We start from the raw sequence: 144,179 nt of genomic DNA on the forward strand, positions 1-144,179 counted from the left end.
TATGATACATATAACTGCATATAATGAAACACTACACTGTTGCAAAAATGAATGGGGAATTATTCTTGAAGCAATTTGGAAATAACTCTAAGATTCAGTGAGTGGCTCAAAAAAAAAAGCATATTGCAGAACAGTGTGTTTAATCCGCTACCTTGTATATATATAAAAACGAAAAGAATAAGAATCTACTACCTATGCAAGCAAATAAAAAAGCTCTGGAAGAATACTGTGCTGATATTCTTGATTTTTTTCCTCCAGCTCCAATCTTCAACCTTTCCCAGTCACTCTTCCCCAGCAGGCTAAATGTTCTGCTTTACAGATGCCCTCTCACTTTGGGCTGGATTTGGCAGATGGGAGGTAAAGCAGGAGATCAGAGGGCAGAAGAGTGTGACGGATGGTATTTACTTTCCACTTTCTCCTTCCTTGGCCAGCTCCAAGTCAGCAGTGGCTATTTCTTTACTTACAGCCACAGCTACTGAAGGGCTACACTCTCCCAAAACTGTTACTAGTTCTGGTAACTCTTCCCTCCTCTTGCACCTTGAGCCCTAGCAACCACACATTTCCCCCACAACCCTGCTGTTGCTAGCCTTGGCATGCTTGGTCATCCTTGGCTGGCTTTCCTTAACCATGCACAAAACTTTCTTAATACTCCCTCCATTAAAGTTTCCTCACCTACCCCACTTGAGCTTGCCATCTATTTCATGCTGGGTCCTTGACTGATACAGATATTGACTTGACGGATTTTAGGGATAAAACAGAGATTTTTCATTGTACACTGCTGTATACTGTTTGATTTCTGAATCATGTGAAACCTATCGCATATTTTTAAACTTTAACATATACTTTTTAAAACTTTTATTTTAAACTAATTATAGATTCACAGGAAGTTGCAAAAATAATACAGACAAGTCTCCTGTAGCCTTCATTCAGTCTTCCCCAATGGTTACATCTTATGTAAGTATAGTACAAAATCAAAATCAGGAAATGACATTGATACAATGTGTATGTATAGTTCTATGCCAGTTCATCACCTGTGTAGATTCATGTAACCTTACCACAATCAGGATGCAGCACTGTTCCATCAACACGAAGTTCTCCCTTGTGCCATCTCTTTACAGTCACACCCATCTTCTCATTCCCACCATCCCTAAGTCCTGGCAATCATGAATCTGTTTACCATCTCTATAGGTTTGTCATTTTGAGAATGTCATATCAACGGAATTATACAGTATGTGACCTTTGGAGATGGGCTTTTTTTTCACTCAGTACAATGCCCTTGAGATCCATCTAAGTTTTTGTGTGTATCAATAGTTTTTTACTTTTTATTACTGAATAGTATTCCATGGTATCAATGTACCACAGCTTTTTAAAATCATTCACCTATCAAGGAGCATTTTGATTATTTGCAGTCGGAGGCTATTACAAATAAAACTTCTATGAGCATTCATGTACAGATTTTTGTGTGGATATGAATTTTCATTTCTCTGGGATAAATGCCCCGCAATATGATTATAAATCATACGTTGTGTGTGTTTAGTACTTTAAGAAACTGCCAAAGTATTTTCCAGAGTGGCTGTATCATTTTACATTCCCACAAGCAATGAACGAGGGATCCTTATCCTTGCCAGCATTTGGTATTGTCTCTATTTTATTTTAGCTGTTATAATAGATGTGTAGTGATATCTCATTGTGGTTGTCATTTGCATTTCCCTAATGGCTAATGATGTCGAACATCTTTTAATGTGCTTACTTGCCATCCATATATCCTCTTTAGTGAAATGTCTCTTCATGTCCTTTGCCCATTTTCTGATTGGATAGTTTGAACATATAATTGTAAAAAATTTATGGACATACCTTGGAAATGCAAGTTTATTTGTAAGCATGAAGGAAATATAACAAGGCTATTTGATGATATTATGGATATTTAAATGTAGATGCAGGGGGTAGAATGATGATGATGCTAGACAAATCCTGAGGAGACAGTGTCAAGATATGAACATAAAAAGGAGGAAGAAAGAGAAAAAAGGAGGAGGGGAGTGAGGGGAAGTGGATAGAGGAAGAAAGAGAAAAAGAAGAGAGGAAATAGTGCAGGGGCAAAGAGGAGGAGATAGGGATAGACAGAACAGAAAGAATATAGAAAGGAGAGAAGCGAGAGACATGATAGCTCCAAGGAGAAAGATGAAATATGTCAAGGCGAAGTACACCCTGGGAACAAGGGCTTTTCTCAGGCACAAAATATATCTCTAAGATGAATGGGCAGGGGAGACCAAGGTTGTCTATAAAGAACATTTTGGTATTTTAAAATTGAATTGAAATCTGTAAAGTGGTAAAGACTTTGACTTTCTTTAAACTAAATCTAAGCTGACTGTTAAACAGCTGAATTGAAAGAGAATTGGAGTCAAGAGATATGATCTTTAATCCCAGTTCTACCAAAGACTAAGACCTCTAACAAACTCTTTCATCTGTAGACTGGGAAATTAAATCATCTGCCTCTCCTATCTCTCATGAGTGTTATATCCTGTAAGACACTTGATAGAAAACACTTTACATCTGCAAAGTATTCTACAAATAAAAATTGTGATTACTAATATTATGATGATTTTGTGCTCTTCACATTAGTGTTAAGTTCAAATACTCTGTCAATGATACTGTAATCTGCATAAGTACATGGGGCCACAGAGAATGAGGTGGGGTGAAGGAGACATGAGAGAGGCTAGGGCTAATGGTACGGGAGGTGTGACCCAGTACCTTTCTGAGTACACCTCTCAACCTCTTTCTTCCTGTCATGGCAATAAGAGGAAGCCTGGGACCATCCAGCAAGTGGCGAGATGGAAATTTCTGAGGTGGTTTCCCATATTCCACTCTCTCTTCCCCACCAATTAGACAATTAGTTCAAAGACATGCTCCTTTTCCCAGAGCTGCCACCCTGATCAAAACCCTTATCACTTCATACCAGAATTTCTGCACCAGCCTCCAACTCAGCAGGTAATCAGTATTTCCCCTAAACTAGCTTTCCCTGATTTTGCCATATCAGTTAGTGACACATTAGCCTTTTGGTTTAATCTTTTCAGTTTCCAAACTTTGAAGTCATTCCTGAATCCTCCTACCCCTACCCAGGGCCACATTATGACTTTCATGGGCCCTAGGCACTTTTGCCTTCACAGACCCCCTTCCTCCATTTTAATGGAGGAAGGGGTCCATATATATATAATTATATCATATGTATATAGTATATAAAGTACGTATTATCTTACAATTGCATGGTTATAAAGATCCAGACTAGATTAATTTTATATATTCATTATTTTTTCTCATTTTGAGATAAATTAAAATTAAAACATTTTTGTGGGCTCCTGAAAGTATCATGGGTCCTAGGCACTGTGCCTGCTGCCTAATGAGCAAGTCAGTCCTGCTATTCACTAAGATCCACAGTCTATGGGACAAAGTCCTAACTTTCTATCCTGGAGTTCTGGACCTTTAAAAACCTAACTGCTGCTCGCCATTATAAGACTTTTTGACTCTGCTTTCCCAAAAGGATGCTTCTCCTCTGTCAATCTAGCCTGCCCACTGTTTCTTGAACACGATTGTTCCTGCTGTCATTGTTAGAGTTGCTTCTCTCCTTTTGGGTAGTTTGGGTCACACAGATAAATGGTGGCCCATGGTAAGGCTCCCAGACTCTACCAAGGCCAAGGAGCAAGCCAGAGCTGTTTTCAAACGTTAATAGTCTCTTACTGGTCATGCCGGTCATGGGTCTCTTACTGGGGCTAGCCATAGTTTCCATAAGACATTCTGTCAGTCACAGATATTTTGGGTATCATTAGGTCTGCTGGGTCACAAGGCTTAAATGGCGGGGCAACTTGCATCACATCCTACACCTGCTTCATAACCCTTTCTTGCTCTGGATCCCACTCAAAACTGTCAGCTTCACAGCTTGCTAAGTGAATGGGTTGGAACGGCATGCTCAAATGAGGCATGTGTTGCCTCCAAAATCGAAAGAGACTCAACATACATTGTGCCTCTTTGGTGGTCAATGCAAGGTGCAGCAACTCACCTCTCACTTTAGAAAGAAAGAGACAAGCCTCCCACTGTTGCACCCCTCAAAACATCACACATGTGGCAGGCCCTTGAACTTTCAGGGACTTTATCTCCCACCTTCTGGCATGAATGTGACTTACTGAGGCATCTAGGGTACTTGCTACTTCCTGTTCCCCAGTTCCAGTTAGCACTATGCCATCATTGCAGTGGATTAGACTGATGCTATGTAGACTATCAAAATGATCAAAGTACCTTTGGACTGTTTTATAACAGAGTAGGAGAGTTCACATGGCCTAGAGGCAAATCAGTAAACGTATATTGTTGCCCTGCCTTGAAAAGGCAAACTGCTTCAAAATGCTTCTGATTTTTATTAATGATAGGAATGGAAAAAAAGCATTTGCCAGGTCAACATCTGTAAATGGATCTCGACTTGTTCCAGTAAAGATACTGCAGCCAGGCCATGGTATGACTGGCATCACCATCTGTTTAAGTTTGCAGTAATATATAATCATCTCCACAACCCACCTGACTTTTACACTGGCCAAACAAGCAAGTCGAATGGGGATGTGATAGAATCACACCACTGCATCTTTTAAGTGTTTGATGGTGGCACTAACCTCCGCAATCCCCCTGGGGATGAGGAATTGCTTTTGGCTTACTATCTTGAAGCGGGGAGTAATGTAGTCCCAGAGTTTTTGCTTGACCCTTTCTATGAGTAACCACAGTGTTATCTGCTCTATAACTACAGGAGATGCTTTTATCCTTCAACAAAAGCTGCCACCTAGGCTTTCTGATTACCCACTTACAGTTGGAAACTCACAGTTTCATTTCTCCTTTACCCTTTGTACATTCTCAAGGACTGTCAAAAGAAGCCAGGTGGCTCCATGATCTATATCATCATTATTATCACCATAATGACTGAATGCCACAGCCACTTGATCTCCCAATGCCTTGCCCTCTTCCTGCACTTCATCTCATGCCCACACAGTAATAATATGAACAATCATGATGCTGCCATATACCAGGGATTATGTGTCCTATTTCCCATTGGCAAATAAGTTCTCTCTATGCTCTACAAATAGATGGGAAACGCAAACCCAGAATCCTGTGCTGAGTGTCTATTTCCTGGGGCCACTTGTGGTAGCAATCTTTATGTCAGTTAAGATCCCAGAAACAGTTGACACACTAAAATGGGATAGTTTAAAGAGAGTTTAAAAAAGGGACTGTTTACAAAGATTTGAGGAAGGTATAGGGAATCCACAAAGCATGGTACAGTACCCTGAGGCTAGGTATAGCATGGCACCATTACCACCCCTAGACCTGAAGGAGGATGAGAATGTCCTTCCAGAACTAGCAGATGGAGAGGTCTGTATGTAGAGAACCATCAGACCATCTCTCTACTTTTACCCAGCCTGCCCATGGTGACCCCACAGGAAGGGAGCCAGGGGAATAATCTGGACTCTTCTTTTAGGGATTCCCATGGAATGAATCCAACTGGAAGCCAAAGAGGAAGGACATCCATAAGGTCCTTATGTAACCCATATGGGTCCATATGTAACCCATAAGGTCAGCCTCCCAGGTCACAGAGCAAAGTGCAGCAGGATGGAGAGGGAATCTAGGGGGACAAATGGAAGATATCCTGTGGTTTTTAAAAATTAACTTTTGGGCCAGCCCTGGTGGCCTGGTGGTTAAGTTCAGTATGCTCTGCTTCGGCAGCCTGGGTTCGGTTCCTGGGCACAGACCTACACCACTCGTCTGTCAGAGGCCGTGCTGTGGTGGTGGCTCACATACAAAAAGAGGAAGATTGGCAGCAGACGTTAGCTCAAGACAAATCTTCCTCAGCAAAAAAAATAATAAAATTAAAATTAACTTTTGTGTGGTTATGTTCAGTCCCTCCAAGTAGATTATAAATCCCTTGGGGCCAAGATTGTCTTACCCTTCCATGGGTCCTCTGATAGCACCTGGGACAGTTTGGCATGAGTGAATGAATGCTCAGAGCTATGCCATAACATGTCCATAGACCAAGTTATAAAGCACAATAAAAGAAAATTATCTGAAGAAAAAATCTGCCCTATGTATTCTATACGATTCCAAGAGAAGGACATCAAAGTGATTGGAACATAATGGGACAGAGCACAGCATTTCAAAACGACTGAGTCAGGTAAAACTCTGACAGCATTTAATATAGTCCAAGCTGAATAAAGATTTCGGCTCTCCTTGAGTGATGTCATAGGTAGGCGTCAGCCAGTCCAGCCCCTGCTTTTGATCAGCAGGGCTTAGGCTGAAATCAGATCACACAGCGTGTGGCTTTAAAGTGGTAGCTGAGTAATGGATAGTAATTTCCCATCTATTATGACAAGGCTCCCTTTCCAATGGGTTTTTCTGCATTCTGCTAAGTGACTCTGGTTTTCATTTCCCCAACACATTTTTCTTCCCTGAATGCCCTTCTAATATGCCTTGTTTTGACAGTCAATGGCTTAGTAGGTTCTGCAGGGATTTGTTTCTCTCTGCTCCAGATTGATTCTTCTTATCTCACCTTGATTTGCTAGGATGCATTTGACCTTCTGTCAATGACAAGAGAGGTGGTAAAGTCTTTCTCTGCAGATAACAAAGAACAGGTAGTTTTATTTCTTAGATTCTATTACAAGATTTGAAGAGCAAGGAAGAGATAGCAGAGGGTTGCTGTAAAAGAATCAGTCACCCAAGTGTCAGCCAAGTGTATTGCTGCAGAATATGTACCCTGGACACATACAAATACTCAAAACAAACAAGGGCTTTAAACATATAGAGATCAGGCTATGACCTTCTTAACTTGGGGCCATATAGATTGATGTATACATTTTAACTTCATATCAACATGAAATCAAAATGCTGTGTTCATCTCTTGTGACCACAGATGGCACAAATCAAATAATATTCTACTGAGTGATAGTGGGCTGGTGTGCCAATTACTCCCCTTGAGGGTTACATTTAAATTTTTGTAAATCTTTATTATTGAGGAATAACACATAAAGTGCACAAATCTTGAGTGTAGCTCAATATACATGTGTGTAGTGCATATATGTACATAACTATCACCAGATCAAGATGTACAACATTTCCAGCACTCCAGAATGTTCCCTTCTGCTCACTTTTAGTTATTACCACCTTAACCTGAAGGGTAACCACTATTCTGACCTCTATCAACATAGATTAATTTTGCCTATTTTTGATTTTCATTTAAATGGAATCATACAGTATTTCTATTTTATGTCCACTCTTGGGGGGTTTTTTGCTCATCATTAAATTGTGAGATTCAGCAGTGTCATTTTGTGCATCACTAGTTTATTTATTTTTATTGCTGAGGAGTATTCTATTGTATGTACAACCATGATTTGTTTATTCATTCTATCATTGAGGGATATTTAATTCCTTTGAATAAGATTGAACAAATTGTAAATGAATATTGAACAAATTCTACTCGGATATAAATCACAGAATAAACCTCTTATCAGATGTTAAGAAATACATTTTTCTCCTCTGTCCATACCCAGTGGCAGAGTTTTGAAAATGCCTTTTCTTCTCTATTATAGCAACACCTAGTGGCCTAAGGAGTCTACAGGTCTGGATGCCTGCATTTACATTTGGAAACAGTGACTTTTAGTTCTAAGAGACCTCAGAGAGCATCTAGATGTCCATTAGAACCACATAACAATGCCCAGGTCCCACCAGAAATCATTTAAATCAGAATCTTTGGTGGGTAGAGCCTAGGATTGGTAGGTTATAAAAGCTGCCTGGGCGTTTTTAATGCAGCCAAGGCTGAGAAGTACTAATCCAGACTAGTGGTTCTCAAATTTTTGCTGAACATCAGAATCCCCTGCAGGGCTTGTTTAAACACAGATTGCTGGGCACCACCCTGGAGTGTGTTTCAGCAGGTCCGGGGTGCGGCTCAAGAATTTACATTTCTAACAAGTTCCCAGGTGATGCTGATGCTGCTAGTCTGGGGACCACATGATGAGAATCACTGATCTAGACCAACTCTATTATTTTACACAAGGAGAAACTGCAGGCCAGGCAGTTGAAGTGACAAACTTATAATTAGAATGGAGCCTTATAATCACTTTCCCTTTCATCTGATAGAAACAAAATTGGATGTCTGAATGTTAAGTCATCTGAAGCTATGTTAAAAGAGAGACCACTTCCCCCCACCAAAAAATGAACAAAATAAGATGTTTAAGGTGTGGGTGAGGGTAACTCTTTTCCATAAACCTATTTGCAAAAGCCTAAGTATCTCGAGGGAGGGAGCAGATCACATAGACTAGAACCAGAACTTGAGAAGGAAGACAGGAGGGATGGGAAAAGGAGGCTATCGGGTTCCTTTCAGCAGCTTGAACTCTGATCCTTGCTCAAGAAAGAGGGCATCTGCCCTCCAGCATCCCTCTCAATCCTCCTCTCCTTCAGCTACCTCCCAAAGGCTGAGCTGCTGCAACCCAGCTGTGGGGTGTGGGCCATGTGGTCACAAGTCACCCAGTCAGGAGTCAGGAGACCTCTCGGCCAATAGTTCGTTTCTTCCATCTCTCTCATAGCACAACATTTAGTCTGTCTTGCTATGGCTCCTAACTCTCACCCACATTTGCCCCTTACCATCGAATTTTTCCAAATATGGCCAGCTTGTCCCTACCAGTTATGGCCTACACTTGAGTTTTAGACTTTAGGCACTCTGTGCCTAAGCATCTGTAGTGCCTGTGAGCCCATCCTCCTCACTGCACTAAGCATACTGTAATGACACAAGGCATCGACACCTTGGACCCTGGCCTGCTGAGCCATTTTGGCCTGCCCCAGCAGCTCCCTGAATCACCTGTATCAACATGGCAGGAGAGCTTTGCCTGTGGGGCCAGAAGATCTGTACTTTAAATACAAACCACAGGTGATTCTAATGCAACCCCGGTCTGGGGACCACTGCCCAGTATCATAGTGAGTGTTGATTGAGTAATTATTAATCTCGGCCGCTGTTTTTTTTTTTACAGAGGGGCAGTTTAGCGGCATTATACAGTGATTTTCATAGTGTCCACACTTTTGGGCAGTGGAGAAAATATTTTCAGCTCAGGATTCAAGCAGGAACTGCTTCATTCTCCCAAATGGGAAGAGAGAAGACAGGAGGGAAAAGAAATTGCATCAGACGCTGCAAGGTATTTGCATATAAGATATTAGAAAATGTTTTCTATAGAAAATAACTGATGCAGATTCAATTTTGAACAAGGACATAAGCAAAGACTTCAGAACTCTCTGATGTGAAGCAAAAAGCAGCCAGTCCAGTGGTGAACAAAAGCAACTTGCAAAAAAAAAAAAAAGAGAGAGAGAGTATCTAGAATTCCTGCAACTATAACGATTATATCACCATTTTCTTAGGAAGAACCAGAAGCTGATATGAGCCACATTTTGGCTTTTATCATTTGCTGTATTTACAGTTTTCATTATTGAAGGTAGGTCCAGTTACTGTTTTGTTTCCTTCATGAAGTCCCTGACTGAATCAGCCCCTCCAACCATGTTTATTTATTTACACACACACACATACACTCAATTACTGGGATCCCACTTTGAATTAAGGGTAACAAAAGCCATTTTTTCACATTCTCAGGAGATGCCACTCTACTCCCCTTCCCCGGAGTCATACTGGACACTTCCACAGTATACCCACCACAGAAGAAAACAAAAATTTCTAACATAAAATTTCATACTAATTTACCTATTGAGGCAATATGCTGGGCTACATGCTCTCTACATGTCTTCCAATTCTAACAATCTACTCAAACAAACAAAAGTGCACACACAATGGTTGCTCTCAAATTTTCATAAATGATGCAGCATGTAGCTGGGAGGGGCAGAGGATAGTTTGCCAGGCTTCAGGACTCCAAACCTACGTGGCTACCAGAGGGATTCTTATGTCTCCACCCTGTTAATTTCTTAATGTGAAGGATAATGTTTTTAAATTGAGATATATTTATCATAAAATATTATATATATAAATAAAACAAGCCACAAACTGGCAGAAAAATATATCCAAGTTATATAGAATATATATAAAGAACTCTTACAACTCAATAATAAGAAAACAACCCAATTTTAAAATAGGTGAACTATCTGAATAGACATTTCACCAAAGAAGATATACCATTGGCTGATAAGCACACGAAAAGACACTGAGTCAACATCATTAGGAATATACAAATTAAAACTACAATAATGCTTCACACCCACTAGAATGGCAATAATCAAAATGGATCGACTATTAAAAGTGTCAATGAGGATGTGGAACCTACTTAATGTGGAACCCTCACACACTGATGGCAGGATGGTAAAATGGTGCAGCCACTTTGGAAAACAGTTTTGTAGTTTCCTAAAAATTAAACATAAATTTATCAGATGACCCAGCAATCTCACTCCTGGGTATATATACCCAAGAAAAATGGAAACATGTCCACATAGACTTCATATGCAAATATTCACAACAGCATTATTTATAGTCGCCATAAAGCAGAAACAATCAAAATTTGAGTGGGTAAACAAAATTATTATGTTCACACAATGGAACACTATTCAGGGAAAAAAAAAAAAGAAAGAAAAGAGAATGATGAACTGTTGATACATGTTACAACATGGATGTATTTCAAAAATGTTACAAAAGAAGCCAGACTTAACGACTACATATTTTACGATTTCATTTATATGAAAGGTTCATAAAAACCAATTTTATGGACACAGAAAAGAGACTAGTTGCCTGGGGCTGGAAGTAGGAATGGGGAGTGGCTAACACTGGGCATGACAGGTCTTCTTGAGGTGACGGGAATGTACTAAAACTGGATTGTAGTGATAACTGCACAACTCTGTAAATTTACCAAATCATAAAATTATACACTTAAAATGGGTGAATTTTATGGTATGTAAATTATACCTCAATAAAGCATTTAAAAAGTAGAGAGACGGAATTATCACTACACTGTGGAAAAAGCTTTTACAGAATTTACAGCACAATGAAGGCTGATACCTTTATCAATGGTTTCCAACCATTCCCAGGCCGAGAATCCCCTTTTAACAGCAAAAACAATGACAGGCCTGCATATTTGAATTGAACCTTTAGTACAAATTGAAGAAATACATAATTTCAAGAATACTGTTAACCCAGTAATAATTTTAATTGAATTTGCATTTAACTAGTCACATCTACTACATATAAAAATAGTAGATAGATATGCAAGACATATTATTTACTCAGTCTACTGACAATACTGAGCGCACATGGGATTCATGGGCTTCTTGCACACTGTGGGGTCAGCAGTCCCTGAGTTGAAACTCCCTCAAAATCTTCACCTCTTATTCGAGCATTGAACAAAAAAAGCAACATTACAACTTTAACTTCAATTCTATGGTGTTTTCAGTCATCTTTGCAGTCAGATTACAGCTGGGAAGAACATGATTGACTTTTAGGCATGTCCCATGTGTGGGCAAAATATACTTGACAAGTGCATCATAGAAAAAGAGGAAGTTGTATGACTGGAAAAATACAGAAATGTTGACCGGTCAGATGCTTGTCCAAACATATAATGGAGCTGTGTTGAGGGTTCCTGTTTTGTCTCCAATCCATTCCCTATGGCCCATTTCTGTTGTAACTGGTTGTGTCATCACAGTTCCACAGTGCAAACCTTATATTAAATGATCATGACCATGCACAGACACCATGCCCCCATGGGGCTTCCTTCCTCTGGGATTTTCATTTTCTGTAGGATATCCTCTCAACTTCACGGACAGTGTCATGGTATCATTAAGTTATTTCCAGAACTACCAGTTGAGGACTGCCCACATATAAATCAGTCACTTAATAGGATCTCAAATGTACTATTTCCATTGCCAAGAAATGGATTCCACAATCGTTTCCAAATTATTTATAAGAAACACTTGTTTGTTTCAGTAAGTCTTGTTTTTCTCCCTGTCCGCTGGCAGCCACTCACGCTGCACCTGCCTTGTTCAGCTGGCAGCCACAAGTGTTGCAAGGCAGGAAACACAGGAGAAACTTATTTTCAAACAGAGTGTAACTGTTCAGCTGCACTTCCAAATAGTATGTTCAGTATGCTTTGGGGCGAAGTATAATAAATACACTATGCTCCCTGTGTTTCCAGATGTTCTGGATACTTCGTAGTGTATTAATTATATATTTTTCCAGAATAACAATTGGACCTATTGCTTTAAATTTAGAGTACTTCACCAGAAAACATACTGAATATACTATTTGAAAGCACAAATAACACAGTTTAAAAGTCAGTTTATCTTGTGTTTCCTGACCTTATGGATATGCTGTAATATCCTCTGCCAAGGGACATCAGTTTTGTCCTGTAGAAAACCATCTTTCCTAACCTCATCTGGTCCTCGCAATCTCCCCAAGGCCAATTCATTTCCTGTATTGGTCATTTGGGTCGTTGTTACCCACATGATCATAATTTTTCTTCATAATGGTAAAAGAAAAAAACTCCCGATTAAAGAAAATATATTCTACAAATAAATTCATGACTAGATTAAATAATTAAGTAAAAATAAAAATAGATAAGGTCATACTCAATTACACAAAAAATTTTATTTGTAATTTAAATACACAAATTTATAATTTAAAGTTCAATGTAATAAAACACGCTTTTCTAATTCACTTTCTATTTTTAATTCATTATGTAATTTTAAAATGTAAATTTTTTGATTATTTGATTTACTAAAGTTTCTCAGAAACTTTCTCTGTGTGTAATATGAATTACAGTTAACAAGGTATTACTTAGTTTTAAAAAAGAAATGAAGGGCAGTTTGTAAAGTTATCACTGTCAGAAATATTCCTTCTAAAGCTTGCTATTGCACTCACACATTTGTGGATGCTGTTATTGAAGGGCCTGTCTCTTACAAGGACTAAAAATAGCCAACAGCAAGTCTGACATTTCTTGTATAAATGCTTTCATTGGAAGGGTTTACTTCTTCTCTTTCAGGGTAATAGGAATTCTGTATCAAGGTTTCCCCCACCCAAGATTTTCTGATTTACCTACTTTCCACCCCAACAAAGCCTCTTAAGATAATTTGAAAGAAAGTGTCTAAACCAAAACTTGTGAAGTAATAAATATAAACACCATGAATGCAGCACCTACTATGTTCCAGGAGCTGTGTAGATATTATTTAATACTCACAGCTCTCTTACACTGTAGAAATCACTGTCCTCATTGTACAAATAGGTAAGGTCCACACAAGGTAACTTCACAAAGGTAAGGAAATCGGCCCAGGGTTGCACTAGTAAGAGGCAGGGTCAGGATTCAAGCAGATCTTGCCACTTCTGAGTCACTCCACCTCCTATTCTCCCTGAAGTCAGGATTTACGTTGCTTTATTTCAAGGCATGGACAAGGCATTGACAACGGGATACTATTAACTTTTTAAAATTAAGTATTATAATTACTTTTGGATTCAGGCAAAATTTACACACAATAAAGTGAACAAATCCTAATACTGAATTTTATATTTCTATACACTTGTGTAACCATCACCCAAATTAAGAAAGAGGCGATTCCGGCACTCCAGAAGGTTCCCTCATGTCCCTTCCTAGTCAATACCACGCCCCCAAAGGTAACCACTATTCTGATGTCTATCACCATAAATTAGTTTTAATTATTTTTGAACTTCATATAAATGGAATCATGAAGTATATAATCTCTTGTGTTTGGATTCTTTTCATCATTATCTATGAGGTTCATCCATGGACAACATATAATTTTTAAAATGTTAAAATTACAACTTAATGTTGAATTCCAAGACATTGATTTGTTTTAAAAAATGGGGAAAAGTTAATTTTAAATATTATTTAAATAATGTACATTTAAAGATTTAATATTAACATTTAATTTATGTAATTGAATTAACGTTTCTGGAGGTTACAGAAACTTCCAAACCAAATTTTGATGAAATATTGTATCACTTAGTCAACTTATGAACACTTAGGTACTATTTGTACTTTTAAATCCAATATATTTTTTAAAACCTCCTTATGCGTACCAAGTACCAACTATATATTTTATGATAATGCAAACTGTTTCCTTTGAAGGAAACACATTTTTAAGACTATAAAAATTTTTTAATTTTTAAAATTATATAGAAATAAAAGATGCAACCTCATGTGTAATTTTATGTAGTGATACCTTTTGAAAGCCTGGTGCTTTAATTCCTTAAAAAGTTTTATATATGAGATTTGGGGAAGCATAATTTTTTTCCCAATGTATAATTATTGATGAAATTGTGGGACTCATTAGCATAGAGCTAAGGAAGTAATGCCAGCATACTTCCTTGACTCCACAGGGTTGCCAATAAAAATTGTGCAAAATGGGGACCAGCCTGGTGGCACAGCGGTTAAGTTTGCCGGCTCCACTCCGGCAGCCCAGGGTTCGCTGGTTTGGATCCCCAGCACGGACTGACACACCACTCGTCAAGCCATGCTGAGGTGGCGTCCCACATAAAGTAGAGGAAGATGGGCATGGATGTTAGCCCAGGGCCAGTCTTCCTCAGCAAAAAGAGAAGGATTGGCAATGTATGTTAGCTCAGGGCTACTCTTCCTCGCAAAAAAACACATAAAAATGTGGAAAATGGTCTTGCAACATTCTTGTGGCAAATATTCTATGCCACAAGTTATATGGAAGATATCTATAATCATTTTATTTAAAAAATGTAACTTTTGAACAGTGCAATCATTCAGTACAGGATTAATGTTACAATGTTTCCTAGAAAGAGGGACATAAGGAAGGGATAGAGGTGTGTTCAGGTTAACATTGTCACTAATTTCACTTAAGAAAAAAATGTTTAGAAACATGGAATATTTGTAATTTTGCATAAATGTAGTTGAAATAATATAGGCTATAGAACCACATAGAATCTTGGTTTGAATCTCAGATTACTTGTTATCTTTTTGACTTTGACAAGTTACTTAACCTCTGAGCCTTAGTTTAGTCACCTGAAGACGGAGCACACTTTCTCAGAGCATTGCTATTTATCCTACATGATAAACAAATATATATAAGCACCAAGTACATATAACAACTTTTTCTTCTCCTAATAATTATCACTGTATTAGCAGATAATGACTACAACTTATTTTCCCAATACATCTACTAGATATATCCAGAATTGCTGGCAAACACCTATTCCTTCCATTATGCAAGGTCTCACGATAAAGTGACATCACCTAATCAGAAAGATTACGGTATTATGATTCATAAGTGGAAATCAACAGTCATGGGGGGAGTACAAAAAAGTGATTTGATTCAGGTACATAAGCAGTGGCTAAAAACCTGAGCACTCTCCAATGATGTCAGAACCCAAAGGTTCTTCAGAAAAAAAAAAAAAGGAAAAAAGCTGTAAATTGTCTGAAATAATAGAATATGCAAGTGGCAGAGGGACGATTGATTGTGAGCACAGCCCTGGAATAGTAGTATGGAATATAGAGGAGTTATCAGTCAGCAACTCACATGTTATTCTTATGCATACTAACTATAAAGTGCAGAAGGGGTTCTGGGATCAGATGACTACACAGGTTCAAAACCTGGGCCTAACCCTTTTTGTCTGTATGCCAAATTACTTAACGTCAGTTTCTCACCTGTAAATGTGGATAATGATAGTTATCATTACACAGAGCCATAATGAACATTCAAATGAGCTTATCACATAAAGGCCTTAGTTTAGAGCAGTGCCTGGATACACTAGGCATTCAGTACAAGTGCCCCTTGCCTTTCAGGACACGCTTTCTCGGTTCTCCTACTTCTCTGGTCACTCCTTAGTCTCCTAAGCTGCACACGCGCAGGGCACAACTCCAGGAGTCCTAGCAGGGAACAGCTGCCAAGGGGCTGAGAGGCAGGCAGAGACTTCAGAGGTCACACAGTGCTGGGGTATGCGCTTACTCAGAGCAGAGATATCTTAGTGAACATCCCTGGCAGTAAGTTAAGACCCCAGAAAAGAGGACTCTCCAACTAATCACTCCCTTCCTCCTTGGTGTTCTTGAACACACCAGGCACGATCTTGCTTCAAAGGCTTTTCAGTGGCTTTTTGTCTCTGCCTGGAACATTAGTCCTCAACATGTCCCCCTGGCCACCTTATTTAAAAATCATAGCCCTCTTCCCACCCACTCGTGCACCCTCATCCCCACGCCATCCATCACCATACTACCTTATTTTTTCCCATAGCACTTTTTATCTTCCAACATATAATTATTATGTTTATTGCTTATGGTCTGTCTCTACCCACTAAAAGGTTATCACTGAAAGGAGAGGAATCTCTGTTTTGTTCATTGTTGTACCCCAAGTATCTTGAACAGTGCCTTGCCCACATAGGTGCCCAACGATTATTTGTTGAATAAACGAATGTCAGCTATTGCTATATTATTACCATTACTATTCCAAGCCTTTTTAGTCACCAATAACTTGTTCATGCCATGTCCTCCATCTAATACAGTTTTCTCTATTTACCTTCAGAAATGCTTTTGACATGTGACAAAGTGGCACCATAATGCAGCAGTTAAAATCAGGCTCTGGAACCAGATAACACGGATCTGCAAGTAACAGGATTCCATATATATACATTCTGCATTCCACATACATTTGGAATATATATATACTTCTTCTTTTGCAAAATGTAGGCAAACAACCAAATTGATGTCTTCATTACTAACTAGTAATTACTAATTACTTCAATACAAATTAATTTATATATATAATAACATAGCAGCAATAATAATATCAATTGTGTAGTGCTCTTATAGGTTTAAAGCATCTTACACATTAATGCATTTAATCCTTCTATTAACCTCATGGAAACCAAGGCACAGAAAGATTAACTAATTTGTACCAAGTCATACAGCTAGTAAATGACAAAGCCAGGATTTTGATCCATGTTAACTTGCAATAAAAAAATAATTTTTAGATTAGAAAGGATAATTCCTAAAGAAATATAAATGAACTAAATGTAACAATTAAATTTAAGTCTGCTTAAAAAACAAAACAAAACAACCTGTCTTAGCACTAAAGGATGAAACGCAGATATTAGTATATGTCACTAGGTGATGCTCTTTGTTAAATCTCTCTCCTGGTAAGGTTATCTAAGGAGTTATAACTCATTCAAATAGGAAAGAATTTATGGTAGGCCTAATAATAATTTTGTTGGCTCTTTGACCACAAAAGTTATATAGTCTAGAAAATAAATTCATATGCAAAAAAGGAAAACCACATAAATTTACGGGAGAGAAACTTTCTGTAAGACCGTGAGCTTAGAATATTGAGACTTCCACATCATGAACATAGTATCACTCCTCATTTATTTTTATCTTTCTCTATTTATGTCTCCCTTTTGGATCTTGGTAAGATTTTATATTTTGTGGACAGAGTTCTTGAGTATTTTTAAAATTTACTCCTAGATAACATATTTTTTGTGCCACTAAAATGTTATCTGTGCCTTTACTTTTTTATGCTGAAATATTTTAAAGTAAATTAACATTACACCCTTAAATATTTCAGTATGCATTTCTTAAATAACATTATTACACTTCACCAAAACTATTCATTAATATCATCTATTACCCAAAAACCAAAAAGTCAATAAACATTAAATGGGGCTCAAGCTTATTAGTAATTAGGAAAATACAAATTAATAAGAAAAAGATATATGTTGCACACATATCAAACTGACAGAAATTAAAAAGTCTGATATGAACTATTGGAAAGGATGCAGAGCACTGGATCTCTCACACATTGCTGTGGGACAATCCTTCTGGAAAGACAGTTTGGCATTATAGAGCAATACTGAAGATGCACATACCTGATCTCCTCTACCACTGCTAGATATACATCTAACAGAAATGTGTACCAAAAAACAACACATATGTACCAAGAAACAGATATACCAGTGTTCATAGCAGTATTGTTTTTAACAGGAAAAATCTGAGATAACTCAACTGTCCCTCAACATTAGAGAGGATAGATCAATTGTGGTATGTGAATACAATGGAATAAAACACAGTAATGTAAAATGAACAAATTAGAGCTCTTGCAACAACCTGATGAAATAAAGAAGAGATACAAAATAACATGCATAGTATGAGTCTGTTCATATAAATTTCAAAACCAATGCCTGCCACTTATTTTCACATGGTTCAGCAAATAAAATATATATCCATATCCATCTATTGAGATATAAAGAAAATGTGACAAAATGTTAACAATTGCCAATTTAGGTGAAGAGTCTACAAAGGTTCATTGCACTATTTAGTATTTTTCTTTAGGTTTGAGATTTTTCAAAACAAAAAGAGAAAAAAAGAGTTCAAAAATAAGACAAAGCTAATGTATATTGTTTAGGAATAGTTTCTTCATCTAGGTGATAGATGTATGACTTTTCTTTATAATTATTTATTAAACTATACATATATATTTTATGCATTTTTTTCTGTATGTATATTTCACAAGAAAAAAAGGTAAAAAATGTCATAAGGTATAAAAAAATACTCTCAAAGAAAAATTGATACACATTTGTTAAATATTATAAAAAAATCAACTTTTCTCTTTAAAACAAGCAAACATAATTAAGGGGGCTTTTGTTATGTGGGCCATTTACTTGAGATCAATCTATCACAAGGTACTTACTGAGGACCAGTTTTTGAGGTTGGTAATATAATTATGTCATCTGATATCTCCATGAGATAGTTCTTTCACAACCATCAATTCTGAATCTTGCTTAGTTTGATATAGGTAGTATATCTGAATTCTAAATAATTCCCATGAACTGCAATATGATAACCCAACACCAATTTTGCAGATATCCTAGCATATGCTACTTAAAAATTTATTATAAGAAAACTCTGGATAAAGTATTATAATTATTCAAATATCACACACAATTTATATTGTCCATGTATAAATTTTGCCTATTGTTTTTTATTGTTGGTGATGTGTATTTTTTTTATTGTGGTAACATTGGTTTATAACATTGTATAAATTTAAGGCGTACATCGTTATACTTCTATTTCTGCATAGATTATATCATGTGCACCACCCAAAGACTAATTACAATCACCACACACATGTGCCTAATCAACCCTTTCACCTTCCTCCCTCCCTCCTTCCCCTCTGGTAACCACCAATCCAATCTCTGTCTCTATGTGTTTGTTTGTTGCTGTTTTTATCTTCTGTCTATGAGTGAGATCATACAGTATTTGACCTTCTCCCTCTGACTTATTTCGCTAGCATAATACCCTCAATGTCCATCCATAAATTTTGCCTATTTTCTACAGGTTTTTATGATTTCCTCATTAGGATTTCACAATATTTTTTTGTAAAACCCTTAAAGTCAAAAGCTGTTCAGAATTTCATGTTTTCAAACTGACTTTTAATAAGGTTATATTAATCCACTTGATTGTCATCTAAATCAATATTGAAATCCAAATCACTATCACTTTCTTCTTCATTTCTTCTGCAGCTTCTTTGATGGTTAGAATGTAGATTATTTTCAAAATTTTCTGGTTCTTTATTAAACCTAAAGATGGAAGAAAAAACTTCTCTTTATTTCTCAGGCTTTCATTATTTAACTGTGTAGATTGAAAAGACCTTTACACTACATTTCTTGATTAACAGGAGCCTAATGAAATAAGTACAGAGAAAAAGATCCCCGAAGACTAACTTAACTCAAGATCTAAACAATTATAATACTGTCGTCAATAAAGTAGGCTCAAAGACATTAATACATGATGTCCACTAAAGAAAAGTAGTTATATAATGAGTAATTCTTTTGTAACGAGTAATGAATGTGAAACTCAGATAACTATTTTAATTTCCTAAAAATATAAAGTTTCACTTTTATTGTAATGATAGAAAAATTTTACAAATAATTAAGACATTTTTCCTGTTAGGTAGAAAAAAATGTCTACATTAGTGTGATATACTGCAATTCTGAGATTCTCAGAACTGCTGAATGTTTTCCTTAAAAGAAAATTCATGTATCAATTACTAAAAGAGTAAAACCCAAACATAAAAAGAAATACTCACGGAATAACAATGTCTTCTTTCTTTCCACATTTTGCACAAACTTCAAGTTCACAGGCACATGGTCTACACATTATATGATAAGAATCCTTCACTGTCTTTTGTAAACATTTAACACTAAAAGTGGAAAAGAAAATCAAATATTAATTTTTACTAATTATCTAAGATTTACTTGATGAAATAAGGTGATGTAGCTAAATGTATACATAAAAAGCCCCCAAATCAAAACTGCTAGATTGTAATCTCAATTAGATATTTATCTTATGTCACTTTAGATTAATTATGTAGCATTTCTAGATAACGTTTTCACTGGAATATAACGGTACTTGAGATTTATCTAGTTTCTTACAGCTTTTAAAAAATGTTATCTGCAAATAGTCATGGTTTTACTTCTTCCTTTCCAATTTGGATACCTTTTATTTCGTTTTCTTGCCTAATTACTCTGGCTAGGACTTCCAATACTATGCTGAAAAAAAGTGGCAAGAGTGGGTCTCCTTGCGTTTTTCCCAATCTTAAAGGAAAAGCTTTCAGCTTTTCACCATTGAGAATGATGTTAGCTGTTGGCTTGTCGTATATGGCCTTTATTACGTTGAGGTACATTCCCTCTATATTGATTTTGTTGTGAGTTTTTATCATAAATGGATGTTGAATTTTGTCAAATGCTTTTCCTGCATCTATTGAAATGATCACATGATTTTTGTTCTTCATTTTGTTAACATGGTGTATCATATTGATTGATTTGTGGATGTTGAACTATCCTAGCATCCCTGGAATAAATCTCTGGTATATGATCCTTTTAATGTTTTTTTTTGAATTAGATTTGCTAATATTTTGTTGAGGATTTTGCATCTATGTTCATCAGGGATATTGGCCTGTAATTTTCTTTTCTTGTGGCGTCCTGTGGTTTTGGCATCAGGGTAATGCTGGCCTCATAAAAAGAATTTGGAAGCATTCTCTCCTCTTCTTTTTGGAAGAGTTTGAGAAGGACTGGTGTTAATTCTCCTTTGAATGTTTGGGAGAATTCACCAGTGAAACTGTCTGGTCCTGGACTTTTTTTTTGTTGGTAGGTTTTTGATTATTAATTCACTCTTCTTACTAGTAATCAGTCTGTTCAGATTTTCTATTTCTTCATGATTCAGTCTTGGTAGGTTGTATGTTTCTAGGAATTTATTCATTTCTTCTAAGTTGTCGAATTTGTTGGCATACAATTGTTCATAGTAGTCTCTTTTGATCCTTTGTATTTCTGTGGTATCAGTTGTAACATCTCCTCTTTCATTTCTGATTTTATTCATTTGAGTCCTCTCTCTGTTTTTCTTGGTGAATCTAGCTGTAGGTTTGTCAATTTTGTTTATCTTTTCCAATAACCAGCTCTTAGTTTCACTGATCTTTTCTCTTGTCTTTTTAGTTTCTATTTCACTTATTTCCATTCTGCTCTTTGTAATTTCCTTCCTTCTACTAACGCTGGGCTTCTTTTGTTCTTCTTTTTCTAGTTCCTTGAGGTGTGGAGTTAGGTTGTTTAAGATTTCCCTTGTTTCTTGATGTAAGCATATATTACTATGAACTTTTCTCTTAGAACTGCTTTTGCTGCATCCCATACGTTTTCATATGTTGTATTTCCATTTTCATTTATTTCAAGGTATTTTTTGATTTCTCTTTTTACCCACTGGTTGTTCAGTAGCATATTGTTTATTCTCCACAAATCAGTGAATTTTCCAGTTTTCTTCTTGTAATTTATTTCTAGTTTCACACCACTGTGGTTGGACAAGATGCTTGATATGATTTCAATCTTCTTAAATTTTTAAGACTTGTTTTGTAGCCCAACATATAATCTATCCTAGCGAATCTTCCATGTGCACTTGAGAAAAATGTGTATGTCGTTGCTTTTGGATAGAATGTTCTGTATATATCTGCATAACATTGTTAAAATGTCCATACTACCCACAGCAATCTACAGATACAATGCAATCCCTATCAAAATTCCAAAGGCATTTTTCACAGAAATAGAAAAAAACAATCCTAAAATTTGTATGGGACCACAAAAGACCTCGAAGAGCTACAGCAATCTTGAGAAAGAAGAACAAAGCTGGAAGCATCATGCTCCCTGATTTCAAACTGTATTATAAAGCTACAGTAATCAAAACTGTATGTCATTGGCATAAAAACAGACACATAGATCAATGGAACAGAACAGAGAGCCCAGAAATAAACCCACACACATATGGTCAATTAAATTACAACAAAGGAGCCAAGAATATACAATAGAGAAAGAACAGTCTCTTCAATAAATGGTGGGAAAACTGGACAGCCACATGCAAAAGAATGAAAATGGACCACAATCTTACCCCATACAAAAAAGTTAACTCAAAATAGATTAAAGACTTGAATGTAAGACCTGAAACCATAAAATTTCTATAAGAAAACATAGGTGGTAAGCTCCTTGACATCAGTCTTGGAAATAATTTTTTTGGATTTGACACCAAAAGAAAAAACAACAAAATCAAAAATAAACAAGAGGGACTACATCAAACTAAAAAGCTTCTGCACAGCAAAAGAAACCATCAGCAAAACAAAAAGGCAACCTACTAAATGGAAGAAAATATCTGCAAATCATATATCTGATAAGGGGTTAATATCCAGAATATCTAAAGAACTCATACAATTCAATAGCAAACAAACAAACAATCTGATTTAAAAATGGGCAGAGGATCTGAATAGACATTTTTCCAAACAAGACACACAGATGGCCAACAGGTATATGAAATGATGCTCAACATCACCAGCCACCAGGGAAATGCAAATCAAAACCACAAAGAGATACTACCTCACACCCATTAGGAGGATTATTATCACAAAAGGGGGCAAAAACAAGTTTTGTAAGGATGTGGAGAAATTGGAACCCTCATATTGCTGGTGGAAAGTAAAAAGGTATGGTCACTTTTGAAAACAATTTGGAAGTTTCTCAAAAGGTTCAAGATATAGGTTAAAGGTTAAAGAGTTATCATATAACCCAAGAATTCCACTTCTAAATAAATATCCAAGAAAATTGAAAACTTATATGTACACAAAAAATTGTACACGAATGTTCATAGCAGCATTATTCATAATAGCCAAAAAAGTGGAAATGATCCAAATGGCTATCAGTTGATGGATAAATAAGATGTACAGCTATACAATGGAATGTTATTTAGTAATGAAAAAGAATTAAGTAATGATAAATATTTCAACATGCTTGAAAAAATTACGCTAAGTGGAAGAAGCCAGTCACAAAAGACTACATATTATATGATTTTATTTATCTGGGATGTCCTAAATAGGCAAATCTATAGAGACAGAAAGCAAAGGAGAGGGGATGTTTGGGGGGAAATAGAGATTGACTGCTAACGAGTATGGGATTTCCTTCTGAGATGATGAAAAATTGATTGTTGTGTGGGGGACACAACTCTGGGATATACTAAAAGCCACTGAATTGTATACTTCAAATGAATGAACTGTATAGTATGTGAATTAAATTTTAATAAAGCTGTTTTTAAAAAGTCAAATGGAAATGTCAGAAATAAGAAAAATATAGGGTGAAAGATTTAAAAAAATCCACTTTAAACATAAACATATAGATAGTCAAAAGTAGAAGAATAGAAAAAAAAAAACATGGAAACACTAACCAAAAGAAAGCTGGAGTGGCTACATTATTATCAAAATAGACTTCAAAGCAAAGAAAACTGCCAGCTATAAAAAACAATATTACATGACAATAAAGGGATCGATTTTCTAAAAACACACAATAACCCTAAATGTTTTTGTAACTAACGACAGGATGTTAAAATAAATGAGGCATAACAATTGAACTAAAAAGAGAAATAGATAAATCCACACTTACAACTGGGGACTTCAACACTTCCCTCTCTGTAATCGATGGAACAAGTAGACAAAAAAATCAGTAAAGATATAGAACACCTGGTTGATAGAGGACTATCAACCAAATTGACATTTATAGAACACTCTGCCCAACCAGAGCAATATATTCTCTTCAAGTACATATGGAACATTCTCCAAAATAGATCATATTCTGAGCCATAAAACCAACCTCAACAAATTAAAAAAAAAAAATTAAACAAAACACTTCTAAATAACCTATAGGTCAAAGAAGAGTCACAAGGGAAGTTAGAAAATATTTTGATTGAATAACAGTGAAAACACAGCATCAAAATTTGCGGAATAGAGCTACAGAAGTCCTTGGGAAATTTATATAATTATATAATTAAATGTTTATATTTTCTATTGAATTCCCTTTGTACTGTGTTGAGAACCATTTGATTATATATGTATGTTTATATTAAATAAGATCTACTTCCACCTTAAGAAAGCAGAAAAAGACCATCTGCCTGACAGATCTCTACCATCACCTAAAGGAAACTGACCTTGCAATAAGCAACCAGCTTTCTTGGCTAGTAAAACTTCCTTATTCCTGTCCCCTTCTGCCTGTAAAAGTCTTTCATTTTGTTCAGCTCCTCGGAGCTCCTTCCCATCTGCTAGATTGGATGTTGCTCGATCCATGAATTATTGAATAAAGTCAATAAGATCTTTAAAATTTACTCAGTTGAATTTTGTTTTTTAACACTGTATATATACTACAAAGAGTGAATTTTACTGCATGTAAATTATACCCTCAGAAGACTTGACTGGGAAAAATAAGTTAGGATTAAAAAAAAAATTATATACAATCTAAGTGAAAATAATTATTAAATTTTTCTTGTTAAATTATTTGGTATGTTTGTGTTTTGCTTTCTAAAAAGCTTTACTTAATTACTCTGCAATAAAAAATAGATTAAAAAATCTATACCATTAGAACACACACAGATCAAGTTCTAATAATCCAAATGGATTAAGGAAAATTTTCATAGTGTTTTTTTGGCTTCAATTTCTAAAAGTTTTAAAATAATTTTAAAGAAAGTCTGCCTTGGTTAGGTTCATCTGAGGCATCAAGGAAATTAGAATATGTTTTCATTTCTATGAATATGTCGTTTTATACCAAGGACTCCTGGGATAAACCAATCCTTAAGTATTCAAATTGCTAATTCAGGGATAAAACTGTGTTTACAGAACTGTTAATGTTAAAATTTACATGTAAAATAGGCTTAAAAATGGGATATCCTGTTTTGGATTCTGGAGTCATAAGATGTCAGATTCTACCTTCTCCAGCCTACCTAGTCCCCAAAACAGTGACTCTTAACACTGGCTCAAACACCTGCATAGCTTATTAAAATGCAGATTCCTGGGCTCCACCCAGCGTTTACATAATCAGAGTCTTGGGGATGGGGTCCAAGAATCTATCTATTAAACAAACTCTTCGAGAAATTCTTATGCACACAACCACTTGAGAACTCTGGACCAGATCAAAGCAATACTGCTTTGATATGGGGGTTTTCCAGCATTCCTGTTACTAGTTGAGACTGTAACCGCCAATTCACAGAAGAGAAGGAATTCTATTGCTGAAAGCAATCATGCTCCTTTCAAATTTAAATTCATTCTGAAAAAAGAGTTAGATTTTATTAGGCCAGTTGCTCTGTGAATATAAATATATCTATTTTATAAGCAGATTCACACATATATACACTTTTTAAATGACATGTTTCCTTTTTATAAATATGATTGTGAAAATGTAAATTACCTAAATTTTTAGACTTTTACAATCTTCAAGTTACTCTGTCACAGAAGTGGGACCTTTGTGTGTTTTCTCTTTCAAAACTCTTAATCCAGGCTTTATGTCCTCATGGGGAGTAGAATGAGAAAAGGTCTGAAAGTAATTGAGTTTCTGCATTTTTTTTTCACCTCAGTACTACATTTTTCTAGCCAAAGAATCTTGATCTTAAGTATGGGATGGTTTAGATATTATTTTAATGATAAAAGAGATATGCATTCCAAGTTGTCATAAATCTTAAGAAGTATCCTGAAATATCTTTAAAAAGAGCTGCAAATTATTTGATCACTCCTGAGTATTTTTTCTTACAAAATGCACAGGAAGAACAAACCTTAAATTCACCTAAATATAAATTTTACCTAATTTCCTTGAAAATGGCTACATTTTGAATATTTTATGAGTCCATTACTAACAGAACTTCAGAGGTGTTCAAATAATGATGGTTTTGCCTTCTTTTTATTTCTCCATGGGATACAATTCCCAGAAACAAACAATCTTGACCACGCATATACCACAACTACTCATTTTAGTGGAAAAGGTGGTCAAATAAAAACGCAGGTCCCTCCTACAAGCCATGTTTACTGACAAAGGAGAGAGTAGTACACTTTCAAAAACTGTTACCATAGTTACTTTTTTACAATGGAAAACACAAAAGGAAAGAAAAAGTAATTAAAAGCTAAAAAATGTTCACTGCATATTTAAGGATGAAAATCAGGGACAAAATTTGAAGTTTTCAATGGACCACTGTAAATACTAGAAAATATTATTTTGAAAATAGCACTGATTGGGAAACAGGAAACCTAGATTCTAGCCCAGCTTTGACAAGTCCCTGCCATATTATCATTGAAAGTCACTTTAACTTCTTTGGTTCTCATTCTTCATAACGGATACTAAAAGTGCGGGCACCTTAGCTTGAGCAAAGACAGAGGCACCAAATTGTACTAACTAATCACTGTATTCGTCACCTCTACAAACTCATAGCTAAGAAACAAAAATAAAAAACTCACAGACATTTTAATGACATCATTGTGATATTAACATGACTTTTTATATTGTATAATAAAACATATCAACATTTGAAAGAACATTTTCCAAATGAGCAAATGCATGATGTTACAAAATCATGTATGGGTGAAAGATCCATTCAAACAGCAAGACAGACCTATAGATTTTAGTATAACAGAGTATAAAGTGTTCACCGATGTGATTTCAGATTCCACATAATAACTAACCTTTAGGAAATTACCACTTGTTGAGATTTGGTATAGCATCAAAGACGAATTTCTACCATTATCCAGAAAAGGCTATTAAAATTACTTTCACTCTTTTTAAAATCTACTTTTTCCTTTTCCTTCTACTAGCCAGACACTAAAGAAATTTGTGAAAATGTAAAATAATGCCACTAGTCTCATTAATATTTTTGTTTCAGAAGTTAGTTTTCATAAAAAAATTCTTAATATTAATACTGAATGGGCATATGTTTATACTCATATTATTTATTAAATAATTATTTTTAAAATGTCTCAGTTTTCATATCTATCACAATAAATATTAATAGATATAACCTATATAAACCAAGCTCTCCCGGGTCCTCTTAATTTTTAAGAATGTAAAGGGGTCCTGAGAACAAAAGATTTGAGAACCACTGATCCAGATAATAAATACCCAGGGGAGAAGAACTGATCTTATATTTCTAGTACTTGCTAGAAGTCAAAGGCTTATTTTACTCTGCCACAACTTTTCTGGCACTGCCTTCATTTCCCAGTTATATTATAACACTTTAACCTTTATCATAATTAAGCTCCATTTGTGATAATCTCACATATGTGATGACTAGGTGCTTTCATAAACAGTGAGCTGTGGTACCCCACCCTTGGTGCACAAACAACAGAAACTCAACATTGACACAGTTCCATAAGTCACACTTCCTGCAGTGGCTCTAAGTCATCTTCGCTAACATAGAAAGATTCCGAAACCAAATTAAGAAATTACATCATATAAGGAAACAACATCCCCAAATTCCAAGAACTTGGAGTAGAAGAAGTTACAATTCACTTCCCTATGTCGCTAAATGATGTGTTTGAAAATAAATGGAGAGCTTATACTACCTCTTCTTATTGCAGTAGTAGATTTGATTAGAATAATTCTTAAAAGAGTACAAAATATTCACCTCTGACCAAGAGTAGTTTAGGAAAAAAAAAAAAAGGAAATTACTACCCTTTAGGGCAGGCAATTTTAAACCAAAGCTTGCTGTGTCAATCAATATTAACATCAAAAAGTAGGCTTCAGGGGGACTGCCCAGTGGCACAAGCGGTTAAGTGCGTGCGCTCTGCTGCGGCGGCCCGGGGTTCACCGCTTCGGATCCCGGGCACGCACCCACGCACCGCTTGTCAAGCCATGCTGTGGCGGCGTCCCATATAAAGTAGAGGAAGATGGGCATGGATGTTAGCCCAGGGCCCGTCTTCCTCAGCAAAAAGAGGATTGGCATCGGATGTTAGCTCAGGGCTGGTCTTCCTCACAAAAAAAAAAAAAAAAAAAGTAGGCTTCACACACAGGTGAACAATTGATGACAGTAATGAAAACTCTCCACTTTTACCCTTAAACATTAAGGACTAAAGTTCCGGGCCAGAATAAAGCCAGGGTACACAATTACAATACACTACAGGATGACGTGGAGAGTGACCTGTGACTAAAACTTCACTCTAAGTAGGACATTTTAATACTCCCGGAATGTGGTGACACAACTCTCATATCAATGATTAACCATCAGAGCTTCAACCTATTATAAGAAATACTGGAGCTGAAGGGCATAACCACAGAGGCCAAATTATCAGTTTATTGTCACACACTGGTATACATGGAAGCACTGATAATTTTGTAGTACCTAACAGTGTTTACTTTTGTTTGATAAAACAACAACAACAAAAATGATCAACTCAACCACTAAACCAAAATTCTCAGTCTTTTTTCTCTTCATTAAATGTATATTCAGAGCAGACAGAAAATCTTCTTTTTGACAAGCAACACTGATTAATGTTAATGGATCACCAAGATTATGTAACAAGAGGAAAGAAAAACTGACAAGAGCAAATGAATGAACAAATGACAATTTATGTGAACCCAAAGACAAGACATATAGAGACAGCACGAGATTATCCTCATTGTCTACCAGAGGAAACGGGATTCTTGTTCATTTTCCCTCCATTCCCTAGTGCCTTCCTCACAGGGTTTCCTGTAAACATTGTTGACAGCACTCTTCTACCTTTAATTTATATCCTTTCTAGATCTAGCTCACCTGTTTTCACCTTATTACTCCTCTGTAGTCTAATCTTGTGCCCTCTGGGTCGCTTTCTCCTTTTATCTATACCTAGCACTTCCTACAATCTGCCCATCTCTCCTAATGGACTGTAAATTCCTTGGTGTTGGAGATTCATTTTGGTATCTTCTATAATATAAGGCACAGTGTCTTCTATACTGGAGATGCTATTTAAAATAATTGCAAATTGAACCAAATTTCTTATCTGTTGTCCCTAGCGATCCCATCTTTTTTGCTCAGAAAAGAGCTATATTTGGGATAATATCCCCCATCATTACCCTAAACTCCTCCTAGAGACAATTTTGTTCGTAATAAAACAAGTAGATTATACTAAATTATTTTTCAAATCTAGGTCCAGTTTCTTGGTTCTTGTAGGTTAAGGAAAATCTGGTTATACAAAATGAAGTTTTCTAACAGATGTATTTTCACTCTATAAGGGAAACTCTTGTTTTGGTTAATTTAAGATATAGGAATGGTTGAAGTCATAGTGGATGACTTTGAGTCAAATCTTAGGGATCTGACATTAAAATGAAAGCCACGAATGAGAGATCATGAAGAAAAAAACCCTGCATTCTAATTTTGAATCTACTGCTTACTAGCTATGCCTAGGGTAAATCCCTAATTTTTCTAAGACCATTTTCTCATGTGCTATTCCTGCTTTCACAGGGTTCCTATTAGAATCCAATATAGGTTACAGAGCTTTGAAAAAAAATGTAAAGTTCAATACAAATATCTTAATGGTCTACTTGCTTAAGATGCTATCAGAAAATGGAAAAACTCATAGTTCTGGGGTTAAAGTGAAATCTAGCTATACGTGACCTCAGACAGGCCAACTTGAAGTATCTGAGATCTTCTCCTTTCCTTCTACCATGATTCCCTATACAAATATCAGCTTCCTGATAATTCTCTGAAGAATTCCAGCAATAATTCTCACAAATCCCACCAACAGAATCTAATTTCTAATTTTGAGGGACTTCTGGCTTCTACCTTCTACAGTTAAAATCCAAATCAGAAAGAAGATATCATTTGTGAGGCCAAACTGTACAAGTAAAATTGCATTTCTAAAATACCAGTAAAGGAGAAGGTTCTATAATAACAAAGCTATTTCTGCATCCCAGAGTACTAAAAGTACTTTACTGATCTAAGACATAGTCTCTGCAATGCCACTCTTAGTCTCTATTCATGGAAGTCATGCTGTATTATGGGAAAAAAGTACTCAACTGCAGGGGTTTCTCAGCTGTTTACAGTAGACCTTTACCAGGGTATGGGGGACAGAGGTAGGAAGGAGAGGAAAAGAGTTGAACTACAGTTAAAAGTCTTTACTATCTTTTTTTTGTGAGGAAGATGAGCCCTGAGCTAACATCCACGCCAATCCTCCTCTTTTTGCTGAGGAAGACCGGCCCTGAGCTAACATCTATTACCAATCCTCCTCCTTTTTTTCCCTCCTTTTTCTCCCCAAAGCCCAGGTAGATAGTTGTATGTCATAGTTGCACATCCTTCTAGTTGCTGTATGTGGGACACCGCCTCAGCATGCCCAGACAAGCAGTGCGTCGGTGCACGCCCAGGATCCGAACCCGGGCCACCAGTAGCGGAGCGTGTGCACTTAACTGCTAAGCCACAGGGCCGGCCCCTTTACTATCTTTTAATTCTGCTCGGATTCTGCCAGATAGCTTACATTGTTCAACTATGTTCATCCCAATCACCTCTGCCATCACAAACTTACTTGAATTTTCAAATAAACTACACACAGGTACACACATCTAAAGAGAGGAACTGGCTGACCATGAAGGTTTAATTATTAAATATCCCTTTCTCTTGTATTTTAGAACAATTTTTTCTTCCTAATTTGTTACATCCTTTGTAGCAGTAAGTAATCAATTTTTCACTGGTCTGGTAATGTGATATTTAATAATGTGTTTATTTCTAGTAATGTATTTATTTCAATAAAATTGATTGGGATGTTGTATGGAGTTTGGTGCAAAATTTAATTACCACTTAAAAATTCTAATCCTTCTCTATTAGCCAATAGGATTTGTAAAATGTTTTGTTAATGTGGTGTATCACATTGATTGATTTGCGGATGTTGAACCATCCATGTGTCCCCAGTATAAATCCCACTTGATCATGGTGTATGATCTTTTTAATGTATTGTTGTATTTGCTTTGCCAATATTTTGTTGAGGATTTTGGCATCTATGTTCATCAGGGATATTGGTCTGTAGTTTTCCTTCTTAGTATTCTCTTTGTCTGGTTTTGGTATCAGGGTGAGCCTCACAGAATGTGTTGGGAAGTATTCCATCTTCCTCTACTTTTTGGAATAGTTTCAGAAGGCTAGGTATTAAATCTTCTTTGAATGTTTGGTAAAATGTCCCAGAGAAGTCATCTGGCCCTAGACTTTTATTTTTTGGGAGGTTTTTGATTACTGTTTTAATCTCTTCACTTGTGACTGGCCTATTCAGATTCTCTATTTGTCCTTGATTCAGTTTTGGGAGGTTGTATGAGTCTAAGAATTTATCCATTTCTTCTAGATTGTCCAATTTGTTGGCACATAGTTTTTCATAGTATTCTCTTATAATCTTTTGTACTTCCATGGTATCTGTTGTAATTTCTCCTTATTTCTAATTTTATTTATTTGAGCCTTCTCTCTTTTTTTCTTAGTGAGTCTGGCTAAGGGCTTGTCAATTCTGTTTGTCTTCTCAAAGAACCAGATCTTTGTTTCATTGATCCTTTCTACTGTTTTTTTTGATTTCAATTTCATTTATTTCTGCTCTGATTTTTATTATTTCCCTCCTTCTGCTGACTTTAGGCTTTGTTTGTTCTTCTTTTTCTAATTCTGTTAGGCGTAGTTCAAGGTTGCTTATTTGGGCTTTTTCTTGTTTGTTAAGGTGGGACTGTATTGCTATGAGTTTCCCTCTCAGGACCACTTTTGCTGCATCCCATATGAGTTGGTATGGTGCATTTTCGTTTTCATTTGTCTCCAGATATAATTTTATTTCTCCTTTAATTTCATCGATGATCAATTGGTTGTTCAGTAGCATGTTGCTGAGTCTCCACAGCTCTGTCACTTGCCTGGTTTTTTTCTTGTAGTTGATTTCTAGCTTCATGGCTTTATGGTCAGAAAAGATACTTGTTATAATTTCAATCTTCTTAAATTTATATAAGCATGCCTTGTTTCCCAACATATGGTCCGTTCTTGCGAATGTTCCATGCACGCTTCAGAAGAATGTGTAATCTGCCGTGTTTGGATGGAGTGCTCTATATATATCTATTAAGTCCATCTCATCAAGTTTTTCGTTTAAGTCCATTATTTCCTTATTGATTTTCTGTCTGGATGATCTATCCATTGATGAATAAACATCTAATTTTTACCAACATCTTTTACAGTCTCTACTGTTTCTTCCTGTCATATCTTCCATTATTAAGGAAGTCAACTTTGTTCTTTACTCTTTAGCCATTTCCCTATATAAAATATCACCAAGTCAAGAGTCTTCTCTGGCTATGGTCCTACTATTATAAAATATAAAGCTTTTGCATTTCCATCCCAATTATCAGTTTCAATAAGCACCAATGCTTATTAGCATTGAGACAGTTTTTCTATTAGAAGATTCTACAATAAAGCATTTAATTTTCAGATGTCCTGACATAAATATTTTCTTCAAATTTAAAGAAAAAATTGGCAAAAGTTCTTTACATAGTAATGCATTTAAAAAATCCATTTAGTTTTCCTTTTCATTTGAATTTGCTTATTTTTCCAACATATGCAATATAGCTTTACTCCAATGATGGCTCAGAGACTTGTCACATGTATTTTATTAAAAGAAGCTATGATTCTAGTATGCAAATAGCTAGTAAATGTGCTCACTTTTACAATCAAAACGGAGGCAAGTCATGTAGATTATAGAATTGTCCATTAAAAAATGGATCTTCACTTCAATTCTACAAATTCAGATTATATGGAGAATAAAGGCTCAATTTGGACTGATCATTGCATATAGCAAACATTATTCTTCAGGTACCTCATAGTGAGAGGTGAGTGGTATGTTCAGTTCCTAAGCACTGAAAGCAATACAGCTAGGCTACTTATAGATGGGATCTAACTAGCTAAAATGTGATTACAACTGGTTCAAGAAGATTCATGTTATAGTGTCTGCTCAATGAACAAATACAAGTAATGAATGCCAACTGATAGACAATACAATAACCCAGTGCCGAGGAACAAGTGCAAGGTTACTGCCATGAATTTAACCATGAGCTTGTGGATATATCTGGTGGTCTCTGTGCATTAATTTGCTTTCTTTGAAAAATGAGACCAGTGGTACTCTTTATTAAGCAGAATTTTAAGAGTACAATACTTATCCCTTTTAAAAATAAAGGGGTTAACAAATGTTAGCAAGGATGTGAAGAAATAGGAACCCTTGTGCATGGATCATAAAATGGTGCATTCACTATGGAAAACAGTATGGAGATTCCTCAAAAAATTAAAAACGAAACTACCATGTGATCCAGCAATCCCACTTCTGGGTACATATGCAAAAGAATTGAAAGCAGAGCCTCAAAGAGATATTTGCACAACAATGTTCATAGCAGTATTCACAATAGCCAAGAGGTGGAAGCAACCTAAATGTCCATCAGTAGATGAGTAGATAAAGAAAATTTGGTGTATATATATACAAAGAAATATTATTCAGCCTTAAAAAGCAAGGAAATTCTATCACAAGCTATAACATGGATGAGCCTTAAGGACATTACGCTAAGTGAAATAAGCCAGTCACAAAAAGACAAATACTATATGATTCCATTTATATGAGGTATTTAAAGTAGTCAAATTCATAGCAACAGAAAGTAGAATGGTGGTTACCAAGGGCTTGGGGGAGAGGGAAGGGGAGCTGTTTAATGGGTATAGAGTTTCACACTTACAAGATGAAAAAGTTCTGGAGATCTGTTGCACAACAATGTGAATATACTTAACACTACTGAACTGTACACTTAAAAATGGTTAAGATGAGGGGCCACCCCCATGGACTAGTGGTTAATTTCGGCATGGTCCGCTTCAGCAGCCCAGGTTCCGTTCCTGGGCGAGGACCTACACCACTCGGTGGTGGCCATGCTGTGGCGGCGACCCACATACAAAATAGAGGAAGAGTGGCACAGATGTTAACTCAGGGCTAATCTTCCTCAAGCAAAAAGAGGAAGACTAGGAATGGATGTTAGCTCTGGACAAATCTTCCTCAGCAAAAAAAAAGATGGTTAAGATGATAAATTTTATGTTATGTGTTTTTTACCACCACCACAAAAATAAATATATAGATAACTTAGAAAAGAACGGGGTTACATTATAAAAGGTTATCTTGAAGGTCTTGGTTTGGCTAATTTGGTTAGAAAAAAGCTTTGTGGTAAAGAGGGAGCAAGTGGTTAGAGAGTCAGGCCATATGGTGGCCTGACCTGTTTAGCAACATCTCAACCCCCACATCTCATTTTCTCCCAAATTTATTACTTTTTGTTTTCTCCCAGTTTAGAGCCCCCCCACCCCCCGGATTATAGTAGACATATAAAAGCAGAACTTCTCTCGGGACAAAGCTCCACCGAGTTTCCTGCTACTGGCAGACTCAACTCTTCCCCACAGGAGCCCTTGAAACATTTATGTGAAATAAGCCGTTTTTAAAACACTAGTTTATTCAAACTCTGGACCAACAGAGGTATTTGAGTAGAAGCGAGATAGAGGAAAACTTATTTATTTAATGTAATGAAGTATGAAGAGATCAGGTCTGCCCTGGGGAAGTCAGTGGGAATAAAAATTAAGAGGAAATAAATTTAAAATTTTTCAATTAGGAAGTGCTAAATACCTGGATGTGAGGACCGGCGGTGCGGGGGCGGGGGGGGGGGACTTTGTTTAATGAAAAGCAAACAGTGTTTTAGGCATGAAGCACCCACATGTCATGAAATTGTTATGCCAGACATCCCTAGAGCAATGTTGGTTCCAAGGCATGTTATACCAGTTCTTCCCCTCTTCACTTGAAATATTTTTAGGATGAAATCTACTTTCAATCAACATTCTTCTTACAGCATTTAAGGTCCAGGTTCCCTTCTCCCCATTCCAGGCAGTTCTGTTTTGACCTGCTGTATTCAATGGACTCCTGGGTAAGCTTTTGTTTCATTCAAGAATTCCGCAGCTGAAAAGTTTGAAAACCACTGAACTAAGATCCATATGAAGTTTCAGTGGCTTGACCCTGCGAGTATCCATCTATTTTGTACACAGTAGGGTTTCTCAACCAAGACATGATTGACGTGTTGAGCTGGATATGTCTTTGTTGTGGGGGCTGTCCTGTGCACTGCAGGATGTTTAGCAGCATCCCTGGCCTCTACCCACTACATGCCACTAGCATCACTCCCACATCCTCTAGTCATGAGAAAAATGTCTCCAGACGTAGTCAAACATCCCCTGGGGGATAAAATCCTCCCTTCCCAGTGAAGAACTGCTCATATAGAAGACTTATCGGTCTGATTCTAAGCTCAGACCCCAATCTGTGGTCTGCTGTTGTTTTCTATCAGCTTCTCCTTTCTCTTCTACTACTATGGCAATGTTAAACATCAGCTAACACTAGATTATTGGTGATTTTTTTTTATGGGTAGGAAGAGAAAAGCAGCAGGCTAGAGATTCTAACACAAATATGGGTATTTGCCTAACACACTTCTAAATTAATGGGAGAAAAAGGTTGCTTTGTTACCCGAAACACAAGGCATAAGAAGTTTCTAGGTACCAGCTTAGGCTTCAAACCTGAATGTAAAATTTATTTGTCTAGATACATGTGTCTAAAAAAAAAATAAGCAGGTGACATGTGTCTTATCCTCTTCCCTCTTCTGGCCATCATCCCATCCCCCTCTAGCAAATACAGAGTTTTCAACTCTTCTCTTTTCCAACTCAAGTTAGGACGTTTATTCTTTTCTAAAAAGTCTCTAGGGATAGTCTGGGTTGTTTTCAGTAACTGGGAGAAACTGTCATAGAAAATATGCTTATAAAAATCCTGCAGCATGTCATCTCACTGAAAAAGGAAAAAGAAACATGAAATATTTTCTGCCAAATATAAACACAGTATGATTTTGGCTCCCCATGGTAAAATAGGTAAGTCGGAAGAGTTAGATGTCAAACTCTTTTTCTTGGATCTAATGTTTGGTATCAAATCCCATGGACAACGGAAATTTGCTAATTGTATGTGGTTTCTGGTAATTTACAAGCAAAACAAATAGGAGAAAAAGGCTTTAATTTTTCCAATATTCAGAATATTACTTCATTACAAAAGAAATGCCACCTATACACAAAAACAGACACACAAAAACAGACACACAGATCAATGGAACAGAACTGAAAGCCCAGAAATAAATCTACACATCTATGGACAGCTAATCTTCGACAAAGGACCCAAGAACATACAATGGAGAAAGGAAAGTCTCTTCAATAAATGGTGTTGGGAAAACTGGACAGCCATGGGCAAAAGAATGAAAGCAGACCATTATCTTACATAAAAATTAACTCAAAATGGATTACAGACTTGAATATAAGACCTGAAACCATAAAACTCCTCGAAGAAAATATAGGCAGTACGCTCTTTTTTTTTGTGTGAGGAAGATTAGCCCTGAGCTAACATCTGTTGCCAATCCTCCATTTTTTGCTGAGGAAGACTGGCCCTGGGCTAACATCGGTGCCCATCTTCCTCCACTTTATACGGGACGTCGCCACAGCATGGCTTGACAAGCGGTGCATTGGTGTGTCCCCGGGATCTGAACCCCGGGCCGCTGCAGTGGAGCGTGCACACTTAACTGCTATGCCACCAGGCCAGCAGCCGGCAGTACACTCTTTGACATTGGTCTTAACGGTCTACTGCTAGTCTACTCAGGAAGGAGAAACAAAAGAAAAAATAACCAAATGCGAGTACATCAGACTAAAGAGCTTCCACAAGGCAAGGAAATCAGGAACAAAACAAAAAGACAACCCACCAAATGGGAGAAAATATTTGCAAATCATATATCCCACAAGGGGTTAATTTCCAAAATATATAAAGAACTCATACAACGCAACAACAAAAAAACAAACAACCCAATCAAAAAATGGGCAGAGGATATGAGCAGACATTTTTTCAAAGAAGATATACAGATGGCCAATAGGCACATGAAAAGATGTTCAACATCTCTAATTATTAGGGGAATGCAAATCAAAACTACAATGAGATATCACCTTACACCTGTTAGAATGGCTATAATTAACAAGATAAAAAATAATAAATGTTTGAGAGGATATGGAGAAAAGGGAATCCTCATATACTGCTGGTGGGAATGCAAACTGGTGCAGCCACTATGGAAAACAGTACGGAGATTTTTCAAAAAATTAAAAATAGAAATACCCTACGATCCAACTATTCCACTACTGGGTATTTATTTACACAAAAAACATATCTAGCGTCAAAGTAAACTTCTTATGCAAATCCCAACAAGGACAAATTTAATTTATAAGCAACTAGCTTGAACAAAACATTTGAAATTTCAGGGCAAGTTATACTACTATCAGCACCTTTCATCAGTGGATTTATATCTCTTACAATGTTGGTCAAGTCTTAATATGCAAAGAAAACAAGGTGGATATAGGTGAGTTATACTTTCTACAACAGGCTCAATCCTGGATTGGAATGTGCATGCTAGGCTGTCCAAAATGCCTAATGTGCCATGTGTTCAGGGTAATCTGAAATTCAAGATGTTCTATGCTAGGCAGGTGACCTCCTAAATAACATCGCTCAAATCTTGCTTTGGCTAGTGTTTCTTCGTCTCTCATGAGCTATCCTTAGTTTTGCATTAGATCCTTTAGGCTTTAATGTCTTGTTATTTGTATTTTGGTGTTTGTACTATATTATACTTCCTTCGTTTTGCATTCATCATGAGCTATTCCATGGCTAACCTCATCTGCCTCAGTAACGTGGAACAACAGCTTCTGAGGTCATCTTTAGCCCTCATCTCCTTGACCCAACTGAGGTCTCTCGAAGGCTTCTGGGTCATTGTACTGCCTAGGTAGTGGCAACATCACCATGAGCTTCCCTGATTCCAATGACTTCAATGACTCCAAGACAGGAGAGAGCTGCTGACCTTTGGCTCCACATGTCCACATCCAACCATTCTTTTTTTTTTTGCTGAGGAAGATTCGCCCTGAGATAACATCTGTTGCCAATCTTCCTCTTTTTGCTTGAGGAAGATTCTCCCTGAGCTAACATCTGTGCCAATCTTCCTCTATTCTGTCATATTCAACCATTCCTAAAGGTTGTTGCCTTCTAAGTTTTCCGGAACTAAATATAAGATTTGCTACTAACACTGTTTCCTTTTTCTTTTGGTTTTAACTGAGTCTTTGTTTCCTTCTGAAGAAAATATTTGTTCTTCTAGGATTTAAAGTATGCAAATTCTTCTGGAGCCACAAAAATATTAAGACCATAAGTAATAGGCAAGAAGAGGGAAAATGCAAGAGCTGTTTAAAATAAATAAGTTCAGAAATTCTACAGCAAATCATAGCATCTAGAAAATTTATAATGATTGATATGATCTTTTACACACTGGCACATTCATAAGGAAGATAAATATATAGGAGGCAGCACATAGTAAAGCTAAGAGATTAAAATGCAAATAATGGATAAGGCAGGAGTGTTTTTAAATGATTTCCTTTGTCATAACACTACCTGTTAAAATTCTATGGCTAAATAATAAATATTTATTACCTATACTACAAATTCTTTTACAAAATAATGCTACCAAGAGAAAAATGGAGATTGGTGATAAAATCTCAAAATACCTTTATAGAAAGACTTGTTGAAAATATTCAGAAAGATACAAATCTTATGTTAAGCCTATTAACTAAAACTACATGGCTTATAGCACAACCAGCATCTAATTTTTATGGTAGAGACCACAGTTAATTCATTCATGGAAATCGAGCATTGCATAGTACAAACAGTTGCCAAATATCCCCACTGATAATTTAGGCCAGTGAGCATAAAACTCATCAGATTCGTTTAAAAGTGTTTTCTTCTGGGAGGAAATGCTAAAGAACATCAAGAAAAGACTGAAAAATAGGAGAGAGAAATTAGTTTATCTATTTAAAAGGGGGTCAATTATACCTATAATAAATACTAAAAATTCTGCTCTGAAAGAGTAACACAGGAAAACAAAACTAAACAGCTAAAGTTAGTCTATCCTTCCTTGAGGCTTTTACCTTTCAGTATCTTAAGCAAAATAAATCATCCTAACTAAAACATTCAAAACTGTTAAATATTCTCAAGAAAATAAATCCCCCTATAGCTTGAGTTAAAGATTCGCAAGAGGGCTGACATAATTTTCCAATAAAAATAAACAGCAAAGGTTATATTGTATTTATTACTTAGACTGACCTTCCAAACTTTAAGTAAAATTTCCTCCCATAAAGGAAGAGGAAATACATTTAATGAAGACGCCACTACTGAATAAAAGGAAAATAAAGCAATAATGAACAAATGTGTTCTAAATAGCTACTCTATAGACTATCAAATTAAAACTTATAATTTAAAAATACTATCACATATATTAAAGCTAATTTTTATATTTAAAATTATCACTTTTCTTTCAGGCAACAATTACCCTCCAATATGGTCCTTACTGAGCTGAGCCAAAGGATGTAGGAGAGCAGCACCAGGATGTGCATAAGGCTGATAAGACAGAATCCCAGATTTACAGAATAAGAGTGAGGACAGAGGGATGAGAAACAAAGTCCAGTATCTTTTCATGTAAACCCAAATCTTCAAAGGAATGAAATTATAAGTTGTCAACCTAGCAATTTATTTGTGACACTCAATCTAAGCCATTTTAGTAATCTTCATGGGTTGAAGTAAAAGGTCAGACCCCTTTTATGACCCCTTTGGTAAAGATGATCCATCGTAAACATAATCTCATCAGAATTTTGCAAAACAAACTTTCTCCTCTCTGCCCTAACCTACCTTTTAAGAGTCTATAAAAACGGTGTATTATTTATTTATGAAAAAATGGGGCAGGGAATGATGAGTCTACTTTTTCCACCTACTTGCCTTCACAAGCCAGGATTCAGCATGTAAGATGAAATTCTACAGGGGAGAATGGAATTTTTTCTCTATTTACTTTAATATTTACTTGGATACAGTTTTGAAAATCGAGGAATGAAATAATAAACTATGATATAGATATTACTGGTAAGGTAATTAAGAAACTTAACTCACCATTTTTTAGGCTTTGACAATGGTTTGTATTTGCTGTATTTTACACGCCATTCAAGAACTTCTTTACACCGCTGACAGACTCCATCATGAAGTTTTGCATTAATTTTCTTAAAAACAAACAGAAAAATGAATTGAGAATTTCACCTGTGAGCCAGCATTGCAAACCTCATGAAACAGGCACATGAGAAATTTAAGTGTTTTAAAAACAGTAACCTAACTTTAACCTGTGTAACATTTTATGACATACTATGTATTTTTATGTATATCACTTGATTTGGTTCTTTACAAAGGCAAAGATTCTTAACTGAGTGTAGCTCAGAACCATCTAGGAAACTTTTTAACCTCCTGGCAGTATTCTGAGAGTCCTTTCCATGGACTCTGATGTGTACCTATGTTAATACTCAAACTGTACAGTTAAGATATGTGCATTTTACTGTAAGTCATATTTCAATAAAAACTAAATTCATTTAGAGAACCAAATTCATATTTTAAGACTACTGATTCAACAATTCAAATATTACTATTGAGAAATGAGACATTAGAGTCCTGAATTGTCAGTCTGTAGGGGAAAGCAGACTATGAAATTTGAGAAAGGAGTGCCAGGGAGAAGCAGCTGGAAGCAACAAGGCATTTAATTATTCAATGTAATCCTTTTGCATTCTTATGTGAAAAAAAAAATGTTTTAGAAAAGTTATCTTGCTAACCCGGTTTCTTCAAAACAGAAAATAAATATGTGCATGTGAATATCTGGTGGAAAAGTGCTTTATGAAAGAAAAACAACCGCAAATTTTTATTATAATTTTCTTCTCAAAATGTGTTGGGGAATAAGGAGGATGGGAAATTTTTAAGTGTGTCATGTGTTGGCCACAATAGGTTTATATTTTATAACATATTTATTTGATTCAGGACCTAGATGATATATTTCCACTAAGTACTCTAAGAACTCTCTAACTTTGGCTGTGGAAGCCTGGTCTTTGCCTATTGTTGGAATAATGAGTAGAGGACATTTTAAGTTTTCTTTGCTTGCTTTGTTTCCTTTTTTAATTTCTCAAGAGGAAAAGAAAAGCACCACGAAAGATGCAGATTCTTTGGAAGGTTATTTGATACTGAGTTAAAAGCACAACGTTTAGAGATTATCTGAAAGAAAACAAAACTTTTGAACAGTGCTATATATTCTTTCAAGTTCTAAACAAGAAGGTAAAATAACTTGACAAAACATTTATTCAAAGAGAAAATATTTCAAGGGTATTTTCAAAAACCATAAATTAAGCTGTGAATATACTATGTTTGAATTTAACACTATGGTGAAAAACATATTCTGTTACTTATGAATTGTGTGTAGGTGTTCCTTTCTTTCTGACCTACGAGAGTTCCTGGGAAAATAAATCCTGCATGCTACTATATTCCCTCCTCATGCGGTCTGCTAACTGTTGTCAGAAAGAAGGAAATCTGTGTCTAATACCAAACTCCTCTTCTTATCAAACTTGGGACTTAGTTATCACGTATAGGGCTTGTAAGAAATATCCAGAACTAAAGTTCACATTTCATCATTTGTTCTCACTGCCCTCTGTTGCCTAGAATATCTTACTAAAAGCATTACTTATATTTTCCTAACTCTAACAATAACGGGAACAAGCTAATGACTTGAACTATGATTACAATATGAATGTGATATAAACTTTTTAATTAGAATATTCTTAGAAGGCATAATATTTCATTACCTGCGATTTTATTATGTATAACACACTCTGCTTGTTAACTAGGAAGTATTATTTGGTTTCTTGTTTGCTTTTGTATCCAATTTCTGACCAGTTCATCTTGATTTACAAAGCTGCACATAGTTTGGAAACTGGTTTCTTTAGGGTGGATCGACAGTAGAACAAAACAGGTCTTTGTGGGAACTTGTCCTGTGAGTGATGTGTGAAGCAGCATAAAGGAGATGTTGTACAGGATTCACATGACTAACAGGCACTACTGCAAAATCAAACTTGATTGTCATGTGTTAAGAAATGAATGAGAATGAATAGTACTTTCACATAAAAATAGTTGCAGAAAGAAAGAAAACTGTGCATCTTGTTTTACTGTATTTTGGCAAATTAGAAAAAGTGAATTCCAGAGATGTGAGCAATGAAAGCTAAATCCTAGTTCTAGGAATCTTTCCGTCTGGAGCAAAGGAGATAGCAGTCTTACCTCACTCACACCTATGTTACAACCACAATTCTAGCATGGTTCTCATGGCAGAAGATCAGAGGTGATTAAGGTTAAGATTTAAGCATGTCCAAATATAAAGCCAAAACTTAATTTCATAAGTACAAAAGCCTTTACAGATCATTTAGTTTAACAAGCTACTTTCCAGATCTTTGGAGGAAAAAAATCTTCAGTGGAAGATTCCACTGAACTTAGGAATGTTAGCTACAGAAGAAAACCTTATTTATCAAGTGAATAATTTTTTTTTAAAAAGTTAGAATAAATTTAAGGTATATCAAAAGACACTCCTACTTTAAACATAAAATCTTAAAAATGTCCTAGACATCATTAATTCATACAACATATTTTACAGTGAATGTTGTTATCCCTGCTTGAAACATTCTGTTGTCAGACAATGCATATAATATAATACAGCAATCCTAAAAAAGAAATTGGGTGAGGACTTCAACTCCCAAGAAGGCAGCAAGAGCAAACTGTAAATATATCTATATCAACTTGCTGATACTGAAAAATATTTTATAAAATATAAAGTTATTTAACAGAAGGAAGATACTACTGTGGGAGAAAAGGAATTTGGACACCATTCAAGACCAACTAATATAATCTTTCATTAGGAATTTTTTGTGCATCATAATTCTTTCAGAAATGCTAAAGGTGAAACAATGGCATATTTTACTTCCCTTTATTTACTGAAAAAAAAATATAGCATAAAAAAATGAAATTCTCAAGGAAAATGCCAATTCTAACCATCGCTGAAAATCCATTTCCATGTTTGATTTCCTTGTTCTTTCCCCTGCATTACCCCTCGCCGCCATAAGGTATTTGACATTAATAAAGTTACAACAATGTTACTCCAGAAAATATCATTTTTATATCTTATTTAATTATATTTAAAATTTTATATGTTTTAATTTTCTGGTAACACTCCCTTATTCTAAAGATGGTTGGAGGATAAAGGATTTCTGGATTTTGGAGCAAAAACTTGTAAGGCTAACAATAACAATGTGAAAATCTGTCTTTTAGGTTGGGACTTTCAAATCATAAACTATATTATTTTAAATACTTTTAATATGACTAGAACATTGTTGGCATAAGCATCTTACAAAATAAATACAACCAAAAAATAGATGAGGGATGGGCCAGCCCAGTGGTACAGAGGTTAAGTGCGTGAGCTCCACTGCGGCAGCCCGGGGTTTACAGGTTCAGATCCCTGGTGCGCACCAATGCACGGCTTGTCAAGCCATGCTGTGGCGGCGTCCCATATAAAGTAGAGGAAGATGGGCACCGATAGTTAGCCCAGGGCCAGTCTTCCTAAGCAAAAAGAGGAGGATTGGTGACAGATGTTAGCTCAGGGCTAATCTTCCCCAGGGGGAAAAAAAAAAAAGATGAGGGAATCAGATTGAGGGAAAATAGAGAGTAGGCAGGAAATATTATGACGCAGTCAGCAGTATAGCTGGGAGGTACACTTGCTAGAGATGGGCCACAAGTGAGATTTGAGCTTTCTAGCAGCCAGTAAAACATAAGCTCTGCTCCCTTACCTGATTCAATGTCTGTAACAGCCAAAAATCCAGTTTCTCAGAAGCAGCACAACTAAAAGGACACCATACGATACGGTAAGCAATGCTCTCAAAAACACACTTACAATACAAAGCATTTCACAGAGCTGTTTTCTATACCGGTTCTCAAAGTAGGCCAGTGTAATATAATGCCAAAACACAGTGTGGTAAAAAAGTTATTCTCAGGGTGCAATGTAGGTACAGATGCCTGATATTCATAGGATCTATAAGAATGCACTGCATATCATAATGCCATCTTCAATAAATACTATTTCTCTCAACTGAATTCTGACATTCACCTCTATTATGAAAAATTTCAAACATGCAGAAAAAAGTTAAAACAGTAATACTAATGATTAGCCATATACATACCATCTAGAGACAACTGTTAACATTTAACCTATTTGCTTTTTATGTGTGTGTATACTTAAAATAAGTTGCAGACATCAAGACACTTCACCTCTTAATCATCTATATCCTAGAAATACTTTCTCCTCACTTAACTACAATAGCATTACTACATCTCAGAAAAATGAAAAATAATTCCCTAATGTCACTGAATGCTGTCAGTCTGGATTGAAATTTCCTCAACTGCTCCCAAAATGTTCTTTAGAGCTGTTCCCCCAAAACCAGGATCAAAGCAGTATTCAAGTACTGTTTGTTCTCTCTCTTTTGATCTAGAAGGGTCTCCCTATTTTATCCTCTATTAAGCTGACGTTCTTGAAAATACCAGGCAAGCTGTCTTAGAGAATATCCCACATGCTGTATTTGTCAGATTGTTTTCTCATGGTGTAATTTAACCCATTGCTTTATCTCCTATATTTCCTATAAAGTGGAAGTTAGGTTTAAAGGCTTGATTCGATTCAGGTTTAATATTTTTGGACAAGAATAGTCTCATATGTGCTGCATACTTCATATTACTCCAAGTCAGGAGTCACGATGTCCACTAGTTCATAACATCCAGTAGGCACATAATGTCCACTAGTCCACTTAATGTCCACTAATTATCGCCTAGTTCGCAATGCGAAATTTGACTGATTACTTAGTTAAGGTGGTGACTGCCCATATTTCTTCCAATTATAAAGATTAGCAGTAATTTATGGGAGTTATGTCAATATACTATTCCACAATAACATTTCGCTTCATGGTTTTAGCATCCATTCAAGATCCTTTGCCTGAATCAATCATTTTAAATGCTAACTCTATCATTCTTTCTACATTACTCAAATTTTAATAAAAGGTTGCCAGCTAAAGTCAGTTTTGAGGTATAATACACATACAGTAAAGTTCACCCATTTTAGGTGCATAATTCTGTGAAAATGACAAACAAAATATAAAACATTTTCTTCATCACTCCAAAAAGTTCCCTGGTGCCTCTTTGTTGTCAATCTCCTCAACTACCCCCCTGCCAACACTGATTTTTCTTTTTTTGTGTGAGGAAGCTCAGCCCTGAGCTGACATCCGATGCCAATTCTCCTCTTTTCTGCTGAGGAAGATTGGCCCTGAGCTAACATCCATGCCCATCTTCCTCTACTTTATATGGGACGCCGCCACAGCACAGCTTGACAAGCGGTGCGTAGGTGCACACCCGGGATCTGAACCTATGAACTCCGGGCCGCTGAAGCAGAGCGCACGCACTTAACAGCTGTGCCACCAGGCCGGCCCCAACACTGATTTTTTAATCTGCTCCTACAGTTTTTGCCTTTTCCAGAATGTCATATAAATGGAATGACAAAGTAAATAGCTATCTGATGAGCTTATTTTATTGATGAATAGTATTCCATTGTACTATATAATGTTTATTCATTCACCATTTGAAGGACATTCTGAGTTGTTTCTAGTTTAGGGTGCTAATAAATATTTCCATACAAGTTTTTGTGTGGACAGGTTTTTATTTCTCTTGGGTTAATATCTAAGAATGGTATTGTTGGGTTGTATGATAATTTTATGCCTAATTTTATAAGAACCTAACAGTTTTTCAAAGTGGCTATACCATTTTGCATTCCCACCAGCCATGTATGAAGATCCAATTTTTCCACACCCCTTCCAGTGCTTAAAACTGTAAATATTTTTTTATTTTAGCCATTTGAATAGGTGTGTAGTGTTAATCTCACTATGGTTTTAATTTGCATCTTCCTAATAACTAATAATATTGAACATCTTTTCATGTGCTTACTTGCCATCATGCATTTTCTTTGATGAAGTGTCTGTTCAAATCTTTTGACTATTTTTTTATTGAGTTGTTTGTTTTCTTATCAATATGAGAGTTCTGTACATATTCTGGATACCAGGCCTTTATTGATACATGCTTTGCAAATACATTCTCCCAATCTGTGCTTTTATTTTCATTATCTTAACAGTGTTTTTCTAAGAGAAGACCTTTTTAATTTCAGTGAAGAATAATTAATCATTTTTTTCTTTTACAGATCATGCTTTTTGTGTCAAATCTAAGCAGTCTCTGAAAAATCATGATGATTTTCACCTATGTTTTCTTCTAGAAGTTCAGTAATTTTAGGTTTTACATTTAGTCTATGATCCATTTTGAGTTAACTTTTGTACATGATACAAAATACTGGTAAAAGTTCTTTTTTTATTATATATGGATGTCCAAGTTCCAGCACCATTGAATTGCCTTTGTATTTTTGTCAAAAATTAAGTATATGTGGATCTATTTCAGAACTCAATATTCTATCAACACTAATCTATGTGCCTAGTCTTTCACCAGTACCACCCTGTCTTGATTACTGTAGCTTTACGGTAAGTCTTGAAATCAATACTATGCATCCTCCAACTTTGTTCTTTTACAAAATTGTTTTGGCTATTCTAGTTCCTGTGCTTTTCCATATACATTTTGGAATCAGCTTGTTGATTTCAACAAAAGAGACTGCTATGATTTTGATTAGGATTACACTGAATCTATAAATCAATTTAAGGGAGAATTAACATCTTAACAATATTTAGTCTTCCATTCCACGAACACTGCATTCCTGGGATAAACCCCATTTGTTTGTGATGTATTGTCCTTTTTATTTGTTGAAGAATACATTATGCTAATATTTTGTTCAGGATTTTTGTGTCTATGTTCAATGAAGGATATTAGTCCATAGTTGTTTGGGTTTTTTTCTTATAATGTCTTTGTCTGGTCCTGGTGTCTACTCAGTTGCTAAAGAATTCACCTGTAAGGGACTTAAAATAGAAGTAAAGATTTTCTATGTCTTAGAAGAACACTAGAGTATTAAAAATCTCGTACAGTAAGATCAAATCCATATTTTTAAATATTTAAAAGTACAGTTACATGTTTAAAAGTGCTTTTTGTCACAAATCCAGAAAAAAAATTATCCTAACTAGATGGAGCTCAATTCTTATAGCTAGCTTTCAGTTTGATCATATTTACAGAACACTCTCAGAAATCAACTTTATAAGTAGATAAATATGAATAGGGTAGGGGAGAGGACACGATTCAAACTTCACATAGAACTCTCTTTTATATTTTGTCCAGTGGTTTGTAAACTTTGTTTACTCCCTGTCACTTAGTTTTGCAACTAGTTCTTTCCCTTTAATATATTTCTTTCACTGTGTATTAACAATGGTACACTGTATTTTATGATTTTATTATGAAAAGAATTTACTATTTTTGTAGATGAAAAATCAACTTTATATTATAGATTTAAGACAATACAAGTATTTACATCTAAATATTCACATTATAGAAATTTTATAAAAATACAGACAAAGAAAAAAAGACAAGTCTCATCACTCAGAGATTCTATCTCTCCACCGTTTCAAGCATATATATCTGCAGAAATTTGCATTTTTTTCTGTACATGTTGTTTTATAACCTGTCATTAATTTTTTCATATAATATATACACTTTTAAAGCATATTTTTATTGGCTGCATTATATTCTCTCAGAGTAATACTATCATTTACTTAACCTATTCCCTGTTATTTGACAGTTTGGTTGTTTCCAATTTCTGACTGAAAGCATATTTTTTAAATGTATTAGATTATAAACATCAGGAAACTTCTAATGAACTTGCAAATTCTCACCATACGATATACTTACACATAACAAGTTCTAGACCCATTTCAATAAGAGTAAAAATAACAGCAATTTTATCAGAGGCAAAAACTCATAGTAAAGAATAATTGTCCCTTCCTTGAATCAAGTACATCATTATTTGGACAACTGAAGCAAATGTTTTTTAATATTGTTTATAAAAGTTTGTTTTGCTTTTTTTTTTTTTTTTTAAAGCACTTGTGTTCTTTATGTTTTATTTTTGGTGAGGAAGATTGTCCCTGAGCTAACATCTGTGCCCATCTTCCTCTATTTTGTGTGTGGGACACCAGCACAGCATGGCTTGATGAGTGGTGTAGGTCTGAGCCTGAGATCTGAACCTGCAAACCCCGGGCTGCCGAACAGAGCACACGAATTTAACCACTATGCCACCAGGCCGGCCCTGCTTTGTTTTTTTATTCTAGCACTTAAAATTTTAAGACATTGCCATTTTCCTTTTCAAAAAGAGAATTTAAAAATATTCTTGCTATGATCAACTTAATATCACATTTACTATAGATAGAACACCACTAGTACACAATCCAGGATATCAGTATTGAGTTCTATTCACTTAAAACTTTCAAATCTACAAAATCTGTTTTAATGTGATAAGAAGCAATAGTCTGAATGTCTATTACTCTCAGAAATACCTTATTTGGATAAGTTTCTGAGTCTTACTATTTTTATGTATTTTATTATTTCACAAAATGTGCTAGTCATATAAATAGCCTAGAAATACTTTTGAAATGAGTTCTAGTAGTAAAATTGGTTTTATTGTCATTTAAGGAAAAATATAAAATCAAAGTTGCTATGGGCTTTCTTCTCTGTAGGGAACTACATTTGTTCAACATAGCTAATTACAGATTAGTTGTGAACATTTGTAAGAATTTTTCACAAAAAATTCAGCCCGTCTCCTTTAAGCAAAATATTACCCTAGTGTTCTAAAACGCCTGATGTACAGACATCAAACATATAAAAGCTACCAATATTTGATTTTTTACTGTATAAAATTTTAATTAAAAGATACCTAAGACATAAAGTCAGGTGTATTTCTACTGTAAGCTAAAATAATTAATTTTCTTCCGTAAAGTCTAGTCCATTCTCCTCCCATTCACTCTATATTGATCATGAGTCCTTAAAATACCAATAACAAATTGAGGAAAGTGAAAATATATACTAGAAATACTCACAATGCTACTCTTGCTCAATATACTTACAACATAAGCTTTTTCTAGTCAAGAAATAATATTTGATTCCCTCTCCCACTTTCTTTGTTACCGCTGGAATCTTGAACAAATGACATCTGCGAAAATAAACAATTGCATTTTCATCCAAAGACTGAATATAAAATGAGTTCTGAACATCCCGAACAGAGGACTATTCTCTCAATAAGTGGGTAGAGCTATTGTCTCTGCAATTATACAGAGAGGGTCTATGTACAAACCACCCAAACTACCTACTGATTTATTTCAGCAGCCAAGCCAACTACCCAGATTTTCACTGACAAACTCAATGCAGACACTTAAATGGAGCCACACCTGCCTACAGGCAGAAACATGCTGTTGCAGTATCTTCTTCTGACAATAAAGAAACCTATTAAGGAAGCAATTTTTTTTTCAAAGTATATTTCACTCATTCACTTTTAAGGAAAAATTAAAATAAGTTGGTGTCGTGTATTTTAACAAGTAAATATTTCTGAAAGATTCTAACAACCAAAACACTGCAATCTTTAAAAGGTTCTAGTCAGTTGGAGCAAAGAGTATTCTGGTATGAAGGCTTTCAATTCTCTCCTTTTTGTTCTAAAAGGCACAATTCAGGAGTGCATGTTGTGAATGTTAAAAAAATATTTTTATGGAAGGACCCACAATGCAATGCTAAAAACAAATTATACGCAGAACATAGAAGGAATAATCTCCTGATGACAAGGGAAATTTTGCCTTACGATTAAAACACGGGCACTTAGTATTTTAAGACAAGGTGCTTTCAATTATCTTTGAGGCATCTTCATTATAAACTGTGGGACATTTTTAGCAAATAAATAACCCTAGAACAACTTCTCTAAGTAGAAATAAATAGCTTTATTATCAGAGCAGTTCTGTGGAAAGTAAGCCTTTTCTTCCTCAAAATTTTGCTGCAAATGGTCAAAATGTCAATGGTTTTATCTAGGAATAATTTTTGTTTTTCCCGCAAAAAGACTAACAAAGTAGGATTGTACCTCCAACTCCATTTGCTCCTTTTCAAGATCCTTTGCTAATCTTTCTTTCTTTGCCTACCCTTTAAAATACCCATTCCCCAATATTTAGTCCTCGGTTCAGTCTCTTTCTCTTTCTCTCTCTCAATCTCTGTCTCTTCAACATGGGTGCCTGTTCAGTGCTCCTTTCTTTTCATACTATTTACTCTTGGTCAACTAAACCTGTAACTACAGCCTCAGCAACGAGCTTAATGAAGATTACATCCAAACTGTGTCCCCAGTCCTAATGTCTCTCTGCAAGTCTGGATGTCTCAGACTTCATGTGGGATATCCATCTTCCTCCTCATGGAGATCCTTGGAACACTTCAAATTCATGGACTAAATAGTAATCACTATCTTAGCAATAAAATCTATTCCTCCTTTGTCCCAAACTTTATCTTTGAAAAGTCTTGTAGGCTCAGGTACAAAATCTCAGGTCACCTTTGACTTCTCCCCCTCCTTTTACCAAAATGCCAATGCTGACAAAATCAATTTTTCCACAGTGTCCCAAACTTTGTCTTCTACTTTATGTCTCCCGACTTCCTTATATTGTCCTCATTTCTGATCTGTATTACTCAAGTAGCCTCCCAAATAGACAGATTGGAGGGTAAAAAAGACCGAGAAAGGGAAACCAAACTGCCAACAGTTATGTTTTAATAGACATCTGTCCTTACCCCTCCTCTGGTCAGAAACTTACATTCCTGAAGGCACACCTAAGACTGATATTCAGAACTCTCCACCATTTGATCCCTACTTTCCCTTCTGGTTCTATAACCTGTTTCTCCTTCCTAATCATCTAAGCACTCCCAAGAAAACAAGTCTGGTAGAACAGAAACTGCCCTCTGCCTCCTCCCAAGTCTTTTCTCTGTCTACAGTGCATCTCCTTTTGCTCAATATTTGCATGTTAAAGTTTAATTCTTCACTCAAATTCCAGTTTTGTCTTCCAAGCAATCCTCCAAAATCCCTTGCAGTATTTCCCATCTCATTCAATTCAGAAGATGTACAGAACACCTCCTACGGCCAGCCATATATTTGATACTAGGGATACAGTTTTTTAAAAAGAGAGGTAACGGGGCCGGCCCGGTGGCATAGTGGTTAAGTTCACGTGCTCCGCTTGCGCGGCCCAGGGTTTGCAGTTTCAGATGCCGGGTGTGGACCTATGCACCACTTATCAAGCCATGCTGTGGTGGCGTCCCACATATAAAGTAGAGGAAGACTGGCACAGATTTTAGCCCAGGGCCAATCTTTCTCAGCAAAAGGAGGACTGGCAACAGATGTCAGCTCAGGGCTAACCTTCCTCACCAAAAAAAAAAAAAAAAAAGAGAGAGAGGTAAGGTCCTTGCCCTTGAGCTAGTAAGCAAGCAAAGAAAGAGACAGCTTTGGCAGTGTGGAAATTATTATGACAGAGATAAACAAAGGGTGTTTTGGGATCATCCTCTACCTAACAAAGTCCAAGCGCCAGTGCACAGGGAAGGCCACATGGAAGCATGAGACAGTATATGGCGCTTTCGGGAAATTGCAAGCAGTTAGGAAGGACTGAACAACAGGGTGTGAGAAGAATTCGAGGAATGAGCTAAATTATAAGAGAACTTGCTTGTCAGGCTAAAGAATTTAGATTCTTAAACAGGGAAGGGACCTGACTGGACAAGATCCTAAGCCGAAGTTAAGGACAAGACTAACGGGAAGTACGGAGATCAGTAAGGAAGTTGCCGCAGTAATCTAGAGATGATATACTAAAACACTAAATTTGGCTGTGGCCATGGGGACAGAAAGACAGGCAGAGACATGAGAGAAAATAAAGATGAAGAAATGATCTAGATTCGGTAAATGGTTAAAGAAAAGATAACTAGTATAGAGCTGGGGCAAAGCCAAGACTCCAGAGAAGAGTGACTTTTAAGCCAGTTCTCAAACTCTAGGGTATATATGACCCAGCTGGGAAACAGTAAAAATCAGATTTCCAGGCCCACTCCCTGAGATTGTGATTTTGTAACTCAGGAGTTTCTGTTGCACAGACCACACTTTGAGAACCTGTGGTTAAGGGATGGGAAAATGTTCTAGAGCAAAAAAGAGCTCAGACAGGGTGGGCTTCTATGATAACAACCCCTCCCCACCCCCACCTTCCTAAGATAGACCTAAATGCACAAACCAAGAGAGTAAGATCCTTGGAAAGTTGGTCATGTAGACTATAAAATTGGTCTAAGTATCAAACACAGGGGAAGGTAATTACCAGAGTAGTGGTACGTGTTACCATGTGTGGTTTGAAGACCATGTACGTTAGAACCACTTGCGAGACTTGTTAAGAATAATGATTTCTAGATTCAACTCCAAGATCTACTGATTGAGAATTTCTGGTGCCTGGGATTCTGCATTTTAAGCAAGCTTTCCAGATGATTCTTAAGCATGTCAAATTTTAAGAACCACTGCCCTAGGCAGCTGAAGCAAGTTGACATTTCTAGAGAGAAGAATATGTTTCCTACCTCACCTCTGCTACTGGGAATATTACTATTAAGGAGGTGATATATTTTTCCTTAGAAAGAAAGTTATGGTTATTATAGTTGAAGCACCACTGGTTAGTGTAGATGAGAAATAATAATGATAATAAATGACATTTATACAGTATCTTCTGCTTAAAAATCAATATTCACAATGAATTATATCATTTCTGCACAACTACCTTGGGGAATAAATAGTATTATTTCTATTTTACTGATGAAGAAACAAATCCAGATAGGCTTAATAATCTTCTTATGATTACACATCTACTAAGTAATACATCCAGGGCTCAAGACCATGCCCTCTGACTCCAAATTCTATATCCTACCCCACTATTTCATAGTGCTCTCCCTCAGAAACTAAATCTCAATCTGATTGCTAGTTTCACCATTGAGAGCATCACTTCTGTGGGAAGATGCACTTTGATTCATAACCAAGTGACTTAAAGAAAACCTTGAAATATACAGTGTTATGACTAGACTGCATGTTCCTATATTGATACATTCTTATAATGTATCAAATAGCTAAAACAGTCTCCAGAACAACCTCAGACCTGAAGGGGAAAGGTATGTTAGAGACATAAATCAGAAATCTAGAAGAGCTGTTATTTAAGAAGCTTGTCCAAAATTTTATATTAAAAAATATCACCCCAGGGTCCAGCCTTAGTGGCCTAGTGGTTAAGTTTGGCACACTCTGCTTTGGAGGCCTGGGTTTGGTTCCCGGATGCAGACTTACACCACTTGTCGGCAGCCACACTGTGGCGGTGACCCACATACGAAATAGATGAAGACTGGCACAAATGTTAGCTCAGGGCAAATCTTCCTTAGCAAAAAAAAAAAAAAAAAAAAGATATCACCCCAAAATATACTTTATTCTAGATTCTCACTCTGTATGTCTAAAGTCCCTTAATTCAGACATGGTTCACACTGGTATAGCACTGTATAGAAATCATCTGTTTGCTACTCTGATATCCTCATGGTCAGGAAAAATAGAATTTATATCAGTAGTTTCTGGCCTTTATTCCTATTCCTGGAATTTAAGCCAAATCTAAACCTGTCGAAAACTGGGAAATTATTTCTTTTTCACTCTTTCCCTGCTTTAGTTATGAGATCAAATGTCAGACTAAATCTCAATTTGCTAGGGAATCTAAAATTAGGAACATACTAGGAAATCTGGGTAATTCCAGAAATCAGTGATTCTCAACCTTTGTTTCTCCCTCTACTGTTCACATCTCCATGTTACTCTCATCATCAAATATAGAAAATAGTATACCTTAATTAACAGGAGGAGAGTAACGAGTATTTGGGGGAAGGACGGGAAGAGAGATCCTGATACATTCTCTTTCAGCAGAGGTTGTCTATATCTAAATTAAAGGAGATAGAACTAAACGCATGTGTTTCTATCTTCTCAAGAGATCTTCTACCATACGTATCATTTAACTTCCTGCTTAGTTGTTTACAATTCTGGGTCAGTGTTCTTTTGCTTACTCAAGTCCTTGAGTGATTTCACACACGTTGGACATGTCTGTACTTTGGTCAGGTGTCTAGACAAAAGCATGCTTAGAGAAGAGTTATTTATTTACATCACTTATTATAAAACAGGTCTTTTTGGTTTTCAATATAAAAATAAGAGCAAACTAAATTTTTACACAAAAGACTGGTATCATAAATCTATAAACCACATGCCTAATCCTTTATAAAAATTCTCCCTGCTGCTATTCTTAGAACATTCCTGTGGCTAGGCGCAGGCATAATTATCTTCATTTTGCAGATGAGAAACCTGAGGCTCAGAGAATTAAGAGATTTGTTTGAGGTCACACAATTAATCAGGAACAGCAGAAGCAGAATCCATAAAAAGATGCCTTTCAGTTTAGGGCATGCTATTAAAGTTACAAGTAGAAAGTGTTCCCTTACAGCTTTCAAGGTTTTCCAAATATTAAAAGAAAAAAAAAGAGCACACAATTTTGCAGAGTACACATTTCAATTTGTACTGTGTTTTGACTCAAATTCTAACAGTGGTGTATTAATTGTTTTGCAAATAGGGCCAAGCCTGCTGGCTTGTTCCTACGGTAACCTTGCAGTATTATACAATATTTGTTTAAAAGGACAAAACAAAATTCCAAAGTTAGAAAAATTCATTTAGGGAAAAAAATATCCTTGCTAAGTGATGTTCTAAAAGAGAAGGATTTACTTTTCTATCATGTTCTTCACAGATTTTCAATACACTGAGACCTAAACAATAAAAGGTAACTAAGTGGTGAGCCGCATGGGCCAACTATGTACAGTTCAATTGGAATGCAAAAAGCCTGACTCAAGCAGCAATTGCGTGGTGTCATGAGGCAACACATGTTTTCATAAGCACTCGGTAAGTTAGTCACAATTTGAGATCTTGTCCAACCGGTATGGTATGCCCCAAGTTACTGATCTTAAAAGAGACAAACTGCTGACTGACCATTATGTAACGTGTATTAAACAAAAAAGAAGAATGATATTCACTTCTTAATAGCACATTTTAGGAATTCATGGATTTAACTCTTTCAAGCATAATAATTGGTAATGTCCACAAAGCAAATGATCTGATCTTTTAAAATAAATCAACATTGTAAGTCATTTACTTGGGGGCAGGTATACCAGGACAATTACCATATTGAAGCTAGTTAGCTTCTTCAAAGATAGTTGCCTTGTTCTAGTCGTATTAATGTCATAAGAATAACCTATGTATGCTGACAATTGATTCAGGAGTCAAGTCACATCAGAAAAAATTAGGTTTGTGCCATGATTCTTTTAGGTTAGAGCTCAGGATTCACACATGACTTACCTAACTTCAGGTGAGAGCATCTTCTCATTCATAAAAAAGAAAACAAAGATGTCCTCGATGACAAGAATATAAAAAGCTAAGGGATAAAATTAAGGTATGTTCTGAATGAAGGATGCAAATCACCTATAACAAAATATTGCTACATTTTATTTATGTCGTTTTTTAAAAATCTGAATTTGTCGTATGATGCTTCTCATTTTATTCTCACATCATCCCTGTGTGGAAGGAAGAAAGTAGTTTTGTTATTTATTGGTATTCTAATTTGTAGAGTTGATATAACATATCCACAGTGATAGAGAGGGTGACTCAGCTACACCAGGAGTCTGAGGAGTCTACTCCTGGTGTTGCCCTGACTCCAAGTTTAGCATCCTTCCAACATGTCAAACTATAAAAAGTGTCACAGGTTAGAATTAAATACAGCATGTATCATGACTGTCTCCCTGCTGTCTACAGGAACAATTTGAAGAAGTATGAGCTGGTACGTACTCAGGGCTACGCTAAGCATCTCAAGGATTCAGAAGATTTATGATGCACAGTCCCTTCCTCATGGTGCTTAAAATCTAGTCAGAGAGACAAAAGTAATGTGCATGAAGTAAATCTGGAGAGCAAGCAATATTTGTTAGAGTTAAAACGGTGTTTAAAATAAGAGATTAACTGGCTGGCTTCTTCAAACTGGGCTTTCAGGAGGATTTGGACTAAGGGGGAATCACCAGAGATCCAGGGCTAATTGACAGCCTTGCAGATTCAAAAACTATCATTTCATTCAGCCCCAACCCAATGGGACAAAGTGAGGGAGTCATGTATATCTACTACTTGTGGCAAATTTGCAAAGGTGTCACAGAATAGGAAAGGCATGTTATGTTTTCAAAGACCATTGGTAATCTTAAGTAAAGTAAGTCCTCAAAAGGCTTCAGATCAAAATCTAAAGTGATACACAGGTTCAATCTAAAACAACAGCAGCTCATCTTCCTTCATACTTTCCTTGTACCTCTTCCAGTCATGTATTAAAATCAGAAATGGGGTTCATCCACAAGCAGAAGCAGGAGAGATGATGTACAGATATTCACATAAGCCATTGTGTTTCAGCCTTTCCTGAAATGTATGTGACTTGATAATCGACAGAGAATATGATGATTCAGATAACTTATTCTACAGAGAGGAGAAATTCCATATTTTTACTGCTAGATTATATGAATAATATTGCAGTTCAACTTTTTACTTTACTTGAACTAAAAAGACATTTCAAACCCTCAGTTTAGTTATTTTAAATCAAAAGCCTTTTCTTTATTATAAGAAGGTCTTACTAAAATTAATAGTTTGCTCACTATTCCTTCTTGTACACTGGCCTTATCTCCCCAGCTATACTATCAACACCATGACGGCTAGAACGAGGTCTTATTTTCATCTCCATATTGCGTGGCACAGACAGCAAGCAAATACTAGGTACTCAGACTTTAAAATTTTGATGGTGATATTGATTTTTCTTCTCTATGGCTTCTCCACCATCCCAAACAAGACAAGATCTTTAGCTTGCTTTTATTTTTAATTCCCAGGTTTGGTTGAAATCTGGGACTATGGGTATAGATTTTGTCTTCCAAAAACTTTAGCTATTCTATTTTATGATTCACATATAACTACAGCATTAACTTTCATTGCCATATTATCAATGATTATTTAATGTTAGTTCAGTTTAACTAGGTTCTTGGTTCACCACTGTTTCTTCTACCACCTATGTTCCTATATACTGGAGTACATCCCTAGGTATATACATGTTTTTTTAACAAACTTTTAGTCTGGATGATCCTTTTGCACTGACATTCGAGCCATAGCTTAGCTCTATAAAGAACTCTAGGTTAAAAATACTTCCTTTACAGCACTTTGTAAACCTTGCCCTATTTTTCACAAGTAGCAGATAAGAAGCCTGATGCCTACAGGATTACAGTTGCTTTATAGGTAACCTCTTTTTTCCCTCTCTCTGGAAGCTCGTAGGAATTTCTCTCTTTCGTTGGAGTTCAAAAATATCACCATGATAGGTCTAGAACCCTTCTATCTGAAAGCCTAAGATTTTCTTCAACTTTGGGAAATTTGGAGGCTTTTTCTTTACTTTTTGTCATTTCTTCCTGACCTCCCTTGCCTTCTGGATTTCCTTTGGACAGATAGTGGCTTTCCTGGCTCAATCTTCCATATCTCAAATTTAATTTCATCATTTTTATCACTTTGGACTTTTAGACTAGGTTTTATATGAATCCATTGGCTTGACCTGCCAAATTATTAATTTAGTCTTCATTCTTGTCCATACTGCTATTCAGCCGTCCTATTAATGTTTATTTACATTTCTGCAACCACAGTGTAGTTTTTAAGAAATGTCATAGGCTTTAAAAAAAACAAACAAACCAGCAGTCTAGCCTTGTTTTATGGATTCTGAGAGCTTCTTGAATCATTAAGGATGGATACCAATTTCACCTTTAAAAGGCCTTTCTGTATCTTATATTACCTCTGTTACCTGGGCGTAGGAGGTAGGGTTTTCAGTTGTCCATCTCATGGCTTCGGTTTTCCTAAAAAGTTTAGTGCTTCTCAGTAGTCTGTTCATATTTATAAATGTGGGCCTAGATCTGCACTACCCAATATGGTAGCTGGTATCCTTATCTGGCTATTTAAATTAAATTAAAATAAATAAAATTAAAATTCAGTTCCTTACTTGAACTGGCAACATTTCAAATTCTCAACAGGTACATGTAGCTAGTGGTTACCATATTGGATAGCACTGCTATGGAATATTTCCATCATCACAGAAAGGTCTTCTGGACAGCACTGGCATAGAATAATCCATATCTGATACAGAATGGGTTACTAAAGCAGAACTGAGAATCGCTATTGCTCCGGAAATCAATTTTGATATTAATTATATAATCCTTGGCCCTGGCTACTAGGATAAAAATTAACAGCTTGATAGCTTTTGCTTATGCACAGGAAGCATGTAGCTAACAAGTATAAGGGTTCCTTGTTAAACTCCGAGACCAAAAATGATCAGGAATATTGCTCTGCCTTCGTCTTCCATGGCATTTCCCCACTTTAGAGAGCTGTTTTTCAGACTTTATCTTGAGGGTAAATGTCAAAGAAAGCCACTTGGTGCAAAGGATTGGTACAGATCTTGTTAATTCTGATATTGGCATTATTCTAGGGTTTTACTGCAAAAATCTTGACTTCCATCTGTATTATATTACAGATGCATAAATTGTTTAGTTGCATCAGGCTAATCCTATTTTATATCTTAAATTTCCTTAATGTTCTTTTCTGCTTTTTCAGTTTTCTAATATTGTAGTTTTATTTTTTTCTTCTGTCATTTCACTGAAATTTGGGGAAAATAGAAAGATAAATGCACATTTTCAGTCAGCCATTTTGAATTATAAGACTTAGTAAAATTTGACTGATTTTTCTTACTGGGTAGCAAAAAGAAGGCCTTAATAAAGGTCTCCCTGGAGAATACCTATAATTAGAGTTAACTATCACAGTAAACCAGGGAGGTTTTTATTTAAAAACACTAGAGAACAGTTGACATTGAAATCATCATATGAGGGTCAAGCAACTGCCCATGGTTCAATAATAAAGAGTTTAAATAAGGCAACAGCATCACATATATAAAAGTAACCATAACATTTTTTGAATATAAATGATAGATGACAACTTATCCCACATGACTATTCTAGCTTTATTAAAAACGAGATCTCGCATTATGTCCTGTAAGCATTCACGTTTACAGGAAACATGATATCACATTACTACAATATCTTATGAGAAAGGCAAATGATGGTATACAGAACATTCACAGATACAAGTATATACCATGATGTCAAATATTTTACTCAAATTAATGACTTCAGTGACATGAGTAATTTCAAAACAAACAAGTCAGCCACCTGGTAAGAGAGGGCTGAGCATTTAATAATATATAAATCTTCACAGAACAACAAAGCATTTAAAATAATCCCTAGCTTAGCTTGGTAGTTCATACTCATGATGTTGTAAACGGTCTACAACCCCAAATGACCTTCAAAACCAGATCAGATTAATGTAAGGTTACAATAGAATTCTACCACTGATGGACAATCACTGAACAGTATTATACATACATAGTTACATCACCTATAAGAAGAAATAATTCTTTGTTAATGACCTGACTCTGGCAAAGAAAAAACAAACAAAAAAGAAAATGTGTCATACCACTTAGTTCCAAAAGGACAATGTGAATAATTATATTAACTTTAGAATGTAAACCCACTATTCCAACTAAAAATGAACTTGATAAAATATCCAAGAAAATGTCCATCTTAAAGTTCTAAAAGTGTCATTCAACCTCATAAATAAGCATATAAATTGGAAGAGAATTAGGATTGAGGCTGAAATAATTAGCTCCAAAGCTATGGAAAAGTTCAAATTTACTCTTGATATTTTTAGAAGCCAGAAATCCTACAGCCAAAAAAAAATCACTGTCAGAAAATCAAATCACACCGATTGCTTTCAGCCCAAAGAAATATTATATGAAGTTTTATTGTATATTTAAGTAGTTAAGATGATCCATCAAGATGCTTTTCTACATCTACTAACACTATTTCTGAAAAGAGAGGCTGGTCATCCAGGTACTTGTACGTCTCTCTCCTTTGCCCCCAAAAGCCGTGACTTCAAGGTTATTCTAAAATACTTTATATTCATCAAGATAATAGTTACATTTGAGGAGGAGAGCAGTAGTCACTATGAGAGGCCAGTGACATTCTCTTGATCTGGGTATTGGTGACTGATTGTCTTCACTTTGTGAAAATTCATTGAACTCTATTATGATCTTTGCATTTTTCTATATGTTTGTATGTTATACTTCAACCAAAGTTTATTAAATGAAAATGTTCCATATTTAACTTTTTTCCACTTTTTAAAATAGTTACTAGTCTGAGGTTCCTGAATGAAAGATTCATACCATCTTCATCTTTTGTCAGTGCTTCATACATAATAGGGAGTTAATAAAGACAGGTTAATTAACACAGATCAGTAATCAATTGTACAATGTCAATAAGAACTACTTGATTTCCATTCCTTTATCCCATGTCATAGAACTGCTGCTACAGATGCATAAGTAATTCATGTACCACATCATAGAGTAGTTCTAAAACCCTTGATTCCCTGTCCTCTGAGATGGTATTTGTGCATGTATGTGTGAGAGAAAGAGAAAGAAGCCAAGACATATATACACACTAATAACTACTATGACATGAACCATATGTGTTGTGAGGGTAATAAATGCCACAGGGAAGGAGGGAGACATTCCAGTGGGATTAACCAGGAGAGGCATAACTGAGGAAGCAGCATGTGAGCATGATGAACGTCTTAGTAAGATGAAGGAATGGACTAGCATTTACAGAACGCTTAACACTGCATGCCAGGTACCATGAGAGCATTTTTATAAACTTACTTAACCCTCTCAATACAGCTAAACCCACTAAGACTCTGATAGGTTAAGAAATTTGTCTAAGATCATACAGTCAGTTAATAGCAGAGAATTTGACTTAAATCTTTTGACTCTAAGATCAATGTCTTTCTACCACACCATGTTGCCACTGTCTTAAACAAGAGCTTGATACCTTTAGTGAATAATCCAAAAACACACATCTGAAATCTGACAAAAAATGACAAAAAAAGGCATTCCTACCCAATACATACATTTCAAAATATTTTTATTCTTTAAAGTAACCTGGCCAAAACCAAACCAAAACAGACCACATCGACTTACAAGAATGATGGCCTAAATCGATAGTACTGGAATTTTAGTTCACAGCTTGAGATCAATCCATTCAATCGGAAAAAGTCTTAGTCAACTACAGTCTTCTAACCAGGGAGTCTATTACTATGAGAGGCTTTCACTCTTATGCTTTTGCCACCACATAATGTAAAATGTTCTTTTTGGCAATAAGAATACCAATTTAGACTCTTTGAGAAAAAAACCTCCGCATACTCTTAGCCTCTTCTTGCCTTTTTTTTTTTTAATAATTTTATTTATTTATTTTTTCCCCAAAAGCCCCAGTAGATAGTTGTATGTCATAGTTGCACATCCTTCTAGTTGCTGTATGTGGGACGCAGCCATGAGGCCGGAGAAGCGGTACATAGGTGCGCACCTGGGGTCCGAACCCCGGCCGCCAGCAGCAGAGCGCACGCACTTAACCGCTAAGCCACGGGGCCGGCCCCTTGCCCTTCTCTCTTTAAGAAGACCTTTATTCATTCACTCAAACATTACTGAGGAGACTTCAATGTGTAAGGAACTCCTCCCTCGAAAATGAATAAAAGAGATGTCTTATTTTCAAGATTCCCCAGTGTAACAACAATTTTACCTGACCCTCTTCGTTTCATTTTGTTTTGTTTTCAGATTAAACTCCTTCAACTTCCTGACCCATAACCTATAAACTCATTAGCACCCACTCTTTTCTGCCTTATTCCATTCTTCTATCTCATTCCATTCAACCTTTCCTTGACCCTTCAACCTCAAGTTGTACTATCTCAATGAGGATAATACTACAACAATTATTCCCTTTCTCACCCTTTATTTCTGAATTATTATGGTACTCCCCTGTACTACCCTTGTCATAGCATTTAACACACTGTTATATTTATTTACCTCATTCAATCACCAACTACTTATTAAATATGTCCTATGTACCAACCCACGGTCCAGATATTGAGGATATAAAGAAAATCTTTGCCCTCACGGAAATCATATTCTACAGTGGGTTATAAATAAGACAAACAGGTAAACAAACAATATGTCAGAAAGTAATGAGAAGGTTATGAAAATTAAAATAATTTAACGGTTCACAGTTTTGCTGATAAATTGAAACACAGAATATGAGAAAAGACCAAGAGTCAAGGGTGATTCTTATATTTTTGGTTTGAGGAACTGGATAAATAGTGGAGTTGTTTATAGCATTGTGGAATACTGGAGGAGGAGAAGGTTTGAGAGAGAAAAATTAAGCGTTCTTTTTTGCCATGCTAAGTTTGAGGTGCCTTTTCGATATTCAAGAATAGAGGTCAAGTAGGTAGTTAAATATACAACAACTCTGCAGCTCAGGAGAGAGGTTGGCCTAGAGTTCCAGATCTGGAAGGTATCAGCATAAAGATGGTATTTAAAGCCATGGCCTAAGCTGAATGAAGAAATTTTAGGACAGTGTTTGAAGGGCAAATGCTGCTGAGTGACTAAGATGAGCACTGAACATTATTAACCAAGGATTTGGCAACACAGAGATCAATGACATTGACGAGTGTGGTTTTAGTAGAATGGTGCATACAAAAACTATGTGGATGGGGACAGAAACAATGAGATGTAAAGAAGTGGAGAACCAGGAGCTTTTCTATAAAGAGGAAGAAAGAAATAGAGTGGAGCAAGAAAAGAAAACGAGTTCTCTCCAAGGAGGGCTTTTTAAGAAACTGAAATAACCCAGTAGAGATGGAAAGATGGATGATGAAAGAGAATATGGACAACTGAGGAGCCTTCAGCCTTTAAGTCCTTAAGTAGGCAGAAGGGAAGGAGCTCCAGGGTACAAGTAGAGGGACTAGTCTTAGGGAGGGACAGGCACTTCATCCACTGTAATAGGAAGGCAGAGTATATGGGTACAGACGGAGGTAGTATGGTAGATGTGATGGTGGTGGAATAATAGAAAGTTGGATCTAAGCAGCGTTAGGATTGTTAGGCAAGTACCACAGAGGGAAAGAAGGATAAGGGAGCTGAAGTATATGTAAAAGAGCAGTTATATTGATGGAACATGGACTCCAACATAGAGAAGGAGGGAAAAAAGGACATGAATGAGGTACAGTGAAAATTGGAACGGTTAATGTAGAGGAGCACCCAATGGAGTTAAAAAATTTATCTGAGGAATAAGTAAATAAGTTTTTTTAAAAAGTTCATAAATGGAGCAGTTATCAGCAATGAGAAAGTTTAAGGTTTGACCATGGGAGTGGATTTCTGAGGTGGGGGGTCTAAAAGCTGAGAGCAGATGTTGGACTATCCATGTGGACATAGCAATCACTAAGTAGGATGACAGGAACTCTGGAAAGGCAGTGAGCCAGGTACTAACGAGGAGGTATACCTAGGAGGTAACGACAGATCTGGAGGGGATAACAGTCTGATGGCATGTGTTAGCCCCAGCCCCAGAAGGGCTGGGGTTTTTGAGTGAGAAAGAAATGGACTGAAGCAGCAAATGCGAGAAAGGGTTCTAAATGGGGGGTTGAAGATGTGGGGAGAAAAAAACATCATTACTTAAGGACTATAGGGAAACAGAGTTCCCAGAAATAGTCACGTAGGGCAAGAAAGTCAAAGAAATTTTATTTTCAACACTATGTCTCTATCTGATGATAATAAACTATCAATTCTAGGAGGCAAATTGGAAGGGTTAGAGGAGAGAGCGTTGAAAGGTTGAAAGATTGCATCAGCTTAGGATCCGCACAAAGGCAAATGAGGACAAAATTTCCCAGGAATAGTGGCTAACCTGGGAATCTTAGTTAGATTTAAAAAAAGCAACCTAAACAAACACCTTTTGTAAGCTTCATGAAAGCAGCTCAGTATCTTTCCAGTAAATTCCCTTTCTGCTTACATTTAGCAACGAAAGAATCCTGATGCTAATGACCTTCATGCAGAGGGCCTTGCACACATCAGACGAGTTCAGCAAGGAATGTTTATTTAATTCATTCAATACATTTAAGTGCTATTTGGCCTGGGGTGATAAGGAAAATCTCAGAAAGAAAGCTTAGGCATGTTAGCTATTCCTTTACCCCCTTCTCATATTATTTCTTCCTTTCACAAGTCAATGGTAAGAAAAAGAGCAATGACAATTAAGGATGGAATGAGTGGCAGCAGGGTTGTTCTGAGGACAAGCGGGATTCTCTGTACACCTGCCTGTGACCTCACACTAACACTTGTGCAGGTGTGGAAAGACTCCTTCAGCTTAAAATAACAAATGCTGCAGCAGCCTGTAACTCTCAGCCCCGAGGTTCTTTGTCCAACTGTACCCACTCCTTACTACAGTGTTTCTCTAAGCAGAAAATGACCCATGTGGGGGAGGGTTAATATAAATTACGACTTTCTCTCTCTCAGGTGAACTAATTTACCTGGATGAAGAATTCTGAGAATACTTTTTCTAACAGTGTAGTATTTAACTTTGTGTAGAAAGAAGTATCGACAATATAATTATAAAATTTCATAATCCAACAGTGAGTTTAGTACTATTCCCTAAAACAATAGATCAAATCAGGACAAATTAATCTCAGTTGTCACTGTACATAAAATAAAATGTCTAAAATACATGATTGATGTAGAAAAAAATCAATTATGTTGTAGTAGGCCTCAACATTGAGAAACATGCAGAATCACATTATTGGCTTCAAGTGGAAGATCCTTGGGAATGTAGGTATATGGAATACCCCTAGACACAGATGAAATTATTTTTGTGTGAAAGGAAGGCGAGAAAATAAAAAATAGAGAAGACAATACTTCAAATATTGAAAAGACCACAAAGCAGAAGTAAAGAGCTTCACTAGCACTGTGACTTTTATTAGGTATAACACTCTTATGTATATCATAATGCCAAGCACACCACAGATTGTCACCTTGTCAATTGAAAAAGCAAGTTGAATTAAATAACAAATCAACTGGGGGGGAGGATAAATTTGACATAAACTCACTTAATAGGCAGCATTGGTGAAATATATCAAAGAACATTTCCTAATTTGAAAAAAGATCAAAGGGAGTCCCAAGTGGTCTCTGGAGTACCAGAGATGGTTACCTAGAAACTACAGTGGATTCTATATCTCCCCAGCCACAGATTTGTTCAATGGCTACCCACTTGTTTAACCCTTAATTGTTGACACCCACTGATTGAGAAATAACATTTATTCCCATGACTGGTACTTCATCACTCACACGAAATTACTCACACCAGGGATTACCTGAACCAATCTGAGACTGTTCCCTAAAGCACAATATCTCTGGGCTGGGGGAGATAGGACAAAGATCCCGTATCATTTGATTCCAAGCTATCTAGACAAAATGAGCCTTATCAACAGTGGGGCATCCTTTTCCAAAGCAAGACTTTATTCATTCATCTTACAGTGTCAGGCATCATGGCCAACTAAATTATTATGACTCTATCCTGGAGTAAAAGAAGGAAAAATCAGATCCAGGCTCACTAATTTTATGCACAAAATTGACTTTGTAATGATCATCTGTACTCTTCTTACAGAGATAAATAAACTCTAGTGTCATGACTGGGGTTTGTAGATAAAGGCTTACAAAAAGGGAAAATATTAAAAGACAATTATTAGAATTATTTTGACTCATGGTTAGCTAAGATATTCAATATGTTAGAATGTCAACTTGTTTTTCTTTCTGCAGAAGTTAATAGTTTTCTTTTGTAAAAGGACTGATAGACATAGTGTTTCTACAACTTCCCCAAACAAAAAGCAAACAAACCAAAACAAAACTTCATGACATCTGAGCAGTTAATCAGTTGTTTTGCTGTAATATCTTTTTTGTGTGTGTGTGAAGATTAGTCCCGAGCTAACATGTGTTGCCCATCTTCCTCTTTTTGCGGAGGAAAATTAGCCCTGAGCTAACATCTTTGCCAATCTTCCTCTTCTTTATATGGGATGCTGCCACAGCATGGCTTGATAAGCTGTGGGTAGGTACGCGCCTGGGTTCAGGATCCAAACCCACGAACCCTGGGCCCCCAAAGCAAAGCGTGGGAACTTAGCCACTGGGCCGGCCGCTGTGATACCTATTTTTAATTGAGGTAACATTTACATTCATGTCACGCACAGATCTTAAATGCACCATTCAATGAGTTTCAATAAATGTATTCACTCTTGTGATCACGTTTCCATCACTCTGGAAAGTTTTCGTGAGCCCCTTCTAGTCAATCCCCCCACCATTCAAGGCAACCACTGCTCTGAGATCTCTATCCGTGGAAGAAGCACCTAGTTTCTTTCCCTCCACGCAATGTTTTTGAGATTCATCCACATCGTTTACATCTATCAGTAGTTCAGTTTTTTTTTAATAGCAGATTTGTATCCCATTGTATGATTGACACAAACTGCTTATCTATTCCCCTGTTGACGCTGATGGATATTTGGATTGTGGAGTTTTTTTTTTTCCAGTTTTTGGCTATTGTGAATAAAGGTGCTTGTAAACACAGAATCCTGCTCTGCTGTATAAATGTAATCACACCACCTTAAACTTAAGACAGCTTTCTACCTAACCAGCAGCTGAGGGACCTGACTATATTAGCATCTGCTTCCACGTAAGTGAGCAAGAGGAGCCCCGCCTCTGCTACAGAACTCTGGCTGATTAGATGGGACCCATTCCTACCAGCCCACACCTGTGATATGTGACACAGCAGGGGGCCACACCTTGTGCGGAGAGACTCTTTTCCTGGAACATTTCAAACAGGTAGTGTCTAGGGGAAATGGTAATAAAGCTCATCTCTGATCCGACCTAATCTGGTGTCACATTGCTTCTATTTCACCCAAAAATACAGTATCAAAAAACAACAACACACACATACAAAAAAGGGGCTTTTGATTTACTTGTCCTTTGAGGTTTCCCAGCACAGACCTCACCCAATCAATTAATAGTCACATGCTAATTGTGTAACTTTGGGCACATCATTCAACTCTAAGTCCTAATTTCCCAATATACAGAATGAGATAATTATAGCATCTATCTTTGGGTTATTTTGAAGATCAAATTAGACAATGTATATCAAGTATGCATAGTGGCTAACACACTTAAGTACAGAGGTATTAGCTATTATTAACAAAACTGTATTTCCAAAACTATTTAGAGAGTATAGCCGATATTTTCCCTTTCCTTTTCCATTTCATGGTAAAGACTAGAGTTTCCAAAACTGAGTGTGTTCCCCTCTAATTAGTTCAAGTTCAACAGGTATTACGTAAACCGAAAGGTACCACAGTCAAGCAAGTTTTGGTTAAATAACTTTTTTTACACTGCAAAACATCTCAGTGCTTTATGCTAATGTACACTATGACTTTCTAAAAGTGAGATCTAGCATACAGTATTTCCAAAGTAATTTAACCATGAAATTGACTCCTGCCCTACTGAAAAGATCATGCGATCCTGGGGCTCTAACACTTGGTGAAATTCTAGTAAAAACAATGCTGACTACATATATAAAATAAATAGCAACCTTAAGAAGATGATATAAGCTCTTCCCATTTCATTTAGTTAAATGCTATCGTTCAGATCTCAGGGAAGCCTTCTTTAACCCTCCAAACTTAATCAAGACTTCCTGCTAGATACTCGTGGCATTCCCTTAGACTTTTCCTTGATAGCTCTTACTGCCATTTGTATTAACGTACTTGAAAGATTATTTGATTAATGCCTGTTACCTTGCCCACCAAACTGTAAGCTTCAATTAAAGCTATGGCTGTATATTATGCTCAACACTATACCCAGGCATCTAGCACAATGTTTGGTACCAGATAACAGATGTGCAACAAATATGTGAATACAAGAATTTCACTGCAGCTTTATTTGTCATAGTGAAAAACTGAAAACTCAAATATTTATCAATAGGAAAGTAATTAAATAAGTTACTCTACATTTATATTATAGAATATTATACAGCCATTAAAAAGAATGGGCTTAATCTCTATGTTCTGACATACCCACTGAATGAGAAAGAAAAAATATATTTTATTACATATGTATTATATTGTGCATAGATGTCTAAAAACATACACATCAAATTGTTAAAAGTGTCTATACCCAAAGCGGAACAGAACTGGAAAAAGGTACTTTCACTTTTATACATTTCTCTATTGTTTCAATATTCTTCAACAGTATGCATTTCTTTTCTAGTTAAGTTTTTTAGATTTTGAGCAACTGCAAGTCCACATAAATTACCATATGCTTTATGCAGTTCATATCTATATCACTATTTCTTAAAAATATTTTTGTAATGATCCTCACAGCAATCTTGAGAGGAAAGTAAAACAAGAAATAGTATTAACCCCGTATTGTAGATTCAAAGCTATAGGTAAATTGCCTAACACCACAAAGCAAAATAAATGACAGAACTGGGGCTAAAATGTGGCCCTTTTTTCTTAGTCCAGTGTTCTTTTCACTACACATCACTGCCTTTCTAGTAAGAGACACAAGCCCGTCTTGATACCATCAACATTTTAGTACCAAATGATTAGAAGAGATTTAAACCTATTCCCACCTCCACCCACCTGTGCAAGTCATGAGAGAAGGCCAATGGCCATAGAGGCCTCTTTTAAATAATGCCAGTGAAGGGGGGGTTACAAAATCCTAGTGTATGTTCTTCACTATTAAACAACTCCTTTATATTAAGCTGAAACCTAACTCTGTTACTTTGACCCTTTGGTCCAAGTGTGGCGATTTGGAAGGCCACAGAACAAGCTTCTCTCCCCTTCCAGAATATACTCAAGTGTATGAAGACGGCTATCACCTGTGTCGTTTTGGGAATGGCTGCTTTCTCTAGACAAATTTCCCAATAAAACATCAGTCATTATTCAACTTCTAATTTCAGTGAAGTCCTGACAAACTGCTTGGCAGAGGAGGAGGAGAAGGGGAACTATCATGCAGGACTCTCACAAAATAATGAGGTACAAGTAGTTAATTGTTACTACACTTCTTTAAGGAGAGTTACAGAGAACCATGCACTTCCTACCACTCCTCTTTGTTACATGTCACTGAATCAAACAGCTTTTTGGTGTAAAGCATAGGAATGAAGATAGGGTCAGAAGCTTCCGACAAAATCTTGGCTTAGATAGCTACACATAGCTGGTTCAAGAATCTGCTAGGAACACAGTCAATTATTAGTTCTCCATTAGACAGATGAACAATCAACCTAATGATCTTTCCTCAAAATATTTCTTGCTGTTTTTGTCAGAACCTCCAACAACAAAGCACCTGGTGGTTCTACCAACAGACAAATGAGACTTCCTCATGATTTAAAAAAGGCAAAGGCATTAATGATAAGATGATAAACAAAATGAAACTTAGTGATTGAACTTGAGACCCAAGAAAAGATTTAAGACCATAATGACATGGTTGTTGGATAACACCAAGTATATGCATAATGAAAAGAACAAGTACAAGAAGTCTAGGAAGAAGGGCTAGTATAAGAATTACAAGTTCAAGAATTCTGACATTTACAAGAAGTACAGTAAGCTACACTGTGGCTAAATATTAATTAAAACTGCTTTTTATCATCTCATGAAAAACAATCAGAATTAAATGCTTGTGCAAAAACTTAGAGTAAGAATACAGGACAAGACAGACATCTATTTGGAATAGCACAGCTTTTTATTCTGGTTTACCTATTGATAATAGGCATAAACGGGAAAGTCTTCCCAAATTTTGCTCCAGGTTTTCTTTCTGAATCTAAGTAAGGGAAAAGAGAGGCCTTCTGAGCACGCAAATGAAAATATCTCTCCGTATTCTTCTTTACTGAACGATCTTTCCCCTTCATCAGAATTTATCATAATTTGTAATTATATATCTTTGTGCTTGCCTATTGTCCAACGACCCAGAAAACTATAAGGTTCTTGAAGGCAGAGTCAACTCTTTTTAACACCATATACACATGAGCATAGGGCCTTGCACACAGAAGGTGCTCATTACATATTTGTCGAGTTAGTGAAGACAGAAAGAGGAAAAGGAGACCACTGGTTACCATAAACAGTTTACTTTGCTTTCTTAATCAATGTTGAGAGATTTTGGACATTTATTACCATCCAGACCATTTACATACCTCATTTAGTTTGGCCTCACAACAGAACAATCCTGGTAGATTTCTCATTTGAGATCAAAGTAAGGCTCAGAGAAAGTAAATATTAAATAACTCAAGCCACACACCTAGTGAATTTAAACTCCAGTTTATGTGAATTATCAGGTTTATCTGATGTGATGGCGGCCCCCACAATGCTCTCCTCTTCAATTATTCCTCTCCATACAGCTATGGAAGGAGGGAGAGATACCTACAGCAAATTAGTAGTTGTATACAACCCAAGACCTCCGGCTATTTAGACAGTCTGAATTTTCTTCCAGCTTACAGAAATCCTACTAAAGAGGTAAATGACTTATAAACAGCAAAACAAGCATTTTACTTGAATCAAATAATTTGATCCTCAAAACATCTTATAAGAGAAACAGATATTCCCATTATGTTGGTGAGGACAGTGGCTAAGAGCGCTTAATACTCCACATTCTCCCTACAAACCCATGAGCTTAGGGTTTTCCAAAAAGAAATGGTGGTTGCATAAACTTGGTGCAAAATTTCAGAGAGACACTCGTTCCATAATCCTCGTTTTCCTACTGCAACTATGTGATCCAGATGGGAGCATTCAACGACTCAGTTTCCCCATCTGCATTTCCGGTTTGCTGAGGGTCCCCTTCACTCTTGGCGCAATTAGTTAAGTGTTAGCCGCCAAATATATTTACAAGGAGACAACACATTCAGGTCAACGAAAGGGCGTGGGAATATTATTTTAGAAAGGATTGCATTGCAGCCAAAACTAACTCTGGGCTGCGGTCCACACTCGCCCTCGCCAACTCCTCTCATTTCCTCTTTCCCCTCCACTGCACTACTTCTTCCTGGACTCAGATTTAGTGCAACAGGCAGGTTCCTACCTTGGTCTGAACACTCTTATCAAACTTGTCATTTTTGAAGCTAAACGTATTCTGGTGCCTCTGAGGCCTGGAACGAGCCACGTTCCCTTTCTGGGAGCTCATCGCCGAAACCACAATCAGCTTGCGCTGGGAAAAAGAAGATGCAGGGAAGACCAAGATGCCAGGAACTAGCCCACGGAGTTGACGCTTCTGTCACTGACCCGGAAGGAACTTATCCAGCCTTTCCGTCCCCGCCCCCGACAGCCCACGTGACTGCTAGCTGAGGTCAAAGGAGACCGTCCGGCCGCTCTGCTCCGCCAAGGTTCTTCCACGCGGCCCAGCCTCGACCCCTCCCCCTCCGCACAGCCTCTCTCTCAAACCCGGCGTGTAAATCCCGCTTTCTTCGAAGAGAGAATTCCCCCATTGGTCCGAACGTGGCAGTCCATCAAGGCGGAGGGGCGGGGAACCTTTGCTTCTATTGGCTCTTCTTTTCCGCAATCCCCGCCTCCTGCCGACTCGGTTCAGCCTCTCCGGGCGGCCTACGCCTCTGGGCGGCTTGTGATTGGTGGAGGTTGGGCTAAACTGGGCTGCCTCCCTCCCCCGACCCGCTCGCAGGCTGGAGCCCAGGTCAGCTTTGGCACCTTCCTCCAGTCAGTGACCAACTCCAGGCCTGGAGGGCTCTGCTTGGCCCCTCTGTTTCCTTCCCCTCCCTCCCGCCACGAGAGCGAGCCGCGCGGCTGGCAGGCTGAGGCGGAGCAAAGAAGGGAGGATTAAAGAGAAGAAAGACCTGGCTGGGTCTGGGTGGTGTCTGCGGTGCCAGAAAGGGAGGTGGCGGCGGCGACGGCAGCAGCAGCGACCACGGCCTCGCGGGACGTGAGGCCCGAGAGCAGCCGGCGGCGGCGGCGGCGGCGGCCGCTCGAGCGCCTCGCGCCGGAGCCGTTAGTCAGCAGAACGCGAGCCCGTGTGGAGGAGCAGGGCCGGCGCCAGGCGAGACCCGGGAGCGCGAGCCGGCCCCCTCGGGCGCCGCGGTCCTTGCTCGTCCCGGCGCTGGGGGCTGCAGCCCTCGGCCCCGCTCCTCGGCCGGGCCCGCCCGCAGCTCGGGAGAGTCCGGCGGCGGCGGCGGCGGCGGCAGCGCGGGTCGCGCCGTGTGGAGGACAGCGCGTCGGCGGAGCTTCTCTCCCGGCGCTTTCCGCCTGACGCCTCGGCCGCGGCCCCTCCGGTGCAGGTGCGTGGGGCCGGGCGCTGCGGCTGCCGCGGGCGCGGGGAGGGGGCGCTGGGGCCGGAGCCGCAGCGCGGGAGGGACGAGCCCGGGCCGGGCGGGGGAGGGGAGCGGGAGGCGTCTTTGTTGTTGGCGACCGGGATCCCTCTCGGCGCCGGGGAAACGCGGGGAAGCCGCCCCCGATCGGGTCAGTGTTCGGGGGAGGCTTCTCCGATGGTTCCGGGCACGGGAGGCGGGGTAGGGTCCCTGCGGTCGGGGAGGCTGCGGGAGTCTGGGGGCGGGAGAGGGACAGAAGGACGGTCGGACAGACAGACTGGGAAGGGTCGTGGGTGTTCCTTGCGGAGAAGGGTCTCGTGTCCCTTCCTTTGCTTCTCTCTCCGTGGACGGAGATGGGGTCAGGTTCCTGTCCCCTCCCTGGCTCGCCGTGAGGTTCGCGATGCCTGAAAGCTCTCTCCTGAATGTCCTCGTGTGTGCCAGCCTCGATTTTAGATCGAATCTGCCCGGTGATTTGTGTGTTCCGCTCGGGCCGCCCTGGGATTCTTTAGTACATGGTTGAACTTTGATCTTACCTGTTTTCGAACTCCAGGGTAGGCTTATCAGAACTTGTTTTTGAATTGGAAAATTAGAGTTTTTGTTTGGAATTTTTTTAACCCTGAAACCAAAGTTCTGTTAAGTTAGATTGTAGTGTTGTGGAGGGCTTGTGTAAAGCAAGAGTTTAACCCCGGCTTCTTGTTTTAAAAAAAATGTTCACCGCTTTGATCCATGGTGAGATTGCTGCCAGTGCCAGGAAACGATTTTTTTTTCCAACGGTGCTTTGATTTAAATCACTGTGAGGTGAATTTGGTAAGTAGAAGGATGGATAACGGAATACAGACAGTGTGACCTTTAAATTTTGGCTGTTAGTTTATGAAAAGGTATTCCTGTTTAATACTTTCTGTGATATATAATACTTGATTCGCAAGATGATTCATTGATTTTTTTTTTTTTCCTCCAAAGCCCCAGTAGAGAGTTGTATGTCATAGGTGCACATCCTTCTAGTTGCTGTATGTGGGACACGGCCTCAGCATGGCCAGAGAAGCGGTGCGTCGGTGCGCACCGGGGATCCGAACCCCGGGCCGCCAGCAGCGGAGCGGGCGCACTTAACTGCTAAGCCACGGGGCCGGCCCTCATTGATTATTTTTAAAGGTTGCAGTTAATAAAAAGAATTTTGGGGTCTTGTGTCAGCATTTGAAACTACCTAATGAGTCTGAATAAAAAGTAGGTACATGTTGTAGTAACATTCATCTATTTACATTAACAGGGAGACTTACAATAAAATAAACTTTTCTCCATAAAGAGTTTATCTCTTCATATGTTTATAGCATAAACTCATTTGGGTGACATATCTAATATCCAAGCATAGCCAGTATTTTGATAATTATCATAATTGCCAGTGTTCTAATTTGGGACTGCCCACCTCTTTGCTTGTTGGTAAATTTTTATTTTGGGAGTAGGGGCGATGGCTTACTTAACGAAGAATAGAGATGGGCATGTTTCAACTTATAAAGAAATAAAATCCCTGTTGTGCAATAATTGCTATATTATTTGAGATCCGGGAGGAGGTGAATAGCATCCTCATGCATATTTTGACCTGTCTTTTCTCCTACTCCAGTATTGATAAGGTTAATTGGCAAGGATGGGATTAGATATTTAGCAGGCTAGGCAGTTTTAATTTTGTCGCTTGCTGTGCAGTGCTGTAGTTGATAAGTGGCTTGTTTCCTTGAGTATCTTTGTCCATTTTGAAATGTGTATGAAATGACATGACAGAATTTTGTATTTCCTGTGACAAATAAAATTACCATAAAGCATCATGGCAAAGTAATGTTTTTGGTAGCTTAATGAACACAGAACTAGACAATTAGTGTCTGTTCCAAGTTCTGTCACTGAATTGGTGTGTAACTCCAGGTAAGCTATCCCACAGCTGAGTCAGTTTCTCCATCTGTAATATAGGGCTAATAAAATGTGCCACATGCTCACTTTATACAAAGAGCAGTGAGAACCAACAGTTACTCTGGTTATGTGACATTGATTGTTTTAGTTAAATAAGAGTAATTTTTAATGCATCTCTCTCGTTTTGGTATTATGAATTTCAATTCCTTGGTGATAAATGAGCATAATGAAACAGTTATAATAAGGAAACAAACCCAGCCTTGTGAATTTGAGAGAAAAAATGATGTTTTATGACATTTTTACAGATGAAATAAATAAAACCCAGAGAAGTTAATTGTTTGAACTGCCTAAAGCTAACAATTTGTAAGAAGCAGAAGTGAGACTTGAGCCTGGATCTTCAGACTTGTAGTCCTGAATCCTTTGCTTTGGAGCAGTGTTTTTGAAATACTGTCTAGGCCCAACAGTTTTTGCCAATTCAGGTGAAGTGAGAAATAATATAGCAATATAAGTATTGGCAACATACAATATAATGAATATCCATGCACCTGTTACCCAGTTGAAGAAATAAAACTACAAAACAAAATGAAGCCTTCTCTGTACTTTGTACCCTCTTAAATCCTACTCCCTCTTCCCTGCCCAACCACTAACCTGAAATTGATATGCATCCTTCTTCTCCATGTGTTTATATTTCGCTACATATCTTTATATCCATGAACGTTATATAATTTTTCTTTGATTGCTTTGAGACTACTTAGATATGATGTTTGTATCTGTAGCTTTCTTTCTTCACTCAGTTCGACAAGATTTATCCACATTTATTCAGGTAGCTCCAGTTGTTTATTTTTACGGAGATGTGGTGTGTGTTCCATTATGTGACTGTTTCAGGTTTCTGTTGGTCATTTTAGTTGTCGCCAATTGTTTGCTTATTAAACAGTGCCTTAGGGAATATTCTTGTATATGTTTACTAAGCACATGTGCAGGACTTCCTCTAGGGCAGTGGTTCTTGACCCCATATCCCATTTTTATAGAAATATTTTATTTTACAACTTCCTCAATACAGTCCTAAAATGAAATTCATAGTAATAAACTTACATTCATATTTTAAAGAAGATAATGCCCTTACTAAAATATAAGAAGTAATCTGTAGCAAGGTGATGTATTTCACTGTGTAAATGCTGAGGCTCAACCACACTCTAGTCTTGCTACCAAGTGTAATGATACGCCAGTAACATCAGAATTCTGGGAGCCTGTTAGAAATCAGAACCTCAGGCCCTACCCTACTGATGCAGATGCTGAATTTTAACAAGATTCTCCGGTTATTTGTGTGTGTGTTAAAGCCTAAGAAGCACTGCTAGAAGAAATAGCAGTAGCCAGTACTTTGCACCAATGGGTAGTATACCATGAGTAGTACAGCTATGAATGCAGTTTAAAACAGGTGTGTTGAATTGACTATTCAAGTACCAGTGGTGGCACTGTTGTTGATAAATGAGTTTCTGAAATAACAAACTATTTTCAGTAAAGTTTGAACAAAAATGAAAGTGCAGTCTTCTCTCTTACATAGTGATTGCATTCTTAAAAATCTTCATCTAGGTTAAAACAATACAAATATACTCTAAGTCTTGTTTATAAATATCTGACCTTACTTTTTCCCCCGTTCCCTTAAATTGAGTGTCCAGCAGAATATTCAAAAGTCATGTGATATGGGGCAGCATTATCTTTAGTACCAAGAGTGCCTGGCATCCCTAGCGTCTGTTCAGTGGTCCCCTCATTCGTTATAACAACTAAAAAGCTGTCATTTGAGAAAGAATGCCCAGTGGGCTGGCCCGGTGGCATAGTGGTTAAGTGTGCGGCCCGGGTTCGGATCTGAGGTGCACACCGACACACCACTTGGCAGGCCATGCTGTAGCGGCGTCCCATATAAAGTGGAGGAAGATGGGCATGGATGTTAGCTCAGGGCCAGTCTTCCTCAGCAAAAAAAGAGGAGGATTGGCATGAATGTTAGCTCAGGGCTGATCTTCCTCACAAAAAAAAAAAAAAAGAGAGAAAGTGCCCAGCGATATAAATCTTTTAGTAGATTGGTAGAACACAGGGTATGAGCTGCTTCTCCAGCTTTATTAGATAACTATCAGTTGTCTCTCCAAAATGTTTGTATCAGTAATGGATATGAGAGGGTCTATTTTTCCTCCATCCAAATAGTTTAGACTTCTTAAGTTTTGCCATTCTGAGGAGGATGAAATGGTACCTCATAGCTTTTCATTTACGTGTCAGTGATTAGTCCTGTAGTTGAGAACACTTGCATTAATTTTTTTGACCATTCACATTCCTTTTCTGTGAATTGCTTATTCAGTTTTTCTATAGGGTTATCTTACTGATTTGTAAATGCTTTTTATGTATTCTGGATAGCAATACTGGGTAAGCTTTACAAATGTCTTCTAGTCTTTAGCATGTCTTTTGTCTTTAAATATGGTGTCTTCTGATGACTAGATGTTCTTAATTTTAATGTCAAATTTATTTTTTTATGATTATGCTTTTTCTCTTTAAAGGAAGTCTTTTCTATCCTGAGGTTATAAAGATTCTGTTATAGGGCTGGCCCAGTGGTGTAGTGGTTAAGTTCACACACTCCACTTCAGTGGCCTGGGGTTTGGATTCCGGGTACGGACCTCCACACCACTCATCAAGCTGTGCTGCGATGGCATCCCGCATACAAAATAGAAGAATATTGGCACAGATTTTAGCTCAGCAACAATCTTCCTCAAGCAAAAAGAGGAAGATTGGCAACAGATGTTAGCTCAGGGCCAATCTTCCTCACCAAAAAAAAAACAAAAAAAAAACGATTCTGTTATAGCTTCTTTTAAAAGTTTTACTTTTTCACATTTAAATCTTAAATTCACATGGAACTATTTTTATGTAGTGAGATGTTTGTGAGTCTAAATTTACTCAATAAAAATGACTCCCCTTTATACTGAAATTAGTCATTGTTTTATGTTAATGTGTTCCGATGAAATTATAATGATAGTAGGTTGTATTTAGTTTGCAACGTTCCTTTGTGGCAAAATTAAAATTTGGCAACTCTTGTCATTTCTACCTTTTTTTTTTTTTTTTAATTGTACTGGTTTTTGAAGTCCATAAGGTTTAGGAAACACTGCTTTAGAGTATTCTGACTCCTATGTTTCCTCTGTGACTCGCAATCAGCCTCTGAAGCATAATAGAAAGTGAGCAAGCCCTCTTACGTACTGATCTCTCATCATTATTTTGCATCCTCCCTTTTTCAGTTTGTTTTACATGTTTTTTCATCACTTTTTATTCCGGCTGGAATTTGTTGTTGTTGTTGTTGTCGTCTTCGTCGTTGAGGAAGATTTGCCCTGAGTTTATATCTGTTGCCAGTTGTCCCTTTTTTTTTTTTTTCCCCCAATGCTTGAGGAAGATTCACCCTGAGCCAACATCTGTGCCAGTGTTCCTCTATTTTGTGTGATGGCCTCCAAGGAGTGGTGTGGGTCCACGCTTGGGAACTGAACCCCGGGCCACCAGAGTGGAGCATGACGAACTTAACCACTAGGCCACAGGACCAACCCTGAGGCTAGAATTTTTTAAATGATACTTATGACCCTAATTTTTTTAACAGAATTTCAGACTAAATTTATTATTTTAATGTTAGTTGGCCTAGATATAGGCCTTAACTATTTTGTTTTCCCAGGAATTAAAAGTGAGAATGGTTAAACAAGTTCTTGCATACAGTTAAAGATGAAAAATGGAAAAGGAAAAATGGCCCAATGTCTACTGTGTATCAGTCACTATTCTAGGTTCTGGAGGTACATCTGTAAACAAAACAAGCAGAGATCTCCAACTTCCTATGGCTTACCGCCTAGCAGAGGACCATAGGCAATATGCACAATAAATAAAATATCTAATATGTTAGAAAGTGATAAATACTTCTAAAGAAAAAGAGAAGGGTAAAAGAGAATCAAAGGAGGCAGTTTGACCTATTAAATAGGGTGGTTAAGGTAGGCCTCATTGAGAAGAGAAGGAGGAGCAGAGATGTGCAGTGAGGGCATTAGACATGCAGCTATTAGCAAAATCTTGGAAGAGTGGACAGAATATAGTCTTTAAGTTAAGCCTGTGTTCCTGGCTCTCCCACTTAGTAAGTTGTGTGAACTTGAACAAGATAATTGGCTTAATAACCTGAAGCCTTGATTTTCTCATGTGTAAAAGGATGATAACTTGAGAAAAATATTATTAAGATTAAGGGAGATAACGAGTGAAAGCAACTACCTCCTGCCCCCCACCTAGTTCTCATGTAGCACTCTGTACTTTATTTTCATAGCATTTATCCCAGTGTATAATAATGTGTCATTAGTTAATGAATTTTATCCCACTCATTCTGAAATATTAATGGGAAGAACCGATCAGTGTAGTAATATGTTTCATTAACACATAGTCATTTGTAAACTACCTTTAAACCTCCTTTTATTTGAAAATCGTTTCATGCAGATTTGTTGAGAAAATGTTTTGTATTTATAGAGCATCTTTATGCTAAAGCTTCAAATTGTGTTATAGGCATTAGCTCATTAATCACCACACATCATCGTTGTGATGGAAGCAGTGAATATGTATCATCTTGCACTTGAAGGAACTGAAACTGCTAAATGGCATAAAGTGACATGGAAAGTCAAGGAGAATTTGGATCAAATCTGATTACATTTGGTTATATTTTCCCTATGCTTCTCCTTTTTTTTCTTTCTGTGATATTGCTGAAATTGACTCTTTTTAAAGTATACAAGCAAAAATATGTAGCTTATTTTGTATTGTTAGATCATGGCCTTTGGAAAATCGTTAGGACACAAACAATATTTTAATTATGACTTTATTTTCAGTTTTCCCCCATGGAACTTCTGATAGCGTCTAACAAGTGATAATTAGAATTGGCAATAGTGTTAGAGGTCTTTACCCTTAAAATATATAATGCGAAGAAATTCTTTTTACTATGGCTGTCCTGGAATATTTAAGATTTATTTTTAGGATGTAGTCACATTAAAAGAATAGGATTAATAAAATAAGTATATGCTTAATGTAGGCCATGATGAAGAAGAAAGGGAGTTGAAATAGCCTCATTAACTTGGTATAGGCAAGTCTCCATTCTAATCCAAACAAACCTGAAGTAAAGCAAATGTCTCTGGGAACTAAAATAGAAGACATTATCAGTTTATCAATTGCAATAAACTTGTTTGGCTTCTGAATTTAGATTGTTCTTAAATTTGTTTTGAAAGTTAAAATCAATTGAAATAATTCCTGTAATAAACTTTTCCCCAAAATGCCATCTGCAGACCATGACCTAGATATTTTGTTTCTGATTAGCATCCTGCTTGGTGTACTGATAATTTTTTCACTCTTGAACTTTGCCATCCCCACCCCTATAAGTAAAAATTATTCTCTGCACATCAGTTAGTAGCAAGAAAATAATGCCATTCAGTAACTTGGTTTGACGAGCTTATATCTGAAACACTACAGGTTACATTTTGTTCAGAGCTTTTTAACAGACTTCAATGTCGCTTTTATTAATAAAGATTTAGGGTAGTAAAGTTAATGCAGTGAGGAGGACTTTTTAAAATTATACATTAATTTTCTGATACAATTCCCTAGGATCATGGCTTTCAATTTTGTGTTTGCTAGAATTCATAAGAAAGACAATTTGTTTCATGACCTAATACATGCATATGCACACACAAAAAAGCTTCACTAGAGATTATCTAAATCTGTCAGCATGAGCATACTTCACGAGATTTTTTTTCACCCCTAGAAAAAGAAGTAAAACTTAAACAGAGGCTTTAAAAAAAAAAAAATGGTAAAAGTTGTTTCACTTATTTGTAGGGGAGAGTGGTGAGGAGGATTTTACCAACAGAGAAGGAACGGTATAGAATATATGCAGAGGCATAGAAGCAAGAAAGAATGTCTCTCTTATTGAGGAATAGTATGTTCGGTAGAATGAATGAAGAGGAAAGTGCTCAGAGGTAAGGCTGGAGACCAGGAAGCGGAGGGGGTGGGGGACTCATGTGTGACATGCTCAAGAATTTAGATTTACTCAAGAGGGCTTGTAAGGCCCATTGAAAGATTTTAAACAGGAAAGTGATATCACCCGGCAGCAGCAGTATAGAGTGTGGATTCGAGGGATATGAGATACTATATTAGTGAGTGACTTTATAACATTAAAAGAAAAGTCGTTGAGCCAAGATGTGGCTGAGGGAATGGAGAGAGAGATGTAGGAGATAGGCCTTGATTGAAAGAATGGAATGAAGAGGGAGAGGAAGGAAGGAGGAGAGAGGGAAATACCGATGGAGATATTCAGAGTCTATAGTTTAAGGGAGAGGTCTGTGCTAGAGATTTAGGTTTTTTAGATTTAGGCATCATTAGTGAATAAATGGTAGTTAAAGCCTTAGGTATGGTTCAGATAAAAAGACAGGAAGACAAAAGAGACCAAAGCGGTAGTTAAAGCCATGGGTTTGGGTGAGTTAAAAGATAAGAGGAAGACAAAAGACATCAGTCTGTTTAAAAAACAAAAATCAAAACAAACCTTTGAAGAGGTCACCAGAAAAACCAAGATTGGAAGTTAGTTAGTTTCAAGAAGGAAGGAAAGGACAGTGGTGTTTAAATGCCACCAAGTGATCTTGTAAATTGAAAACTGAAAAGTAGCTGGTGCACTTTGAAATTATAAAAGGTTATCAGTGGTCCTAAATGGATCAACAACTCGATAGATGTTAGGTCACAATTCATTTTGGGCCTGATGGGGAATAGTTGGGAAGTGAGAAGTAAAGGAGTTTGATTCTGAAGGACACTCAGAGATGGTAATTAGAATCTAGATATACATATACCTTTTTTTTCTAAAAGAGGAGCATCTTGAATATGTTTATAACAGAAGAAATGAACCAGTAGAACAGGAGAGGCTGAAGATACAGGAAACATACAGAGAAGATAATTATTAGGCGGAGTCTCTGAAGAGGCATTAGAACCCTCCAGAATATGTGTGGAGGGACTGGTCATGAGGGAGTGAGACTTCTCAGGAGTGAAAAGGCAATCAGGATTTGATTAATTGATTTCTAGGGTCTAGAAGGAGATTATCAAATACATGCCTGCCTGTTCCAAGTAAAAGAACATCTTTTTCTATATGCAGTAATGCCAGGAATTTAGATATTTCATTAATGTTCCCAGCAACTATGCAAAGTTTACAGATAAGAAAACTGAGACTCAGGGGCCAGCCCAGTGGCGCAAGCGGTTAAGTGCATGAGCTCCACTCCGGCAGCCCGGGGTTCGCCGGATCGGATCCCAGGTGCGCACCGTCGCACTGCTTGTCAAGCCATGCTGTGGCAGCGTCCCATGTAAAGTAGAGGAAGATGGGCACGGATGTAAGCCCAGGGCCAGTCTTCCTCAGCAAAAAAGAGGAGGATTGGTGTCGAATGTTAGCTCAGGGCTGGTCTTCCTCACAAAAACAAAAAAAAGAAAACAGGCTCAGAGAAGTAATTTGTCTAAAGCCGCACAACTAGAAGGTAATTTGATTGCATCTGTGTCTAGTTTCAAAGCCCATTAGTTTTAAAACTTTTGATTTTGGGGAGGACTGGTCAAATTTCCAAAAAAAGAGAAGAATAATAAGAGGCTACCAATTTAAATTTTGCCCAGTAAAATTATTTCCAAAAAATTAAGGGGGCTGGCCCCGTGGCGTAAGAGATTAAGTGTGCGTGCTCCGCAGCAGCCCGGGGTTTGCCTTTTCGGATCCCCTGCGCGCTGCTTGGCAAGCCATGCTGTGGCGGCGTTCCACATAAAGTAGAGGAAGATGGGCATGGATGTTAGCCCAGGGCCAGTCTTCTTCAGCAAAAAGAGGAGGATTGGCAGATGTTAGCTCAGGGCCGATCTTCCTCACAAAAAAAAAATTAAAACTTAGTACCTATTACCATTTTTAAATTTTTTACAAAAGTTTTATTTTATGTAAAAAATTTTTACAAATATCTCTTTTACAAAAAGATATATTTTAATGTTAGAAAAGTAGAAAGAACATAATCTCAGAATAGAAGGCAAACTTTTAAATTTATTAAAAACCCACTGCTTTTGTCCTTAGCTTTTCTCGTTTTGCCAAAGAATGGTAAAAACTTTATCATAGACTAGCATTGGTGCTGAAACCACCCTTGCCAAGACTCATGAAATGAAAACTCTATATACAGAAATATAGTACATTACTATCGTTCTATAACAAACGTCAGTTGTTATAGCTGAACATTTTATTGTGTTCCAAAAACAACTAAATATTGTATTTCACCCCGTTAGAAACGTCTTTCATATTTTGGTTTGCTGCAAATTGGTTTCTAAGGGTTCTCATTACTAAACTTCTAAGAAATTAATAAACTGGCCGATAAGCTGAAGCAACTTTGAGAAATATGTAGCATTAATTCACAACCTATTTCCTTTTATTAATTTATTAGATACTTTGAATTTTGTTTATCATGGCCTATTTTAAAAATTGCTGAAAGTCATTGTAAATTTAAGTATTTTCAGAAATAGGAAATCAGATTGCTCTGACAGTATTTTGTACCATTGCTTACCACCCTACCTGTCCCGGTTTGGGGATATTATCCTGTATGCATAAACTCATTTGTCTATTATAGAAATGTAAAGATTGCCTAACCAACTATAACAGTATATCTTTAATCAACACATATATAACTCATTTTTTAAGGTTCCTACAACAGTGAAGAACTGAGCTAGGGTCCACGTTCTTCTCTTTCAGTCTGATGTTCTGCCTCTGCCTGTGATGGCGCTGGAAAGTAGTGCAAGTAATACAGAAACAAATCAATGTTCAGGGACTTACAGCCACCATTATTGCCAACATTCTCCTCCTCTGAGTCCTGAAGGATATGGAGATGGTTAGCAAGTCATTCACTAATATCCCCTGATGTTGATGCTAAAGGTAGAGTAAAAGGGAAGAACTTCGGTTCTTGCCATCTGAATATCCCAGTCACTCGGTGGTCTACTTTTAGGTTTAAGTGAGGATGGGCTCCACCAGCTGAGGTCTTCAGCAGCTGCAGTTGCCTGCCTTGACTAGGTGACAAGGCAAGGCACTTTTACAAACAAAATTGGTTCTTTTATGGTGGTGTTAGGGCCTTGATTGATACCTTATCACTTTGGGACAGTATTTGCTGCACCTGGGGGCTACAGGAGCAAATCCGTCATTTATTTTAAATGCCCAAATGTTTTAAAATGAATGCTTCAAGGATGTAAATCATTCCCATTAGCACACAGTTCATCCCAAAAGAAACTCTTAAGTCAAACATAGGAGAATGTTCAGTTTTTGCCAGAACTTAAATTATCTCTTCAAAATAATTCATGAGAACTAGGCTATCTAAAATGACTTCCCAAGTTAATCAGTTGGGAAGCATTTCAACTTTTTTTTTTTGCCACCATCCGAATAACCCTTTAAAAAAAGGATTCCCCAGCCTTGTCAAAAGGATGCTCATGATATAACTTAATACATAAAAATATAGTATTATAGCTTTATAATCAGGAAATTGATTTGCTATGTTGCAGTTAATGGGCATTAACTAGATAAAACATCTCCAATTAGCAAATTAGTAAATTGTACATGTAGTAATTATTCTCAACTTAATGGTCTGTTTATTTAACTGCCTCTCTTAGAGATTTATAAGTATATCAGAAGGTGGTTTTTTAATGCATGGAGTACAATGTAAATAGAAACAATTCGTTAATTATTGTGGTTTCCAGAAAGATTCAAGTCATAAATTACATACATTAGTGTTGTGAATCCTGGTTCAAAACAACAAAACAAAACCTATTTTGATTGTGGCATTTTCTCAGTTTATATTCTGTCAGGTCTTTAGGTTTAACTGCATCATCAATTGGGTTACTAAATGCTATCAGCTGGGTTCATATGTTCTTTACTCTCATCTCTTTCATTTAGTTAGTAGGTTATTATTGATCAGGAGCTGCCTGTATACTGCTGAAGAAAACACACATGGTCGCTGATCTCATAATAAGGACATTAGGCATTAATCAAGTAAGCCCATAGGTGAATACATGGCAGAGATCAGAACTTTCAACTGTAAAGGAAAAGAACTGGGTGCTCTGAGAAAGAATAACCTAATTCAGATTTGGAGTTCACAAGATCTCTCTGAAAAGTGCCATTTGAGACTTGGAATGATGAGAAATCAGGTAGAGAGAGAGCAGAGCATGTGTGCAAACCCTGATGTAGAAACAGCTTTCATGCTCACAAGGATCTGAAAGATGGTGAGGGAAAACTGCAGCTATAGTGTTGCAAGGGGAGAGGATTAGGATAAGCTTGGAGGAGTAGGCAAGGGCCAGATCATGCAAGGCCTTTAAGGACCTGTGGAGAAGTAGATTTTATTACAAGTACAGAAGGAAGCCACTAAGTTCTTAAGGAGGAGATCACCTTGTAGGCTATGTGGAAAAGAAATTGTAGATTAGAACATATCAATGGAAGAAATTTACACATACTCTCAAGTATTTTTCCATTTGTTTGTTTACTCACACGTTTGAGGTGTTCCTTCTGTCTTATTCTAGGTAACCCTGATCAGTCCTTTCATTTGTAAAACCTGGGAACTACCATAAGAGGGTAGAGAAAAGGTAACTTCAGTAAATCAAGAGAATTACATGTGTGCTCATCTACAATTAAGGATGGCAAATTGAATGACTTCCCAATTGAACTCTCTCTTTTTGTATTTAGACTTTTAAGATATTGAGGTCAATGAAAACTATTTGACACTGTTTTGACTTCTTTTTAGTATTGCTCCCACAGGTTTTACTTTTTTTTTTTTTCTTTAGAAATATCATATTTAGAGGCTATTTTTATATTCTTGGTGTTTTTAATTTTTACAGATTTATCTTTCTGTAGAGGCAAGGAAAGGAAGAGAACCATATCTAGTTGTATAAAGAAAGATAATGTGAACATAGGATATGATGCCCAAAAAATCCAGGCAGGTTACAGAGGAGAGAGAAGATTTAGTATGTAATAAAATATTCTTGTTGGAAAAGGTCTAGATCTTATATTTCAGTCTTCTCATATTAAAATTGAGGCAGTTAGGTACATAAGAACTCATTTTAAATAGTATAACTAGAACCTGAGTTTCCTAACTCCTGGACTGGTACTGTTTCTACTATTCCTTTATTTTATTTTATAAAAATGAGGTATGTATAGTATGAAACAGGACTTCTTCAAAAGGTACAAATTGTATGCAATGCCAAAAATCTAATATTTCATGCCTAAAGTGGTAAGATAATATTTAGTAATTCAATTGATGACATTTGGAAGGATGAATGGACCACCCATCTTTAATGCTTGCTTGCTTCCTCATCCCAAACAACTATTTACACCAGATGTGAGGTACGCTAGATGTGTAGACTGCCAAAACCTAGGTATCAGATTCTTCTCAAGTCGGGTATCAAGGATTTGCCTCAACAGTTGTTTGCAACCTCTGTTCCCCTTCCCTCCATCCCACTCTTCTCCAGTTGCGTTATTTGGAATACAGGGTCAGTCTCTGTATTGTTCTCTGTCAGCTTCACCTAAGATACTTACTTTTCAGACCTATTCTAGAAATTGTCTCTAAAAGAAGACAAAAAAGTCTGCAATATTCACTTGTTTGCTACTTGTCTCTTTAAAAAGAGAATATAAGACAAAATTTTTATTAACTGAAATATCCAGTAAATCAAGATGCTCTTTAATTTATTTTGCATTGTAGGAAGTTATATATGTTACTAATTTGGAGAAACAGTTACTTTTAAAAGTAGTCAAGTATTGCTATTTATCTGAAGAATGTGGTTTATACATTTTTCAATATAAATGATAGCCATTTGTTTTAATTTTCTATTTTAATAATGTGTGTTTGACATACCTCCATGTAGCAGGTTGAAATGTGTGCCTGTTTGAGGTTTGTTTTTGAAAATTAAAATTTAAATACATAAAATCCTTCAGCAGTACATGAGTTACCAAGTTACTGTGCTCTATTTAAGTCATCAGTACTATCAAATTCTAATGTAAATCCAAGTCAGCGTAGGCTGATGTGCAGTCGCCTAAATGACTGCATCATTCTGTTTCACGTGTAAAGAACCACCATGGTTTTCTATACATTACTGAACAGAGATTTCTTTTTAAATTTCTCATTTATTTGGTCCTCCTCTTTCCCAATTTTTTTTTCCTCCTTTCCACCTACACCCTTTGCTTTAGTTCTTTTCCACTGTCGTACTTTTACATGTATTACTCTCCTAACCTGGAGGGTTTTCCCTCTGGTTTTGGAAATCATATCTAACTCTAAAGTTATAACTTCTTCACGAAGTCTTTTCTAATTATTGATATCTACTTTTCTCTGATTTCTGAAGCTTAAAATCTACCCCACATTATATGACACTCAATTTTTTATAAGATGAAAAGACTGTATAGAGCATTAATTTATTAATAATAAATTATAAATTAATTCATTATAATACATTTAAATATTGACTACCAATTTACAAAAGAGCACATGAGTATAGAATTCAAAGAGACTTTAAGGAACATTAGGCCAGTTATCTTATATTTTCAAATGAAGAAACAGACTCAGGGTAAGCCGTTAAATGATTTTCCCAATGTCGTAAAGAATTAAAACTGATTCCTAATCTGTTATGTTGTTCTTATTTTCTTAGGCATTTAAACCTTTCTTCTTCAAAATAATTATTGTACTTCTTGTTAATGCCTCCCGAAGAAAATGCACAAAAGGTAAAATTCCCATGTTTGAAGAAATACTGGCAAAATGTTGGTTTGTTGAGGCCAGGAAAGGTATTAAGCACAAGTGACAGTGACACGTGTTTGTTGCACATTTTCTCAGAGTAGTGGTATTTCTTCAAACCTTTACTTAGAGGGGAGTATAGTTAAGGGGAAGCAACTGGCAACAGGAAGAGAAGGAAGTGGTGGAGATGGCAGTTTATGTAGATAGACAAACTGGCCATATTAGTGAAGATGGACTGGCTTGTTACACAATCTGTGTAAAGGGAGGTAATGATTCTTGTTAAGGAATATTATACTTATATTGAGACTGCATAAAACCATAATTCCCCCTGTATCCCTACTAAAAAGGTATTATATTTATGGAGAAGGGCTTGATAGATAAGAGGAATATGCTTGTATGCTTCTTATCATGCATTTCTGTGGTTCTGTTGTCCTGATGGTTGATAAAAATACCTGTTTCAAAATAATACCTATAGGAACAGTTGAAATTGTACTCTGATCCACTCTGAAGCCGTGTGGTTTTGTGTTTTTTCTTGTATGCTTAAATAGACTTATATTTACTCTACTTCTCTGTACTACTTTATTAAATAAATGGTAGGGTAAAATTGACTTAATTTAAATTACCTCAATTTTACTCCTTCACTAAATAAACATTTTTAAGGGGCTACATCTCAAAACTGGTCTAATGGAAGAGCCTAGTATTTTTTTTTTTTTTTTTTTTTTTGTGAGGAGATCAGCCCTGAGCTAACATCCGCCAATCCTCCTCTTTTTTTTTTTGCTGAGGAAGACGGCCCTGGGCTAACATTGGTGCCCATCTTCCTCCACTTTATATGGGACGCCGCCACAGCATGGCTTACCAAGCAGTGCGTCGGTGCGCGCCCGGGATCCGAACCAGCGAACCCCGGGCCGCCGCAGCGGAGCGCGCGCACTTAACCGCTTGCGCCACCGGGCCGGCCCCAAGAGCCTAGTATTTTGAGAATTAATCTTTAATATTTGCATGGAAATTTGGACCACTTCCATTTTCAGTCTCTTCTATAAGGCAGCAGAATGTCATCGTAACAAGGAAGGCAGTTGAAATTTCTTTTCTTTGAAAAAGGAGTCTTTGAACAAAAGGCTAAAGTAGAAGGTAAAAGCTAAAGGAAGCAAGAGAAAGGTAACTGGCAGAGAAAAGAAAGCCTAGGTACATTTAGTGAGAGGAAAGCCCAAGAATCCAAAGAACATTTTGAAAGGAATAAATTATTACTTTGTTTTCATTCGCTTTAGACACTCACTCTATTAGTCCTTATTAGCTGCTTTATACTTATATTCAAAATTAAGAAGCCATTATGCCGGAATGTAATTCAAGTGCTGTTAAACCCAAACCTTTGATATTAGAGATAAGGCCGCTGAGGTTCAGGAAGGGAAAAATGACTTCACTAATGTCTCAGAGCTAGTTAGTATCAGAGTGGGGACTAGAATCCAGCCTTCCTAAGTCATGGACTGGGGTTCTTTATAGTCCACACCACAGACCAGTTTCTGAAATTAAAAAAAAAAAGTGGAGAGGATGAAACCTGATACATTGTCAAATTCAGACAGTCATTGTTTATACTTTTATATGTTTTTCTGGTTTTTTAAAATAAATGATAGTTGACATTTCTTCCTCACTTGAAACAAGGGGCACATGATTTTCTCCAGCCTTTGATGTTCTTATAGCCTTGGTTTTATAATTTAGGACATAATTTCTTCTTTGCGGGAGGACTTCATAGCTCATGTAGAACAAGGTTATAAGAAGTTAATAATCTAGAGCCGTTGAAGCCCTCTAGACCAACTGTTATTAATTAATGTTATAGCTTATTCTTGGAGCTGCTGCTTATAGGGAGGGAGAGATCTGTAGCTTTTCTTGGGTTAATCTTTAAGAAGGGCAGATAATCTATTAGCATTAATCAGTGCTGAAAATTCTTTCTAGTTATAAATTCATGTGTCTTCTGTGAGAGACCTAAAGGTTTTCTTATTGTTCCCTACTTCCTCTCGGGAGCCTACAAGGGAACATTCTAAGCCTTATTCTAAGAAATTTTCTATATAATCAGCCCCAGGCCTGCTAGAAGAGAAACATTTCCTAACCTAGTTTGGCTTCTTCAGCTCAGAAAAAGGACCCTTTTTGCATGAACATAAAAATGTATACATAAACTTGATCAATTTTCTCTATATCCATTTATTCTATTTTTCTTTTTACTCTTGACATTTGCTTTTTAAAAGGTAGAGAGAGGGATAGTCCCATGTCCTGATAAAGTGTTGTGTATGTGTATTTTGGGAGAAGAAAATGTGTATATCCTCAGTTTCTTCAGTTGTCATTATTATGATAATCTTAATACCTTTTTACAGATCTTCTACTAGGAAAAGCTGGCAGCCTTGCCCTAAAATTCTGGCATCTTATTATATTCACAAATGAAAATTCCAACCCTCTCTCCTCTGCAATATCTGTAAGTCTACCTCCAGTAAGGACTTAAGGTGTTTTTTTAGAAGTATGTCTTGACCAGGTTCTCTGGAACCTCCACTGGGTGGGTGACAGAGCTAGGGATATTCCTTAATGCCCAGGTGAAGGCATAACCCCAGGCCAGGAATAAGAAGTCTGCTACCAGAATTGTAATCTGGATAGTGTACAGTGCCAAAAGGGAAAAAAGAAATTGAAATCAGGAATACAAAGTAGAAATTCCTGACTAGACCTGAGAATATTAATCATATAGGAGTGAAGTTTGGGACAGAATGAGCATTTACAGAATCAAAGTATAGGTGGGATAAGATCCAGGTTGATTCCTTTTGTGACAGAAATGCCTCAGTGCAGCATTGTAGATAACCATCTTAACCACAAATCAGATAGGTACAAAAGGGAAGCATTCTTTTACCTTTCCAGATACCTCTGTAGAAATTAATATACTGCAGCTGTTCTACACTGGGTATGTGGTAAGACTTGAGAAGCATAAAATGAATATGTAACAAAAATCTTAACTCAGGAACCTCCAGATTTTTGAGGAGAGAGTTTTCAGGTAACTCTGTTATTAAATGTTTGGGATCTTTTTCATAAAAACTTTGCGTATAGTTTCGGGGGTCATAGAACCACAGATGTACTTAATAGTGCTCTTGCTCTCAAAAGTAATTTTCAGATTTGACCCCAAGCTGATAGCACATTAACTGATTTTGTATGGAATTGGTTAAATAGTACCTAGCTCAGAACCATCCAGATAAGATGTTATCCTGATACATTACCATTTTTGGGTAGAGTTAATAAGAAACAATTCATTAAGCATTAGAACATTGACGAAGTGGCATTATAGGGGCTAAAGTGTTTGATACAGCCTTCAAATTGCCCAGACTTTGCAAAGAAAGGTAACGTGGCACTTCTGTACCTCTCAGATCTATATTGACTTGTAACTTCCTTACCCACCCCTAGATGCAGTCAAAGTTTATATAGATTCAGTCTAAGTTTATATAAGAGGGCCAAATGAGCAGCAATGAGAACAGTTCCTAAATTGTCACCTGATTAAGGTTGGCAGAGAGCTGAGATTCTCTACACTGGCATTCTACAGAAGGCAGAAAAATCTTGAGAATAAGATGCAAAAACAGATAATTCAGCCCTGAGAAACAATATATATACCCATTTGGGCAGGATATAGGCTTTAGGCATGTAAGTACTGGTCTAGTCAATCCTTGAGGGGTTATAACTTCTTGGCTTCCAAATCTAAGAACACCTTCCTAATGGTAACCACTGAAACTCACAAATATGCTGTTGGCAGGGTGGGGAGATAGAGTAGAACTTCCAAGCAATGGGATTGATGATTTCTGTTCAGCCCCAGCACTAAAAGATGATAAGGAGCAGCACAAATACACGCTGCTGCTCAAAGCCCCTCAGACCTCTAGGGCAGAGATCCTATGTAACATCCTGATGTGCTTATCCACCCACTATCCCTCACTGACAGTAGCTTGTTGGATAGTGATGAGTTTTAGTCTCACTGTGAATCTGTCCATTGGATTAGCACAGGGTTTACAAAGCTTCCCAGTGCTCAAGAGTCTACCATGTCCGTGCCTCCTAATAATTCCAAGAGAAGCTATTCTTGGAGATGAAAAGTCTAAGATGAAACATAAAAAAGAGGAATGGACTTGGACCCAGCCATGCTGGGTTATTTCCTGGTTAGAATTGAGGCATTTCGGGTGGCCTGTCCTTGTTTAAATGACCTTTTACCCTGAAGTACAAGCAGAATTGTGATCGTGCTTCCTGCCAGTAAGCCCAGTAAGTATATACATTGGCTTCAGATCCTTTTCTGTTACAAGCTGCCAGGGTCCCCACTGGCCCTGGTTGCTCTCAGACTGGTGACTAGTCCCCCCTCTAACAAGGTACACTAGACAGCTAGTTTGCCTGACTCTGTCCAGTGCCCTCTGTGCATCATTCTCTTTTTCCCCCTCTCTACCCAAGTAGAAGCTTGGATTTAGTTTAGGGGTCGAGTAGATGATTTATGTGCTTCTAGGAATGGAGCTGAGGATGATTTGAAAGTGAAATAAACCATATAACCAAAGCCCTCAATATTAAAGGGAGAATCCAGGCATAAGGCAACTAGACAGAAACTAGGAATTCAGATAGAAGGTAACAGAAGAAAACTCAGAAATATTATATAGACTAGAGCAAGAGGGTTCAAAAAGAAAAGTAAAATGTAAAATCCTGAAATAGTCCCTGAGATATAGCAGCAATGGCCACAAGTACCTTCACATCCCCAGGTGGGGAAGGAGCTCTTCAAGGGCTCTAAGCTGGCTCAGATTCCAAGTTGATCTGTATACCACCAACACCACTCTCATCCCCGTGTCCATGCTAACTTATACCCCAGGGAGCCTGCCAAGCTTTCACAGAAACAAATCAAGGTCAGATTTAAAGCTTGGGAGTAGAATTCTGTTACTAATGGCTCACTTCTAACTCATTTTTGCAACATCCTCTCAACTTGAATTTCAGATTTGTGTTAGATCTTGTTTATTTTACTTCATTCTCAAAGCAATCCTGTGAGATGGGTAGTATTCCCATATACATTATTGCAAGGACAGACTGCTTCATTTGTCCTCCAGTAGTTGACACTGAATGTTAAATCTATGAACTCCAAAAGTCTACTGTGTATCAGGCATTGTTCAGTTAGGACTCATTATATTAGTAGTTCTGTGCAGTAGGCAGCGCTGTTTATGAGGTATCATTCATTTCTCTGACCTCATTGGAACAGCTACTGGAGAAGTGTTTTTAAAAAAGAGTTAAAATAGAGGGAAAGAATAGCAGGAGACAACAGAGAATGCAGAAAATCTTTAGGGAAAAAATGTAATAGTAAATCTAATAATTGGCTATTAGACAACATAACAGATTTTTCTTTAGAAACAATCCCCAACTAAATTTTATGAGATTAGCATAACCTTAATTAAAAAACCTGACGAGAAATATGGAAAAGGACAATTAAAGGCCATTCTCAATAATGAATAAAGATGAAAAAATCCTATGCAAGATATTAGCAAAGTGAGTGTAGCAATGTATAAAAAAATTATACATTATCACCAGTTCCAGGAATGCCAGGTTAGTTTTGTGGAATTTGTCCCATTAAAAACTCTTAGAAAATTAGGAAAAGAAGGAAACATCCTTAATCTCTAAAAGACATCCATAAAAATTCTATAGAAAAAGTTTTATTTAAAAAGAATACTGTCAGTGTTTCACCTTTAAGACCGGGAACTTATTCGGCAGTGTAGTGGAATCCCAGCCAGTGCAGTAAAGCAAGAAAAGGTAATGAGAGAATAAGAATTTACAAAGTTGTTGTATACTAAGTCAGTACATCAACAAAGGATTTGAAAATGAGATTTTTAAAAAGATTTAAGTAAATAGAGATACCTTGTTCAGGAATACAAACACTAAAAGATTTTCAGTTCTTCCCAAATAGGTTTCTAGATTCATTGCCACTTATCAACATCCCAACAGAGTATCACTTGCATTCATTAAGGTATCAAAGTTTAAATCCAAATGACAAATCCACATGGGGTGGTTACGTAGGTGTTACTGCAAACTGATGCCACCTTTGAGAGCAGTTAGGGGGTCCATTTCAGGTACATTTTATGAAATAAAAATTTGACAGTATTGAAGCATAAATCCAAAGACTTCCTAGAATCCTTACATATTTGAAGACCACTGAAATATATCACTTTCTTCCATGTAACAAGTAAAATTTGCCTTTTTGAAAAAGTGACTTCAGAATCTTCAGAAGAGAACAACAAAGCTGTGAATTTATAGATGCCAGTCTAGGTTTTACTTATTTTTTGCCATCTGGTGGCCAAGACCACTTCCTTCCTCTTTCTCCAGATAGATATTCTCACCTTGTGAACAACTATCTCAGCTTTATTTTTTTCATCCAGTCTTAGGTTTTTTTTAAAAATTGTGTTTTGGGTTTTTTTTTTTTTTTTTTTTGGTATATGAAGTAAGAAGATCTTTTATCCTAATTTTTCTTTCTCTACTGAACTCATTATACTCTCTCCATGTTTACACTCTAGAAGAATATTTCATTGCCAGATAGATAATAGTATCTATGTCATAGGGTTGTTACAAGGATTAAATAAGGTTAATGTTTATGAAGTTTTTACAACAAGGTCTAGCTATATAGGTATATTTTGATAAATAAACACTAGCCTGGCTTTCATAACCTAGCAAAATTTCAAATATGCAAATTTAAATTCTTTAATGTCAAAACTTAGTGAGAATACTGTTTGATTTGTTTTGTTTTATAACCTTCATCTCAGCTAACATTGGCTTTTGAGTGATTTCTGTGTCAGAGCCATGCTAGAAGTAGATATTCTTGAATGCTTAGTGTATGCAGTGAAGGTTGTGTGCGTGATATGGTTCAAGACAGTAAGGACAGACACATCCTTGTGGTTGGTAAATAGTTGGTAATTTACAAAATGGTTCAGTTGATTAATTGTACAATAAAGAGGAAACACCTTTAAGCCCAAGAAGTCTAGCTCTTTTTGAAACAGGCCTTTCTGGGCCCTTCATATACATTTCCGTGCTTTTAGAAAATACCTTTTAATAATCTGTACAGACTGGAATTTAATTTTTCAGTGATACTTCACTGAGTTCTACAGATACAAAATGTCTAAACATTTTTAAATTTAGAGAATATGTTTAAATTTAAATTTTTTGAAAAATTCAAATATGTTTTTATTTTAGAAATTTATTGTGAATACTTGACTGCTCATAGTTTTCATGTTTAATATATTAAAATTTAATTCAGATTTTAAAATTTACTTTGAAGCATTAACTCAGTTTTGTTTAAATATGTAAGTTGCTAGATATAGCATCTCTTTATTTTGTTTCATATTGATGTGACGTAAGAAATAATTCAAGCAAAATAAATTACATTAGAGTAAAACTGAAAATATTTTTAGACTTTTCAAAACATTTTTCCCCCCCAAAAGAAATGAAAGCAGAGACTAGAACAGATGTTTGTTTGCACATGTTCATAGCATCATTATTCACAATAGCCAAAAGTGTTCATCAACAGATTAATGGATAAACAAAATGTAATATATACATACAATGGAATAATATTCAGCCTTTAAAGGGGGGAAATTCTGACACATGCCACAACATGATGAACCTTGCAGACATTATACTAAGTGAAATAAGCCAGTCACAAAAGGACAAACATTGTATGATTCCACTTATGAAGTGCCTAGAGTAGTCAAATTCATAGAGACAAAAAGTAGAATGGTGGTTGCCAGGGACGGAGGAAAGAAGGGAAGGAGTGGGGGCTGGCCCAGTGGCGCAAGTAGTTAAGTGCACGTGCTCTGCTGTGGCAGCCCGGAGTTCGCTGGTTCGTATCCCGGGCGTGCACCGACACACTGCTTGGCAAGCCATGCTGTGGCAGCGTCCCATATAAAGTGGAGGAAGATGGGCACGGATGTTAGCCCAGGGCCAGTCTTCCTCAGCAAAAAAAAAAAAAGGAGGATTGGCAGATGTTAGCACAGGGCTGATCTCCTCACACACAAAAAAAAAAAAAAAAAAAAAGAAGGGAAGGAGGGCATGGGGAGTCATTGCTTAATGGGTACAGAGTCCCAGTTGGGGAAGATAAAAAAGTTCTGGAGAAGACTGGTGGTGATAATTGCACAATAATGTAAATGTACTTAATGCCACAGAATTGTACACTTAAAAATGCCTAAAATGATAAATTTTATGTTATGTATATTTTACCACAATTAAAAAAACAAAACATTGTTTCCCCACAGGCCAGGAGATATAGAAATCACTCATTTTGGAAAACAGCTGTGAGAAATGGAAATCTTTGTTACCCCCTCATGAATACCTGCCCTCCCCTCCCCCACCTCATCACCCTGCCACCCACCCCCCATTACAGCTCATTAACTCTAACTTGCTAAGTATAAGTTAATGTGCTTGTTAAGCTGCTTTGTTTTTAGTGGTAGGGGGAACTTTAAAAATCTCTGAAGTTCTTCAAATTATAAATTTGTTTTACAAGCTATGGAAGATTGAATCTGAAGCTTACGAGAAGAAAAAAGAATCTTAGTCATAAAGTTTTAGAATTAGAAGAAACCTTGATATCGAGCTCAAACTTCTCATTTTATAGAAAAGTAAAATTTAGTAGAAAAAATGGATTTCCCTAAAGTCACCAACTTTTTAGTAGTGAAACTAGAACTAAAAGCCAAGTCTCTTAATTCTTAGCTTTGTGTTTTCTGTACTACACTGTACTCATTGGAAAAATTTACTGAGCAGAATCTCTCATTGCATTACTGGACCAAATAAAGCTGTACCATGTTCTTGAATATTTGTTAAATATCTTGTGTTCCCACTAAAGATGGTAAACAGAACAGACTTGTTTATTCCATAGGCAAAGGTGGATGGCGGGGTGTGTGTGTGTGAGAGAGAGAGAGAGAGATTGAGAGACTTGAGACTGACTCTTAAATAAAGTATTCTATCCCCAGAAATTCTCTTTATTTTAGTAGTTACAGGAGTTCCAAGCCTGCAGCCAGTCAGTCCTGTTCAGGCTAGAAGTCTTCTGAGTCAACAGGCTTACACAAATGTAAAGGGAACTCGGTTTGTTCTTTGTTTATAAATATGAACAGTCAATGAAAAAGCAGTCCAACAGCATGAAAATACAAGATGAACAAACAGAAGGAACAAACATTATCTGAAAAACACATATGGATAGAACAAGAACAAAAATTTGTCTTAATTCATATTCTAAGAGAGATTTGAGAGGTTACTGTACCCATAAAATAAAGAGTTTTAATGTTAAAGTTGATTTTACACTCTAGAATGCTAAAGTAGTAATCTGTAAGATAAACTAAAAGAAATTCCCTAGAACATAGAGCTGAAAGAGATAGGGGAAAGGAGAGAAGAGTTTATAGGTATATTGGATAGTTATAGGATTCCTAAATAGTAATTCCTAGTGGAACAGAGAAGCAGCTGGAGAGGAAATAATCGGAGCAATAGTAGAAGAAAAATTTTCTGAGCTGAAGCAAATTCTTCAGTTTAGATTAAAAGGATCTGTTAAACGCCAAACAGAATGGATGAAAAATAACACACATTTAGATATAGTGTCAAAATTTCAAAGCTAAGGATACAGAAAAATCTGATAAATTTTTTGTGGGGGAGAGTTGGGAATCACAAACAAAAATCAAAATTGGTATTAGACATCAACATTGGATGCTAGATGTGGGCCAGTAATTTAAATTTTGAGGGAAACTTTGAAAGTGTGCATAAAAATGTGATTTACTTTCCCAGATCCTTGGGAACGAGGCGGGGCAAAGTGCTTGGAGATGTATTCCAGCAAAACCAAACAAAAAAGCATACAAAAAGGTTAAAGCATGAGATTAAGAAACAACAGAAGTATGTGATGAAAAGAAATCCTGGGTAGACAGACAGCTGGGCTCTGAACTGGCCCAGAACATAATTATTTGAGATTAAAACAACTCACTGGAGTCTAATGTCTTCAAAAACATCATGGATTCTGTTGCACAAATTCTAAAAGCAAGAAGTTGGAATGTGTTAAACATAATAAAAGCTTATGAATTTTCTTAAAATTAAAAAAAGGCAGAAACTCCAGGAAAATTAAAGGCTCTTCAGAAAGTCAATAGATGAAGGAAATTGAAATGTGCCTTATTTTTGAGCAATTACTGGAGCATAAACACCTTAACACTTGGAATTTAGTGATGAAATAACTACTCATTCTCTGGGTTTTATCCTACTGCTTGAATGGCAGTGAACAATATTGTAAATATTTTTTATTGTTGCCCAATTTTTAAAAATCAACCTATAGCTAAAACACAGAAAACTTAATAGTTATAAAACAAACTGCAAATAATGTAAAATTTAATGTGAAAATGATTGTATAGCCAACAATAATGGTATATGATTACATAGGGAGCCAGTAGAAACTTTCTAAAGTTGATGGATCAAGAAATGGAGATTCAAATATAATATTTAAAGTCATAAAAATAACCAATAAAAACTAAAAATAACAAGTCAGAATGAGCAGCAAAGGGAGAAAAATAGGGTAAATCTGAATCTTTCATAATGAAGATACACTATGATAATAGAAGATAAATATACAGTAGCAAACACCAGAACTAAAAACAAATGACCCACAGTTGTAATTTCTGGTGTTGAGCCTGATTTGACTTGGAGTTGGAATTAGGGAAGAGACTTTTTGTTTTAAAATTTTTATTTTTGTCAAATTTATACAAGCATGTGGCCAAATGATTCTACAAAGATTGTTATGAAAATTGGCAAACTCAGGCCCCCCTGTCTCCTTCATATATCCCTTCCAAGGGGCATTTACTTGCTTTTGAAAGATTCTTTTGATGTTTATATCTCTGGATAACAGTATTATATGTCTGCTTCTTACATGTTGACATCCCACTTATAGAAGAGGATATAACTCTCCCTCACATCCTTCCCATTCCCCCCACTTCCTTATGTAATCTCCCATATCAGTATCTTTGGATCTTTCTTTCAGATTAGTCTGATTCCTCAGAGACGGTTCTTCCAGTGTAAACCTCTGGTCTTCTGAGTTGGGTAGAGTATCCAGGAAACTGAAGTCTTAAACTGACTTTTAACCAGTCTTATATTAGCTTGGTGGAAAGACTTTTATTTTGTAACTCCCTATGTGGTTGGAATTTTTTTTAACCGTGTCTTATAATACTTTTATAATTACAATGTTATTTTTAAAAATATTATATCAAATCTTAATTATGCAGCTTATTTAATAATTATTTGAATGTAGTTGTAATGTTATCACCATTTATATTTCTGTCTTTTGGCTCCATATTTTACAGAAATTTCAATTGCCTGAGAACAAAGGCTTTGCTGTTGTTTGGTAGTTTTTTACTTTATTGGAACAGCGTATTTTATTTACTACTTGGTAAGGAATGGCTGATTGGGTACTTGTTCGTATGCAGTGTTGACCATAGATGGTTTTATAGTCTTTTTTATAACTCTTAGAAATTCAAATTGGGATACAGTAGTATGAGCCCTCTTTTTGAAAAAGACTGTGTTCATCATTTATCATCATCAATAATCCTTAAATTTTCTGAAATTTATGACTACTTTGATTATATTATATTGTGCTATAGCTGGGTGTTATGTGGTGTGGAATGTATTAAGTGTTCACCTGAAAAGCTTCCCAGAAACAAATTTTACTTCTTACAAAGGAGGAGAGAATAATGTGTATTTGTGGAATGTCTCTACCGATGTGCTATGACAGCTTTTCTGTGAACTTTGAGGATGAGCGTGTTTTGGAGTCTTTCAATAGAGTTACCAAAAACTGATGATTAAGTGGGGGAGAACTTGTGTCTGTTCATGTTTTAGCTTATGCTCAGCAACATGTAGAGGTGTGACTTGGAAAGCTGAGCTTATGGTACTTACCAGTCACAAAAAGCTTTATGGGAATCTGTGATATTAGCATATGCAAAAATCCACAACCTGTCCTGCCTATTCAGAAAGACTTGATTCACTTGTTAGGGCATTACTTAGGTGGATCATTGGGAATGTAAGTGTTTAGAGTACTGTATGGGCTATGTTCAGAAATTAGTTGGCTAATAGTCACAAATGTTTTTATAGCTTATGGTTTGGTTGCAACACGTGCTTACAGAGAACGTTTTAAGAACCTGAATCCCTTTGACACATCCAAACCATGCATTAAAATGTATAGATAGCCTAATTGATTTACTTGCATTGCTGATTTTTACTAAAATATCTTTTACATTAGAATTGGGTTGGATGTAATATATTTGTCAAGATACGTTCTTCTAAAACAGTATTGTGTAGGTAATCTCATTTAGTTCTATGTGGTTTTCAGTGTTCCACAGGAGGATCTATCAAGATTGCCTGTATGTACTTTGATGGAAAGGGCAGGAAGGAAGGAGCTTCAGCATTTCAAGCTAGTATGGATATAAAGCATGTATGCTCTGATTCTGTGTTGCCCAAGTTTGAAACGTTCTAGTTCAGCACTGCCTGATAGGACTTTCTGCAGTGATGGAAATGTTCATTCTGTACTGTGCAATTTGGTAGCCACTAGTCACATGTAGCTAGTGTGACTGAGGAATTGAATATTTAATTTTAATTAATTTAAATAACCATGTAGTTAATGGTGCCTGTATTCGACAGTGCAGTAAGTATTCAGTATTAAGCAACTAAGGGAAAACATAAGTATAGAAATGGCTACATTGGCCTGTGTAGGACTTCTGATCCAGATTAGTTTGCTTGGCACAGCTTATAGGCTCTTCAGCCTTAATTTCCATCTTCTACTATAATATTGTCATAGATCCCATTTCCTCACTTGTGATCCTTACTGCTTAACTTTTTTTTTTTTACTAAAAAGTAAGTTCATAGCTAACACTAGGATTGAGACTATTTTGATATCTTTGGTAGATGCTTGCCATCTTCACCTCAACTTTTTTTCAGTGTCTAACTCAGACTTTTCTCACCAGTGGGAAAGGAGTCTTATTTTGACATTGCCCAGTATGTTTTTCCTATTTGAGACCTATTTGGTTTCACCTGTTGCTCTACTTCCATAAATGCTGCTGCAGATTACATACTGGATCTTAGGGTGGGAGTGCCTAACTCGCTTGATGTCCTCAATGGATACTGAAGTAAGTTTAGTTTTCCTTGTTTATGTAATGATATACCAGTAGGCTACTGAGCTGTTACATAATTGACTACCTTTGTATAGTAATATTACGGTGATTTTTTTTTTTTTGATTAGTCTATTGGGATGTGTTGGGCCCTTGGCCCCCTTGTACAGAACTGACCTAAAATCTGATTTTTTTCCTGCTTTTTCATAGTTGAATATCTTCTCTGCTGTCATTTCTGACTTTAGTCCATTCTGATCTTTGCTACCTCTTACTGTTAATAAACATCCACCTCATTTGTCCATTTCTGGTTTTAGTCAGGCTCTGCTGTAAATATAATTTTATTTTATTTTTCTGGTTTCTTCTGTCAGTTTATCTAAAAAACATCAGACTTTAATTTTTATTACCAAAGGTAAGCATCAAAAGTGGGTTTGTTTGGTTTTTTTATGATAGCAAACAGACCAATCTTTACATTTTGTGCAGTCTTCCCATTTTCAATTATGTTTGTCTTTGAATGCTCAGAGATTTGTTTGTAACTTTAAAAAATAATCTCTGGGAAATGTTGCTGTTATTGTGAATCATTGGGACTTCCAGAAGCCGGAATGCTAAATAGATGAGCCTATAAATAACTGGAAATTGTTGCAGATTCTCTAGGAGACAGGATAAATTCTGACATTCCACAGAATAGAATATGTGATATTACTTCCCCAGATTTATCCATGAATGAAGCCAAATTCAAAGTAATTCATCTTGGACATTATAATGTAGTTCTTAACGTGAAATCTAGTATATCAAAATTTAAGTGACTTATCCTATACCACCAACACTCTAAATTGGCTAAGACTTTAAATCAGCATAAATACAATGTAGAGCACAGTTGTCAAAATATCACACAACATGAAGAAAAGATATAAGCGTTTTTTAAATGTTTTCTCTAAAACCTTTAAAAGACTTGAGTACTAGTTCTGTTCATTACAACAAAATTGTGAACCCTAAAAGTGTCAGGTGTCCTTTGTAGACAGTAGTAATATGAGTCGATCTGCATTACCAAGAAACTATTAGAAAGGAGATTGAAGGGAGATTTTTTTCAGTAAATTGTTATTACATTAAGAATTGACAAGAGTCATTTCAGTAATTTCTTCTCTCAGAAGAGAGGAAGGAGATATAGTAGGTCATTCTATTTAGGGACATTTTTTAACACTAGTCTTCCTGTTTTGCTGAGAAAGAACTCAGATGTTCATCTTTTTTCCTTTGTCATTGCGCAGGAAAAGTCACCAGGAGAAGCAGGTTCTTAAATTATATTTCATACAATTTTAGGAAATTCCTCCTGCTATAAGTGAAGTAACCCTAAAAGTCCCCTGCCAAAAGGAAAACCTTAATTTTCACAATGGGCCATCTGTTTATGAGTTGACCTTCCATTTTGTGAATTAATTTCAGGAGGGACAAGATTTCCTCCTCCCTGGAAGACTGTCCTGTTCTGTGCTCCGTAATGCACTGAATCATTTTAGTAACTAGCCGTGCTTTTGCAACCCACGCCCCACCCCCAACTTAGGTTCATAGATTTTTATTTGACTGCTTCTATTTTTCCCCCATACAAGAAACCTGTGATTGTCAAAAAAATATTTGCTTCATTTCTTAACGTGTGATTTAGTAAACTTTTTTCTTCGTTTGTGTGAGAGCTTCTTAAGTACAGAGATCTGAGTTAATCTTATTAATTTACTAATAACTCATTCCTCCAAAAAATATTAGAAACCCTATATGTGTCAGGTACTCTGTTCGGCATTAGAGGTCCAGTGGTAAGCAAGCAGATGTGATTCTTGCCCTCTGGAACTTCTAGTCTCGTTTATGGCACTTTATCATCATCAGTCTATAAACATAGGCCCTGCTCTTGTTTTACTTAGTTTTTATTTTTTTCCCTTCAATCTCCTCCTCCTTTGCCCCCTCCAAAAGCATGCACTCAGATGTACATATGTTTAGATATTTGTCCTTGAAGATGCATAAAATTTATCTTAATGGTATTATAGATCTCAGTTTATTCTTTATTTTTTTCACCCAGTACTACATTTTTAAGCTCTAGCCATCAAAATCACTACTTGTGACTCTGCATAATATTCTATTATATGCATCCAACACATTTACGTATTCATTTCCCCAGTGATCGAATCTATGTTGCTTCCTACACCCTGATACAAATAATGCCGCTGTGAGCACCTTAAGGATCTGTGCAATTATTTCTTTGGAGTACTTACCCTAGAGTGGGATTCTGGGTCGCAGGTAAGCAGAATGGCTTGCCAAGCAGTTCACAAAGGTTCCTGTTTTCCCCCATTCTCACCAGTACTTGATATTACTCAGTTTTCTAACTTTTATTTTTCATATAGTTTTGAAGTGATATTTCTTGCTTTTGTCTTATAGTTGGTGAGAGTGACCTTTCTTCATATTGTTAGCCTTGTTTATCCTTCTGTAAATTGCGTATTTACATCTTTTCCCCATTTGTTCTAGAGTTACTTGTTTTTTTCTTGTTTTTGCAGAAGTTCCTTATATTTTAGATATTAACCCTCTGACAGTTTTGGATGAAGAAATCATCTTTCCCAAAGCATTTTTCACTGAATAGAAATCCTTTATTTGAGGGAAGCTAAATCTACCAATGTTTATATTTTGTGGATTATTTAATTGTATTAGTTTTGCATTTTAGTTTATAATCTGTCTGAAGTTTGTGTTCTACATACTGAGAGGTGGAGGGATCTAACTACTTTTGCCTATGTGGTAAGTTTTCCCAGCGTAGTCTGGTAAAAAAATCCATCCTTTCCTACTGCTTTGAGAAACCAACTGTGTCATAGGAGGTTCTCATTTCTACATAGGTCTGTTTATGAGCTATGTCTTCTGTTAGTAGGACTGTTTGTTTCTGTGCCAGCACCAGTGTGTCTTTATTATTTTAATTTTGTGTAGTCTGTCTTAATACCTGGGAGGGAAAATTCCCAGCTACCCTGCAAATACATACGTACTTTTGCTCTTTCTTTGCAAAGTTACCTAGCTTTCCAAAGACCTTTTTTTTGATAACAGCTTTATTAAGAGATAATTCACATACTGTACAATCTACTAATTTAAAATATGCAATTCAGTGGTTTTTAATATAAATTAGAGTTGTGCAACCACCACCCAAATCAATTTAGAACATTTTCATTACCCCCAAAAGAAACCCCATACTCTTTAGCCGTTGTTCCCCAACCCTCCCATCCCTCACAGTCCTAGACAACCAGTAATCTATTTCTGTCTCTATCGATTTGCCTATTCTAGACATTTCATGTAAATGGAATCAGATGATAAATGATCTTTTGTGACTAGGTTCTTTTACTTAGCACAATTTTTTTCAGAATTCATCCGCTTTGTAGCATGTATCAATACTTCATTCCTTTTTATGACTTTATAATATTCCATTGTATGGATATGCCACATTTTGTTTATCCATTCATCAGTTGACGGACATTTGGATGGTTTCCACCTTTTAGCTATTACAAATTTTGCCGCTGTAAACATTCATGTACAAGTTTTTGTGTGGACATATGTTTTCATTTCTCTTGGGTGTATACATAGGAGTGGAATTTCTTGGTCAAATGCTAACTCTGTTTAAGTTTTTGAGGAACTGCCAGACTTTTTGCCAAATTAGTTGCCCCATTTTACTTCCCACTAACAGTGTATGAAAGTTCTAATTTCTCCATATCTTTGTCAACTCTTGTTATTTCACTTTTTGATTATAGCCATCCTATGGGTATGAAGGGATATCACTCTGGTTTTGATTTGCATTTCCCTAGTGACTAATGATGTGGAGCATTTTTTATGTGCTTATTGGCCATTTGTATATCTTCTTTGGAGAAATATCTATTCAGATCCTTTGTCTATTTTTTAATTGTTTTGTTGTTGTTGTCCTTTTATATTATTACTCAAGAAATTCATGTATTTCATCCAAGTTATTTAATTTACTGACACTTTTTTTTGAGAAGGCTTGGCCCTGAGCTAACATCTGCTGCCAATCCTCCTCTTTTTTTTTTTTTTTTTTGCTGAGGAAGATTGGCTCTGAGCTAACATCCATGCCCATCCTCCTCTACTTTGTATGTGGGACACTGCCACAGTACGGCTTAATGAGTGGTGTGTCAGTCCATGCACAGGATCTGAACCTGTGAACCCCAGGGTGCTGAAACAGAGCATGTGAACTTAACCACTATGCCACTGGGCTGGGCCCGGTGCTTTTTTTTATTTTTAAAAACTATATCTGACATGGATGGACCTTGGGTATTATGCTAAGCAAAATAAGCCAGACAGAGAAAGACAAACACCGTATGATTTCACTCATATGTGGAAGATAAACTAACACACGGACAAAGAGAACAGTTAGTGGTTACCAGAGGGGAAGGGGGTTGGGGGATGGGCACAAGGGGTGAAGGGGCACATTTATATGGTAACTGACAAATAATAATGTACAACTGAAATTTCACAATGTTATAAACTATTATGAGCTCAATAAAAAAAGAGAAGTATCTTTAAAAAATTAAAAAATAATATAATAATTAAAAAAAAAAAAAACCACTATGTAAGGCTGTCTTTTTCATTTAGTATTTTGTTTTTTGCTTATCTCTTTCTTTTGATCAGTCTTGTCTGAGTACTCTTTCCGCAAAACAGTGGTTATGACTTGAGGCCCCAGAGTCATTCTGCCACTTCCCAGTTCCACCACTTACCAGCTTTGTGACCTTTGACAGGTGACATAACTACTCTGTGCTTCTGTTTCCTCAATTGTAAAATGGGTGTAATGATAATTCCTATGTCAGAGTGTTGTTGAAGGGATTAAATGAGTTAATATATGAAAAGTGTTTAGAACAGTGCCCGACACTTAGTAAGTGCTCAGTTAATGCTAGTTGCTGGTAGTAGTCGTGGAAGCCTTTTCTAAGAATCAGCTTTTGGGTGTGTTAATTTCTCTCTTGCTTTTTGTTCTCTGTTTTGTTGATCTCTGCCCTTAATTTCTTTTTTCTTATTTATTTGTGCTTGTGCTCCTTCTTGGGTATAACACAATAATATTCAAAGCTAGACATTTGTAATAAATAACTATAACTACTTCAGGTGTATCCTACAAGCTATAATTTCTATCGTGGTTATATCTGGCTTATTAAGAAATATACTTATCTTCATGTTTTTCTTCCATGTGTTAAGCTTATCAATATTAATATCACTGTGAACAAGTCAAGTGACCAGTGTCCCAGCACATTTTCACTTCTTAAATACTCCCTAACTCTTCTTCCAATCTTTTCTATGTTGGTATTCTCCAAAGTTGTTTGATTCTGAATTGTTAGAGATATACTTTGCTGTCTTTTTTTTTTACTCTATTGCTTACTTACAAAAAAATACATTATATTAACTATTCTCCTTTATTTGTCATATCTCAGATATAGAATTCTCTTGGATTTATTTTCTTCCTTTCTGGAGTTTTTCCAAGAGGGTCTTGGTTTGCTAATCCTTCTGAGTTCTTGTACACCTGCAGTATCTTTATTTTATCCTCATATTAAAATGGTATTTTGTCTCTGTAAAATTCTAGGTTCAAAGTTTATTTTTTCATTACTTAAAAACTATCCCTCCAGGGGCCGGCCCGGTGGCGCAAGCGGTTAAGTGCGCGCGCTCCGCTGCGGCGGCCCGGGGTTCGCTGGTTCGGATCCCGGGCGCGCACCGACGCACTGCTTGGTAAGCCATGCTGTGGCGGCGTCCCATATAAAGTGGAGGAAGATGGGCACAGATGTTAGCCCAGGGCCGTCTTCCTCAGCAAAAAAAAAAAAAGAGGAGAATTGGCGCCAGGATGTTAGCTCAGGGCTGATCTCCTCACAAAAAAAAAAAAAAAAAAAAACTATCCCTCCAATGTCTTCTGGTTTCTAGTGTTGCTATTGAGAAGTCATATGTTCATATGATTCTTGTTCTTTTGTAAGTAATTTGTCCTTCATTTTTGGAAATTTTCAGATTTTTATTTCTGGCAGTCTTAAAATTTACTGTAATTTGTCTAGCTATGAGAGTTTTCTTAAATACCTGTTTGGCACTCTGAGCTATTTCAATCTGAGTTTTCTTTGTTTCTATAATTCTGAGAAATTCTTAGATTGTCTTATCTTTATTTTCTCCTCTATTTTTTTCCTGGAACTCCTATAGTATTGATATTGTATTTCTATTTCTATCCTCCTTAACTTTGACCCTTTTTTTCTGTTTCATTTGTATTCTCTCTTTCTTTCTTTTTTTTTTTTTTTTACAAGTTTATTGTAACTTATTTTAAATCCTTTTTTTGTCTAGTCCGAAAATTCTGGTATAAATTATTCAATTTGTTGTCCATCTTTTATGGTTTTTGGGTGCTCTTAGATGTCTCTCATTTTCTCCCTACAATTATTCACTGCCTTGTCTTTTCAAATTTTGTTGCCAAGAAATAGCTAGTAAATGATGTATTTTTATTCAGATAAGTTTTATATAAAACAAATTGGACTTAAAATTATCGTAAATTTAACAAAGTATTTCAATGATTTTTAAAATTTTTATCAAGAATAAAATGTTTTCTCTCAGTAACTTGCTCAACTCTAATCATACTAAAACTTAGGTTTATCTGCTTCATTTATGCTTTTTATTGTGAAGTTTTTCACACTTACAGAAAAGGAGAAAATAGGTTTTTTTTTAAACATCTGTGTTGGTGCCCTATAGAAGGCCTGTTATTAGGAAAGCAATAATTTACAAGTTTTTGTTATTAAATCGACACCAGTTATCTGGGTTTGAGGCAGTGGAGGTGGGAATAATTTCTTCTGCCACCATTAAGAAAATCAGGTTGTCTTTTCGTTAGACTAGGCCCTGGCACTGCACCTTTTCTCCTATCTGCTTCTCTCCTTCAGTGTTCATCCCCGGAAGCATCTCTGCAGCATTAAATATGTTCAGTCAGCCAGGTTTATTTCAAAATTACTTTGTTATAGTATATAAAAGTTTTCGTGTTCAAGAGGTAAATTATAGGAATGTAGTCTAGCTATGTACAGTTTACTTATTAATCAGGCTTTTAATAGGCTGTTGTGGGTCAGCATTTGATGGCGTGTAAGGTAATTGGGGCCAAGAAATAAACGTAGGCAGATGATTAAACAGACAGCATGGATATGTTGTACCTTCTACCTCATCTTCTTTTTCTAGATCATCTCATTCTCTGGAACTGACCCTTTGAGAACTCCCTTCCTTGCCATCTTCACCAGGTCCTTTATCCTCCTGAGCAGGATAATAAATTTATAGCCAAATTCTGTAGTATACATCTCTAATTTATCACACATTCTTTGCCTGCCAAGCCTTGGGCATGTCCTCAGAATCCTTCTCAGCACAACATTTAGGGGAGCTGATTAGAGTTAGCACTAGAGATGATACCTGGTTGTCATTTCTGTTCTATGTAACTCTTGTTCCAACCAGACTGAGACATTAACTTATTCAGACTATATATTTGTTTTGAAGGCTGAAAAAGAATAAAGGTGGAATAACAAGTAAAGGTGTTTCCCAATATCCAAGTGACACTTTTCTGGCCTTTCTTTACTCATCTTTTAAAGCCTTTTATGTCACTCCCACCCTTGTTTCTCTATCTAACTAGTTTACACTGGGAAATGAACACATTTGTATTCAGCAGTATAGACTAGATTTTGATTCAGTAGTGAGGAAAAGGCATTCCTTTCTTGCCACATATTCTCACCTCTGTAGTCACTCTTTGGAGTGATTTCCTCTCATTTTTGGTATAATGATGTACATTTTTTCCTATCCTTGTATTTAGATTTTTTGGAGAAAATTAGGTGCCACCAAACCTCTAGAAGGTGTTTGTTGTGAATGCCTTCTTCCTGGAACTAAGCAATAATGGCCTACTGCTAAAAAGAGATAGGAATTTGAGAAAGGAAAAGATAGAAGGAAATGCCGGTAGGGCAAACAAGTATTACTTTATTTTTGTTCCTGAGTTAATATGAGCTGGATACTTTAAAAATATTAATGAAAAAAAATAAGAGAAAGTGGATCATTCCTGAATGTGCCAACTATATGACCATTACTGTATTATGTACCTTAACTATATAAATTGTATTTGTTCTTCACAACCACTCGGTTCAGTGTAGGCATTGGCCTCGTTTACTTATGAAGACAGTGAGGGTCAAAAAGGTAAATAATTTGCGCAAGGGCACACAGCTAGTAAGTGGTAGAGCTGGGATTCCACCTCAGCTCTCTCTGACTTCAAACCTTATGCTCCTTCCCATCTAACCGTTTGGGAAATTTTACCTTTAGCGGATACTACCTTTTTTCCATAATGGACTTCATATTGTAGCCTTTTTAGTTTGCACAATAATTACATATATAGATACATTTTAATGTTTTATAGGTTATTTGGGCCACTGGCACTATGGATGAAGTGATAGGCTTCTGACACAAATAGTCTTCTGAGCCCTTGAGGCAGTGTAGCCCAGTGATGGAGGACAGTGATTGAGCATGGTGTCAAGTCCTGCCTCTACTGCTGCCTCACCTTGTGCAAGTTTCTTTTCCCAGAGCAACATTCAGGGTTATTTTGAGGATTAAAAATGGAAATACACAGAGAACACTTAGCACAATGCCTGACAAATCGTAAGTGCTTCATAAATGCAATTATTATAAATTTACTGTATCATGTTAAATCTGTAGCTTCTCCATGAGATTCTGAGACTTCTCACTGAGTTACATAGAAATTACAAACTACACTAAAGATATTTCATACCGCCTATGTTGTTGTTTGTTGAGAAATAACAAATATTACCTTCATTCTTTGGATTAGTTTTCATAGTTTGGTTAAATATTATAAGATACAATTACTAGTATTTGAAACATGTCGTATAGTATTTGAGTCTGTCTCCTGGTCAGGAATATTTGCCTCACCTCAGGATTTAAAGTTTTTCTAGAAAGATGCCAAAAATCTGTTTGGGGCAAGATACTTGAAGGTAATAGTTGTAGACACTGACCGCCAGTAGAATTTAATGGTGTCTTTGTTTTAACCTTGCGTTGTATGAGAATGCAGAATCCACATTCAGTGATTAAAACATTTGCTGTCTCCTTTTCTTTTTCAGAAGATGAATAATCTTTCATTTAGTGAGCTATGTTGCCTCTTCTGCTGTCCACCTTGTCCAGGGAAAATTGCTTCAAAATTAGCTTTTTTGCCACCTGATCCAACTTACACGCTGATGTGTGATGAAAGTGGAAGCCGCTGGACTTTACACCTATCAGAACGAGCAGACTGGCAGTACTCTTCTAGAGAAAAAGATGCTATTGAGTGTTTCATGACTAGAACCAGTAAAGGCAACAGAATTGCCTGCATGTTTGTGCGTTGCTCACCCAATGCCAAATACACCTTACTCTTCTCACATGGAAATGCTGTTGATCTTGGTCAGATGAGCAGCTTTTACATAGGACTGGGATCACGGATTAATTGTAATATATTCTCATATGATTATTCTGGGTATGGTGCAAGTTCTGGGAAACCAACGGAGAAGAACCTCTACGCAGACATAGAAGCTGCTTGGCTTGCTCTTAGGACAAGGTAAATGGTGATTGGGGATTTTCCACACTAGTGATGGTTAACTAAAATTGTCTTGTATAAGAATAGAATAAAAACTGTTTTTACAACACGTCTTGAAGTACTAAATAGAGATTATATTTACCAATATATACCTATGAAGAGTTAAATTTTTAAATTGTAATCTTAAATTTTGTATAATAGCATGAAAAAGTTTTGTAAGACAGGTCACATTTGTGTGTCTGTTAGTGCATATATGTGTGTGATTTTCTTTAATTTAAGCCAATGACAAATGTTTGGTTTTATAACCTTATTGGAGTGTGATATAAAAATGATAATTCAAAGTTGCAACATTTCAAGGGGATGAGAGAAAACAGTGATTTTAGCTAATCATTCACTTGATTTATTATTAACAGTATAAGAGTCTGGATTGTTTTTGATAAAATCCTATGCCAGAGTTTGTGTTATTTAAAGAAGTCTTACTGTTCCTAATTTAATGTTTAAATATTAATGGTTTCAGTTAATTAGGGAGAACCTCCTCAATTTTATTAGTAGGCATAACCTTTTTTAGAAAATGTCTTTAGAACCATTTACTCCTCCAAGATATATAATAAAACTATAGTCGCATAGCAAAGTTCTATACGAGGAGATTCTTAAATCAATTGAAATGATATAAAAACATATATCTGATGAGTAAGAAAAAATAGATGGTAAGTAGTATAAGTAGTAGATAAGGAACTTGTTGGGGGGGATGGGTAAACATTTATAAACTTGAAAACTACCTTAAATGGCCAAAGTCAAAATCTGCTCAGATATACTGATGTCAGTCCCCTCAGGCCTAAAAACAAACAAAAATGAGTGCCTACTTTTCGGAGTCAGCCAGTTGAATGTGGTATAATAACAGTCAAGAAAGTATGATAATATGTTTTTTTAATAATGTTTTTATTGAGATACAATTCACATACCATAATTCATTCTTTTAGAGTATAACTTCAGTGGATTGGTATAGTTTTTAAGGATGTTAAAGTAAAGCAGATAGCTTTCATGATTAGTGCTTCTAAGTAACACAAAAGGATAACTTTATTTAAGTAAAACAGTAGTATCTAGCTCAATGTTCTATGTTTATGTAAAAAAAATCCCCTCTTGTAAGTGGTCAGCTTTATTATTATTTTTTTAATCTTGTCAGATTATCAGTTTGAAGGAAACTTTCTAAAATGATTTCTAGTCTTTTTAAACACACTTACTTGATGACCAGTATGAATGAGGAACAAAGGCAGAATAGATCAATTCCTAAATAGTCCCACATACTAGTTTAGTGTAGAATTTCAGGCTTATGTTTTCTCTCATGAACTCTAAATATGGTTGGAAGAGTTAGTAAGTATAGGTAGTCTTGGGAAATTTATTTACCTTCTCTGAGCCTCTGTTTCCTTGTCTGTTTAATGAAGAGGATGAGTTAAATAATCTCTAAGATCCCTTCCAGTTCTAGAATTCTGTCATCTAATAAAATGTGTGCAATTAGAATTCATGCCTTTTATTTTCTTTACTTGATTAAAGTAAAAAGTTAGGGTTTATATAACCAGAAAGGGAAAAATAATGAACTTAGATAATTATTATTTGAATGATCTCCTTTCCAGGATAATTGAATATCTATAATAACCTCAGTTTTTGAACTTCTGGTCGATCAAGAGAAAATAAGAGACTAATATTCACTATGCAGCCTTCCCCCACAGTCTTTGAGCTCATTATCTGTGTGCTGTAATGGGAAAAGCACTGGACTTGGAGTCAGGATACCTGGGTTCTAATTATAGGTCTGTCAATAACTTACTTTGACTTTGAACATCTGCTCAGTAAGCAGCTGAACTAGATTTGATGGTCTCTAAAGTCGTTTCTAACTTCTACTCTTCTGAAATTCTATTATTGCTTTTGAGTCCTTATGTTCAATTGGCAGCTGCCTCTGCTACTCTGGAGGCTTGCCATTGCTAGCTTTAGCCTAAAACTGATAGCTGCCACCAACAGTGCTGCTGTTCAGCTGACAGCAGCTGTGCAGCCTCAAGAGTTATGCTGATGCTGCAAAAGTTCATTTTCATGATTTCTTCATTCCTGTGTAGTGTGTACGGCTAGGTCTGTTGTAAAGAAAAAAGCTTTTCTGAGTTTACTTAAATTTAGAGTCAGTCTGGAGTAGATGGAACCCAAACTCTGGGACATATCCAAATGCTTGTGTAGGACTGACTGGAAGAAACTATGGGGTGGTATGTCACTATCTGGATAATTCACATAGCCCTGTGCCCCTGGAAAGGGCCATAGGGAGCATGTGGGGTTTGTCTTGCTCTTTCCTGGTGAATATTCACATCCTTGGAAAAACTCTGTTACCCTTTCAAAAGACTAGAAGCTGTTGGGCAAATGGCCTTTAGCCAAAAGTGACTGCTGTGAGACTTCTCAAGTGGAAAGGCAGGGCCAGCCCCGTGGCATAGCAGTTAAGTGCTCACGCTCCGCTGCTGGCGGCCCAGGTTCGGATCCCGGGCACGCACTGATGCACCGCTTGTCAGGCTGTGCTGTGGCGGCGTCCCACATAAAGTGGAGGAAGATAGGCACAGATGTTAGCCCAGGGCCAGTCTTCCTCAGCAAAAAGAGGAGGATTGGCATGGATGTTAGCTCAGGGCTGATCTTCCTCACCAAAAAAATAAAAATAAAATAAAAATAAAGTGGAAAGCCATATTTGATGTCACTCTAAGCCTTAACCCCACCTTCATTAGCTCCTGTAGCATCTCATTTACACTTGCAGTGGTTTATAGTTGGGACAGTTATCCTGTAGACAAGTAACAGTGCTGGGAACGTAGTGTGTACCCAATATTACTGAGTGAATGAGTTCACATATTTAAATCTGAAGCTTTTTTTTTGTGAGGAAGACCAGCCCTGAGCTAACATTCGATGCCAATCCTCCTCTTTTTTGCTGAGGAAGATTGGCCCTGGGCTAACATCCGTGCCCCATCTTGCTCTACTTTTTATATGGGACACCGCCACAGCATGGCTTGACAAGTGGTGCATTGGTGCACGCCGGGGATCCGAACCTGTGAACCCCGGGCCACCGAAGCGGAGCGTGTGCACTTAACCACTGCGCCACCAGGCCAGACCCACTTTCTTTTTTTTGTTTTTCTGGGGTTTTTTTGGTGAGGAAGACCAGCCCTGAGCTGACATCCGATGCTAATCCTCCTCTTTTTTTGCTGAGGAAGATTGGCCCTGGGCTAACATCCGTGCCCGATCTTCCTCTACTTTTTATATGGGACGCCACCACAGCATGGCTTGACAAGTGGTGCATTAGTGCGCGCTGGGGATCCAAACCTGTGAACCCCGGGCCACTGAAGCGGAGCATGGGCACTTAACCACTGCGCCACCAGGCCAGACCTGCTTTCTTTTTTTTTGTTTTTCTGGGGTTTTTTTGGTGAGGAAGACCAGCCCTGAGCTAACATCTGATGCCAATCCTCCTCTTTTTGGTCAGGAAGACCAGCCCTGAGCTAACATCCGATGCCAATCTTCTTATTTGCTGAGGAAGATTGGCCCTGGGCTAACATCTGTGCCCATCTTCCTCGGCTTTATATGGGACACCGCCACAGCGTGGCGGTGCGTCCATGCGTGCCCAGGATCCAAACCCGTGAACCCTGGGCCGCCCAAGCGGAGCGTGCGCACTTAACCACTTTGCCACCAGGCCGGGCCCCGAAGCATTTTTTAAGCAAGTAAAGCATACTGTTGAGATTTTAGCATGAAATCTGTTCATAATTGACTGAACCATATGGCATTTAGAATCTTTATCTGCTTATCTTTTCAATCATTAATCCATTTTTATGAGTAAAGGCAAATTTCAGGAAAAATGGTAATTTGTTCTTGGCTAAAATCATACGTATATTTTATTCATTCCATACTGAAACTATATGTAGTATTTTCATCTCTGTGGCCAACTTCAGAAAGTAAAATGAGTCACTTTTGATATCTAGAGAAATAAAGAACTTTTGTTATATTGAATGGAAAATAAACACCCAATATCTATTAAACATCAATCCATTAAAATATTAGTGATATATGTTCCAAATTTAGTCAACAATATGCTACATTGAATTGCATAAGTGATTTAATAAATTCATTTCTTTGGATTGAAATTTTAAACGACCTCAGCAATTATTTTTCAAAAGGTGAAATTGAAACAGATAAAATAAGCTAAGAATTTAGGTCTTATTGTTGCTTTAAATATGGTAGTGATAACTAAGAAACTTTTGTTTTAAATATGTTTGTTGACGTTTTCTCATTCTAAGTCATTCTGTGATAAGATTAAGTCCTTAGGAATGATTGAACGTTTCATACGGTCCAACTCTCCAACTCTATTTTTTTTTTTTTTAACTTCTAAACTTTGTAGATATGGCATTCGCCCTGAAAATGTGATTATATATGGCCAAAGTATAGGGACAGTACCATCTGTGGATCTTGCTGCTCGGTATGAGAGTGCTGCTGTTATCCTTCATTCTCCTTTGACCTCGGGAATGCGAGTTGCTTTTCCTGATACCAAGAAGACCTACTGTTTTGATGCATTCCCAAAGTAAGTATTAATATTCAAAATAGTTTATTCAAAGAAACATTTGAGGGAATTTTTTCCATCACTTAAGGTATTCATGATACAGTTCACTCAGCCATGAGTTTCTATTTTACATATATTATAGAAATTATGAAAAATTAATTTGTGAAGAGAGTGGAGGCAGGCCACCTGTCAGGAGGCTGAAATGTTTGAGCAGTAGTAATCTAGGTGAAAAGTGCTGAAGGGGGCCGTATACCTCAGGCATTGACACTAGTAATGGAGACAAGAGAAAGAATGTTAGAAATGAAATTGACAGAACTGAGTGTCAGACTGGATATAGGATGCTAAACAAAAGAACTGGAATATAATTCCCAGGTTTCTGACTTGAGCTGCTAATGGATGATGGTTCCATCCAGCGAGACGCATAATACTGGACAAGAGGAACAAGGAGAGGGAAAATGAGACACGTGCGCATAAAAATAAGTGAAGGATGTCTAATTAATGATATCTGATTTACAAAAGGAGTGAATTACAAAAAAGTTGAGTGTTAAATTATCTAAAATAAGTATTGCTGCCACAAAGTCTGCAAACATACAATGTTAGACAAATTTGAAAGAAGGGCTACTACTCTTGCTACAGGATAGTAGTTCCTACCAGGTCCTCTTCATAGTTGGAAAAAATTGACGGCCTGTTGTTCTCAAAGAAAGGGATAAGGCAAGAAGTGAGAAACTGGCAAATTTCAGTCATTTCTTTCCCTAACTGGCAGCAATACAAAGGGTTTTTGTGAATGATAGATGGGCCAAAGGCCAAGTCATCACTTGGTTCTTTATAAAAAACAGCAAGAGTCATTTCAAAAACAAATTTTTTCATCATTAGCCAGTAAGGGGTGATTTTCGTAGGGGAGCTTATGGAAGCGTATTATCTTATCACCAGAGCAGGCTGTGGGGAGGTTTTTGCTTTCTACATTTATTTGGGGGTTGTTTGTGTTTTAGATAATGGTATGTTGGAAGGTATGTGCATTAATTATACTGCTTCTGTCTAGCTGAATGGTGGGAATGCTAGGGATGTATTTGGGGTAATGCTGTTGCCAACTTGTATATCTGTCTAGCTTGTTCTCTCATTTCTGCTGCACCAACAGAGAGGACAGCACTACCAGTAAACCGTTGTAAAAAGATCGTACATTTGTTTTATTTTTTGTTAGAAAAATTTTGTTAATTCCTCTACTATTGAACATTTGACAACAAATAATATACCCAAGCATTTTTTCCTTACCAAATGCAGCCTTGAATTCTTTCATTGATGATTTTCCTCCTTTTCAAGATTCTGTCCTCATTTTATTTATGGTTATAATACGTAATCTCTCTCTCTAAGGATTTTCTTAAAGAATTTTTATTTGTTTGTAAGGTTTCTTCTCCAGGTAGTGTATGTCTCCTCTGAGTTGCCTTTTTTTGATTCTGATTATTTTGATCTCTGTCATATTTACAGTGTTCTCTGATGTGTGATAATTCTTGGTTGTCTCCTCATATATATGTAAGAGTGAAAGACTAAAGAGCAGGTCTGAAGCGGATGATTAAGGCTCGTTGACTGTGAGCTTCACTGTAGAGTGATGTAGTAAAGCCAATTAGTTGGGGATCCCCACCCCACCATGTCAGTATTTATGTATCTTTCCTCTTATGGTGGATACAGTCTCCAAAGAATACTCTTTCTAGGGCGGGCCCCGTGGCTTAGCCGTTAAGTGCGGCTTAGCCGTTAAGTGCGCGCACTCCGCTACTGGCAGCCCGGGTTTGGATCCCGGGCGCGCACTGACACACCACTTCTCTGGCCATGCTGAGGCCGAGTCCCACATATAGCAACTAGAAGGATGTGCAACTATGACATACAACTATCTACTGGGGCCTTGGGGGAAAAAAAAAAAAGAATAGAGACTCAAAAAAAAAAAAAAAAAGAATACTCTTTCTAAAACTCCTCCTTGGAGGATGAAGGCCTGACTGCCAGCATTCTGTGAGCCCAGTAGGGAAAATGGGTTCATAGCAGCCAGTATGTATCTGTTTACTTGATCTCTGTGATACCTCTGCCCTAAAATGTGTCTGGCGACTCCCTAGTCCACAAAGCCTCTAGTTTGGGGTGGAGGGCAGTTGCCCAGCTGCAAAAAGAAGAGGAAAGAACCTGGGGCGGGGGGGGTGGGGACCTGAACTATTTCTTAAACAGACTTTGAACAAATTCTGTGGATTCCAGTCACATGCCTTCATCCCTAGCCTTCTGTCAGTTCCTAGCCTTCTGAGGTATTCTGTGGAATAAATTGAGTCGGTTCTTTTCTTTACCTTCTATCCTCTTAAAATTGTGTTTTCTCCTACACTTATAATCTGTTATCTCACACATTGGTCTGTTTTCCAGCTCTAAAATTTTGTTATGTTTTGTTACATTATCCCTATTTTTGTGAGTTAATTCTCTAAAACAAAAACAATATTTTGCTGCCATTTTAGTAGGAGATTAGGAGGGGGGAAAATATAATGAGTACAGAGAGGTATGAAGTTAGCACATACTTGAAATGGTCCTTGGTTTCCTCCTCTCCTTGCAACTCAGTATCTCTGTGCTCAACAGCAACAGTGTAGAAAGGTTGCAGTAGAGTGACAGTAACCATTGAGTGATTCCCTCAAAACAGAAGTGCATGAAGTTAACTTCCTCAAATAATCTTAAGGGACGGAGTATGTAAAGGTGACTTGTGAATCTTATTTGAAATCCAAGATGCATCTACTCATTCTGGATTGATTGAAAGATAGGCAGTTCTGATGTTTGAATTCTCTCTCTGATGAAGCACAAGAAAATTTGTTTTACGTTCCTTTTCATAGTTAATTTATTGACTTTTCCCCCCTCCTCTTTCCCTACAGCATTGACAAAATCTCTAAGATAACCTCTCCAGTATTAATAATTCATGGGACTGAAGATGAAGTCATTGACTTTTCACATGGCCTCGCATTGTTTGAGCGTTGCCAAAGACCTGTGGAGCCTCTGTGGGTTGAAGGGGCAGGTCACAATGATGTGGAACTTTATGGACAGTACCTTGAAAGGTTGAAACAGTTTGTGTCACAGGAACTGGTAAATTTGTAAAATATTGTGTAAATTTGCATACTGGGTTTTCTTTTCTTGCTGAACTGCACTCTTTGGTAAATAACATAAAACCTGAAAGTTTTGTTTGCAAATCATGTCAGTTGCCTTCATAAATGTACAGGTAATGATTTGTTAACAGACTTAATGAAGGTTTTAATTACCAGAACTAGAAACTGGAAATAACAGTATCATGCAGTCAGGCTGTGTAATTTATATTTTTTTTGTGAATTTTTTTTTAAACATCAAAATGAGTACTGTATGAAATTTTAATTCTATGAAATCAAATGCTGTAAAAGTATTGCCAAATGCTTTTGCATATCAGAAACAAATTTATAAATATTTTTAAAACATCTCAGTGTACTAAATCTTATCCTGGTATACAAATGTAATATTCTTTCAATAAAAAGCTGTATATCTAAAACAATTCAAGTACTCATAATAGAATAAATTGTAAGAAAACACTCAAGTTCAAAGAGATGACCTAAACCCTGTTGTACAGGGATAGAGGTTTAAATAGTTATTTTATTGTAAAATACATTGAATTTTCTGTATTCCCTGGTTATCATACATTTTCTCCTTTAAAAAAATTGTCTTTAATTTCTTTGCCATCTGTTAATTTACCAACTAGTTACCTTGTAAATGAGAAGTCATGATAGCACTGAATTTTAACGAGTTTTGATTTATAAGTTTGGTACTGTGAGGCAACTACTTAAAATTTTCATTTTAGTTATTTAAAAGGCGTTTAGAGCTTCGAGAATGATTTTGTATGCAATGTTGTTTTAAATTTTGACTAATCTCATAGAATTGAAGTACTCTTCATTATAAGAAAATCTGAAAGTTGTTTAGATGTTCTTCAAGACCACAAACAGACTGGCTATTTTGTCCCTTTTCACTTTGGCTATTTTTAAGAACAGGACCCATAGTTTTGGATTACTATCTGAGAATTTCATGGATTCACTCCTGGATGGAGGAGATGAGAAAACATTTAATTCATAACTTTTATATTAACCAATGTAGTAAAAAATAAAGTTCACGCAAAAACTAAGTTGCCTTTACTTGAATGAATCCTGCCTGAATAAAACAATGAAAGAAAAATAAAAATAAAATTAACGGTATGTAGTCTAATTTGTAAATGAATGAATATTGAAATAATACACACTGTGGATATATTTTAAGGCCTTATGTAGTTTTAATTGTTCTGCTTGTTCTGTGGTTATGTCTACGACTATAGTATATGATTCTCTTCAAAGTATATCAAGTATTGTGAATGCTTTGGTTCAGATGTGTCAAATTAACAGTAAAACAACAAATATACCACTCAGCTGTGCTTGTTTGCCTTCTTCCATGCTCTCCACCCCCTCCTATAAAGATTGAAAAAAAATTATCATTCATCTTTATAGAACATAGTTCTATAGTTTTCTAAATTTTATCATCACTTCTTTCTTTTGGAGAGGTTTTTCCTTTTCATTATTGTCTTGGAGCCTATGCAGTTTCTTCTTCGTACAACTTGCACCCCAGAGTTTAGCTAAGTGTTTTCTTTGATTACCTGGGAAATTCAAAATATTGATCTTACTAATTCAGTATTCATTTAACAAATATTTATTGAAGGTCTAAATCATGCAAAACCCTATGCCAGATAAAGATAGACATTGACCATGTCTTCATAGACTTCACAGTGTAGCTGAGGAGACAAACACCTCATTCCATGAGTATAGCTATTTAGACAAGGGCTGAAGGAGATTTGTGGGATGTTATAACAGGTAAAAAGGTACTCTTGGGAGGGGAACACAGGGAGAAGGGCAAGGAAGAGTCCCACCATGAAGTGATATTTGAACTGAGCTTTGAAGGATGACTTAGAAATTACTAGACCTGGGTGGCCCAGCAGAAACATCCTGGCTGAGGGGAACAGTATGTGGAAGCCTAGAGGAAGGATGGTGCGTTTGAAATGTAAGAAGACTGGCCAGAGGTCAAAGGGAAAGGATGGCATAAAAGTGAGGTTGGCAAGCTAGTTACGGGCACAATCATACATGGAATCATGGACCCTGATCATTATCCTAGCCACAACAGAAAGCGATTGATAGAAATATGAAAGTGCATTTGTCAAGAGTTTATAGATGAGAAAAATCTGGAGATTTTAGCTTGCTAGAAATAACATGCGAGCCAACTGTTTAGAAATTGATGTAATCTTAGGGTGCTGAAAAAGTCATCATGGGGGAAATAATCTAATATGCAAAGTGCTGGCCAAACCACATCTGCAATATTAATTTCATTTCAGCATGCAGTGAAAGGATGTTCACAAATTAGAGCAAATCCTGGGGTGTTTTACGAAGTTGGAAAGAGTCCCATGAACTGAAACCCAAGACTAACTGAACGTTTTTGTGACTACGGAATGATAGCTGTCTTCAAATATTTGAGACGCATGTAAAACTGATTCTTTTTGATTCTCAGAACGAATGAAAGTGGCAAAATGGCAGATTAGAGCTCAGTGTAAGAAAGAACTTATGGTTATTTGTCCGTCAAGGAAAGGTATTGCTTCCTAAGGATTAATGAGTATCTTGCCGCTAGAGCCGCAGAAGCTGGATGGCACCTGTCACAGTGCTACAGAAGAAATTCCAGATTTAATGAGAAGTTGAACGAGATGGACCGTGTGTAAGGTCCCTTTAAGATTTTATATTCCGTTTAGATTTCTTCTACTTACTCAGAGCATTGCATCTAGAAGACAGAATGAAGTAGAAGAACTGAGTTGGGAGTCACCTCTGGGCTCTCTCATCAACTGACACTAATTAGATCTGTGACCTTTGCAAGTCACTTTTCTGGACCACAGTTTCCTCACTAGAAATGAAGAGATGGAACTGATTAATACTTCAATTTCTAATGTAATATGAAAATCTCACATCCCCCCTCTTATGAAATGACTCACATCAATTTTTTTTTCTTTTGCTGAGGAAGAGTCACGTTGATTTAACATCTGTGCCAGTCTTCCTCTATTTTGTATGTGGGTTGCCACCACAGCGTGGCTGACAAGTGGTATAGGTCCATGCCTGGGATCTGAACCCCGGGCCACTGAAGCGGAGCACGGCGAACTTAACCACTAGGCCACAGGGCTGGCCCCTTGTATCAGTTGTTAACCTTGGTGAGAGTAGCCCCAGATAACTTATTTTGATGTTTGGTGCATGCCAACAAGATGCAATTTGGACGGTAACGCTAGTCCTGGGAAAATGGTCTGCAGATAACTTCTAGCATATCTTACAAGTACAAAAAGCACAATAAGCACTTTGATAAATTGGTTTATTGTCTTCGCACTTTTCCAGACTTCTAACTTATTCAAATTTACCAGTTCTATATCCCACCTAAGAATATATCTCACAGTAGTTTTTTCCTTGGTGATTTCCGTAAGTATATAGGTGTTGCTCATTTTAAGCAAGCTTGAAAAATGAAAATGAATTTTTAAAATTGTAAACTAGACATCAATTGTCATGTGATAGGATGTTCTTGGTGCATTTAGACACTATGACAAAAACTTAAGAACAATTTTTCAAGAACAGGTATTATGGAAAGCCAGATAAACTCATAAATCTTAAAAACTTTAGATATGATATAGCCTAATCCCTTAGTTTTACAGGTGAGGAAACAAACCCAAACAAGAGAAGTGACTTTGCCATGCTCTACAATCTAATTGTCAATGGTTATACTATCTCATTATCTTCTCTTCACCAAATTTGGCTAGACTAATATACAAATGATCCTTTTGAACTATAATACAACATAAACTTATTTGCTCTCCAATGTTAATCATAATTTTATTTTTTAAATGGCTGCTAGAATCTTTATTTGCTGGTTATTCATTGAATAGTAAATTGGTACCTTTCACATTTCTCAAATTAATGATTTGTATGTTTAAAGTATTTAACACTAATCCATTTTACTAGGCTCAGTAACAGCTATTTGGTTATGTTAAAACCTAGTGAAGATGGTACTATAGCCACATGAATAAACAATCAAGTGTTTACTTCAGCAGCATATTACTACGAATTATAACATGCCAATAATCAGCAATTACATTGAAAACAGTATCAGAGCAGTTAAACTAATTGGTGATGGATGGCCTTTTAGTTTGTTGCTTTGGTTTAAAACTGGCAATATATTCAAATACCATGAGAGCATGTTGCAGCCTAATAATGTACACTCCAAATGTCCGGTAACCAAAAAGGAACTATGCATGTGATTGTGTCTTGAGTTATAATTTGCAGAATGGAGAGAGAAGACATTTGTCTACTACATCTCAATGAATTATGCCTCTGACTGAGTGGTTGAATGAGTAAGTACTAAGGAAGCAAGCAAATACCTCTAGCCTGGAAATGTCCCCCTTGACATCAGAATTAAAAAAAAAAAAAACGGAAGTAAAGCTCAAGTTTTCTTAAATGTCAGTGAGCTAAAAGTTGTTAAACTGGTTCTTTCATTAGAAGCCAGATGGACTTGAAATTATTTTACTCCCTCCTTATTTCCTCTTGTAGGCCATGTACTGAACTTGCATAACATTAACATGCTTGCATAATACTATTATAACACTTTTAGAAAAAAAAGTTTTAATAGTACGCTTCAAGAAATGAAATCCTTATATTGAAAAATAGGAGTGAATGCTGTTTTTAAACAATTTGTGATGTTTTGTATCTGCTGATAAAATGTAAATTTAAGCTATTATACTACATGATTAATCCAGAGTTGAATTTTTTTCCCCAAAATTACTGCTTACGGCAGTATATTGAATTGGGGAGGTAAGAAGGGTAGTGCGTAGGTTTATGGATATAGGAACATCAAAAATTTAAAATATACTGCTCTTTTCCAAATTACCTGCAAAGTGTGGTGGATTCATAGACTGTAAATCCAAACTTCTAATTAGCATTTTACATTGTAAATCTTAGCTGAAACTTACGTTTGTATTTAAACACTGAATTTCCAATTGTGTAAATAAATTCAGGTTTAAAACTTTGGTAAAGTCAGAGACCGTGTATATTACTTCACCAAAGTTCGAGATTTAGCTTTTTTTCCCCCTAGCTCTTTTGAATCTGAAAGTCTGGGTTCCAAGCCTTCTGAGTCCACCACTAGAAAATAGAATGGGGAGGTGGGAGAGAGAGATAAGAAAATAGCTTATATATCTCTGAATACCATGTGATGCCATCAAGAATGATAATTAAACTTGCTAAACTAGAAGAGAATAAATAAAATGAAAAATGATTATGTTGAGGTAATAGGATTATGGGTGAGTTTTTTCCTTTTCTTAGAAAAGTATCTTTTATGTTGCTGTTATTTTTTATGATTAAAAAAGAAGAAAAAAGTCTAGTTTTTATTTTCACTGTCAGTAACTGGCTCTTTTTAACACTGGGCTTCTGAAGTCAGGATCCCAGGATAGACCAAGGAGAAGTAACTCAAATATGTTTTTAGCCTGGCTGTCAGAGAAGCAAATAAAAGTAGACAGAAGAGGAGGATTCCTTATATTTATTATATTTGGGTGATTTTTTTGTTTTGTGTGAGGGGGAGGTTTGGGCAGGGAGTGTAACAAATTGCATAATATCTGAAACCTACTCTCATTGAGTACCAAGTCTAACATTTTCTGGGCAGTGCCTACATATTACATATGTTAATATCACAAACCCAACAATGCATTGTTATAATTACTTTACCATCTGTAGTCATTTCCCTAGCACATTACAGCATGGCTCACATTCACCTCTTTTGTGCTGCTGTTGGCAAAAATATTGCACATATATTTCTATATGTTACAGGCTCAACAATACATTATATACATATTTTGTGAAATTGCTTTTAGTTAAGAAAGGAGAAAAAATATGCATTTATAGTTACATAATTACCTTTAATAATTACCTTTCTTTGTTTTTGTGGATTCATATTACTGTCTGGGATCACTTGCTTTCAACCTGAAGAGCTTCAGTATTTTTTGTAAGATGAGTTAGCTAGCAACAAATTCGCTCAGTTTCTGTTTATCTGGGAAAGTCTTTACTTCACCTTCATGTTTTAAAGATAGCTTTGCTGTATATAAGATTCTTCATTGACAGTATTTTTCATTGAGCATTTTGAATATGTTTTCTCACTGCCTTCTGGCTTCCATTGTTCCTGATGAGAAGTCAGCTGTTAATCTTATTGGGCTCCCTTGTAAGTGACATTGTTTTTCTCTAGCTATTTTCAGGATTTTCTCCTTGTCTTTAACTTTCAGCATTCCATTCTTCAAATATTTTTTCTTCTTTCTCTCTTCTCCTTCTGGTACTCTCAGCTCAAGGGCTGCAAGGATTACAGAATTAGTCATCTGCTCTTATGTTAGTAGGTCCAGGCCTACTTTGCTTTTTAAGTTCTTATGTTAGCTTTCCAGTTTCCACTATTGTCCTTTCACGCTGTTAACTGTCGCTACTTGCTACCGTGATCTTGTTTCTTCTGCTTCTCTGTTTCTATTCAGATGATCTAGGAAACAAAATCTGAACTCGTTAAATTATGTCAATTAAGAGCAAAATGGCTCTGCTTAAGCCCTGAAAGGCTATGCTATGAGCTACAGCCCCAAAGCCAAGACCAACGCTACCCCCACCCTGAGGTAAAAATTAGTTTCTGGCTGCCCAGGAGATTGGGTTCAGCCCAGAAGATCTGGATTTCTAGTGCTGGCTGCAGAGGGCCTACTTCTCTGGTGAATATTACTGCTGTTTTGTTTTTTTTTTTTTAAGTCATGAATTTTCAAGAAACAGCAACATACCATTTCCAACTTTTGCCAATGTTGAACCAGTGGCTTCTAAATAACTTATCACCAATCTGAGAAACTGAGGGGGAACACTTGAAGGAGTATTAGACATCAGTCAGCCTTGAGCTTAGCACTATTTAATAGCCATCATTGACCAATGATGGATATGAAAATGTTCTCTTTAGAATCATGAAGACAAAAAGTTGAGCAGTTGCAAACATCAAGGGATATGGAATAGATTTTCAAGTGACTTTGAAAATGAAAGAACATGTTCTTCAATGCCAGAAAGACAGAATGGGGGGAACAATGCAATATGCCTTAGGACTAATATATCCAAACAAATAGACATGAGTGAGAGAAAGGCAGGGTAGGTATAAATACAGCCCAAACACCCTGTCAACTAAGGAATGTTTTGCAATTCATGAGATATTTGGAGTACAATATTAAAAAGAAAACTGGGTTAATAGTTAATTTGAATATGAGTACATAGTGTGGAACTGTTTTTGGAATGCTGGAAACAGCCTGTAATGGTGGGAGTATGGCTAGGAATTAGTCTTGCCTCTTCGGCACTCATTAAGCCCTTATTTTGGTCACATTTGGTCTCTGCATTTTTGTGCTTCAGTGCCTAAGAGAAATAAGCAAAAAATAATGATTAAAAGAATATAAAAAGACAAGTAAGGAAAGCCTAACAAGAGCTATTGTGGCTGCACCAGTCTTTGGGATCCTTTCCAATGTTTCCCAGAGGTCATCTACTCTAAGAAAACTTAGAATGAGACACGAGAGATACTGGACTATGTACTATGCCTTTTAATCCTACCAGTTCTAGGTGCAGTCATGCACCACATAATGATGTTTCAGTCAATGACGGATTGCACATATGACAGTGGTCCCATAAGATCAGTACCATACCATCTAGGTTTGTGTAAGTACACTCTATGATGTTCACACAATGACAAAGTCACCTAACGATTTCTCAGAACGTATCCCTGTCACTAAGCAACTATAGTTCTCTAAACAGTATCATGCAGAGTACTGTAGAAAAAGATTTCCAGAGACACAGGACCCCCACATTACAGCTCTGCCCTCCAAGAAGCTATCTGCTACCATCATATGTTAGATTGAAAGTCTCTGATGGGCAGAGAATGTGTCTTTCCCCCTTTATATGTCTTTACCCTTCCCTTGGTAACTGAAAGCTTCTTGACAGTTGAATTAATATCAGGGAAGAAAATGTTCCCAAGAAGTAAGACTTTATTTTTGTTCTTCATTTGAAAGTTTTAAGTCAATAGGATAGACTCATAATTCAAAGCTGTGACTTTATAGCTTCCTTTTGTACCTTTATTATGTTAGAAAAGAAAAAATAGCAAAATTAACAGTACAAGAGGGGAATGGAGGCTAGGTAGCTTTTGAAATTTTGGACATACTAATTAATCTCTTGGAGCCACAGTTTCATCTTCAGTTAAAGGGGGATATTGGTAATATCCACTTGACCTTGGAGGTTTATGATGAAGATTAAATGGTATTCCTAAATGGGAGTACTTTCAGTACTCTAAAGGAATATAAAAATATAAAGGATTGTTTATTTTCTAAAAGTGGATCTAGACACAGATCCACTTTTAGAACACAGGAGCACCAAGGTACATAAAGCAACTATTAACAAACCTAAAAGGAGATATTAACAACAACACAATAATAGTAGGGGATCTTAACACCCCACTTTCATCAATGGATAGATCTTCCAGACAGAAAGTCAATAAGGAAATAATGGACTTAAATGAAAAACTAGATGAGATGGACTTAATAGATATATAGAGAACACTCCATACAAACACAGCAGATTACACATGCTTCTCAAGCGCACATGGAACATTCTCAAGGATAGACCATATGTTGGGAATCAAGGCATGCTTCTATAAATTTAAGAAGATTGAAATCATAACAAGCGTCATTTCGGACAATAATGCTATGAAACTGGAAATCAACTACAAGAAAAAAAACTGGGAAAATGACAAAGATGTGGAGACTAAACAACACGCTACTGAACAACCAATGGATGATTGAAGAAATTAAAGGAGAAATCAGCAAATATCTGGAGACAAATGAAAATGAAAATGCACCATACCAACTCATATGGGATGCTGCAAAAGTGGTCCTGAGAGGCAAACTCATAGCAATACAGGGCCACCTTAACAAACAAGAAAATCCCAAATAAGCAATCTTAAATTACACCTAATAAAATTAGAAAAAGAAGAACAAACAAAGCCCAAAGTCACCAGGAGGAGGGAAATAATAAAAATTAGAGCAGAAACAAATGAAATTGAAACCAAAAAAGCAGTAGAAAGGATCCATGAAAGAAAAAGCTGGTTCTTTGAGTAGATAAACAAAATTGACAAACCCTTAGCCAGACTCACTAAGAAAAACGAGAGAAGGCTCAAATCAATAAAATTAGAAATGAAAGAGGAGAAATCACAACGGATACCACAGAAATACAAAGGATTATAAGAGAATACTATGAAAAACTATATGCCAACAAATTGGACAATCTAGAAGAAATGAATAAATTCTTAGACTCATACAATCTCCCAAAACCGAATCGAGAAGAAATAGAGAATCTGAATAGACCAATCACAAGAGATTGAAACAGTAATCAAAAACCTCCCAAAAAATAGAAGTCCAGGACCAGATGTCTTCTCTGGAAACTTTGCCAAACATTCAAAGAAGATTTAATACATATCCTTCTCAAACTATTCCAAAAAATAGAGGATGATGGAACACTTCCTAACACATTCTACAAGGCCAACATCACCCTGATACAAAAACCAGAAAAGGACAATAGAAAGAAAAAATTACAGGCCGATATCACTGATGAAGATAGATGCAAAAATCCTCAACAAAAATATTGGCAAACTGAATATGGCAATACATTAAAAGATCATATACCATGATCAAGTGGGATTTATACCAGAAACACAGGAATGGTTCAATTTCTGCAAATCAATCAATGTGATACACCATATTAACAAAATGAGGAATAAAAACCACATGATCCTCTCAATAGCTGCAGAGAAAGCATTTGACAAGATCCAACATCCATTTATGATAAAAACTCTCAATAAAATGGGTATAGAAGGAAAGTACCTCAACATAATAAAGGCCATACATGACAAACCCACAGCCAACATACTCAACGGGGAAAAACTGAAAGCCATTCTTCTGAGAACGGGAACAAGATAAGGTTGCCACTGTCGCCACTCTTATTCAACATAGTACTGGAGGTTTCAGCCAGAGCAATTAGGCAAGAAAAGGAATAAAAGATATCCAAATAGGCAACGAAGAAGTGAAACTCTCGAGAGGAAGTCAGGATGGCGGCATAGGCAGACTCTGAACTCACCTCCTTCCATGGACACAGCCAATTTACAACTACTCGTGGAAAAATAACCCCCGAGACAGAACTGAAAACTGGATAAGAGGAACTCCTGCAACAACAGACAATCCTAACTGAGATAGAAGAGGCAGACACTCCTTTCTGGAGAGGAAAAATGCCACCTTCACAAGCCACAGTGCTTCACGGCCACCCGGGAACAACCCAAATGTAGGCAGCCCTCCCTGCAGGAGCCAGGCCCCGAGCCGGGAAGCGCCCCTGCTGTGGACATTCTGTGGACCCAGCACAATCGAGATGAGTGGCATAATATCTGACTTTGCCTGCTACTAAAACATTGGGGAGTACCCCCAGAAAAGCTGGTTCATAAAGAAATTAAAACCAGCTCTTAAAAGGCCCACGTGCAAACTCACCCATTTCAGAAAGCAACCTAAATCACCAGAAAGAAAGGTGCACAGTGCTTTGGTGAAAAGAGACTCACCTGATAGGCCCTGTGTGCATCTTGGTGAGAGGTGAGACCTCTCCAGGGACTGGGACATTGGTGGCGGCCATTGTTGTGGCCTGGTGTGGGCGTGCTGACACAGACGCCATTGGAATTCTCCCTGGGGCCTGCTAGCCCAGGTCTGCCCCACCCACTAGAGCATCGATTTAACCCAGGTCAGCCAGGGCAGGCAGCCCACCCTAGAGACTGGCCCCACCCAACAACAAGCCCTCGGGCAACTTGTGGGCCTGCATAGACTGGTGACTGGATTCTCTGCAGCCTGGCAACTGAGCCCACTTCAGTGGGGCAGGCTGTGCACAAGGAGCGGGTGGAGAGTGTGAGGCGGTGGTGGAGTGTGTGGAGCTCCCGCAGTGGAGAGACTGTGTCCACTTCAGGAGGTTGGGGCGTGCACACAGGGCAGGACTGTGTTGACTGTGTGTGTGGACCTGTGGGTGGCAGGGCTTGTCAGCTGCAGAAGACTTGTGCTTCTCAAAGACCCACATAGGGGGTTTGCCCCACCTTCCAAAGCTTGAAACAATTGCGTGCTCCCGTGCCTGAGGCCAGCCCCACCCAGCTGCAATCCTCAGAGAGCTGACAAGAGACCTAAAGGCTGGAGGCTTATAGCAATTGTAAGGCCCTGAGCCTAAAAACCTGCCACGCTGGGGGCCTACTCACTTAAAAGAAATACTGCAACACAAATGTGGTATTAGAACTTGCAGCCAACTGTGCTGGGGCTCCCCACACCTGATAAAGAGACTGAAGGGCCCACAACAACTACAAGCAGCTGAGCATTACAACAGCTGGCCAGGAGCATAACTTGGCCTGCCTGGGTGCCTACAGGGAAAGCAAACAGGCCACAACAGAAGGACACACGTAGCCCACATAGGGGTCACCCCTGGAACACTGAGAACTGAGGGAAGCACACTGAAGGCCTCCTAAGCCATCACTTACATAAGGTCACCTATCCAAGAGCAGGAGATGTAGCTGACCTACCTAATACATAGACACAAGCACAGGGAAACAGGCAAAATGAGGAGACAAAGGAATACATTCCAAGTAAGGGAACAGGACGAAACCCCAGAAAAGGAACTAAGTGAAACAGAAATGACCTACCCAACAAAGAGTTCAAACAAAGAGTGTTAAGGATGCTCACTGTTCTGGGGAGAAGAATAGATGAACTCAGTGAGAATGTCAACAAAGAAATGGAAGATATAAAAAAGAACCAATCAGAAATGAAGAATACAATACTGGAAATGAAACATTCACTAGGGGGACTCAAAAGCAGAGTAGAGGATACAGAAGAACGGATCTGCGAGCTGGAAGAAAGACTAGAAGAAATTACCCAAGCTGAACAGGTAAAAGAGAAAAGAATCAAAAAGAGTGAGGACAGTCTAAGGGACCTCTGGGACAACATCAAGCACACTAACATCCGTGTTATAGGTGTCCCAGAAGAAGAGGGAGACAAAGGGGCAGAGAATCTATTTCAAGAAATAATAGATGAAAACTTCCCTAACCTAAGGAAGGCAACAGACATCCAGGTATAGGAAGCACAGAGAGCCCCAGACAAGATAAACCCAAAGAGGCCCACACCAAGACACATCATAATCAAAATGTCCAGAATTAAAGATAAAGAGAGAATCCTAAAAGCTGCAAGAGAAAGTCAAGTTACATACAAAGGAAACCCCATAAGGCTATCAGCTGACTTCTCAGCAGAAACCTTACAGGCTAGAAGAGAATGGCATGATATATTTAAAGTGCTAAAAGGAAAAAACTTACAGCCAAGAATACTCTACCCAGCAAGGTTATCATTCAAAATGGAAGGAGAGATCAAAAATTTCCCAGACAAGCAAAAATTAAAGGAGTTTGTCACCAAGAAACCAGTGCTACAAGAAATGTTAAAGGGACTGATTTAAGGGGAAAAAAAGAAGACCACAAATAGGAACAATTATCTATTTCCATGATAAGAGGGTAATGGATACAAATGCACAAAAAAGAGTTTAGATATGATATCAAAAACATAAAAGGAGGGAGGAGGGGAGTTAAAGAGTAGAGCTTTCAGACAGAGGTCAAACTAAAGAAACCATCAATTCTGTATAGAAGAAGAAAGGAACAGAGAAGGACTACTAAAACACTGAGGAAAAAAAAGTTAAAAAATGGCAGTAAGTACATACTTATCAATAGCTACTTTAAGTGTCAATGGACTAAATGCTCCAACTAAAAGGCATAGGGTGGCTGATTGGATAAAAAAACAAGACCCATATATATGCTGCATACAAGAGACACACTTCAGACCTAAAGACACTCACAAACTGAAAGTGAAGGGATGGAAAAAGATACTCCATGCAAATGGCAATGAAAAGTAAGCTGGAATAGCAGTACTCATATCAGACAAAATAGGCTTTAAAACAAAAACTGTAAAAAGAGACAAAGAAGGGCATTACATAATGATCAAGGGAACAATCCAACAAGAGGATATAACACTTGTAAATATCTATGCACCCAATGTAGGTGCACCTAAATATATAAAGCAATTATTAACAGACATAAAAACAGAAATAGACAGCAACACAATAATAGTAAGGGACTTTAACACTCCACTTACACCAACAGACAGGTCATCCAAACAGAAGATCAATAAGGATACATTGGCCTTAAATGATACACTGGAACAGATGGACCTAGTAGATATATACAGAGCATTCCATCCAAAAACCGAAGAATACACGTTCTTTTCAAATGCACATGGAACATTCTCCAGGATTGATCACATATTAGGCCACAAAACAAGTCTCCATAAATTTAAGAAGATTGAAATAATACCAAGCATCTTTTCTAACCACAACGGTATAAAACTAGAAATCAACTATAGGAAGAAAATCAGAAAAGCCACAAATACGTGGAGATTAAACAAAATCCTACTGAACAATGACTGGGTAAATGAAGAAATCAAAGAAGAAATCAAAAAATACCTGGAGACAAATGAAAATGAAAATACGACATGCCAGAATTTATGGGATACAGCAAAAGCGGTTCTAAGAGGGAATTTTATAGCAATAGAGGCCTATCTCAACAAACAAGAAAAATCTCAAATAAACAATCTAACAATGCGCCTAAAGGAACTCGAAAAAGAAGAACAAACAAAGCCCCAAATCAGTAGAAGAAGGGAAATAATAAAAATCAGAGCAGAAATAAATGAAATAGAGAACAAAAAAACAATAAAAAAAATTAATAAAACCAAGAGCTGGTTCTTTCAAAAGATAAACAAAATTGACAAACCTTTAGCTAGACTCACCAAGAAAAAAAAAGAGAAGGCACAAATAAGTAAAATCAGAAATGAAAGAGGAGAAATTACAACAGACACCTCAGAAATACAAAAGATTATAAGAGAATACTATGAAAAGCTATATGTCAACCGATTCGACAATCTGGAAGAAGTGGATAAATTCTTAGAATCATACAACCTTCCAAAACTGGATCAAGAAGAAGTAGAGAATTTGAATAGGCCAATCACCAGTAAGGAGATCGAAACAGTAATCACAAACCTCCCCGAAAATAAAAGTCCAGGACCAGATGGCTTCCCTGGTGAATTCTACCAAACATTCAAAGAAGACTTAATACCTATCTTTCTCAAACTCTTCCAGAAAATTGAGCGGGGGGGGAAGCTCCCTAACTCATTCTATGAAGCCGACATTACCCTGATACCAAAACCAGACAAGGACAACACAAAAAAGAAAATTACAGGCCAATATCACTGATGAACATTGATGCAAAAATCCTCAACAAAATACTAGCAAATCACATACAACAATACGTTAAAAAGATTATACACCATGATCGAGTGGGATTTATTCCACGTATGCAGGAATGGTTTAACTTTCACAAATCAATCAACATGATACACCACATTAATAAAATAAAGAATAAAAATCACATGATCATCTCAATAGATGCAGAGAAAGCATTTGACAAGATACAGCATCCATTTATGATAAAAACTCTGAATAAAATGGGTATAGAAGGAAAGTACCTCAACATAATAAAGACCACATATGAGAAACCCACAGCTAATATCATCCTCAGTGGTGAAAAACTGAAAGCTATCCCTCTAAGAACAGGAACCAGACAAGGATGCCCACTGTCCCCACTCCTATTTAACGTAGTACTGGAAGTCCTAGCCAGAGCAATCAGGCAAGAGAAAGAAATAAAAGGGGTCCAAATTGGAAAGGAAGAAGTGAAACTGTCACTATTTGCAGATGACATGATTTTATATATAGAAAACCCTAAAGAATCCACCAGAAAACTTTTAGAAGTAATAAATGAATATGGTAAAGTTGCAGGATACAAAATCAACAAACAAAAATCAGTTGCATTTCTATACACTAACAATGAAGTAGCAGAAAGAGAAATTAAGAATACCATCCCATTTACAATTGCAACAAAAAGAATAAAATACCTAGGAATAAACTTAACCAAAGAGGTGAAAGAGCCGTACACGGAAAACTATAAAACATTGCTGAAAGAAATTGAAGAAGACACAAAGAAATGGAAAGATATTCCGTGCACTTGGATTGGAAAAATTAACATAGTTAAGATGTCCATACTTCCTAAAGCCATCTATAGATTCAATGCAATCCCTATCAAAGTTCCAACAACATTTTTCACAAAAGTAGAACAAAGAATCCTAAAATTTATATGGAACAACAAATGACCCCCGAATAGCTAAAGGAATCTTGAGAAAAAAGAACAAAGCTGGAGGTATCACAATCCCTGATTTCAAAATATACTACAAAGCTATATTAACCAAAACAGCATGGTACTGGCACAAAAAGAGACACACAGATCAATGGAACAGAATTGAAAGCCCAGAAATAAACCCATACATCTATGGACAGCTAGTCTTTGACAAAGGAGCTAAGAACATACAATGGAGAAAAGAAAGTCTCTTCAACAAATGGTGTTGGGAAAACTGGACAGCCACATGCAAAAAAAATGAAACTAGACCCTTACCTTACACCATACACAAAAATTAACTCCAAATGGATTAAAGACTTGAATGTAAGAGCTGAAACTACGAAACTTCTAGAAGAAAACATAGGCAGTACACTCTTCGACGTCGGTCTTAGCAACATATTTTCAAGCACCATGTCTGACCAGGCAAGAGAAACAATAGAAAAAATAAACAAATGGGACTACATCAAACTAAAAACCTTCTGCACAGCAAAGGAAACCATCAACAAAACGAAAAGACCACCTAACAATTGGGAGAAGATATTTGCAAACCATACATCTGATAAGGGAAGGGCTCAATCTCCAAAATATATAAAGAACTCATGAATCTCAACATCAAAAAACTACCAACCCAATTAAAAAATGGGCAAAAGACCTGAACAGACATTTCTCCAAAGAAGATATACAGATAGCCAACAGACACATGAAAAGATGTTCAAAATCATTAACTATCAGGGAAATGGAAATCAAAACTACAATGAGATATCACCTCACGCCCGTCAGAATGGCTGTAATTAACAAAACAGGAAACATCATATGTTGGAGAGGATGTGGAGAGAAGGGAACTCTCATACACTGCTGGTGGGAATGCAAACTGGTGCAGCCACTATGGAAAACAGTATGGAGATTCCTCAAAACATTAAGGATAGAACTACCATATGATCCAACTATTCCACTGCTGGGTATTTATCCAAAGAACTTGAAAATACCAATGCATAAAGATACATGCACCTCTATGTTCATTGCAGTGTTATTCACAACAGCCAAGACTTGGAAGCAACCTAAGTGCCCATCAAGGGATGAATGGATAAAGCAGATGTGGTATATATACACAAATGCAATACTACTCAGCCATAAGAAACGATGAAATCCAGCCATTTGTGACAACATGGATGGACACTGAGGGTATTATGCAAAGCGAAATAAGTCAGAGGGAGAAGGTCAAATACCGTATGATTTCCTTCATTAAGTAGTAGATAATAACAACAATAAACAAACACATAGAGACAGAGATTGGATTGGTGGTTACCAGAGGGGAAGGGGGGAGGGAGGAGGACGAAAGGGATAATTCGGCACATGTGTGTGGTGATGGGTTGTAATTAGTATTTGGGTGGTGAACATGATGTAATCTATGCAGAAATAGAAGTATAATGATGTACACCTGAAATTTATGCAATGTTATAAACCAATGTTACTGCAATAAACAAAAATTAAAAAAAAAAAAAAGAAGTGAAACTCTCGCTGTTTGCAGACGACATGATTTTATGGTTAGAAACCCTAAAGAATCCATTGGAAAACTATTAGAAATAATTCAACAACTACAGCAAAGTTGCAGGGTACAAAATCAACTTACAAAAATCAGTTGCATTTCTATATTCTAATAACAGACTAACAGAAAGAGAACTCAAGAGTACAATCCCATTTACAATTGCAACAAAAGAATAAAATATCTAGCAATAAATTTAACCAAGGAGGTGAAAGAACTATACAATGAATACTATACTATATACTATTGAAAGAAATCGATGATGACATAAAGAAATGGAAAAATATCCCATGCACATGGATTGGAAGAATAAACATAGTTAAAATGTCCATACTACCTAAAGCAATCTACAGATTCAATGCAATCAGAATCAGAATCCCCATGATGTTTTTCACGGAAATAGAACAAAGAATTCTCAAATTCATATGGGGCAAAAAGGACCCCAAATAGCTAAAGCAATCCTGAGAAAAAAGAACAAAGCTGGAGGCATCACAATCCCCGACTTCAAAACATACAACAAAGCTGTAATAATTAAAACAGCATGGTACTAATAGAAGAACAGACACACAGATCGATGGAACAGAATTGAAAGCCCAGAAATAAAACCACACATCTATGGACAACTAATCTTCGACAAAGGAACTAAAAACATACAATGGAGAAAGGAAAGTCTCTTCAATAAATGGTGTGGGAGAAACTGGACATCCACATGCAAAAGAATGAAAGTAGACCATTTTCTTTTGCCATACACAAAAATTAACTCAAAATGGATCAAAGACTTGAAGGTAAGACCTGAAACTATAAAACTCCTGGAAGAAAATATAGGCAGAACACTCTTTGACATCAGTCATAGAGGGATCTTTTTAATTCCATGTCCACTCAGATAAGGGAAACAAAAGAAAAAATAAAGAAGTGGGACTTCATCAGCCTAAGGAGCTTCTGCAAGGCAAATAAAACCAGGAGCAAAATGAAGAGACAACCCACCAGCTGGGAGAAAATATTTGCAATCATATATCCAACAAGGGCTTAATCTTCATAATATATAAAGAATTCACACAACTGAACTACAAAAAACAAACAACTCTATCAAAAAATGGGCAGAGGATACGAACAGACATTTTTCCGAGGAAGATATACAGATGGCCAATAGGCACATGACAAGATGTTTAACATCACTAATCATCAGGGAAATGCAAATCAAAACCACACTAAGATATCACGTTACACCCGTTAGAATGGCTATAATCATCAAGACAAAAAATAACAAATGTTGGAGAGGATGTGGAAAGAAGGGAACCCTCATACACTGCTGGTGGGAATGCAAACTGGTGCAGCCACTATGGAAAACAGTATGGAGATTCCTCAAAATATTACAAATAGAAATACCTTATGATCCAGCTATCCCACTACTGAGTATTTATCCAAAGAACCTGAAATCAACAATCCAAAGAGGCTCATGCACTCCTATGTTCATTGCAGCATTATTTACTATAGCCAAGGATTGGAAGCCACCCAAGTGTCCCTCCACTGATGATTGGATAAAGAAGATGTGGTACACATACAATGGAATACTACTCAGCCATAAAGAAAAGACAAAATCATCCCATTTACAACAACATGGATGGACCTGGAGGGTATTATGTTAAAGGAGATATACTAGACAGAGAAAGACACACACCACATGATTTCACTGAAATGTGGAAGATAAACTAACACACGAGTAGAGAGAACAGTTTGGTGGTCACCAGTGGGGAGGGCGTTGGGAGGTGGGCACAAGGGGGTGAAGGGGTGCATTTATATGGTGACTGATAAACAATAATGTACAACTAAAATTTCACAATGTTATAAACTATTACGACAGCAACAAAATTTTTAAAAACATTTTTTTAAAATGCAGTTCTAATATGCTGTTCTAACTTGTACAGTTCTGAGAAAGAAGTTTTTAGATTGGGGTCCAAAAATGTTCTCTATCACTCACACCTCATAAATTTTCCTACTTCCATGCCTGCCCCACCAAAAAAGCTCTGCAAATTCCCAAAATAAGGTAAACTGGAACTTAGAATAATCAACTAGTATTAAGAAAAGAAGTACTTTTGAATTTATGAGAAATTCTCATGGAGGAGATAAAATGTATTCATCCTAAGGTGTTCAATACAATTAACAAAGTTATTTTTATATCTGACTCTTCTGCCCGCACAATGCTGCTTACATCAAAGGACTATCTGATAATTCTACGAGATGATGTATGTGAAGGACTCCTAAAATTGTAATGCTGTATTCCATTCTGATGATCATGATTAGAGAAAAGGGAGTATGATGACTGTGTATAAATATTCCATTGATGCTTCCGGTAAGATGCTGTTGGTGCCTCACTCATATCCCCTCGTTCTTATCATGTCAGTGCACACAGGCCCAATTGCCAACTGCCAGCATTTGTATTTCTTTCCTCGAGGGCTTTCTCTTGCTACCTGAGCCAACTTTGCTGTCCAACTGGCTGGAGGTACTACCGAAAAACACTCACTGGGAGCAGCCCTCCAGCAAAGACTAATTGGAGCTCAGGCACACTCCAGCTCCCTCGCCTCCCAGGTGGGATAACTCAGCCGTGTGTCCTACACGGGATCCCAGAGTTTCCCCAGAGGGATTAAGAGATTAAGCTCCCGCCACCACAGTCCTTGCTGGCTTGATTTCGTAGACTTTATTGGCTACCTTTTCCCCCCATCTCACTTCCCCATTCCCCTCCTAGATCTCCTTCACCTCCCAAAATAAACTGCTTGCACTCCAATTTTTTTTTTGGCTGGGAAAGATTTGCCCTGAGTTAACAATCTGTTGCCAATCTCCCTCTCTTTTTTTTCTTCTCCCCAAAGCCCCAGTACGGAGCTGTATATTCCAGTTGTAAGTCCTTCTGATTCTTCTATGTGAGCTGCCAACACAGCATGGCTACTGACAGACAAGTGGTGTGGTTCCATGCCAAGGAACCGAACCCAGGCCAATGAAGCAGAGCACACTGAACTGTAACCGCTAGGCCATCGGGGCTGGCTCCTTGCACTCCAATTTTTGTCTCAGGGTCTACTTTGGGGGGATTCCTGAAAAGATACTGCCCTTGCTTAAAACATAGTTGTAACTCCTCGAGTCACTGAATCACGGAATTCGCTTACATGGAAGGAACCTTAGAAAAGTAGTACAATGGTAAGAAGGGGGAATTTGGAGCAAAAAATATCTGGATTCAAATGATCTCATTAGCTGTGTGACTTTATGCAATCCTCTCCAAACCTCAATATTTTCATCGGTAAGTGGTAGCAAAATAGCACTTGTCCAGCCTTCTTTTCTGGGTCTTCTCAAAGATCTGATAAGATATTACACGTGAAAGGATAAATAGATGATAGAGAGAGAGATAGATGGTAGAGAGAGAGATGATAGATAGATAGATAGATTGATAGATTGATAGATAGATAGAAATTCACACAGAAATTATTACTGTTTTATTTATTAATTCAGGAAAGCTTCAAGACACCAGTTTAAATTGGGATAAATGTAAAAAGGAAGCAATCTAGGTCTGAGACAGGTAGTTGGTTATGGGAGTAATGCTAATAGACCCACTGGATTTAAAACAAAGAACTTGTTTGCAGAATGTGGAAAAATAATGTATAGCATTTACAGATTATACACTCTGCCTAGTCTGAAGAGTAAGGTTCTATTTGATAGACCATGGAAGCCATTATGTGCTGTAGAAGAGGTACACAGAAAGAGAAAAGAGATACTAACGAGATTATACTAGAAATTGCCTACAAGACAGGGACCAAAGAGGGATGGGAACCTTGCAGAGCAATATAATTTCCTGGCTTCTCTTCTCTATTCTTAGCACTGTTTCACATCTCCATACACATCTGTGCGTTGACAGTGGCTAAGCATGAATGCCTTGCAGTCACAGTGAATCTTTATGGATTCCAGAAGAGCTGGATAAGATTGATCCAATGCTCTAATTTCACAATCTGTGGAATTTCCAATGCCCTCCCTGAGATTTCTGTGAATTCCTGGGAGATTTTGCTCTCTAGAGACTACCCTGACTCTGAACTCCTGTTTCTACAGAATTAATTCAATTATGGATTGTCTTTCCTTGCCATGCACAACATCTCTGTTTTATATCTTGTTGACCCAGAGATAGAACTCAATCTTTTTCTTTGATTTATGTACCCACACGCTCCCATGAGGAGTTTGTACATACGTTGGATTTTATTAAAAGTTTGGAGTGACAAAGAGGATTTATATTAGGACATGAACAATTTAACTCTGAATGTTAGATATCTCTCTTTGTAAAAAATCCCTTAGCCATTTACTACCGTATTGTTCAGTCTGCCTCTCCTTTATTCTTGAATTGTACCCCCAAATTTCTAATCTTATTAAGGTGAAAATTTTATCACTCTTTTACTTCTTTCTCTGATGAACTCATGCCTCAGGGTCTCACTTTCTACCCCAAATCAGCACCTCCTGGTATTTTTGTAAAAACATAATTTTCTGAAACATGCAGGCATGGAGGTGCACCCTTGTGCACCTGCTGCAGGAGCAGAGTTGACTGATAGTCTCCAGCTGCCAAACCTTTGTCTCCACTGCGGCATTCCCACTGAGGCTATGCTTCCCTCAAGCTGCGCCCAGCCAGGGACTGCACACAGTGAGGCTACCAGAGCTGGCCATTCTTGCCTGACTTGGGACTTCTCTGCAAGAGTCCCATGGAACTTTGCTCAGGGACTCCCCATTGACCTGTGCTGCAGTCCGAGGCTCATCATGCAAATTCTTCCTTCTGGTCTCCTTTCACAGGCATCAGATCGTCATCACAATCTGAAAGCTCTCCTTGCTTACTCTGCCCCCTCTCCTTTATCCTTCACATCTTTCTCTCCAGTAAATCTATTGCATATATAATTCCATCTACTTCTTGGAACACCTGAACTGAAATACTCCCTAAGAAGAATTATGATGCCACCATTTAAGATCATTTTTCCCCTCTCTGCTACACAGGTATATCATGGAATCTCTTTGCTGATATTTGGATATTACCAGTTGTTGTCTATTTGTATATAACAGGTAAACATTTCTCCATGACAACCAGATTAAACTTGATCTAAGTCTCAATCACCAAAGTCAAATAATAGCCAATCTTCAGTACTCACTTCTCTTTCCTAAGCTACATAAGGAGGTCCTGGTTCTCAGTCAGTAGTTTCTTCAGAAATCACTTCTCGGTTCGCTCAAAGGCTAGTGGTTGTTCTACTCTATTGCTGCCCCATTATTGGAAACTTTGCTGGAACCCTGAGGCCAAGGCGCTTAGTGCCTGGTCTGTACAGGCATCCCTACAGTCCTTCCCATAAACAATCCACAAACAGGCTTGTGAACCTTACAAACCTGCAATCCTTCCCCAGTTTTTAGGAATATATCCATCTTCTAAAATGGGATTGTTCTCCTCTTCTACCTTTGAAGTACTCTTCCTTCATTTTCTTCCACTTTTAATCTCCTTAAGGAATTCCTTGAAAATAAAGATCTACATAGTTGTCCTCATGGACAAGCCCATCAATGACGCAAAGTCTTGGTTATCCTTCTGGGACCAGAGGGTGCTGGTGGGTAACTGTCAATCAAAGATAAGAAAATAAGACAGCTAACTTTACTCCTAAAATTTACAACAAATTAACCTGCTACACACATTTTCTCTCTTACATCTCCTTGATGGTGGACATTTGACCAAAGAAAATCTGGTCGTATCATGGTTTTAAGTCCCAGGAAGCCCTCAGTGGTACAAACCCCACTTTCTAGCATCCACTTGGTGGGGCTTGTTCTTAGTGTTTCTGCCATAAGTGGGCAGAGGTAGAATTAGTGGACAGCAGAGACTGTTCCATCCAAAAGAGGCCTTGGATATTAAGTAGTTTAGTGCTCCCAACTTTGCAGATGAACAAATGAGGATCCAGAGTGGTCAGGTATTGGTACAAGATCATACAGTCAGTTAGTGTTAAGGCAACAACTCTGTTTAAGTCTCCTGGCTCAAAGGTATAGGGACACAAGTAGAAAGGACATAGAGTTACACAGAATTGGTTTTGTTCCTTGTTCTCTGGGAAAATTTGGACATATTATTTAGACAATCTGAGTCTTTTTTCCACTTTAAATTTTGTGTCCTAATAAATACCTTACAGAGTTATTTGGAGGATAAAATAAAATGAAAAAATGTGATTGCAGCGATGTGCTGGTAAATGCTTAACAATCAGCTGTTGGAATTGATGGAGGAGCCATGATTTGTAGCATTTGATGATTTCCATGGTGTAAATATTCCTCCTGTTGTCAATTTCAAGCTTCCAACAGTCTAAAATGTGGCTGGCAAGAATCCTGAAAATTTAACAATTGCCTCTCTCAAGCCCATGTGAGCTGGCACAGGCTGGCTCCAGCACACCACTGAATGGAAATACTTGGCATATGGTAAATAATAAATATTAGTTGCCCTCTTATCCTCACAAGGCACAGGTTCTTTCTACCATGCCATGTAACTCTTGTTTGATGAACACTATCTCTTTGAACTCCCCAAGAGGTGAGAGTCATTGTTGTAATAATCTATGTAAATAAAATGAACTCTCTTATGTGAAGACACCTGCATAGTGCATTGGAGGGTATATTTGAAATGCTCTTTCTACAATACAGAATGTGCGAAGTGTTGGAATCACCTTGCTGGATGCTTGTGACTTCCCAGCGGGATAAGTTGACATGGTTTAGGGCAGATGAAACTGAGTTAAATTTAAAGCGTACGGAGACCATAAAGCAGAAGAGAAATGGTGATTTCAAATAAGAACCTTGAATGAAAGGCAGATGATTTGAATTATAATTGAGCTCTTTCTCACATGAGCAACTCTATGTAGCATACTTCAGGTTGAGTAGAAGAAGTGACACATTTATTTATTTATTTATTTCTTAATGATTCCTCTGAACAATTCCAGATAGGGCAGCTGTCCTATTGGTTTGTTTGCTTGCTTGCTTTAAAGATGCACTACGACTTCCATTTCTAGCCAAGAAGGGATAACTGGTACAGAATTGTCTGCCCACTGTAAACAACTAGAAAACTGGATGACATGTATGAAACAACTGGTTTCAGACACTGGGACCACAGTATGTTCAAGATCATGATTCCCAAGAGAAGAAAAACAATTGAAGGGAGCCCCACAATTTTCCTGGTTTTCTGCCTGAAAGTAGGGTTGCCAGATAAAATACAGGAAGTCTAGTTAAATTTGAATTTCAGATACATAATGAATAATTTTTTAGTATCAGTATGTATAAAAATGCAACATTGGATTTTTTTGTGTGTGTGTGAGGAAGATCAGCCCTGAGCTAACATCCGATGTCAATCCTCCTCTTTTTTTTGCTGAGGAAGATTGGCCCTGGGCTAACATCCGTGCCCATCTTCCTCCACTTTATGTGGGATGCCACCACAGCATGGCTGACAAGTGGTGCATCAGTGCGCGCCCGGGATCAAAACCTGCGAACCCCGGGCCGCCGAAGTGGAGCGCATGCACCTAACCGCTGCGCCACTGGGCTGGCCCCAACATTGGATTTTTACTTGTTAAATCAGCAACGCTACCTGGAAGGAATTTTTAAACCACAACAGAGGAAGAGGAAATTCGCACGGTGCATGCTAATTTCACTAGGATGAGGAGACCAAAATTCTAGTTTGCTTAGGCTGAAGTGGCTGGAATTTTCAGGCAGAAAATTGTAGGGGATCAAGCTATACAGGGAAAGAGCTCCAGAAATTTTCACAAGGGTACCCTTGGTGCCTTGGCTGAATACTCCTCAGTGTATGCATAGGATGAATTCCACAAGGCCAAGCAAAGCACAGAGACTAAAGAGTTCACATAGGACTTAGGGACATTTGAATTCTATCCATCCAGGTCAGAGAGACTTCTTTGAACATTTGGGGCCATCAAAGGAGGTCTGAGAAGGGTCTCACCATAGTAATAGGGCTGCATTGGCCCTAGAATAAGGGCAACAATAGACCCACTGTAAGGAAGCTTTAAGCCAAGTCTCAAAAGAGTCAAGGTGAAGTGCAAGTAAATTAACTGCCCACCAAAATGAATTTCAACACTTTTCAAAGAGGATAACAAAATCTCAACACTCAACAATACAATATTTATAATATCCAGCATCTAATTGAAAGTTACCAGATTTGCAAAATGTAGCAAATTCTGGCCCATAACCAGAAGAAAAATCATAGACTGACCAAAAATGACTGAAATGATGGAATTAGCTAAGAAGGGATGTAAAACAGTTATTGTAAATTTGTTCAAGGATTTAAAGGAAAACAAATAAAATGAGAAGAAAATCAAAACTATTAAAGATACAAATTGGGCAAACGATTTACTTTCCTAATGCCAGTTCCCTTGAGGCTGATATTGTATACCTTGAGCACACACCACCTAACAGCACATGAAGGCAGGAAAAAACTGATTCATCATTTGCTAGAGGACATCCATAGAAAAAGTGGGGGTAATCCAGAGAAGATTGAATTTCTCCTAAAGAGTTCCTTCTCTGAGCTCACAAGAAAATAGTCAACTTTCTACCGTAAATCAAAATGCAGATCTGAAAAATAAGCTTGTGCTCAGAATCGCTCCTTCTATTTTAGAGATGGAGATAGGTGGCTGTAGAACTTAGTTTACATCGTGATTGCAGAGGAGGTAGGATGGCATGGGGCTTATACACATTAGGTCGCAGATAAGCTTGTAAGTGTTTTCTCCTCTATGTTACAGGCAGGTGCATGATTTGTTTTGCATTTGGCTTATTCAGCTATTTCAAATGCATGTGAAGAAGGATTCATTGGTGCTTTTTAATCAGGTTAAAAAGAAATATATTTTTGCTGCTAAAGGCATATAATTTGTATCAAGAAAGTTTTGGCTTAGCTTCCATATTATTCTCTATAGCTGTTTTCTCTCCACTTTCCCCTTGAAACACATGAAAATCCGTGTGCTTCATCTTTAACCTCTCCATTTTACCCCGTATCTCAATCCCTTTCCTCTTTCTCTTTCCTCTCTTTCTCTTCATTTGAATCCCATTCAAAATTTTCTCTCCTAAGTCAACAATAGATAATTTTACCAAGCTGTTATATCTTTCTAACTTGGAAAATAAAAATAAACAGTAACCACTAAATAATGCATGCTTATTATCTCACGGTGAAAAGTGAAATCTCTTGTATCAGGAAATAACTGACTGATCTGTTGATTCGTCATGAGGTTAAACAGGGTCCAACATGCTCTGACACAGCTGTGATGGTGGGGTGGGGCCAGCCAGGTTCTGTTTATTTAAATTAACTTACTGAAATTTGAGTCCCCCAAAAAGTATGTTCTAAGAAACATGTGGTAGGCAGAGTGCCAAGAGAATACATTTTTTTCTGTTGCCAAACTTTGATTAGGTTGGTGAATAAAGGAAAAAGGACATTTCCTTCTCACTATCATGTCCAATATAACATTGGATTACATCATATTTTTAATTCAAACACAATTAACCATGCCCAAGCTTTAGCATTTTTAAATATAACTTTGGAGATTGAAGAGATTCTGAAGAAGATGCCAAAAAGCAAAATCAAATTCAAATGAAGCTGTTTGCCACA

General features: G+C 37.0%; 2 protein-coding genes across 5 annotated transcripts; one reads left to right on the forward strand and one right to left on the reverse strand.

Moving 5' to 3' along the window:
• Positions 1 to 14,712: 14,712 nt before the first annotated feature.
• Positions 14,713 to 71,634, reverse strand: C22H9orf85 (chromosome 22 C9orf85 homolog). Its single transcript, XM_058565655.1, has 4 exons — positions 71,436 to 71,634; positions 40,369 to 40,475; positions 20,107 to 20,220; positions 14,713 to 19,597 (listed from the first exon to the last, which is right to left on the reverse strand). Exons 1-4 carry the CDS (start codon positions 71,535 to 71,537, stop codon positions 19,465 to 19,467), a joined length of 456 nt encoding a protein of 151 aa, XP_058421638.1. The 5' UTR covers positions 71,538 to 71,634; the 3' UTR covers positions 14,713 to 19,464.
• Positions 71,635 to 72,037: 403 nt separating this feature from the next.
• On the forward strand, positions 72,038 to 119,014 carry ABHD17B (abhydrolase domain containing 17B, depalmitoylase). 4 transcript variants are annotated; one of them, XM_058565651.1, is made up of 6 exons: positions 72,038 to 72,639; positions 80,428 to 80,567; positions 87,253 to 87,325; positions 109,573 to 110,042; positions 114,424 to 114,603; positions 117,468 to 119,014. In XM_058565651.1, exons 3-6 carry the CDS (start codon positions 87,299 to 87,301, stop codon positions 117,685 to 117,687), a joined length of 897 nt encoding a protein of 298 aa, XP_058421634.1. In that variant the 5' UTR covers positions 72,038 to 72,639; positions 80,428 to 80,567; positions 87,253 to 87,298; the 3' UTR covers positions 117,688 to 119,014. The 4 variants fall into 4 exon arrangements, with proteins under 4 accessions (XP_058421634.1, XP_058421635.1, XP_058421637.1 ...); XM_058565652.1 differs by lacking the exons at positions 80,428 to 80,567; positions 87,253 to 87,325; XM_058565654.1 differs by lacking the exons at positions 72,038 to 72,639; positions 80,428 to 80,567; positions 87,253 to 87,325 and adding an exon at positions 72,974 to 73,220.
• Positions 119,015 to 144,179: the final 25,165 nt, after the last annotated feature.

The sequence above is a fragment of the Diceros bicornis genome, chromosome 22, assembly GCF_020826845.1.
Source record: "Diceros bicornis minor isolate mBicDic1 chromosome 22, mDicBic1.mat.cur, whole genome shotgun sequence".
NCBI lineage: Eukaryota > Metazoa > Chordata > Mammalia > Perissodactyla > Rhinocerotidae > Diceros > Diceros bicornis.

Excerpts from the sequence above, each read along its gene's own strand:
- C22H9orf85 (XM_058565655.1), bottom strand. The coding sequence starts at position 71,537 with ATGAGCTCCCAGAAAGGGAACGTGGCTCGTTCCAGGCCTCAGAGGCAC. Across the intron at positions 40,476-71,435 it reads ATAAGAGTGTTCAGACCAAG|AAAATTAATGCAAAACTTCA; the intron begins GTAGGAACCTGC and ends TTTGTTTTTAAG. Across the intron at positions 19,598-20,106 it reads AAAGAAGACATTGTTATTCC|GTTTAATAAAGAACCAGAAA; the intron begins GTGAGTATTTCT and ends TTCCATCTTTAG.
- ABHD17B (XM_058565651.1), top strand. The coding sequence starts at position 87,299 with ATGCCTCCCGAAGAAAATGCACAAAAG. Across the intron at positions 87,326-109,572 it reads CCGAAGAAAATGCACAAAAG|AAGATGAATAATCTTTCATT; the intron begins GTAAAATTCCCA and ends TTTCTTTTTCAG. Across the intron at positions 110,043-114,423 it reads TGGCTTGCTCTTAGGACAAG|ATATGGCATTCGCCCTGAAA; the intron begins GTAAATGGTGAT and ends TAAACTTTGTAG.